Below are 101,780 nucleotides of genomic sequence, written 5' to 3' on the forward strand. Positions count from 1 at the left end.
TTTCATCACAATAAAAAAAGAGCTAACTAGCAATAAATTTCTACTAAATGGCTTCTGTTTGGAAACATTTGTTTTGTAAACCATATTAGTTTGCTTTTTAGCATGTATACAAAAATGTCTATTGATAAAACCTTGATAAGGAACGGCAGGGAGTGAGACAATAAAATTATTTTAGCATCTGTTTGACCGGTGCATATTTTTGTCACAACATCAGACCATAAAAAACTTACCTCTATTTTATTTGAACATTATTTCAGCTATTAGAAATAAGGACGCTGAGACCAAGAGAGTCTTTTGGTTTTACGAATACAAAAATCCCCCATTGTCTCCAACATAATAACTTCTAACTGTAACAAATCAAGTGGTCTACAGTTTTGTCACAGGGTGATTTACTTCATTACAACAAGCAAAGTTTTGTCAGCTGATTTTACACTTTTAATATGAATCTGACAAGTATTTTATTTTACAGGTATGCGAGTATTTTATTTGTATGATGTTATTATTTTTAATAAAATTTAACTATGGCAAAGAAAACAATTATAAATGATGGTATATTTACATCATGACCAATCCTGTTTAGAAAAAGAAAATATTATTTTGTTTTAGTTGAGAGATAAAATGGCCTCTGCACCAGATGATGAAGAAAACGAGCTTAATTTCTCTGATATAGACTCAGATGACGACAATGAAAATGAGAAGAATCGACCACTTATTGCACATAAGGATATGTCTAGTTTTGTAAATGTACCAAGTGGTGGAAAGGAAATTAATAAACATCAAGTTGACCCTGGTGAAGATTATGAACCAATCAGTCCTCCCATTCGACAAGAGAAAACAGATGCTGACCAAAAACAAGTTGCCAAAGATGGCGAGGAGCAGGACAATTTTGATCCAATTAGTCCTGTGTCTGAGCCAGGTGATCAGTTTGAAGCTATAAGTCCACCAGCTAGTCCTAAAGACAGTGATAAACTGAAATTTGAAAATATTAGTGACGATGAGGAAGGACAAAAAAAAGAAGAAACTCTTCCTGAAGGAAAGTTTAGTCCAGTGCAAGAAAGTGATAATGAATTAAACTTTGATGATGAAAATTCAAATGATAGTGGATATCAAATTGTTAAACCAGCAGACCCGAAAACAGACGGCAGTAACATTGAAGGAGACACTAATTCTGAACTTCCGAAGGAAGATGGAGATGAAGATGACATTGAAGCACCAATGCCATCACCATTCAGTGACATTGGAGATGTCGATGATATTCCCGGTACTGATGGTGCCATTATAAATGATATTTTAAAGGACTCAAATGAGCAGCAGTTTGAAGTTCCAGCAGTTGATGAAAATGAAGATAACAAGAATTCAGAGATTACAAAGGAAACTGCTGCAAGTTTGGAAAAGGTTGATGATGAACCTGATCATAGTGTAGAACATGATTCTGAAAAGATGGAAGGTTTGTTTATATGAAATTCATTTTTACATTTTATTGTCAGAGTTTTGGCAATTTTTGGCTGAAATCAGTCAACACCTAAAAGGCATGTGCAAAAAAATTAGATGTGTGATGAATCATTTGTTATAGCACATAGTAATTTAACTACACATAGCTATTGGAGCGCATGCACTGAAGTATTACAACAGGCCTATCCCATACTAAAACATCAGATTTGTAAAACTGATATAACCCACTCCCTCAAAATTGCATGAAATAAAAACTGTAAAAAAAGGGGAAAAAAGCCTAGAAAAAGTTAAAAGAAGGAAAATCAATTGTGTTTGTCTAGTCACACATCCTTTTTGAAATCTTCTTGCAATTCCTTGTAAAACTGGTTTTGAAACAATCTTCGGTAAATATTTGCAATGATGTATGAGGTCTATTTGGTTGATATATCCAGGAAGACCTTTCCACTATTCTTGTTAAAAAAAAGTTTTTAATACAATATTGAAATATATAAGAAAAACTTCTGCTATTTATGCATCAAACTCAACATAACATTTCACTTTTAGGTGACCAGTCTCAAGAACAGTCAAACATTAAACAGGATGAAACACCAGAATCAGCCCCAAAAACGGATAAACCAACTGAAGGGTTAGTAGACATTGGAAATGCAATTTACTTTAATTTGTACCCATATTTTTTTTAACTTTTAAAAAATTTTAAAGAGCACAAGTATTTTCCTTTTCCGAATCAAGTACTATTTAAACATGCAGAAACTTATCTCTGCTCAAACAAAACAAGCAATTCTAACGTGTAATCCAGAGTTGTCAGAATGTTCCAATTGAAAATATTTAAAATCTTTTATAAAACAACAATAGCATGTGTTGTTGTTGAAAAAGCAAAGGACCCCACAAACAGGGGATTTTTTTTAATAAGGCCAAACACTAACTTTATCCTTCTCGTTTAGTGGTGAAGATGATGAGGACGCAGGTGATCTTATTGCTGATATTTTTGGTGACAGTGACGAGGAAGAAGAATTTGAGGTAAGGCTATTTTTTTTTATTTGATATTAATTTTAATACTATTTTGTACTATATTATATCGACCCATATGTCAGGGCATTGACTAGTTGCATTATGTTGGTTTCCTTTGATGATCAAAATTAAACATTTAGGAAAGTTTTTTTTTTTGTACATTATGCAATATTTGGCTAGCTGTGTAGCTGGTCAAGTGGTTAGTAAATAACTGTAACTTGATTTTTGACCAACCCTGATTTTGTTTGCCAACACATCACCTAACAAAGAAATGCATACCTATATATTGTGTGTTGTTATATTTCAATGTAGGGTTTTTCTGATGAAGAAGCTGCACCAGAACAAAGCAAAGGTATAACTTGATGTATAACTTTTGCTATCACCTGATATATATTTCACTTGTTCTCATCAGTTTTCTTGCTTGTTTTTTCTTCATTCTTGTAGAATCTGAAGCTAGTGAAAAAGCAAAAGCGACCTCTAAAGAGCAAGATAGCAGTGATGATGAAGAAATACCAGTCAGAGAGTAAAATCACTTTAAGTTTGTAGCGAAGTTGAAGTTTACAGGTGCAATATATAATGTTATCAATGAAACATTTGTTTTTTAGTTTTGTGTCAGATTTTGATCTCATGCTGCAAAAGAGAAAAGAAGTAAGTCAATTTTTTGGTATGATTGTTATGTGCACTGACAAATCAATTTGAGTCAACATATTTTACATTAGGCGTTGAATTTTACGAAATAATATTAACCAATGTTTTTCATACATCCCTATCCCTAATTATGTTTTCTAATTGTATTATCTAATGCTATTCACAGTGGCCCAAATTAAGGCTTGTCCTAACAATATCTCTTTTTTTCCCCAATAAGATATTCATAAAGGATCTAAAGGTTTTAGGTGTATTTCTCATACATGTGTTTTTTTAAAAGTATTACTTTTGTGTGCAGCACAGTCAGTCCATTCTTCACTATTACCAAATAAAAAACTAAATCTTTTCGCAGCTTTTACAGGAAATATTTTAATGCTTTTTAGATGAACAGAATGAAGAGGAGAGCAAAGAAGGTATTTTTATTAGTATTATTCAAAAAGATTTTAGCACTTAAACAAACAAAACTCCATTATTTTAGCCAGCACTTTAGACAGCCTCCTTTAAAACAAAAGTAGTTACCTTTTTTGCTAATTTCAAAAATTTTTCAAGATTTTAAAATCCAGAATACTTTTTTTTCGTGTTCAAATAATTATTTGGAATATGTAGTTTTTATATATTCAGGTTTCTGAAGTCTCCTATCACATCCCTTATCAACAGAAATCCCTAAGTAGAATCTGATTGAGGATTTCTAGGTAATATGCTTGTCCTATTTTTGTTAGGATTTTGACATCATAAACGATAATGATGACATCATAGCTGCAATGATAAAACAAATGAACGAAGCTGCTCAAGTAAGTCATTTTTTAAATCCACAAAAATTCCTGGCCAAAAATGTTTTAGGCATTCCTTAAAGTTTACAAATACCATCACGTGGTCAGTACTGGTGGGTTGCAAAAAAATTGCTTTAGCTGTATATATCCTGCGTTATTAAAAAACTCACATTAGGCCCCATGTACACTTAGAAATTAAGAAAGAGGATTTGTGCTAACATTTTTTGAACTAACAAAATAATTTAAGATTCTAGGTTGTAAAACATTGTAAGTTTTAATCAGGACAATCAAGTTTTTTTTGAACATATACCTGACAGTACTTTGATGAGAAATATACTTGTATTTTTCTCCTTAAATATAATACTACCCTTTCATTCCAGATTAGTGTGCAAGTGACATTTTTTGGGGGTTCAAGATAATTCTGTTTTCTCTTCCATTATGTTATGTCTTAAGCAAGTTTAGGATTTATAGATTGATAATATATGTTGTGCAGTCTAGAACGATTATAAATTAAATTGTAACTAAGAAATCTCAGAACAGCCAGGAGGAAACTAAGATGCCACTTTTTATCTTGTCTACAATATTGGGCAAAATATTTGTGAATAGAGGGTCAAATTTGAAAATATGCAATTAAATCACTCTCGATATAACACACATGTATTTTTAACTTGTTATCTTGGTTATTTGGTTACATCCTAATTAATATTTATTCTTGCTGCTGTCATCATATTAGAATGCACAACTACTGCGTTTTTTCTTGGACTACTACTGAAGTTGCGTTATAGGGATTTAGTCATTGAATACTATATATCCAGAAGTCTAATATTTTTTAGCCCGAGATTGGTTTAAGGCCTAAGATAGGCAATTGTAATACTTTAGTGCTGCTTTCCCCCTCCAATATTCGTTTTGACCTTCCCCCTGTCGTTGTCTACATTCTCTAGTCCCTTTACCTTCTTTCTACAAGCAGACATGTATTATAGCTTATTTGCAATCCTCTTAATGACCTAAGGATTTTAAAGAGGAGTTAGTCTTTGCATCATTGGTAATATTGTGCAAAAAGTCAATTAGTGAACATTATAACCTACTTGCAAAAATTATACCCTACACTATCATACAGAATCATACTAACATCTGCAATGCAAATAACTCCCTTTCCCTATTCTCCTTCACTTGGGATTAACATACTTTCCGTATGCCTGTTTTAAAAAACATTTTTTCCCTTGACAAACCAATTATCTACAATTTAGTTGTTTGTTTTCACATAAGCTAAATTGTTTTCACAATGAGTTTAAATAAAATTTCCTTTTCTGTTTTTTTAGGAAGACAGAATTTTAAATCAAGATGGAAAGGCAGCTACAAAGAAGCTGAAAATGTTAGATAGCGTAATTAGACATCTAAGAAAGTAAGACTCACTTATTCCACTTTTTGTTTTATTTGTATGTTTAAGTCTATATTGAATTTTAAAGTATAGTTTTTTCCGAAGTCAGCATAGATGCGTGGCCTTGTTGTTATAGAGTTTGCTTCGTAATCACAAGGTCTGTAGTTCGGTAACAGCGCAGGCATGTTTAGGTTTTCAGGACAGCTATGGGTAAAGCCATGCTATGTGAGGGAAGTTGGTAGGCAATGGTGGTGTATACCTACTGTTTACGTTCAGAACACAGGACCCACATTAATAACAGTGTTTCCAACACTGAAGTGGCTATATCCTGTATAAATATTCAAATAATACTAATATAATTATTATTGTTAAATACTTTGATGCTTAACAATGTTGCATTAGTGGTAGAACCTGGTGCATACTGAGCATATAACTGTGTGTATCCTATTGCTATGATAAATGTTTAGTTAAAATGAACTTTAAAAGTAGGGATGATATCCGATGTTAGCTTCATTGAAAAAACCAACAAAAACAAAATATCAAGCATGTTTGAAATTGGCATTTAAAGTATTGAAGAGACCAACGGTAAACAAAAAGAATGTGCTGATATTTTTATTTTTGTTTATGCTGAATATTGTTTTGAGAGAGCTATATTATTATTGAAATTGCAGCAATAAAATAAATTACCATTCATTGAAAAGGAAATAAATATTAAAAAAATGGCGTGAATTTATCGCTATAAAATAAAAGTTCAAAGAGTACATGAAAACCATGTGCCATTCTTTCTCTAAAAAAATTCTTAAAAACTTAAGAAACAGAAATAAGAGTTAAAAATAAATATTTGTTTGGTCTTACAGCTTGTCATTTTCATTTACCATCTTGTGCAAAAGCATTTGACTAGCGAAAATCTCTTCACTTTGGCGCAAGTTACCATAGAAGGATAGGTAAACTTAGATACAATGCATGCTTAATAGGACATTATTACTGTAACGCCTAGTGGGGACCAAATTTAATGTATTTGATTCACTGGAACATTTATTAATATAGTGTTAAAATAGAAAAGGATTCTTGTTACTATTGCATAAAACATTTTCATTTTTTTAAAAATCTTGCGCTCATTTATCAAATCAGCAGCGCCAATATTTAGCAAGAAAGTGAGAGCTAACACATTAAGAAGTCAAAACTAAACAAAAAGCACCTAAGCAAAACTTTGCTAACATAAATATCGTGTTTTGTTAGCATTTTAGTATCGGGAAAAGGCTTACTGCTAATGAAAGTACACCACCACCCTCTTAGTAGGTTGAGGGTATAACAGTCTGCTATTCTTCACCTAGCGAAGGACTTGTCGAAACAGTACAAAAGATTGTTTGCAGTTGCCAAGAATTACAAATATAGATTTTGCATACAAAAATTCAAAAAAAGGAAAATAATCCTAATGAAAGAAAGAATACTGATAAAGCTAGCAGCTTTCAAAAAAATTAAAGTCAGCTTTGTTTATGCTAAAATTTAGCTGTGTGTGAATTCAATATGGAAGCTGCTTTAGAAGTTGTCTAATCTGTTGGAGATACTCCAAAATTATGTTTCGCTGGCATTAGAAATAAAAATAGTTAAAATTCGTGCCAGTCTATAATTTTTTGTTGAAAGTGTATTGCTCAATACTTTCTGCATCGAGCATTTAATTTTATCAATTAATAACCTTTTTAAATGTTATTCGAAAGACAATCTCTTCAGTGTGTAACTAGTAAAAAAAATTCAAATTTTCAAATATTAATTACACATATTATTGCTGTGAACTCTTAATTTACTCAATAATCTCTGACCATATTTCCATTTTTTTGTATATTATATGAAAGTCCTGCTGCAATTTAAAAACATGAGAAACCAAAAGGTCAACGAGCATCTTATTTTCCCATATCATTTAATTCTTTATTAGCCTACAATTGCTTCTCATTTCTTATAGACACAACACATTTATGTAATTTTTACTGTCTACTGCATAACCCTTTAATAAGCCAATGTCATTTATTTCCCTTCCTAACATCCTTCCCTATCATTACCAAGGCTATAGTTTTTTTGAAATGCCTAACATTGTTAACCTGCTGACTGAATTTGTAAACCATTGAGGTTGTAAAGGTTAAATAATGTCTGTAACATGGACCTACTTTTTGCACAATTTCTTATTTTTTTTCTTCTAAACTTTTTTGAAATCAGTAAATCAAGTCCCAGTGTAGCACTGCACGCCATAAGAAAGAGTATTGTTTACAAAAGAATGTAAAATAATAGTTGTAGGTTTTCTTTCACACGTGAGGGTGCAAAAATGATGGCGTTGAATTGTCTTCGTTATGTTGTAGACAAACCTTATGTGGATTACCAAAATGACAATCTGGATTACATGGGGGAATTGTATGGGTAACAGAAGGTCTTAAGAACCTGGAGAATTTTTTATCCATTAGAATTTCGAAGATAATGATATTTGAATTTGTTTCAGTTGAAAGCTTTTTATCTTAAAAGATGTTAACACAAGCTTGTGACATTTATCTTAAGATAATCTAAAAAATCCGGGAATTGTTTTCATTAATCTGAATGCAATCAAATAATTCTTTTCTTTGCATTATGTACAGATTTGCAGATTCTGTACGTTACACCATGGATGTATGGAGCTTTTATGAAGAAATGGAGTTGACAGCAATCAACTGATAAGAAAGATAAAAAGTAACTAATTAGTTGGGTTCAATTGACGTCATCAGTCATTAACCTGTCAATAATTTAATGCTAGCCAATGAATTGCTTTTTTGTGCATCTTTTATCTTATATACTTTTTACCCTTAAAATGTAAAGTTTTTGTCTAGATTTGCAATAACTTATGTAGATCTCTACAATGGTTATAATTAATTTTATTTAAATAATTTTTGGGCTTGGTTTGGCCTCAGTTTGGTCTTGGTTAGTTTTTTGTTTGGTCTCTGTTCGGTCTTGGTTGGTCTCGGTTCGGTCCTGGCTTGCTTCTTTATCCGTCTGCAAATATTTTTACAAGAAAATTCGGTTAGGAGACTTCTGAATAACTTTGGCACAGCACAAAAAAGTATATATTTCCTTTCCACAATGAGATTTCATGTTATGATTAAACAGATTTAATGGTCATTGAACAGTTCTTTAATATTCACCATTAACAAAACAATGCTCGTTAGCTGATGTAAGAGCGTAGGTGGACTAATTAACATTGTGGAGTAAAAATTAAGCCCCATTAAAGAATAATACCTCCTATTAAAGAACATTACTTTTTTTTCAAAGAGATATCAAAGTCCTTGCCAAAAATCTGATGAGAACCCCCTATTTTTCACTTTTGATTGTACTTCTTCCAAAAGCTGTGTGTAAAAATAAGGAATTTTTTAGAGGAAAATGATGTATTAGCTGTCGGATTACGAGACTCTTTATTTCTGTTAGGTGTCTAGAAATGATGAAAAATTTTTGAAAGATGCGTTAAGGTTAAAAGATCAGAAAATTCTTTAAGCTTTGAAAGTCAGCGATATTGTTTTTAAGTTTGAAAATATATAGTAGTTGGGTATTAGAGTCAGGGATATTGAAGTTAGCCTATAGCTTTTTTGTAATTATTTTTTCAACACTAATTAGTCACCTTTTTAAACTTTTTTTAAGGGTCGGGGGAAAGGTGGAATGACTTTCACAATGAGGGATATATCAGAAGGTTTCTCTGACCATTTTACTAATTTTTATTAAATTGTATTATTTTTGCAAACAATGTGTGATCCTTTAATGAAAATACTTTACTTTTAAAAAGAAATTTGTGGTTATTTTGTATTCTTTAGTTGTTAAATTTCGTTCAGTGTATTTTTGTACTTTAACACAACACACCTTGTGTCTCATTCATTCTAAACTTGGCATCAAACACCAAGATTACATGAGGAGTTTACTATCATGTGTGGTTATGAAAATATCATTGAAGACTAATAGTTTAGATGTTAAGATTCCTTATAATGATTAAGGCTTCTGTAATTATGTGTTATACAATGAGTCCTTTTCCCTAGATCTGCCACCCTCAAAAAGAATTATTTTTATTTATTTATTTATTTATTTTTTATTGTATTTGCTCGATGGGAAAATGTTTTAAGTTTATTTAAGGATAATTAACTAAATTATGGTATTAAGGCCTCTTTTTTCTTGGCACGCAAGGTTTGGTACGTGTCCGCTTCATATTTCGAGGAGTTGTTTCAAACTATGACTTATCCTCACACGATACTACTTTGATAACGCTTCCACTTCACAAATTTACAACTCTTTAGAAAAAAACAATAACAATGAGAACGAAGAAAGATAAAAAATAGAAAAAGATAATTATTTAGGAAACATATTGTCTGTTTATAATTTCCTTGATTAGCTCATGCTGTCCTGTTTTCTCTCTAAATGTTGTGCAACTAATCAGTGTTTTGCATTCTTATGTAACCAATATCACGAAATGTCAATAACAATAGTTTCTTTTTGGCATGATTTTCAAGCAGTTTTTTTATATAACTTATTGAATTTATTTTTTTTGATGTGGTAATAAATTATTTATATTAGTGGCATCGTCCTAAGTTTTGGCAATAGGAAAATATAACAATAGGATAGGAAGAACTTATCTGTTTCGTATGCGTGAGATAAAACGTTTTCTCCAGAGGAAGAAACTTGTTTATTTCGGAAGATAAAAACATGCGCCTTGCCAGCAAAAAAAATTTCGGAAAGTTAAACAAATATATTTTTCTTCCTTCCTTAAACCTTTTTAATCATGAAAAGTATGTTTTACCAAGATCTTTAAAGAGTCGTAAATACCATATTTCGAAAACTTGCTATAATTGTACTGTGGCCTAACACACTAAAATAAGTTCTACAAATTTTACTAAGTTTTATTTCAGCGAAAATTTTTTTCTTTAAGGTGCGTTTCTACTTTCATATCTGGAATGTATTTTTTTTTTCGTGCATTTCCTCATGTTACGGTCACCATGTTTTTCTTGGCTGTGGTGATCCACCCACTCGCGCAAATGAGATGATCAATCATCATGAGGACAGCATCCTACTCACTTGTTTACTTGTTTGTGGTTAATACCTCATCAGTTGAGTAAGCAACCGTCAACCCGCTTGACACCCACTTAATGTTATTACACTCAAAGAATGGGTTGTTAATGGGTTGTCATCACACACACACACAACATTCTGTGTAGGTCGTTGATTGTTTATAACGATTAATCGTGATTTGTTGTGATTCGTCAAGAATGTGACACTCTCGTTTAGACGTGACATATCGGTTTGTTTAATGACGTCACACCTATCAAGTCCACCAGGGTACAATATCAGGGGGAATGACGAAATACTAGAAATAATCGAGGAAAATTATACAATAAATATTTTTATGCCACGGTCTTCTACTTCGACTTAGGTTATGTAAAAAAATTTTTTTTTTAAATTAGCTAGATTAGGAATATATATAACTTTTACCAAGGGTTAAAAGTACGGAAATATTAACGTTATCAGAGGTTACAAATGGGAAAAAGGGGAAATTGGTTAGTAAAGTAGTATGAGAGTTTTATCAACCGCACCCCTCTTCTCTACTACTGCCCAATAAATATATACAAAGTTCCACCTCTACTTTTGAACACCAACTGTTATTATTTTTTTAGCGCAGATTAATCTCTCAAGTTTCTATTCGTTGTGTGTTTTTTTTTTGTTAGGTCTGATCTGCAACACACTTTTATTGATTGTGGAATACTACCTGCTTTGAAGGTATGATTTCATGAACGTTATTTTTTTTGTATACTATCTATATTTCCATAAAAAATTCTGTAAAATAAAACTTGACGAGAGAATATTTTGCAATATCGCACTAAGAATGTTAGTTTGGAGTAACTCGTTTGGATATTTTCATATATCGATTTGTCTTTTTTACGGGCCCCAGCCCCTTTTATTTAAAAAGGAAAACCTAACATAATTCTAAATTCCCGTATATATTGCGTCAACCGTAAAGCCTACAATTAAAGTTGCACTTGACTGCTTGCTTTTATTAAATAGTGCAGTGTTCTCAAAATACTCAAGTGACGTCATCAAGTGTGTTATTTTTTTAGGAGTGGTTGACGCCGCTACCTGATCACGCCCTGCCACACATCAACATACGAAAAACATTTTTAAAATTACTTATCGAGGTAAGACTTTTTCGTTACGCCGTGTTGATGTAATATTCGTGACTTATTTTGTTGCCGTGTGTTCCAAGTAATGTTGAAATCGTAAAAATAAGATGTTATGTTAAAAAGGACACCGTTTTTTTATATAAAAAATCTTTTATATGGATTACTTTAGGCTTAGGAACGCTAAAATCAGGAATATTTTTAAAATCACGCGATCATCTTTTTTGGTTCAGTTCAGTTTGATATTAGATCCTAAAGACCGAATGTATAATTCGTGTAATCAAGTATTTTGTAGAACAAGATTGGTTGAATTTATTTTTTTTGTCTAAATTTCAATAAAATTTAGCAGAAAGCAAGAGGATAAGTTAACATTTAAAAGGACTTGATCGATCAGAAATGAAAGAGCTTCAACTTGTTGCATTTGTTAGGTACCTAGATGCTAATTCCTCAATCACGTCTTTGTTTTGTTTGTGCAATGTTGGCGTATAATTATGTGGGTTGAGCCTATCACCTCGTCAAAGGTTGTCTGCCACTAATTAATGTTGACTGATTTGTTTGTGTGAATAGGTGATTACTCAATTTTGTGTGTGACATTTTCAACCCCCTGCGTCACTCCGCATGTTGCGTTGTGATATTTTACGTCACGCTATGTGGAGACGTGACAACGTTAGTCAACTACACGCACTCTTGTCTCAAATTATCTTTTTGATCTTATCTTTCGTATTTACTCCCGTCGTAATGGACGTTTTTGTACGCTCACCTCGATAAGCGTTGTTTTCAAGCAATCGCGATGAAACTGTTAAAACCAATACCTAATTCTGGTCACTCTTTATGCCGGACAACGCAGTGAGAAATAACGCCATTTACGAAGAGGCGTACAAAAGATTAATAAAGGGGGCCTGTACTATTGGCGCCTGTTTTTTTTAGCTTCCACCTCTCGATAAGGGTGCATTGAAAGTAAGTGGTATCGGAAGAGCCGTCATGTTGTTGTTTAAACATCCGAAAGAAACAGTGGAAAACAAAAGGTTGGCGGGAAAAATTATAAGTATGTAGCTATTTTTGTAATTCTAAGTTTGAAAAATGACATTTTCGCTCATCCAGAAAGTACAGACTTGCTCGTTGTTTGTTGCACAGAAAAGATTTGATGTGCTTTTACATCCACATGTGTAAACGAGACCGTAACTATGGCAACTTATTGTCTTTAACACCTGATATTTTTCCTATTGATAATAGGAGCACTTTCAAGCTGTTGTCTCGATAGTCTCACCATCCTATTTTTTTCTTACATATTTTTACCACATACTCTCAAGTATACACATAAGTACTTTGTTTCTCTGTTTTTTTTTAGGTAGTTGGGCCAGACCAATATTTAACGTCAGCTCAAATTTTCAAGATATGTCACGCGAAGAACGAGAACATCGAGACAAATCAAATTTACCGGAAATAAAAAGAAGGCGATTAAGGTAAAATGATTTTTTATGCTTGGTCATGGCTCAAGGAAAGCATGTTAATTTATGAATTGATTAACAATTGATCAAGTAATGGATTTTCCTATTTTCCCGTTAAAGATTGTATTTTTAGTCGAAATGCAACAGAAATTGGCGCATTTTTTAAAGCATACTATGGAAACTCTGTAGACGAACCCTTCTGTATTTTTGCAGTTTAGGTGGCGAGTGAAAACAGTTAGTCAAACTTCTTATCTTGTTTTAGTTCGGGTGCTGAATCAAATCGTCATACATTGAACGATGACAGCGATAACAAGTAAGCAAGTTTTGCGGTTATCAGTCTCGTTATATTTTTTCCTTCCTTCCGTTTTAAATGTAATTGAAAACTATTTGCAGACAATCTGTTGTCTAGATCGATACGCTATTGTCACGCTCGCACGAGTTATCATCAGTATTATTTTTACTATCTGATTCATTCACTGCAATTTTTTGTCTGTTAAAAAAATGCGCAGCATCAGTTTGTTTAGTTAAAAAGGAAGTTGGAGGTAGAAACTGGTTTTGCGTAACAATTTGGTGTACATGACAATCCGTTATGCTTCAAATTGTTAATTCCACTTCCTAAGGCAGATGTCAAGATATCCCCTGGGTTTTCGTACGGACCTTGGAAGTGTTTAAAACTTGATATCAGGGTTGGTGATCTGAAAAAAACTTCGAACACCATAAAATATAAATATTTCCAAATTATTTTTCTTGGGTTATAAAACCTTGTCTGGATATGTTATTTTTTAAATTTACCTTTTTACATCTAGGTACTTTTCTTTTCTTTTTTTTGGTGTACTTCGGATTCTGTAAAATGTCAAAAAAACATAAAAACCGTTAAAAATTGTGAAAAAAAGCCTTTGTAGATCTTGATGGTGTTAAAAGGAGCAGGAATGTGGGTTTTGATAAGGTGCACCTGAAAAGAAGAAGCGATGAAAAATTCAACGAATTAAGATTACTTCCACGTTGTTTTGTGCAGAAGTCAACTGCGCATATCGGTAAATTTCGAGGTGAAACATGCGGAAACGAGATATTTTTAGATCTGCAACTGAAAAAATACCAATTAAATTAGAGGTAGTTAATTTATAAAAACTGGAAATGAGAAAAAGTTCGGGTCAGGGAGAAGTCACGAAAGTCGGGGAAAGTTCATCAGTCTGTCTGTATCCAACGTTTTCCCAGATCTTATTCAGGAAAAGTCAAAGAGTGTCTGGGAAGTTTAGAAAAGTGGCTTTTCACCCTAAAGAAATATCCATAGAAAGTTCAATTTTAATTTGAAACATTGCCAAATTTTTTCCGGAACAACATCTCATGTAAAACTCTTATACCTGTGGTTTTGATTCTTTTTTATAGTAAAAATAAAATCGCTTTTTGATTTTTTCTTTTAGAAATCTCACTTTTGTGTATTAATTTTTCCCGTGTTGCGTATATCGAGGAGAGAAAAACAAAATTGCAGGCTGTGCTCTAGGCTATTTTTATAGATGAGTGTTTCAACAATGTTGTAGCTTCATTTTGAGTTGGTAGATAAATCGTCACGTATGCTTGATGCTTGTGGAATACACCTATGACTTTTTGATACAACAGTTGCAGCGGTAGATAGCAAGATGATCGGTTTCGGGTTTTTTCAATATCTCTCTGTTTAATTAAAGGAATTAAGGTCACAGATAACCTCTTTAAAAAAATGAACGACTTTAAAATGCGGTTTAAAAAATGCACCCTTGACGTCACAATAATTTATTAAATGCAACTCGTCGGTACTTAAGAAAGCAAAACTTTGTGTGTGTATTTTAAGGCTTGTGTACATTTCATTTACTGAAAAGAAATATATAATAGTCCACTTACTACATCTATGGAGACATCATAATGGTAGTTTTATGAAAAGAGTTTGACGTCATTTGAAGATTATATATAGTAATTAGAAGACTTTATGGGCCGATCTTAACATTATTAATCTCTCGCAAGGAGTTTTTGTCTAGGCCAATAATAAGCAACATGTCCTTAATTGTTGGTGGTGATGATTTTTGAAGTGACTGTTAAAATTACACACTATTTGTCATATTTCTTGTTCTTCCTGGGATGGACAATTTTTGTTCCTGTAGTCATTGGTTACTGTATTAATTTTTTTCCAGGGTTTTCTTATTAGGACATTCTAATATCCCTTTCTGTTCTTCCATATATTGAGGAGTTTTCATTACAGTTTAAACACGCATATTTTTTTTATTTCGTGTCAGAAGAAAACATGAAAGTCCTATCACGTGATAAACCGTGCGTATAAACAATAAAAGTCTTTTCCTCGCATGATGTTTTTTAGGAAGGAAGACTACATGAAAATGTGGTTTTAGGAGGCGATTTCAAGCTGATCGTCGTTTGAAAGAGTAAAACCTCCTTTTCGAAACAGCTTAACCTTGTGTGCCCGAAGCTCGAGATCATCCCCACTGCAGCAAAAAAAAGCTGCGTCAGCTTATTTGTGGAGGAAATGTAAATGCCCATCGAAATATTTACTCGTGATAACGAGGCGGAGATCTTGTTTCCGATCCCATCCTTCGTAACTAGCATCTATTTCACCGTTTCTAGCACATCGTATTTTCCCATGCTTGCTTATAATAGCATTGCATACGTTTTATTTAAGGCTATACGCCCAAACAGCATGCGACTATTGTTCTCTTTGTGCCCGCAATAGAATTCCATTCAAATGCACACATTCCTGTGTTTATAATACATGTTTGTCACCTCTGATTGAGCAATACATTTTTTATTTTTCGTGGTCGAAATGTCAAAATGTTCTTTGTTTTATATTTAGACCAAAGAAGCCTGGAGATAAAGGCTGGATAGGTCGAGCACGTGTGCCCATGCCGTCGCATCGAGATTATGTTAATCGCCCACGATACGAGATGCAAGAATTTGGAAGCAGGGTACGAAGCCTCCACATATTGTCAATTTTCTTTTGTGTGTCGTACGACAACAGTAGCATGTTTGCAAGTGCTCGTTCAGAAAATTCAAATCAGGTTGACTCCACCCATTTTAAGCTCCTAAATACCCTAAAACTTGCCAAAATAGTATTTCCTTCTAAAACTTTTTTTCATAGTTTTTAGTTTTTATTACCTACATGTGTAAGTTTTTACTCCTGAAGTTTGATCCTAAAATTCCCCGTACTCTTTTAAAATTGTGAATGTTTAGGGGTGTTTTGGGTTGCTTAAGATTGTTGACAAATTAACTCGCAAGTCTGATATTAAGTATTTTACTCCAACGACTTTTGTTTGTTGGTTGGGTTCATAGACAGTTATTTGGGTAGTATGAGCGTAACCAGAACTATTTTAGAGTTCACTCGAGAAAATAGGGGGTTGGAATTACAACAAAAACCCGCAACATTTTATATAATACTATGATATATTTTGGTTAAAACACGTTGACTTTTCTTGAGCTTTTTGAGGGGAGCTTTGAAATTGGTGTGGCCGAAGCCTTTCCAATAGCCGCACCCTTGTCACATCCCCTTTTGATACGTTGTTTGCATGTCTGGCTGTGTAGGAGCAATAACACAACTTATATTTGTCGCGTGATTTTTATTTTAGGAAACGAAGAAAGAATTAAACAGATACGAGAAACACATGCGAAAACTAAAAGACAAAAAAACATTTAGTGGAAGCAGAAAGGCTGTTGGCGTCAGTTTGAATGGATCGAAACTTTCGCTGTGAAAAAAATAGACGTTGATAAAGTATAAAGAATACTCAGCCTCTTTGCTTCTTAGAGTGTGAGAGAAAAAAGTAATTCTCTTTTTCATAAATCATTTGCAAGCTTGAAACATGGCGACACAAGATTTGCAAAGGAATTCCGGGGAAACATAACAAAGAGTAGTGTTAATACATTCTTCAACATGACATCGGAACATTCATCATTCATTCATGAATTCTTTAGAATTTGAACTCTCTTAGGAAAGTGTGGAAAAGAGTTTTGTATTCATAACTTGAGATTTTTGTGGAAGTATAAATTATCACGTAGAAGAAGAAGTTTTTACTTTTAAACTGTTTTTCTCCATCTTATACACTCTAAAAGGGCTAGTCAAACCAAATATCAATATGATTTTAGATCTTAGTTGCAAGTATTATCTGCGAAGGAGAGCAAGTGTATATTTAAATGATAATTTCAGGAAATCTTTTTGAAAGTGTTAATGCCTCTCCTAATTTCATCTAAGTCCGATCTCCTTCCTGTTGTTTATTAGTCTAGACATAACGGCCCCTAATCTCTTGTATTTTACCACGGGCGTGTTGACAGGGTGCAAATAAAGCAGTGAATTGTCTATCTCATGTTTCGTGCCAACATATTTGCTCTCTATTATTTTTTTCTAAAAGTATGACGTAATAGCAAAACAAATGAATCCTTAAAATATAATTTTTTTTCTTCGTTGTTTAATTTTATAATACGGTGTTATTTATTTTGCCTGTTTTTTTTTTTGAGTTGAATGATTTGTTTCTTGTGTTGATGTCAGCATGGTGTCATTTTACACAAGTACGTGCAAATTCAATGTGTGTTCCCTTCATGAATCGTTAATGTATAGACACACATGATTGTGAAAGTTTTCACAGTGATTGTTGTTATCGCGAAGTGATTACGTTACTCACAAGGGATCCCAATTCACCCCTTGAAAAATCAAATCAGATTTTTTCGTATTATCCAGTTTGAACGGAACATTAGGTTTGTTTATATATAAAACTGATAAGAAGAAGGTTAAGTTAAAAATAACACGTTGTAGAATGACTAAAAAAGCTTATTCAGAGGAGTTATCCCCCATTTTAATAATCATGTCGCGTGACCTGCAAGAAGTTAATCAAAAATTTAAAAGCTTTGAATTATGCCAGAAGAGATCTTTAATGTCTTATATGGTCGGTAAATCTTACACTGCGAAAGGACGTAAATGATTAACAATAAAAGTAGGCTATTGTTCTCATCATGGGTCAATATTACTACCTGAAATCGGTATAAGAAACAAGACCTGGGTATCTGAAGAAAGCCTAGTTTCGTTGGTCGTCTACCTGCCCACACGACAACCTTTCTCACATACGATACCCTGGCAGCCATAAAAAAAACATGGTTTTCATAAGTATAGTCTAACCGTTTTTAATTAAATTTTGGAGTTGGTTTGTAATGATTTGGCGTGAGTTTTTATATAGAAAACCAGTAACTAGGGAAAAAAGGAAAACGAAATCTATGGGTATTTCAGTTTTATAAGAACTCAAACTGGGAATGGCTTAAAAATGAGAACAGAATAAGAACGATGACAGGGCTTGAATTTTGCTGACACCTTTTCTCCCCTGAAATATGGCAACAAATGTGGTGAAATACATCTTTTAAAGCAGATATTTTCGCAAACCAATTATGGCGATTTTGCCATACTTGTAGTTAGATTTTGTATTGGAAGCAAAAATGCTCAAAATGTAGCTAAGAACAAAATAAGCACATTCCAGGGTGAACAGATGAAAATAAGAACACCACAGGCCAAATTTCTTGTTTCTTATAAAGTAAATGTTCATGCATGTTCTAGAGGTTCAACTTAACAACTACGTCACGATATCTGTATCGAAATTATAAAAGTTTCCTGCAAAATCTTTTTAAAAAAGAATTAAAAATCAAGGAAAAAAACTTGGAAAAAAAGTTGCTTAATCTGTAAAAGTCATATATAGTAAGGTTTCTGGAATTTGGACATTTTTTAATACTTTTAAAAATCTTTAAAAAGATCTTTGGGCATCACAACATAATTTTTTCTTCAATTCATTTGTATATTATAACCTTGAGCTGCGCTTCTAACAGGCTTCGTGTTGATCGAGTTAATTAGACAATCTATAAAAATGGAGTTGTCAAGACACGAGAATAAACTTTAAAAGCAAAAGAAAAAATAACGGTTTAAAGTCAAAGTAAATTGAATTAAGACCTTCAGATAAGAAAAACGTCTGGATTTTGTTTCCATGGTTTCATTGGTTTTTGATGCATTATTTTACCCCCTTAATCAGGACAAGGTTTGCGGCTGGACGAGCTGAATCGCCGTCACACTTTTTGATTGTCGTTATTGTTGACATTGCTGTCGTCGTTGTTTTTGCTGTCGGTATTGTTGCTTCTGTTTTGACGTTGTTGACGTTACCGTTATTGTTGTTGTTATTGTTGTTGTTATTGTTGTTGCGCTGAACGTAAATGAGACTTAAGAACACAAAACGTAAACAAATCAAAAATGCAAAAAAATCCAGAAATGTGTTTACGTAATAACAAGTCTCGTTTTTCTGATACATACTCAACCCATGTTTCGACTTCCAGAAGACATCATCGCCTAACTGTTGCATGACAAATGCCAATGTTACGAGGATGTTACTATATTTAGGATACGTTTTGTAAGGGGAATTGTTTCTTAGTGGTATTCATCACTCATAAAATGTTTTAACCCACTCCCCGTATCAGTTCTATTAGACAAAATCTCCACTCTTTTTTTCTTATAAAAACGTATCAAAGGGATGCCTAATATTAACTGGGAAGCGTAATTTTAGGAAATTCGTATTTTGTATGAACTGCGTTGGAAAAGTTAAAAACAAAATAAAAACAAAAGTAACCATCTCTAGTACTCGATTATATTATTCGTTTATATATTCGTATATATAATATTCGTAATACGTTGTTGCAATTTTATGCCCATGCATAGCGAAGAAAGTAAGGAACACCCTGCAATAGTGCTAAAGGACCTTTGATCAGTTCAGTAGCGTTGTCCTTCTTTTCGTACAATTTTTTGGACACACGCTCCGAAAGTAAAATTGTTACAAAAAACAAAAGATTAGTTGTTATGATAGAGGCAGATTCTAATTTTTCCGTTTGAAAATTTTACATGTCCGTTAATTATCCACGAATAAGGAAAACACTTGAATGATACTGCCAAGATATTCTGCACCTCACCCCTATTGAATCATAACATCTACGATGGAGTGTTGTTGTTGTTCATTCATTTGAGAGGAAGAAAAAAGATACTAATGAGGGACTATGCACGATTAGATTAATAAAGACTGCTGAAGGCTTTTTCGCTGTATCGTGTATATATGAATTGCAATTATGCTTGTAAATAACAATTTAAGAATTCCTTTTCTAGTTTTAATAACATTACACTAACTCGCCTAAAATTAGTGCGGCTGGTATAGCACAGAGATATGGGTTGTGGAAAATTTAAAAACGTGGCAGTAAAAATCAATGTAAAATTTTTTTTTATTTCGTCATTTCTGTGGTCTTTGTCAAATTTACAACTTTCTCTTTGTTGTGTTGTTATTGACACTGTTTTGTCATGACTGACATTAAGTTAAACCCTATAATGACTAAAGAACAGAGCCATAACAATAAACAGATCAATGGCGCTGTCAGAATCGTTTGTGAAGCGTTTGACATGATTGTCTTTTTTTGTTTTATGTAATGTTATAATAGATCTATTATTGCAATACTGTAATCTGATTGGTTTAAATTACGCCGTTTGAACTTGATTGGTCAGCAAGTCATGACTGTTTTGTATTACGCCTCTATAAATTGTTTTTAAAATAGCAATGTATTGTTTTCGTATTGAATAGGAACAGCGGAGTTGTTTGAAAAATTAATTAAATATTTTGTTCGAAGCACGAAGAAAATAGTTTACTCAATACCACTGAAGACTAAGTTACAAAAACAGAAATACAGACACGTAGCATATAAAGATTAACCTGAAAGGTATATATAAATATTTTTTATTAAGATTTCTAAAACTACTTGGAATTATGTAACATATCATATAACCGTTTCATTCATTAAAAAACAAGTGTATTGTTTTAAAAAAAAGCATTTTTAGTCCGGAAATATCTGGACACAGTGACAAATGAGTTTCCTGTTATTACGGTTAATTCTTTCCGCACATTTATAACAGATAAATACAACTTGTACATGAAGAAACGATTAGTATCACAGCAGCATTTCATGAGATCAGAGTGCTTGAACATTCTTTTAGAATACATATAAACTTCATTATAGGTGGTTCGTGATTTTAAATCAAACACAAAAGATGTTTCCTGCTTCTGACTTAAACTCTAACGTAGTTCCAGATCCGACAGCATATGCTCAGGTAAATATACAAACCTCTCTTTTGTTTAAAACAGATCAACATGCTCTGTGCTGGTGGTTTGTAGTTCTTTGCCCCATGAGTTTTTTAGGCAATAAGAAACCTGCAATGTATAATTGTAACACCGAAAAGTTCAGAAAGTTGTAGGTAGTTAACATTTGATGTATAAAGTTTCTTTCCATACAAATTTGAGCAAAGCTATGAGCGAATTCATCTTTTCATAGTTGGTTATATATAAATACATCTTATGTTTAATACCACAATAAGTAACTTCTTTTTTAAAATGTTTTTTTGCGTCAGGAGAGAAAGAGTTAAGATAAAACAGCTATCACACCTTCTTAATAGCTCAATTATTTTGCTGAATAATATTTTTGAAATTTGAATAACAACCGAAGATAGGAAAAACATTAAGTTTTAAACATAGACTGCTTTTACTAAATATTAAGCAATCCGATAAAATGTATTGAATAGAAGGGATTCACACATTTTAGTATGCATTGATCTGTGAAATAATTGCAAAGAAAACTTGGTGCCACATGATTTGTGTAGCTAATTGAAAATTCAATAATCGGGCTTAATATTTTGATCTTGTTATCTCTCATCAACAAATATGTTATTTTTCTCTCTTTTTTTTTTTTTCTATCCAAGCTATTAAATCATTAGACATCTTTAGAGTTTCAATTTCGTCTAGCCGTCTTATTTTTCTTCGTATAATTTCATTGTTTATACAAATAATTTTGTTTTTTCTTTGAAAACTTGTTGAATATAATAATTTCATTCATTGATATAAATAAACCTTATTTTTCTTTCAATTCATTTGTAAAAATATTTCTTTTTGAAGCCACTCCAGTGATTCCCCTCCCATTTCACCAAAAGTGACATTTCTTTTTGTTTTCGTTTGTTTTCATTTGATGATGGTAAAAAAATGTGACACAACTCCTCAGAAAGCACTTAATTTTTTTTTTACGCAACCAATGAATGATATACTCAGCTATTTTTACTAAATTTTGCGAAGTTTTATTTTTAAATTTTTTGCTTACTTTTCATCCAACTTTTGATGACGTCATTCTTAATTTTTTCAAAAAGGCAACGTCGAATTATAATCTAACCTCTGCGCACGCGCTTATGCTCAATGAACTCTAGCGAAATTCAATTGATCAACTTCATAGAAACTTTCAAACAGAAACTTGTCTCAAAAAGAAACTGTCTCAAATTCACTAACATATCCAGCGATGTTTTTACAAAAACCTTGTTCACACGTACATTATCAGTTTTAACTTTTAGGAAGCACTTTCTATGGGCTCTATGGATGACCAATCATTATTCGATTCATACGACAATCAAAAAGTGCCATCAGGAAAGCCAGGAAAGGTATCAGATGATCCCTGGTCGAAAAAACGTTCCATTGATTCGGATTTCGATGATTTCCATATCCCACCAAAACGACCAAATTTATTGGAGGATGTTAAACCAGAGATTCAAGAAACTGCTGACGATAAACGCGTCATTGTCCCTGCCGGTACATTTTTTTTTACTTTTATAAAAATTTTCCAGCTTTTGTAACATTATTTTGTTTATTTTTTGAATTCCCAACTTCTCTCTCCTGAGGGCGACAATTTAAATATTTTTCTACATTTTAGATCCAATGTGTTGGACAAATGAACATGTCCGACAATGGGTTCAGTGGGCTATCAAAGAATTCAGTTTGAAAGATGTCAACATTGACGCGTTTACCATGACTGGACAAGAGTTGTGTAAATTCACTCGAGAAGAATTTTTGAGACTTGCTCCAGCATATAACGGTGACATCTTGATGGCGCATCTGTGCGTGTTGAGAAAAGGTATAAACAATGTTGTTTTTACTTCCACAGCTAAAAATACCTTTGATCTATTAAAAACTACTTCGTGACTAAAAAGTTTAAAAAAAAATTGTTTTTTCTCGTGATGCATTATGGGTACTCGATCGTAATCTTTATAAAGAAAGTTCTTTTATCTTTGGTAATTGTTTGTAGAGGTGCTGACGTCAGCGGTTTCTTTTACTTAATACATTTTATTTATTTGTAGCACCTCTACCGAACTTGACTACAGAAGACATTGACAAAGCCTTAGCGCCACCGCTGAGTCATCAAACGTCAGCAAAAGTACCTGGTAAGTAGCTCCCAGTCTCTAAATAAATCTGTCAATTTGCCTTTGATTTAGTCAAACGCTACCAGGATTTGGATAAGATATATGTAAATTTCATTTTTTTGTTATCAGGATCCTCTTATCCACGAACCACAGAAGGCCGAACAACGGAGGGTGACAAGAGACCATGCTCTCCATCTGTGGGTGGTTATTCAAGAAGCGTTCCAGTGGCACGAGCTGACGGCAGTGAATACTTAGCCAGTTGCGCATTCCAAGCTTCGTCATCTACAACGTCATCATCGACGTCAAGCACATATCAATGTCGTGATTCTGTCGTACCCAGCAAACCATTCGAAAGTAGTTCCGCTGCTCACAGTGGTAAGTGCTTTGTGATGCAACTTTTTCTTACAATATCGAAATGCATTTTCATATTATGAATGTTGAATTTCGTTGAACTTTGAGGGTTTTTACTTTCCTTATAGAATACGCACCATCGTGTCCCTCACCTAAGCCAGCGAGTTTGCCGCCGACTACAACGTCACACGGTGGCAGTGGCCAAATACAATTATGGCAGTTTTTACTCGAATTACTCGCCGATCCTGCTAACGCAAGTTTTATTGCATGGGAAGGCAACAATGGAGAGTTTAAACTAACCGATCCTGATGAGGTTGCACGACGTTGGGGTGAACGTAAAAACAAACCCAACATGAATTACGACAAGTTAAGTCGTGCTCTTCGTTATTATTACGACAAAAACATCATGACGAAAATCCACGGTAAACGATACGCTTATAAATTTGATTTCCAAGGACTTGCTCAACTAAACCAACCTATTACATCTGACGCTCAATTACACGCTGCCCAGGCTGCTGCTGCTGCTTATCGAGGGGAATACCCATTCTACAGCCCGTACGGACCATCACCAGGCTCACCCTACGGCTATCCATCTTCAACCTACCCACAATGCTATTCTTCCGTTCAATCTCCAAATCAATACGGATCTTACCCAAGTTGGGGCAGACCATCGTACCCTCCAAGCATGTACCGACAGTCATCGGTACCGTATTTTTAATTTAATAAATCAATAATATAAAAAACAAAAAACGATGTTGTTGTTACAGTTTTCTTTGTTGGTTTTTTCCGACGCTATAACTTTTCTCATTTTAACTGAGGTATTTTTTTACGACACGACGCAATAGATATCGACACGATATGACGGATAAATTTTATATATATTTTGGCAATTTTTTTATTTGTATTATTTTTATAATGCATGTGTTTTTCAGAAGATATTTTATAACAGAACAGTTTAAAATACAAACAAACGTTTTTGGCCCCTTTGCATTAATGAAAATAGACATCCGTTAAAAAGGAGACTTGGTCCCTTCACAAGGGGCTTTTGGTCATTATTATAAAGAACCAGCAAAGAAATATAAAAGCTTTTGTTCGCATTTTATTTTTTAGGAGAGAAAATAATTGTAGGAAAAAAGGAGAAGTTATTGTTTTTGTTGTTTTTGTCAATTTTTCTTTGTAGGTCAAAGTTTAGCCCTGTATCAAAATAACGGTACTATTTTTAGTTTTCGGAGAAAAAACTATTTGTTAAAGCCGAAGAAAGCACGATGTTTATAATATGCACGCTTTTTCATAATAAGAACATCCTTTATAAAAATATGAGGCTAGGATTTACTCAAAAATGAAGAATATGTTAAGAATAATTCTTAGACTAATTTTCCAAAAATACTTTTATTTTGTTTTTACAACAGCGTATCTGCACAAACCACCAAAATCAAACGTGTGGTCTTCTTCAATTATTTTGTCAATGTCTGTGTCTAGATCTTCTCACAAGTTTCCAATTCATTCCAGACACAATGTATAAAAATAATGAATAATTTCAGCTTGAAAATTGATACGAAATGAAGAATATTATAGCTTTCTCTAAATTTTGATCATACTTAAAAAACAGCGTGTCATAAAAGTTCCAATATTTATTTTGTTAGAACCTTTTAATGGGATTTTGGAAGAATGTGTTGGTATTTTTTAAATCCTTTTTCGAATTTGATTTGACATGTTAACGTATTAGTTCTGTAGTCAGTGTAAAAACAATGAACTAAATTGTACAGTTTATAGTTTTCGGAATTTTGCCTTAACAATTAAAAAAGTATGGCTTACTGTGTAATATTAAAGAGTTTCACAGTTTAAAAAACCGCAAAATATTTTTTTCACGGTTGAAGAACCATGATAAAATTTAGTGTAAAATTTCCAAAACGCGTTTTCGAACTCAGATTACGATAAAATTAAAAAAGCATCACAAACATCACAAAACATCTGATAAAACAACTCAGTTTCAACCAAGTTTTCAAGCTTGCGGAAAGAATAAAGACATTTGGGGTTCTTTTTCATCTGTTCTTTGTTTTGCATGTAACAAAAATAATCGCTTTTTTCCTTCAGTTTTGCATCATAGGGGAGAGTGTGAGCTTCGAGCTCAACTCGCCTTTAAAACAACTTCTACTTCCTTTAAAAAAATGAGCATATCTCATCTAAAATATAGGCGTTTTTTATGAATAATATTTTTATGAATAGACAAAAATATCAAGATAAGAACATTGACGAAGTTATATTGTAACTTGTATTCTTTATATCCATGCCAACTTGTAAGAAAGTTGATGCTTTGAAATTATGGAAGTGCTGAGAAATTCTAAATACTTATAGACCCATCAAATTTTCTAATTAGAATATGTATTTTAAAAAAAACATTCAAGAAATGCTAGTTTTTTACTTACTTTTAGCGTTTGTTAAAATTAGCAGATAATTTTTGTGAAAATTTTAACGACACATTGTAAATCTTTGACAAGTAATAACGTGTCAGCATGATTACAGTCTCCGCCACAAAATAATTAATTTCTCGTTAGCGTAATTATTTTGTTTTGAGACAAGAAGGGACCCTTCTAATTTGCTCTAATGCATAAAGTCAAAAAGTTAAAGACGCTATTTAGTGTTAAGCTTGTACTGTAAAAAAGTTAGATCAGGGCGGGGCAATGAAATTGGTTTAGAAAGTGAGGGGCCAATATGGTGGCAGTTAAGGTTGGGGATAGTACCATGTTTGTGACGACATTAAAATTTTAAAATTTAGGGCATACGGATTGAATTAAACGCTGTTAAGCTTTTTAACTTTGCTAGGATTAAACGAGTGGTGTTTTAAACATTTAGTAATCAAGATTTAAAATAACGCTTTTAAAAATTATTTTCTTCATCGAAACATTTCCGTTAAGTAATAATCAAGCAAAAATGCGAGCTGGAACTACTACACGCAATTTTGTTGTTGTTTGGTTGCCACGATATGGAAGACCATTTAGAAACAAATGTAAGCTCAAACGGACTGGTACAAAATGGCGTAAATGCAAGAGCCTCGGAAAAAAGTGTTCGGCGTGAGTGGCCGCATTTTTTCTCGTTAAGTAGAGAAACAATCTCGCTAACTCGTCTGTGGTCACCAAGACCCCACCAGAAGTCCAGGAAACGATTTTCAGACAGCATGGTAAAAATCATTCCTTATATCAGACAATAAGTTACACGTGGCCAAAAATATCTTCCAGATAGCAAAAAAAGCCACCGTTGTTTTCAAAGAATCTCGTTTGCCCACAAAAATGTTGATATTGATTTCTTGAAGAAAAGGCAAGGCCTTCGATTCAAATGCGGCTTTTAGAACTGTCGAATATAATGCTTCGACACGCCCATATAATAAAAAGTAATAGAGGGTAGGGGGTATATTTTACATAACACAACAGGCTCCACCTGGAATATTGTGTAAAGCAATAATCAACAGCAATCAAAAAGAGGCTGAAACATTTCGTATGAAATATATATTTTATTTCGATCACGTGACACAATGTTGAGCAATGTCTAAGAAAAAATACTTTGAAGATATTACTTCAACTGTATTCACAAAACGATAATACATAAAACGTTATTGCGAAAAGAAAAAAACCAACCGCAGTTTAATGGCATGTCATTACAGAGAACAATAACTTTTTTAATTATTACATCTTCGTGACGTCATTTTCGGATCGTTAAAACAAAATTATAAATCGCTTTTGTTCTCATTAAAATGTCCTATTACCGCAATCTCTATAAAAACATAATTCAAATTAACGATCAAAAAAAGCAAAAAATTCTATAAATAGTTGAACCAATTAACCCTCCCTTCTAAAAACCTCAAGCATGCTTCACAAACAACAACAACAACAAAAACAAAAACAACAACAACAAAAACAGCAACAACAAAACAGCAGTTAAATATTCAAGTATATAATCCTTATAAACTACTTTTTCATTTTACATTCCTAACACCGTTAGGAATTTCTCTTAACGTCAATCATGTGAATTCGGTTACCAAGGAACTTTCATGCTTCTCTCACGACAATATCAGCACACATGGTGTGCATCAAGAGTCAAAACTTTATGATCAACCAACGACACGACGCGTTTCTCGCAAACACAACTTTTTTTGTCGTAACGAGTACAGTAACGAACGTTTTTTGGTGATGGTGTTACGCGAAATCATCCAAACCCATATCAGGCATGTGTGGCGGCAAGCCTCTTTCATGCCGCAACATGTTTTTCGCTTTTTCTTGCTCCTCTTTTTCAAGCATGTCTCTTCTTTGCGCTTCTAATATATCGTCGATGGAAACTTTGATTAAATTACTCGCAGCCTCTTTCTCAGAATCCTGAAGAGAACAATCCTGTCAAAATTGTTACAACAAATTACCCCGTTCTAGACGTTGTAACACATTTTAGGGTTCACTAAGAAATGAAAGTAAACCTTGTTACAAAAAAATCGCCCCGTTCTGGACGTTGTAACACATTTTAGGGTGCACTAGGGAATGAAATTAAACCTTGTTACAACAAATCATCCCGTTCTGGGCGTTGTCATAACTTAGGTCCCAACAGAAAAAGGAAATTTTGCATTTTAAACATAGCACATTTTAGACATTCGTGAAGCAACTGGCCAAAAAATTAAATTTCATCTTTCTACAAAAGTACACTGGAAATTGAGACAACTCCAAGAATTCTAAAGTAGCTAATATTAATTAAAATTCTAATCGGTTGTTAGATATGACAGGAAATATTAAAAGTCCTTAAAACTTCGTAAGTCCAAAGCCAATTTAAAACCGCTTAGTTCGCACTAAGTCTTATTTAAAAATGACTATAAATATTTCCGGTGAAATTTCCTCTGAAGAAGGTATGAAAACAAGTGACACCACTACAACACCCTAATTAACACTAATTATCCAAAAGTAGGGTGAATTCCTTATAATTATCCTGTCACCTATCATTAGAAGTAGTCACGAGATCATGATAAATTATCTTGCTATGAAATTCCAGTAGAGCACATTTTATGACTAATTTATACGAGACATAACAAATTATACTTAAAGGTGGCGATTTTTTCTGTTTTTCAGCCAAAGAGAAGTCGTAGCAGCGTTATAGAAATGTATATTGCTACATAGGGGATCAAATTGGTAGCCTTAAAATTATTTTATATCAGTGCATTTTAGCATTAAGTTATTTTACAATTACATTAGGGCATGTCGCAGAAAGAGGCGTGTTGCAGAAAGAGGCGTATTGATAGCCTAATACGTTTTCTTTTTTATACAACGATGCTGTGGTAAAAAAAAGTTGAATAATACAATATTATGACACAAGAAACATGCACACAAAAAACATGCACACAAAAAACAACCAAACATAGACAAAAAACAACAAATTTACCACTTCTCCCAAAAGGACCACATTTTCACCTCTCACAACAAACACACCACGGTGAATATCACCATATTGCTTTCCAACATGGATTCTTTCAATTGTATTTTCAAGCACAAGATTCGCTAAACAAAACAAATCCAAAAGTTTAACGTTAAAACCTTTTCTCTACATATCAGATTATCAACAGGGTGCAACAAGTTTCCCAAACTTTTCTGGTTAGTGTGAAGATTTGTCAAAATTATTTTGGCCGAATTAAATTGGACTCGAGGTATTCTAGGCATGGATTTTTGACAATTTGGTTGATTTTTCTGACTTCATAGCGAGGAAGCACCTTAATCTGGCCGTCAAAGAATGCGATAAATTTCAAAGGGTTGATGATCATGATAATTACGAATTGTCTCAGTTTTAATTACTTTATTATTGTATTCTAACTATTCTCCATTCCTAATTAAAAATTATTTTTATCCTTCACATCCTGACTCAACAAATCAATGCCATTATGAAACATGTTTTTATCGCGTCTCTCATGTAGCTATTTTAAGCTTAGCATATTTCCGGGTGGCACAAAAGCCCTCACTGTGGGCTGTTGACTGTGGATTAAAAAAAAATAATAATAAATAAATAAAAAGAAAAACATTTTTGATGAATAATTTTTTAATCCAATTTTCATTCAATTAAAAAAAAATAGATTTGACTCGTCATGTTCATCTAATAAATAAATAAGTTATTTTTGTCCTGCTTGTAATGTGTACGAGATACATTACACATGATTCATATTTGTTTTGAAAAATCTCTTTTAAATATATTTTTGTAAGTTTCGTTTGAACTACAAAACGAAACATGACCATTCGAGAATCATTTTCTAGATTTGTTGTGTACAAATTCTTGGAAACTGATTCAGTTCGATTTACATCCAACAGTTCGTATATTTAGGATCCGTAATAAAAAATGGTTCTTTTTACAACTAAAAAACTAAATTAAACGTAAAATATGAACTATATATTTGCGGTAAAAATAGCCCATAATCTGAGTAGGACATGTACCGGTAAGAACAGTAATTAATAGGGGGGCGGGAGATTGCTTCATTTCCAATTTTATATACTATATACTGTACAAAAATTATTTTTTATATAAAAATAGCGGAAAAAATGCAAAAAGGATAAGGTAAATGACGCAATAATCGCCCCTGCTGAATATCATATCGGACAAAACAAGGCCGGACAAAAGTGACTAGAATTATGTCTGACTAAAATTTTGCCTGACTAATGATTTAATTTATTTTCAAAACCGTTCTTACTATTGTTAAACAAATTTTTCGAGAAGGGTAAGTGGAGAGGTCAATATGCATTACAGTTTTCAGTCTACAATTGCCGCACGTGGTTATCACGTTTATAAAAATACGTGGGATCAGGCTAAAATTGAAGACAAAGTTCGTGTAGAGATTAAAACTGACGAAAAATCGAAGGAAATTGACCCCTGCTGTTGCGCAATTTGAACATGAATCGACCAAGAAATAAATCACGGGAAATATCTCGGCAAGTTTAGCATTATAGCAGTATTAATGGAATCGTCGAGTCAACAGAATATACACCTCCCCCTAATCCAAGCAGGAGATTAGAGATTCCGTTGACATAAAAGTTCCAGATATATCACTCATACGAAAAGTAAGGAGTTTATTCTTGAATAAAATGGAAATAAAGAAGATGAAGAAGAAATATCCTCTAATGAGGAAACCAGTTTGCTAATATGCGAATCCGAAGAGAGCCAGAGGGATAGTAAAGTCGTGAAGCCACGTAAAAAGGAAAGAAAGCACTCATTATAACGCAGTCCGATAGTGAAGTGGTACAACAACCCCGAAAAAAGAAGAAATTGGCTTTTAAAGTAAAACTCTCGACCTTCTATTTGATGAAAATTATAATATTGTGATTGAGAAATAGAAGTCTGATTAATTAAATAAGAGCCTGCGATTATCTTTCTTTGAAAATTGTTCTTTTGAACCTTATAAAAACGGATAGTAAAAAGACCTTTATATTTTTAAAATTATGTAGTTAGAAAGATTTCGAAAGAGGACAAAATTATTAGTCAGCCAAAAGTGACTAAATTTTTTGTCCAACTGATAATCTTGACTAAATTTTTGTGTGACTTTGTTTAACTGTCTTTACTGATAAACTGTCTCTGTCGATAATTCTTAAAATTTGTTGTGTCGTGGTCGGTGTTTCTTGAAAAAATTTCACGGGTTCGCCTGTTCTTTTTACACCGCATTTTGCGTGACAGGCAGTCAAGCAAGCAAGCAGGCAGGCAGACAGATACCGTTTTTTATATACAGTGGACTCTCCATAACTCGAAACCTTTTAACTCGAACCGCTCCTTAACTCGAACGATTTCGTAAGCACCGTGGAAATTTCTTAATAAACTCTCATAATCAACTCTCTGCTACTCAAACCTCCATAACTCGAAAATCTCCTCAAATCGAACAATATTTTTTCTCCCCTGAAAGCATATTAGGCTATTTTCGCTCTTTATAACTCGAACAATCTGAAAATTGAAGAATTTTTTCCGATTCGAATATTTTCTACGTGTGTTCGGCCCCTTAGATCGAACGAAGTCATAAGTGTGTGTTTACAAATATTTTTGTTTTGAAGTTCTCATTCTCATAAATAAAATGGCGTCTGTGGTAGCAGGGAAAAAACGTCCCATAGATAACAAGTCATGTAAAATAAAGTACAATGCTCTTAAAGAATTGGAAAAGGGGACTGCCCCAAAAGATGTTGCTAGCAAGTTTGCAATACCAAGGAGCACACTATCGACTTGAAAAAAGCACAAGGATAAAATATTTAAATAATTTGACGAAGGTAATCTTAGCAAAAGAGTCAAGCCAGAAAAAATATGAACAAGTAAACAAAGCTGTTCACAAATGGCTGCTCATGTTACGAAGTGAAAATATCCCAATCAGTGGACCGATGCTAAAGGAGAAAGCTGTGGAATTCGCCAAAGAATTGGGTGATAAGTCGTTTCAAGCTTCAAATGGATGGTTATAAAAGTGGAAAAGCAGGTCAGTTTTTCAAAACTTTTTTATTTCTGTTTTCATAAAAGTTTACCAAGTTTTACAAAAGTTACGGTAGCTGTTCTTCCAAACTAGCAAGAGACTTTTTACTGTCCGATGAAAGGAAAATCTTGCATGAAACCTTCAGCCCTAGACCATCACCAACATTGATTGCCTTTCCAGTAACTTTAATCATGAAAACATTGATGGGGTTATTCTTTAGAAAGTAAAATATGACTTTGGCAAAGCGTCCTGATTTTCTGAGTGGTAGATGACCAATAACTTCATCTTTCCTGACAGCCACTGCATACTTGTCCAATTTATTTGTCGGCTCCATGATACCATTTTTGCAATAGAAAGAATGTCTTCAAACTTCGCTTTGACTTCCATCCTTATCACGCTTTGTTGTTGCTCTGATATTTTGACAAGAATAGTTCATAAAGAAAATCGAATGTTTTCCATTCTTTACACTATATTTTTTCATATCTTTAGGTATGGCATATTCTTTAGAACGATCGCTGGCGAATCAAAGTCAGTCACAGAGGAGATGACGGCACCATGGACTGAAATAACATGGCCAACAATCCTTTCCCACTATCCTTTGGAAAACATATTTAACGCAGACAAGTTTGGCTTGTTTTACCAGTGTTTGCCAAACAAAACCTTACACCTAAAAGGAGAAAAGTGCTCTGGAGGTAAGCACAGCAAACTCAGACTCACTGGTTTAGCTGCTGGAAATGCTTGTGGGGAACGATTGCCAATGTTCGTCATTGGACAGTCTGTTAAGCCTCGTTGTTTTACAGGTGTTAAAACAATACCTTGTCGATATCGTGCTCAGAACAAGAGTTGAATGTCTGGAGATCTCTTCGAGGAGAAGGTGCGTAAGCTTGATCGCACATTTGCAGTGTCCAAGCGAAAAATTGATTTGATAATCGAAAATTGCCCTGCACATCCGCACATTGGTATCTGGAATGGGTGGAATTGACCTTCTTGCCTCCTAACACCACATCACACACGCAGCCAACGGATTAAGGAATAATCCGAGCCCTGAAAGCAAAGTACCGCTCATTGGCGATCCGAAAGCTCATTCAAGCTTTGGAGGAGAAAAAGCCTATTCCAAAATTCTCGATCTTTCAGCAATGTTCATGCTAAAGAAATCCTGGAATGATGCTTCGAACCAAACCTTCCCAACTGTTTTGGAAAATCTTGAATCTCGAAGAAAAATTTGGAGAAAGCGATCAATGATGAAGATGATCCTTTCGAAGAGTTAAGTGATGATGGCGTAAAAGAGGATCCTATCCCACCACTAAAGACTGACCTTCTGTACTTAAAACAAAATTTTCTTGACAACATCGACCCTGATATCTCAACTGATGATTCCATCGAAGTCAGTACTTCCCCTAGTCGACTATCAACCACTGATATCATTGCTGAAATCAAATCGGAATTCTCTGGGGCTTAAGCTGAAGACGTGTATGAAAATGACGCAGAGAACGAAGACCAAGACGAGAGCAAGATTACTTAACAAGCAACAGAAGAAGTCTTGAAAGCTGTTAGTATTCTCGAAGATTTCAGCCTTTTCTCCGAATTTGGAAAAGAACTGATGGAGTCTCTCAAGGATTTGAATGATAATATTAAACATCATATCAATTTGACCAGTAAACAAACTTTAATTCCCCGTTCCCTTTATACGATAAATGCGCAATGCATTCTGGTAGTTGCAGTCAACAGCAAATTAGCAAAAGTTTGCTCGCATAGCTTAATTCGTTTACATCTGTTAAATACGCAAACTATTATGGGGATAATATTATCTCCAACATTTAAAAATATAATTTTGCTATGAAAATAACGGAAAAAAGACGCCATTATACTGTGATTTCATTTTTGAATAAGCAGTAGCACCATGGACAAATTATTACAGCCTGAAGATACATCCTTAAATATTTTATCAACAACAACCTTGGACCCTAGTTTTTCTAAAAACTCTTGCACGGGTACAAGACCAGTATTTAGAGAGATTACTAACGAGGAATATTCCTCCTGTGATATCGAAGAAAAGTTGCAAGGAGAGATTAAAGATTGGTCACAAAGTTTGGAGCTTCTCCCACCTTTAAGTCACGAAAAAATACATAGCTATATGGTTTTAGGAGAAAGCTCTGACAATAAGGATAGAGGAGCTATAAAACATAAAATTCCTGGCTATCAACTATTTAAAGATGGTTATGTCAAGAAAGTTAGGGTAAAGCCAAACATAAAGGCTGAGAAATTATCCTTCATTATGAAAAGTTTTGTGGTTGCTTCAATGAGGAAAGATAGATACACTGTTTACGTACATTTGTGTCAAGCATCTGGAGACATTCTGTATGCCAAATGTAATTGCAAAGCTAGTGCACGCGGATGCTGCAAACATGTTGCAGCACTTCTCTACCAACTTGTGGAATTTAAACAGTTAAATTTAAATATCATTCCAGATGATAAAACTTATACTGATAAATTGCAGCAATGGCATGTTCCAGGTGAGGTCAGAAACGAGGCGAAAATATTTTCAGAACTGAAATTCGAAAAAGCTAACATAACGAAAGATCTGTTGTCGACACGAAAAAGACCTATTGTGTGTGGTAAAAGAGATTATTGTGCATCCCCAATTTTTACACACAAGCCTTCACAAGAAAAAATTAAAAAACTAAGCGATGATTTATTTGCTTTGGGTCAAGGTGTTGTTTTTGCCAATTTATTGGAAGAAATAATTATGTTCGATCTTCCTTCTATGAAACGTCAATTACGACATATGATAATTTGGAGGTAGACCAAATAGAAATTAGACAAGTTGTCAGTGGAGTGGTAGAGTCATTAAATGGTTCTTTAGAAGTTAATTTGCTTAAGTCTGATGATCAAGATTTTGTTACACGCAAACTTCACATGTCACATGCAGATGTTGCTCATTATCAGCTGACGAAAGAAAAAAAATATTAACTTCCTTAAATTTTGGTTATTTTATCAGTAGACGTAAAAACATATACCCTAAATCAATAGTACAAAAATGTTTTCCTGAAAACTTAGGTAAAATAAAGTCAACTGCTTGTGAGTGGGGCAAGAACAACGAATCCGAAGTATTGTTATTGTATGAGAAACAATTTAAAGTTCAAGTTGAAAAGTGTGGCTTTTTTGTTAATCCGAAATGGCCATGCCTGGGTGCAAGTCCTGATGGCATTTTTAAAAGTGGTGATTCAATGAAGGCGATAGAGGTTAAGTGTATTAGTGTATTCAAAAATTAACATGTCAATACTTGAAGCTTGTGGGGATAAAAAAATATTTCTCCAACTCGACAATGGACAGCCAAAGCTTAAGAAAAATCATGTACATTACTTTCAGTGTCAAGGCGTTTTAGCCATTACAGAGCTACAAGAGATTGACTTTATTGTTTATACTGTAAAAGACATGCACATTGAAAACCATATCATTTGATAAAGCCTTGTGGAAATCAAAAATGTTACCCGAGCTTACAGATTTTTACTTTAAGTTTTTGAAAGATAAAACAAACTATATAATTTTGCTAATATATAGATATTTATAAAAGTAGTGAATATATATAAGTTTTTTTACTCATCTTTGTCTGGTACTAGTTGTGGCAAAAAATAACTAGGTAACTACAAATTACCCAAATTTTGTTCAAATCAGGTGCCATTGATAATTTAAACAATGATTATAATATTTTGTAATTTTTTACCCTTTAAATTGCTCGTTCAACATGAACCCTGACAGATGCTATTCGTCGTATTTCAGTTTCCTCTTCCACACTGAGTTGTGTTTTTCCTCTCATAAATGGTGGAATATTTAGAGAAATGCCAACTGGTAAATCATCGTCTAACTCAAAGCCACGGTCAGCCATAACAGAATCTCCTAGTTCTAGCAAGCTATAAATACCACTATCAGCTGTGATTTTTCTGTCTGAAATGCGCCCAACATATAAATCTGAAACAAATGTAACAGCCCCATTTGGTGCTATTCCAATTAAACCTTTTGCTGTATTGTGGTGTTTGTAGTTTGAAAATGTAGCAGATTGGCTTCTATACGAAGTTGGCATTTCGATAAATATTTCAGTACAGTCTAAAATTATTCTAGTGCTTGGGTAGAGTTCTTTGAAACACTTCGGCATTGTTTCAACAACTTTAATTTTTGTAGCCCATATTGGCAGCATACGTAATTGTGAGTAGAGGAAGTCTATCCATGTTATTAATATACCACTGATGTGACTTGTTGATAAGTTAAATCGCACACTCATGTCTTCGATAGGAAATCCACATCGCAATCGGCATAATGCTAAAAATAATTCTTCTTCAACAGATAAAGTTTTTGGACGCTCTTTTGTTATACAATCTGGTGATAAGATTTTTTCCGTATTTGTATTTGACCCCCAATATATTAGTGAATTAGCACCAGGTTTTAAATAATCGAGTAGAACTGTGAATAACTTGATTCAAATCCAGTATGGAACCTAAGGTACATTTTATTATGTTTAAACCGGTCAATTGTAAAGTTATGACCTTGTATTTCTGATTGTAAATGTTTTGCTGTTTGTTCATATTCTTCTTCTTTTGATGACATTTGCACTTTTAAATTATCCATTTCTTTTTTTAACCTGTCTATTTCATTTTGTAACTCCTGTTCAGCATTAGGAGGGTCATTCTGTTCAAGTTTACTTTTTTTAGCTACAGGAATGTACTCTTTCTTTAGACCTTTACTATTAAGAGTTTTTCTAGGTATGGTGACAGATGGCTTGATAGTTTTTGGCACTATAGTAGGAATGTTGTTCATGTAGGTTTTTTTACCTCCCACAAAATGTGCTGCACATACTCTGTGTGCCAATGAAGGTTTAAAATCTTTCCTGTTAATCTTTCCAAGCCATATTTGGCACAGTTTCTCATCCTTTGGAATTACGTAAAATGATGATAATTCAGGGTTTCTTTTAGAGTTGTTGTAGCACAGGGGAACACAACACGTGAAGCCACCTCCTTTACTTGATTTTGGTGTTTGTAAACCATTTTTGTAAGTTGTGCACGATACATTGCATACAGGAGGCTCGACTGGTGATACAAAATTAGGAGAATAAAATGAGTTTTCAAAAAAACTGTTGTTTTCTGCCAGTGTAATAAAGTTTTTATCTGATTTTTTTGCCACTGTGAAGTCCGCATGTTCCGCCATATTGTTTATTATGTTGACTACAACTACCGGAATGGATTGCGCATTTGTCGCATAGAGGGAACAAGGAATTACGGATTTTTTTATTTTTTACAGAATAGATTTAGTCAACTAAAATAAACTGTTTGCGACTTACTTCTCACCCGTAAAGTTTCAAGGGGCTTATGTATAAAGAATAAACTTAGCAAAATTTCCAAACTCTCCTTTACTCGAACCGCTCCATACCTCGAACAATTTCTGATTCCCCGTGAGAGTTCGAGTTATGGATAGTCCACTGTATTTGTTTTTCTTGCCACCTTGATGGCCACTTAGATCTTCTTGTTCGTTAAAAATTTCAGACTAGCTCCAGTCTTTTCTTAGGGCCTGTTACGTCATATTTATGTACTGCTCTCATTTGCTATTATAATTATGACTTTAATACCTAAAAACAATTAATTTGCCTTCACAGAAAGCTAAAAAAATTCAACATAATTTCCAAATAGATCTCAGTACGAATGATTTTTTTTAAAAATAATTTAACATGATATAATATACTAGTCGTCTAAGCAATAAAACGAAATAAATAATATATTAGCAGCAGGTGTGTGCATGATTTCTTTTATTTCAAATTGAAAAGAATTTATTTCAGCAAACAGGTTGAAAAAATTACTGATCATAACCTGTGGACCTGGGCGCGGTATGATGCTCAAATGAGTATTGTAAACTTTGTTCCTAACAATCCTTGTGGACGAGGCCTAAGTTACTCAATAGATGGATATATATATATTCTAAAATATTAAAAAATCAATAGAAAAAAACACTACTTTAATTCATTCCACAATACAGGAAAAGACAGATATTGTTGTCTAATTAAGGTTTGTTTTCTTATGATATTTTTCCAATATGTAGCCATCAACGCTGCTGGTTTCGTCCTAAGAACGTTTAGATACGAAAATGTGGGGTAACCAGTTTCAAATTTAGAGTATGCTAACCTTGTTCCAAGACCTTTTGGTTCTAAACTGCTCTGCACCTCCATGATAAGAGCTTTAAAAAGCATACATCATACATTAATGTCCAACAAAACCCTCACAATTCAGCATTTTTAGCATCGACAAATAAGTGCCGTCACAATTTCCGTACTTGTGGAATACTGTGTCAGTTTCTAAATCACGTCGACAAAATTTAGCTGAGGGAGTTTTTAAACTCAACGAAACACAAAAAATGTTTTAGCTACCTCCGAAATTAGAAATATTTTTTTACACAGAAAAGTAATACGCAAAAAAAATAATGAAAAAATAAAATATAGTTAAATGCGTAAATAATAAAGTTCATGGCAGACAAAACGGCATAAATATATTTTAGCGTTTTCTGCAATGATTAAATTTATCCACAAGTGGCGACAAACTGTTTTTAATAATTAGTTGCAGCACAAATAAAATGTTAATTCATTTTTCGCTAATTTCTCATGCAAATCTTTCAGTTGAGTCCAGCTTGGTAAAGTACATCGGGATCCTTTTAAGCTGTCCACACCCTTCAAAAATATTTAATGTTGTACATAATGTGTAAAACTGCTACATTATGAAGCAGGCCTATCAATAAGGGGAGAGCAATTGCTCTTGCTCACGCAAAGGCTCGCCCAATTCTGAGAAATGAGAAACTAGCTGAGCCATGAATTGCTCCCCCAATTCCAAAAATAGTTTTTCTGGCTGAGCAATATCAATTCGTCTCACATGGAAATCAATGTTTCCTTTTCTTATTATTTACAGTAAAAAAGAACAAAAATAGATAAAATAAAATAGATAAAAAAGACTTTGTGTTTTTAAACTTATTCTATTTATTCAGATTGCTTGCCCAGTTTTAATTATTGTAACCTTGGGGGAGCGATTTATTGCTCTGGTGTTATTTTCTTATCGATAGGCCTGATGAAGAATTTAAAAAATTTGTTTACAATAAAATTCAACCAACCTTAATAAGGGGAGTAATAAAAATAACCATAATATTAAAACATATGCAAAAATAAGATTGAAAGTAACTCATAGTCATAACTGTAGGAACAGCAGAATTTGCGAGTAAGTTGTGTGCATAAAACACTCACCAAATTGGTCAACAGAACTTAATTCGCCAATGAATGTTTTTCCATCTCGAAGAACAACCAATAAACGCTCTAAATATAAAAAAGATTAACAAATATTAACAAATAACTTAAAATAAAAACATAAAACCTGTGTCAATGAATTTCAACTTCAACAAATTTTCCTAAACAGAAAATGCACAGTTTTAAATATACTGCTGGGACGTTTATTTTTTTTACAGAACAAAATTAAAAGTTAAATTGAATTTCATTTTAAGATTTTCTGCACATTAAAATGGTATAAAAACAAAAGAAAAAAGTAAATACATAATAACAAAAAATAACTAATAGAATAACCAATCTAAGAGCAAAATTTTTATTGTTTTGTTTTGTCTCGTTCTGAATTGAAAATTCATAAATCAAAATCACACTTTTTCTTAAAAAAAATTATTCTTTGAGTTACAGCGTTCCTTCTTCTAATATTGGTTATGTTTTAACAGAGACGCAAGTAACCTAGACATAAACAGAAATACCCATGAAAGTTGTGGAAATGTGTTTTTCTTAAGTGTGAATACATATTTGTCAAAACACATGTTTCCACCATTATTGTGACAATTTTTAGGGTCTTTAATTAGAAATGACTGATTTTCAAGCTTTTTGAAAACTGTTGCTGTGAATCGAGCAAAACTAATCACGTTAGCTAAGTGGCAAAATTTGTAATAAAACTAAAAGAAATTGAGGATGAAAAAAAGATTGTAGTGCAGAGAATAAAAAAAGAGCAAAGAAAAACACAAAAGTGTTTAAAGTTATATACCTGCTCTTGGATATGTTATTCAAATATTGTTCTTATTTTTTAGGGCACACACTCACATTATGATTTAATCAGGTCTTGGTCTCGTTGATGGTGATTTTTTTGACCATTGCAGACAGAAGAGCATTACAAATTTATTTAAATGATCCTCTCGAACTTGAATACAACAAAACTTACAGACACGTAATGAAAAAGACTTGGGTGGTTGAATATGTGGTGGGATATTTGTATTGTGCGTTCATACATCTGATTTACACTCCCATACTTTATTAATCCTAATTTTTTTAATAGACTTTTAAATTTAAACGTTGTCACTCTTAAGCATCTAAAAAGATAAAGGCCTAGGCACGAGGTTGAATCAGGAATTTCAAATATTGTTTTCAAAAGTATCATAACCCCTTTTAACTTGTTACAGTTATTAGCTAATATTGTTAATGTTCACAGCAGATTAAAACTTACTTCAGGAGCATACACTTTCTTTGGCAGAAGGTTTGGCGAGAAACTACAAATCCACAAAATGTAGGACATAAACGTTTGCGAGAAGCCATGTTCTTTTTTTAGTTGGAAAAACTTTTAGAAAAATGAAAGAAACTAAATATTGAATCATTTCTAAATTTTTATAAATAGATTAAAATACAACGAACAAGTCAATCGTTTTTCTGTACATCCAGAGTAGGTTTGCGTTCACCAGGACACGTGGGAAAAAAGAGGAGGCATGTATAAAATTATCTTGTTTTAGGCTACTCCAGTCAATTAGTTGCTTTCAATTAGTCGCGTCCACATTGTGTACATACAAAAATAGGAGATACGCAAAGCAACTTTTTCTTTTAACACAAAAGTGATGTAATAACTGTGGCAGTTGTCATTTCAACAACAAAGAAATTTGAAAAAACCTTTCTTTGCCGTGTTTTTTTCCTCTTTTTTATACCAGTTTTAAAAATGTTTCAAAACAACCACACCTATGTCGTTTACATTTGCTGCTTGAATATAAAGCATTCCTATTGGCTTAAAACAAGCAACTAACTGGAATTTTTTTTGGTTAAAAGCAGGTAAGAAGCAGCAGTCTTAAATGTGATACCATTTCGGTTTGTAGAAGGCAACTAATCGAAAGCAACTAATCGACTTGTGTATCAGCCTGAAAGTGCACAAGAAATTAGAGAATTATCTGAAATTTTGCGGGACAAAGCTTTAGCTATTTTTTGATTGCAGAAGAGTTGAAAATTGCTATTAGAGTAAAAAAATTGACAAATCTGGACAAAGTTTTTTAATAATAAACTAAACAGTACTTATAGAATCATAAAGATGGGACTTAATGTATTTTATTATTTCCTAAAAAAAAACTGAAAGTGTATTCTTTTAAGCTTTCATGCTTTCCAGCATTAAATTGTGCAAGTTGCCAAACATGGTTGATGTAAATGTTGGATATACATCTGAAAAAAAAACTACAAGTTGGAAAACAATAAAACTTATTTTAGACACAAGTTGCTTCTGGCAGCATCTTAGAGAATTTTTACCATAAACTCTGATAGAGAAAAAATATCAAGTTAAATTTTCAGGATTTGCTCAACTGTGGTAGTGATGAAATGGTGTAAATTTGAAAAAAAATTGTAATGACCTTCCCTGACAGTGTGGCATCAAGAAAAGTTTATTTAGTAGTTGAACATGTTATTGTCCTAAAGTACATGGTTCAAAAATCAAACACTGAAACATTATTTCCATCCACCCGTTTACAGATTGGTAAAATAACTTACTATCAAGTTCAGTCAACAAACTTGCTGTTCTTGTCTTCAAATAATGCATAAAATCCATTTGTGTTAGTTATCTAAAAATAATGCAAGTACCAATTAAGTAGCATATATCTTTAGAAGATCCTAATTAAAGTTGCATATGAGGATCTGGAAATACCATTGCACAACTAAAAAAATTATGACAGAGGAAATGGTCACTTCCCAAATTCAAAAATCGATCAATGCCATTATTTTCTCATGCTTATTAAAAGTTTCGTTTAACATCAACCTTAGAACATCCCCTAAGTTCACCATTCAGTACATTTTTGCTGTGTTTAACTTCAAGTCTGGTAGAAGAGAAGTTTATTGCAAAACTTTGTCACGCATTCATTTTTGCTGAAATGTACACACTTTTTATAAGAAATAAACTTTGTATTCTTCCTTGGTGTTTCTAATTTATTAAAGGATATTGAACCTTATTTAATTAAAAAAAGCCTTTTAAAAAAAGTCCTGTTACGAGTCATTAGCTACACCTTATTCGTATAAATAATAACGTGAAAAAAAGTAGTGACATTAGCAGTTTTGGTCTGAAGTTAAGTTCATGCCAATTAAATGTATTTGATATCACCAAATTTTTTTTATTGCCTTATGCCTAAATGAAGTATCAAAATTTTTATGAATTTTATAGTAATTTTCTTGAAAAAGATAGTAATGAAATACCTATAATCTCACCCCCATGTTTTGTGCAAAAGTTAATTAAATTCAACAAACAAGAAGTGTGGCATATTTGAGAAGTAAAGAAGAATGGGAGGAAAAGGAATGGCCCCATGCAGGCAAAAACTGCAAACCCAGAATAGGCTGCAGTGCTATGTGAGGACTTCTTACTAACTGAAAAAGCTGAAAAAGTAGAAAATTTTAAACAGATTTTAGTATTATAGCTTGTCTGCTATATATATTTTTTTGCTTTTTTCGAATTAAATAAACATAGCAAAAACTATTCATGCAAAATGGCCTTACTCAGAATTAATGCAACAATAAAACTACAATATCATTTTTTGCTGTTCTTGTGTTGTTGTAAAATTGAAAACTATAAAAAATTTCACACTTAAAAATAACAGTTATTTATGTTACAAATAACTTATTTTTTATCTTCTTTTCTTTTGAGATATATTTTTAGAAGCCCTTTTTCTCTTCCTGTTAACAGCACTCATTATATATTTTTCACGTTTTATCCTGTCTCCAAAAAAATGATTGTTCAAAAAGTCTCTGGCAGATATATCATGGCCAGTCTTTCTAACATCTATCAGGTGACAGGCTTCAAATCTGTTTGTATTCTCTTCATCAGACAAATAAGTCTCATCTTTCTCACTACACTCATCGTCAGAAAAATGTATTTTATTCTTTTGCCGTAGCTTAATGTCCTCTTCAGATTGTTTTGTTTGATTTAGTAAGTCGACTTCTTCATCTACCATTTCTAATATGGCACTGTCAAGTTTAGCAGGAACTAAAGACGGTGTTCGTATTTTCTTTGCATCTTGCTGTATCTTGTTTTTATTCTCTCTTTCTTTAGCCTTTTGCCTTTTCTCTTGCTTTATTAAATTAGATAATTGGATTTCTCTTTCATGTTTATCTTGTGCAATTTTTTTGCTGTCTTTAAGGCTTACAGCAATGGGAGTTTCATTGTCACTATCCCCCTCCTCCTCGTTATCATTATCATCATCATCACCATGTTCTTTGTCACTTTCAACAGTATCATCACTTTTATTACTGTCATCATTTACTTCATCGGAATCACTTTGAACCTCTTCATTTACTTCTGCTTCTTCCTCACAGACATCCTTTTCAATTCTACCCCGTAATTTCATGATTTGACCTACAAAGTTAATCAAAAAATCTATACACATAATATTACATAGTAATTTAACTTAGCCTTTAGTTATTTTAAACATCAATTACCAATGTGATTGCTTCACCAACAGGAAAATGTTGGACAAGTGACAGGTTTTTCAGGGGTCACAAAAAGTTTTTAATATAGAGCTGCTTTAAAGCTTGGATAGCACTTGAGGACAATACAACAAAAAATATTTGAAGAATTTACAGTTTTGTTCTTAAATGTTTGCAGAGCTATGCTCACTTGATAAATAAAAAAACATCTATAAAATATTTAATATCTAGTAATATATACAGCAATTCCATCTGTGATGCGCGATAAGTCTACTTTTTTTGAAGTCAGTAAAAAAATGCATGTCTTACATGTTAATCTACAAACTAAACATCACAATGTCAATAGCATTAATTTAACGTCAATAGCGTAATTTGAAGTGGTAAAACCAATACAATGCAATATCTTAAGGCCAAGTAACTCGGAAATATATGGAAATAATTGATGTCATCTATATATTGCATGGGTAACTAGGAACAATCTGGGACGAAATTAGGTCAATTCTCCAAAGCTAAGTCTTTTTCAAAATGTTATCAAATAATGTTTAAACATCGATATAGTAGTAACTCAATTTTATTGTCAGAAATGTAAGAGTTTGAGTACATGATGTAGTGGTATTGAAGGAAGGTTAAGATCTGAGGAAGTATGTAAGCATTGCAAAGGTGAAATTATAGGCAACACAGTATTTCTATTTTTAATAATGTACAACAGTGGCTTGTTAGAGAAGTAGGGTAATCTGTAGGTAGTGGAATTGGTGTTATTTGCACCATAGGTTCTGTTCGGAAATGTCTAAGTTACAGTACCGTCTAAATGCAACTTACACAATAATTATTGCCTCTTCAGAAATAGAGTCAGAACTTTCTTTGTCGTTAGCCTACTGTCAAATTGGCTGTTCTTGCATGTCAAAAAGGTTATGTCTCATGCACAAACTATAATTAGCATTGTTATATTTAATTATTATAGCGTCAAGGAAAAATTTCTGTTTCACACGTGAATATTTGTAATAAAAAAGGAAACACAACTTACAAAACTTTAAAATTCCCATACTTTGTTCTAAAGTGCAAGAACACGTTTGTACAATGTTTAAAAATTGATATTTTGGCATGTGAAATTCTCAGCAATTTTTCTATAAGGATGTTGCTCTACTGCAATTAAGAGAGATAGATGCATATTTTACATGGCTAGCCTAACAACTATCGAGGGATATACCACAATTGTCCTCACATGGCTTGGGTTAACCCAGGGCTGTGGTAATATTCACTTGCCCATATTGAATAGCTGCTGAGGGGATAAACATTAACAAACAAAAAACATAACAAAATTAACTGTTGAAAGATGTTGAGTGGCAAATCTTTTAATCACAGGACCTTACCCTTAGGTGCCATATAGTTTTACCGACATAAGTGGCGTTTTGGCCACTGCACCATGATTTGTAAACAACACTTAAAAGGAAAGATCTGGAAAGTTTATCCTCAAACCAAAACATGGCAGATAATCTTAAAGAAGACTTAAAAACCACCTCCCCACCCTTCTGCCCTTTCCTAAAATCCTAATCCTCCACCAACTAGACTGATAATAGATTAAATAAAAAACACTGCTAGTTATTGCAGTAAATATATTGTTAATAATATCAACAGTTCAGTGAATATGACTTGATTGATTCAATCTGTGTGAACTAGAATGTCACAACAAAGCGTGTTCGTCCGAATAAAATTCCGACGATTAAAATTTTCGGAATGTTCCCAATAATTCCATGTGATTGTTACACGAAGCCAGTAACCACAGTATAAACAAAAAATTCACGATGGCGGAAGAAGATAGGCCAACCTCAGTCCTAGATAAGATTACCCGGCTCAACCTTTTAGATATAGTTTTGGAGCGTGCTAGAAATTTCAATAAGAAGGCTCTTATTCATTGTTTAATCTACGTCGGTCGCATGAACCCACAACGCCACTCTCCTCAAGATTTAATTGAACATTACGAAAGAATGTTTAAAAATTACACTGGCCTTCTTCAGCTTGAACCAGCATCTGGATTGCTTCTTCTTTATCCAAATCACTTTGTACATGTTCTGGAGGGTCCTGAAAATGTGCTAGGCGATGTCATGGCTGATTTAAGTGAAAGCAAAGAATTAAGTTCTATCATTTCTGAAACTAAAGTACTAGTTTACATAAATGATATTCCAACACGATTGTATTCTCAGTGGTCGTCCAGGGTTTTAAATTTAGCTTCAGTGAGAATGGACGAGTCTAAAATGCAAGAGTCCATTGAAAGTATTGTTTCTGAAGCATTGACTTTAATTTTAAAACTTGGAGCTGAGCTTGGGAAGTACCAGAAAACACAACTAAAAACACACTTAGATCAGTTAACTACTAAGTTTCAAAACCTACTTTTGCCTCAAGACTTAATTGAATCCCTTTTGAAATCAAAGAAGTTGCTTTCTGTTCCAGACTTCAACAAGAAGTACTCATCACCACCTGCTATTACTTTAGAAAGTGAATTAGTTTGGCCAATGCGCAATCATTTTCCTAATTTGTAATGACTGCTTAAGAAGACATTTGTAAATAAAAAGAGATGTAAATTATATATTTTTTGATGGATGATTTTTATTTGGTAATATATGTTTCAGATGTACTAATTTTACATATACTAATAAAAAGTTAATGTATTTATGGCCTGTATGTTATGGTTTCTATCAGTTGTAATGGGTATATTATTTGCTTTGCAGGACTACTAGTTTTTGTAATGCCTTTGTGTCTTCCCTTTATTTTAAATCTATATACCTGATAAATAATTAACAGTTGCACACAGACACTATTGTAATTTTATTGAAAACTTATGTAGTACAAAAAAGTGATATAAGAGTTGTTATGCAACAAATTTTCAGAGATTAAATCTTTGCAATTATTGTGTGACAGTTACAAATATGATAAATTGACTTCATTAGAAAACAAGCCTTACTCTTGATTATTGAGAGTCATACATTCTGTGTGTAATCGCTTGTATTCAAGCATCTTAAATATAATGCCATTATCTGCAAACTCTATATACTGGTATTAATATTTTTTTAAAGTTTATTTCCATAGGCTATATTTTTTTTGATTTGGCACAATAAACATTCCCACAACTGACTAATTTTCTTATAAGCAATTATTATTATGTTTTCTTCTGTTTTAGTTAAAATATAGAGATATATAACGCAAAGACACAAAGTTAAGTTTTACAAAATAGCCTGGTAGCAAAATGGAAGGAATTATGAGTGAGTTGGCTTTTGATGAAGGTATTGCAATGCCTATTGCAAACGAAGAAAACAAAAAATTGGAAATGCAGGTTAGTGTTCTTTCTTTGCGTAATTTTTTAAAAAGCAATATCAGTGTTTACACAGTATATTCTCTGATCATATACATATTTTTCCACCAACAGTATGAAAATGAAAAGGAATATCTCTCTATGGGTTTCATACTTTATTTAATATTATCAAAAAGAAACCCTATGAAGATGACACAGTATAGTTTGCTATAAAATTATTTAAACACCATCCTATAATATTTTAAAACAGTTATATTTCCTTATTATTAGATTAAAAAATGATTTACATTATATTACCATCTTATAAGAGAAAGGGACAATTGTTATGGGAAAGTTTAAAAAATTGGATAGGATTTAGTATTACATTTTTATATATGTAGTTGAATGCGTACTATAAATGTTGAAAGCTTACTTAACGAGTAACAAAAAGAAATTTTACCAGTGAAGTTTCTATCTTTATAGGGCATGCACTATGAGATATACACACTCAAACAAGAGAAAAAATAAAAATTAACAACAACATTTTTCAAAAATGATAAAAATCTTTATATATCTTTAAAAAATCACTGTTTTGGCTTAAAACTTGGTATAGGCTAGCCTTTGTAAATACAGGGAAAATATTAGATTGCTTTTAACTAAATAAATGAAATGATAAAATCTGTAACACAAAGCAGATTAAAATGTTAGTTTTTTATGTACAAAATATAAATGTTTAGTTTTTCACCTAGCGCATAAATTATTAAAAGTTGATTATTTTAAGTCCTTAACTATGTCTTAAAATTAAAAATTTTAGATTTAAACGCAACAAAATGATAAAATTGTAACTCGACTACAAACTTATCTTTCAGACTTATAGCCAGCCTAATAATGAGCAATTATTTAATGAAGAAATGTTTGCACAAAATCGTAAAAAGAAATGATTGTGATTTTTTTAAGTTATTGGAAAAATATTAAATTTGGCATTTTTTCACATTCTTGCCTGTATTGTTTGTATAAATATAATATATTACAATGAATATGTACTTTAAAATGGCTGTCAAACAGCCAGAACGTTGTTCATAAAATACATAAAAACAAGATAAAAGAATCATGTTGCTTTTCTTTCTGATACCATTTTTAGTTTAAAATAGGAAAAAAGAAAGCAGTGTTTGGTGTGTAAAACTGCCAATTACTGTAAAAGCAAATCAATTATTATTTGAGTAACAAAGTTTCCTTTTTGTCAGATTTCCAGCAATTTCTTTTTGTTTTATGATTAGTTTTTATAAAGTTTCATGCAAATCAAGAGAAGATTTTTTTAAGTTAGAGGCATAATATTAAATTCGGTCTTACTTTGGATGTTCACATCCTTACTCATGTTTTTGAACATAGGTATGTGATTGCAAAAAAGTTTGACATGTATATAATATGATTTTGCTGTTTTCAGAAATAATCCTGCATAAACAAGTTTGGTTTAAGTCAAAATAATTTGTAAACAGATTGTGAAATATGGCCTACACTTTTACTCTTTCTTTTCTTCAGTTGGAGCAGAAACAAAGAGACATTGCTCGTATGCATGCAGAAGTAGATCAGTATGGTGATCGTATTAGAGCTATGTCTGATCATTTAAAGAATGTTCGACAGGAACGCCAACAAACTCAAGTAATAAACTTTTACATTGATTTGCATTGATTTAAAAGATATTGAAATATTGAAAACATGCACCTCTTTGTACTTTTACTTAGGAATTATGTAATGCTAGAGACAGGGAAATAGAAACAGAAGAGCATTTTAGACAGCTTGGTAAGCAAGTTTATTTAAATTTTAAAAATAGGAATCTGCAAATTTATTGCAAGTAAGTATCAAATATTGCAACAATTTGAAGGAAACAAAAAAAAGTGCAAGAATTAGTGGTATATCTATTGAGAGACACAAAATTCTTGGCTTTCATTTGGTTTAGAATATAGGTCTTTTCTTATCTGTATTTTTGAACCTCAAAAAATCACGATATTGCTTATGTTGTCCATGTTTTTTCTTCCTTATTTTTGTGGTAATTTTAATGAGAACTTGTGTTTTATTGTGTAATTTCAGTAAGATTTTTATGGAAAAATTAGATCACTTTTTTTATTTTGATATTTGGTTATAGCTGAAAGAGAAGAAGGAAGATTGACTTCAGAAATAAAAAGGCTGGAAAAAGAATTGGAAGTTTTAAATGAAAGAAAAAATATATACGAGGTATGACTTTTTTTATCTTGTATCGAAAAATAATGCTACTTGTTATGAAGTTAAAATTTTTGATTTTTAGTTTGCAGTTAGAAGTGTAATACTGAAATTCTTTTTAACATCATAGGACCAGTCTTTCTGCATTTCATTTTTACATCAAGAATAGCTAACTGGCTTTCCTAATTTCCTGGCTAATGAGATTGGCTCTCTTCTGCAGCCTAGGCAAATTTTTTTATCTGTAACATACAATATTGCCAATGTTTGTGATGCATATGTGACTGTTTTGTTGCTGTTAGAGTTATAACAAAAACTATTTTCTGTATTTTCTTAGAACAACATTTTCAAAGGCACAGAAAGGTTAGAACAAATGAAAGGTCAGATGAACTGGGACCAACAAGCTCTTGATGCATGGTTGAAAGAATCTGCAAAAAGAGACGAAGATACTTTAATTCTACAAAAGTATGCCAAAGTTGATGATGGGAAAATTAAGGTACAATAACTGTGTCACAACTTGTTAAAGTGTGACAATGCTGCAATATTATTCAGTGGAGATGTATGATTCATTTTGTTGCATAAGAATCAATGCTGCTTATAAAGGGATTTTAAAAACCATGGAGATTGATGCATTTTATTTAATAGGGAATGTGCATCACAATACCAAAAATATGAAATTAAAAGCATCAATTATATAAAGAAATGATCAAACAAAAGCCATAAATTATGGTAAAATTATGGCAAAACTGTATTTTTTGAGAATAGCAATTACAGTTTTCACCATATTTTTTCTGTCACTGAAAAGAGCTGTGCCAACAATGCAACAGTTAATTTTTATTGTTTCAATTTGCAGATAAAGGTTTTTAGTGGCACATTTATGTGTGTCCATACTCTACGTCAATTTTAAGAAGCAATTTCTTTCATTGTAGAATTTAGCTTTCCCAGCTAACCTGGTCACATTACAATGGAAACATTATCAAATGAATAAGAGTTCTTATGTCAGGTGGTTTAAAATTTGATTTTATCAGCTTTAAACTAACTTATTAAGATCTTTTTTCCAATTCCAAGTAGACGCTGATACTAAAAATACCTCCAATACGTTTGCAATAGAAGGATTTTACCGTTAACACTTCTTTTTAGTTGTTATATTGTGTAGAATGTAATGCAGAAAATGAAGAAAAATTCAAAGATGTGTTGGTTCTCTTGAGCTCAGCATAATGGCCCATTATTCACCTGAAACATTATCCAAAATTTTTGATTTCGGAATTAGCACTAATAGGTGTTTGATAAGTGATGTGTAATGAGCATTAAGCTCTTGCCAATGTTCTTATGAAACATATTTAACAAGATTAATGCAAGTTGGGTGACCAATTACCAACGGAATCGATTTGAATATAAATAAGTTTGTTGCAGTGTTTATAAAAAATCACTTGTTATTGTGGCTTTGCAGAATGGTAAAAAATTGTTGTTGTCATTTTATGTTTAAAGAAAATGATTGCAAAAAATGATTTTTTAAAATAAATGGCTTAAATTTCAAGACATCCTCTCTCTGTGTTTTTCCTTGCTGTATTCTTATTGACTGTTCACCTGTAGGAGCTATCTTTGAGACAGGAGAAAATGATCGATGAACGTGCAAAAAAGCGCAGAGCATTGGAACATGAAATCACTCAGACACTAACGTCCCAGGTATGTTTATCATATAATTTCTCTATCTATAAAACAAAAAAATCATACCAATAATTGCTTGGTCAAATTTTTTATTTAGTTAGAGCTTGATAAAGTTTCAGAAGCTTTTCGAGAAGCTCATAAAGCACGACAAGAATTATTAGAGCAGTGGGAGTCCACTATTGTACAAATGCAGAAACGAGATGCAGAAATGGACGAAGCATCATTACAACTGATGGAGTTGAGGATGGAAGCAAAAAAACGACAAGAGGGACTGAAGGAACAACAGGTGTGATTTCGCCTTGATTAATTGTTGATATTGTTGTTGTCGCTGTGCTTAGATTTTAATTTTTCAAAAGAAACTCAAATGGTAAAACAGAGTTATCTCAATGGAAAAACACTTTGGTTGTCAGATCCAATTTTGCAAAAATAGGATAAAACAAAGTTGTTTTGTTATATACAAAAACATACAAAAATGTACAATTAAAATACACGAAGCTTTTTACGGCACTTACAAAAGTTCGTGCATTTTAATTGTACATTTTTGTATTTTCTTGTATATAATAAATTTACTATGGCGAAGAAAACAATTTTAAAAGTTGTTTTGCTTGTTAGAGACAAGGATAAGGGAGTGTCTAGCTCAAACACAAAGTCTTCATGTTTGGTGGTGAAAAAATATTAATAAAAAGCACAGCGAGGAACTAAATAAAACAAAAGAAAAATTCCAAATTAGGGTCAATTATAGTTGTTCAAAAATGTTACTAAAAGATTTATATGCTTGTATTGATATACTTCTATATATATATAATATATACAACATTTTTTATTGTCAGGGTAGTGTATTTCTTGATTTTTAAGTTATACGTATATCTAAAATAGTTTTATATTTTCAGAAGATAAAATGTATGTACGTTTTTAGCAATTCCTCGACAATGAGTTGAACAATAATAATGAGAAGGAGAAGAAGATATCAGCTGCAGAGCGCATAGCCGCAAAACTACGACTGCAATACCAAAATGTGGAAAATGCCAGACTCCAATTTCAAGATGAGGTTAGAATGACATTTTAAATTGTCTGTTGTAGATTTCCATAAAATTACCAATTAACAAACACACCATGCTGATCTGTTCCTAAATATTTCAGATATATTCCTAAACTTTTATATGTGAATCTGATGGGAAGACATTAATGCAATAGGGTCCTCGGTAGAAACAAATATTTTTTGCTCAAACTTTTATATATTTTCATAGCTGGAAACTTTAAAGTATACAGTTGACAGAACAGCAAAAGATTTGGATAATTCTCGTAAGCAAGTGGCAGAATTAAAAAAGGAAGTTTCGAAAAGAGAAGAAAAGTAAGTCAACAGCTCTATCTGCTATTTTAGTTTTTTCTAAAAATGCTGTGGAATGTTTTAGAGTTTCTCGAATAATCGTAAAATTTGATTGCGATTTGTATCCTCTCAAGTAAATAGTCAACAAATAAAAAAAAAAATTGAGCTTGTAAAATACAGAAACTCAAGCAACAATGAGCCTAAATCTTAAATCAAAATTTTGTGTTGCTAATGTTTATTTGATCATAACACTTTAGATAACTGACACCAGAAAACTACAATATTACCATAGTTTAACATTGTGCAACAAAACTATTTTTACTATGCAGAGTTTATTTCTTGTTTTTATTTGGAAATATATTAGACCCATTACAGGAATATGTTAAGTGTATAAAATGCACCAAACCTTCTGATTTCATTTTTATTGTTTTTATTTATTTCTATGATGGGATTCAATGATGACACGTCCATCTTATCAATTAATTCAATAAAATGTGAAGACTGACTGGGTTAATTTTTTGTTAAGATTGATCCAAGCGAAAGAAACAAACGAGGAGTTACAGCAGCAGTACAAGTTGGCACAAAATACTAAACTGTCTTCGGAGGAGAGAGCACAGTTAATGGAAGCAGCTTTAAAGAAAGAAGATGCAAGAATACATCAAATTGAAAAAGAATTGACAAAACTCAGAGAAACACAGGTATGTGCGTGCGTTTGTGAGCATTTGACCTCGATAACCCTGTTTTCTTTTATGCCGTAAAAGTCATAAAATAAGTTTATTTTTTGATCCAGGGGAGGATAGTACCAATTGAAGTTAGCTTTCTATTTTTACAATGTGATGATACTAAAATTTGCTTAGTTATTCTGTTTTACGATTAGACCAGAAGTCAAGAAAAAAATGCTTACTTATAGCACAAGTCTAAATGACGTAATTAAATTATCTTAGCTAATTATAAACAAAGAGTTGCACAACCCTGTATTTGCATACCTGTCCATACGAAATTTGCTAAATGTAATTTGGCTTTTAGCTTTTTTGCGAACATGGACAGAAAGGTTCATAAACCAACCAAGATTTATAAACCCATTGATTTTCAGTCTGTTCTATGGAAAGTCTTTAAATCTGTATTTATAAGCATATGAATTGTTTAAGCATATAGTCTAAGCATACTGCTCAACATTGGGTAAATCCTTCTGATGTGTGTGTGTTTTTTTATGTTATGGTTATTTTTACCAAACACAGTCCTTTCATGCTTAAGTAACACCACTACACTATGTGACACCCTGTGTAAATACACCTTCAGTTTTGTTTAAAGGTAAAAACAAGACCTTTCATCTTATCAATTAAGGCAAGGCCATGGTTGTTAATTTGTTTCTCCAATAAGCATAACGTAAGCATACTCTAAGTCTGATTATGAATTAAAGAAAATCATTAAATTTACAAATAGAGAAATATTCTGTATGGTGTTTATTTTCATCTTGTTCGTCGTGTTAGAAACAAAATGGTAACACCAACGGGCGTGCAACTTTTTAACTGCAGAAAAAAAAATGCGACAGTTGATTATCCTTTCGTTTTTTACACGATAGCATGGAAATTGTTAACGTCAACATTTAGCAGAACATCTGTATTCCATTTGTGACAAATTGTGGAAGATAAACACAATTTATGTCTCTTTTAGTTCAAAAAAACTCAAGAATTGTATCAAGTTCGTCAAATGGAGTCCAGCACCACTGCAGAAATACAAGGTGGGAAAGCCTCTAGCCGAAATCTGAGCAGTAAGCTGTATAAATTAGATCAAGAATCTTTGAAACAACAAGAGATTGTGTACAACCAGGTACCGTACATTCTACCATTTTTGACAAGTTACTTCTATGTATAGACCTTCTTTCAGAATTCTCATTTTATTAAAAGAAAACAAACTTTAAAAACAGCTCCTTATTTTACAATCCAAACATCTTTGGGTTTTCAAGTCATGGTGTAGCTCACACACGAATGTTATAGCACTTGTTTGATCAAGCAATATAGTCCGACAGGAAGCATTGGGAGATAAGAAGCCGTACTAATTCCGTTATTCAATACACCTACAGGATTTTCAACTGCAACAGTTAGAAAGAAAGATGGCGCGGTTGCAAGGTGAACGAAGCAGCGAGGAGAAGAGTCATTTACAAGAAAAAATTAAGGTAGTTTATTTGTGCACCAATCGAATGTTTCTCAATAGTAATTTGAAAATATTAAGATGGTACTACCAGTACCAGACGTCTGTAAGACTTTGTCGTAACTGGAATAACTTTTGTCTTAACGCGAACTTAAATTTGAACTCGAACTTGTGTCTTCACTAGAACTTAAAACTTAAGTCTCAACTTGAACTTGTGTTTTTACTCGAACTTATTTTTTTACTCGAACTTAAGACTTAACTCGCATTTATGTCTTCACTCAAACTTAAGACTTAACTCGAACATAAGTCTTAACTCGAACTTAAATCTTAACTTGAACTTGTGTATTTACTCTAACATATGTCTTTACTCGAACTTAAGACTTAAGTCGAACTTAAGTCTTAACTCGAACTTAAATCTTAACTTGAATTTGTGTGTTTACTCTAACATATGTCTTTACTCGAACTTAAGACTTAACTCGAACTTAAGTCTTAACTCGAACTTAAATCTTAACTTGAACTTGTGTATTTACTCTAACATATGTCTTTACTCGAACTTAAGACTTAACTCGAACTTAAGTCTTAACTCGAGCTTTAGTCTTAACTATACCTGATGTCTTAACTTAATTTGAACTTATGTTTTCGTCTTTGACTCGATTATTGATTGTAAACGTATTTTAAAAAGTGTCTGCTTGTACAAAGTTGTACCCATTGTTTTTACCCAATGTTTTTGTGTTATTTAGCAATTTTCTGAAATTCTTGAAGGAAAGCAACTAAAACACAGCGCGCTTACAACACAGTTGAAGAAACTTAGTGATGATTTAAGAAGAGCTAACCGTGATTTAACAAAAGGTTCCACTGAAAAGAAAGACATAACCAGTAAAATAGGTATACTTGTTGACAGCCTTTCTACTAGAGAACATTCACTGGAAAAGTCTTTGTGCGTTTTTATTTATGACATTTCACAACAATGCAATCTTGTTATTGTTTTCTTTTTTCGAACACTTGCATTCACATTTTCAAGCAAAATTAAGCAGATTTTTATAACTTGTCATTTTTATTATTCTGAATGCTGCGTTGTCGGGTGAAAAATCCGCCTTTACATCTATTTTTCATTTAGGCGAGTTGAGTCTTCACAATGACAGTTCGGAACGAGAACTTAAAGATACCACAAGTCGAAAGCAAGATTTAATGGTGGAAGAAAATATCTTAAAGTTGGAAATCAAACGGCTCAGAGATCAGTTACATGATAGAGCTAACGACGTCTTGTCGTTGGAAGAACGCCGACTTTTGCTCGACACGGCGATGAAAGAACGTCGACAGGAAGTCAATATCCACAATGACATGCTGAAAGCCCAAGTCAAATGTTCAGAAGAAGAGAGACAAAAAATTAGGTAAGAAATCTTCTTTCGTGGTAAATGAAGACATATCGGTTGTTGTGGGTGATCTTGAGGGATGAAGTGTGATTTTAAAACATACCATTCGAATTAAGCTAATAAAACACATTAAAACAGTTAAACCACAAAAAAAAACAGAAAAAGCTTGCATTTTAATTTCATATTTTTAAATTCATTTAATTTAGTACGAAACAAGATTTTGTCTGATCTGCGGTATTTCTCTGTATATAAGTTGTTGCGGTCAAGTTCACCAAAAAAAATTTTTAAAAAACAATTCAAGTCATGGCTTATTTGTCAAAAATACTGTTTGTTATTGGGTTTTTTAATTTAGTCGTCTTTTTGAAGAAATTTATATATTTCTCTTAGCGTATGGTTGTCGTGATAAGTAGACACGCCGTCTAAAATAAAGTTGCTACTCTTAAAATCTTCCCAAAAATGTTTAAAATTTAAAAGAAAAACAAGAAGCCCTGCGGCTTTAAGATTTCCGTCATTAGCCTGAAAGATTTTAAAATTTAAAGTAGACCTTGAAAACGGAGAATTATGGGGTAAACAAATCACGAGTATCACGATTCTTAACTATTTTTGTAACTAACCTGCAATGTTAAAATACAACTCAATAAATAAAAAATAAAAATTTTACATAGCTATATGAAGTATTCTAAAATAACAGTTAAAACTATAAATGGATATTTTTAAAAGTGATCAGGAAAATTCTGGAAATTCCAGAATACAAATCTTGCTATGTAGAAACTTGACGATTCGAATATAATAACTTCTGAACGAGCTCAATTTGAATGATGAAGTAGTTCATTGTTTATTAATTCAGCAATAAATACATATTAGCATTTCAGTATTTAGGCCTTTAAAATTTACTCTCTTGTTGAAAATTTTTTGAAAATGGTAATGGTGCATGGTTTGATAACAGCTGATCTGAAAAAGAAAGTACGTTTTAAAAATAAAAAAACAAGAATACAATTTAACCATAAACTGCATTAAAACCAGGTTGTTTAAATATTGTCTCTTTTTTAATCTCTCTTTGCCTCTTTGATTTAAAAAGGGAATTTAATACAAAGATACAAATCCACGCGATGTGATGCACAGGTATATTTCGTGAGATATTTAAAAATCAAGTCATTTCTAAGAAATCTTAGAAAAATATTTTGTGATACTTTGGGTTGATCTCAAGAAAGATTTTCAAGTAAATTAAGCACAAGGAGAACTGATAATTAGCCAGTAACAGAATAGTTAGCCGTTTTCAATGGCGCCATAGCTTGGTGGTTATAACTGTGGCACTTTGTGCGGGAGAACAGGGTTCGATTCCCCGTGGCGGCAATTCAATATTATGCTACCATAGCCCCGGACTAGGACTCCCTATCTAAAATATGACCTTTCCTGGAAATAATAGACAGGATTTGTAAGGCTAGCCATATAAAATATACAGACATTCTATTTATCTATGCAGAATAATTATATATACGGTGCGTACAGTATAATTAGCCGCTTATACAGCTACTTATACGATATATATCTTTTTACTTAAATTTTCACTTTTCTTTGTTATCGATCTCCCCATAGCCATCTATATTTATATAGATCAACATAAAGTTGTGCTTCAATTAAAACCAAGAAAAAGAACGATGAACGATTTTGCAAAAAAGATATAATTTTACTGTAGCTAGCAGTACATATGTCGTCTATATTATTAAACAACAAAACTATTCTGATTTCAAGGAAAAACATGGAAAAGACGCAGTTAGCTGTAAAGAACACAAAGAAGCTTTTAACAGCTAATTATACTAGACGTAGCATTTAATTATGCTGCATCGGCTAACTATATATTGTTACAGGTTAATTATCAATTCACCGACTGCTCATTGCAAGCAACAATAAACTTTTGTCACGTTTCGACAACTTTTCTGCAAAACATATAAATAAAATCCTGTGTGAATGTATGTATCTTTTTATCTGATAGAAGTAGTCCCACAAAGTGTCATTTGGAAGTTAATTTTAGCCCCCCTTTTTCCCATAAGAACAGGAGTTGAGTGTCCAGTCATGGAAGAACTACGCAAGACAGGATAAAGGTTTTTTTTTTGCTTGCTCTTTCATATAAAAAGCACTCTAATCAAAGCACTATTTTGTGTAGCTAGCTACATAGCTAGCTAGCAAGTAAGTAATTTCATGAAAGGGTATGTCAGCACCAATCAAAAGGAGATCCAAGTAAGTACCAAAAATTGAGATAGCTAGCTAGCACACCTTTCTCACTTAGCTATATATAAAATAATTCTTACCTGATAAAATACACGAATTTAAAAAATAATGCTTAGCTCCCCATCAATGAAGCTACTACGACCAAACCAAAGAGACCAGCAAGGGGCGACCAACAAAATGTAAGCACTTTTAGTCATGGCCGCACACGGAATGTTTTGGCCACACGAAGAGTACACTCTCTGTTCAGATTGGTCATTTAATTGACATAGATTGAAATAAAGCATCTTCATTGGCTTTTGCAAAAATGGAATTTTCTGAGCGCTTAGCCTGGACAAAAACTTAACAGCGTCCGGGCTTTGTACTGTCTCTCTCTATATATCTCCCATCAGGCGATTTTAAAGATTCCGCCCAGCATAGTTGCGACGGAAATCAATGACTATTTCGTCTTTATACAGGATATAAAATTGACGTTAAGTGGAGTGCCTTAATTGTTTAATTTTTCCCATTTGATTTTTCGCCTCCTATGTGAATGAATTTACCATTCGCTTGCGCTCCGAAGCATTTAAGCGTACCCACTTAACCAAATCAATAGTTTGACCTTTAATACATACAAGTAAAAAACAGACAGTAATAACGCTTTTCTTGACATTCAGTCCATTGTTTTTTTGTGGAAATATTACTTCATGAAAACTAAAATTTTAATTAAATTTCCAGCGCTGAGTTGCATGAGCGTATCTCAAAGATTGAGAAGTTAAGGAAACGTTATGAAATACTGATGGTTTCCATGGCTCCACCGGAAGGAGAGGAGGAACACTCACAAGCGTATTACGTCATCAAAGCTGCCCAAGAGAAAGAAGAGTTGCAGAGGACTGGAGATGATTTGGATGCGAAAATAAGAAAAGCTGAAAAAGAGATTAGGTAGGAGTCGATAATTTTTTGGACTGGGAACTAAGTTTACAGGTACGGCAAATTTTTCTTTTGTCAGAACAATTCCTCGTGTAAACCCTGAGGTTAAAATAAAAAAATTCGTTTTTTGCGAATTACAAAAATAAGGACAACGCGCATTTATCCCGTTTATATTTTAACCAATAAACGGTCGAAACAAAACTTAAGAGAGAAACTTCTCTTACTCAGATAACGACTAATGAACGGTCGTAACGAAACACACCGTAAAATTATCACTTCTGTTAAATGATTGCATTTTTTTACTCACAGAGCATTAGAGAATACATTATGGCTAATGAACGTTCGTAACGAAACGCACCGTAAAAGTTTCGCATCTGTTAAATGATTGCTATTTTTTACTCACAGAGCGCTAGAGAATACATTACGACTAATGAACGGTCGTAACGAAACCTACCGTAAAAGTTTCGCATCTGTTGAAGAAACAAGCGAAGAATACGAAGAGAAATTGCAGCTGGAAGAACAGTTACGAGCTGTGATGGATAAATATAAATACAAACGAAGACAAATCAAGGAGTTACAAGAGGATCTTCAAACTATGCAAACGACATCTGAAGCATTGTCAGTTGATGAGAACGAACTGATTAACGCAATGGAAGAGAAACAAAGAACGATCGAAAGGTAGCGTTTTATCGTGCAGAAGTTTTCGCTGTGTTTTTGACTTGATGAGTTGCGTTAGGTTGCATTTGGTTCGATTACGTACTTATTAAATTCGCATTAAGAGTCATTTAATGTCTAGTAAAAAGCTCTTATCCAGGTGTAGCATACAGGATAGTACGCAGGTCAGTCGGTAGGCTGACAATAGCCTAATTTCACATAATTATTTTTACTTTTTCAGCTTACAAAAAGATTTAGACGGACAAGAGGAGAAAAAAGATCGAGCAAGTCGCACGATCAGTAAATTAACGCGCGAAATAAGAAGCGCGAACAAAACGAAATCGAAATTGCCAGATGAAGAAGATATTGAGCTTCGTGAGATGAGAGACTTTAATAAGAAAATCATCAAAGATATAAGTGCAGTCGCACACACTCATCCTGACATCCTGCCTATTGTTACCTTATATTTTAATCAAGCAGGTTTGCCCACGCCACCTTCTCCTGGCTCCGTCAGCTCCAGACCGTCGTCAGTGGGAAGTGCAAGATCCAGCTTGTTGTCGTCTAGGTAACGTCTGTCTGTCGGTAATAGTTAAAACGCCATATCTATATATTGCCATGTACTAATTACGTTAAACAATTCTAGTTTTTACGAATCCTGATAATTTTTTAAAAAGATTTGATCAGATCTTAGAAAAAGAGCTCTAAAATATAAATTGAATGGCACGAAAAACTACTATAAATTTTGATCAGTGAAACTTTTTGTTTTTAGAAATGATCGTAAAAACAGCCATTATATTTGCACTATCTTCACTTTCAAAGTTTCGCAACAAAAAAACAACAGTGCTACCACGCCCACTTCTCCTCAATTTTAAAAAGTCTCCTTAAAACTCCATAAATGCCTTGTAGAAATATATATTTAACCAATTTCTCCTTAAATCTCTTCAACTTTAGTTAAGTGGCAGCCCGTATTCTCTTTCATCGTGGAACATTTCTAAATATTTTCACCACTTTCTCATTCTTCGTTCTGTACTTTAGATCATCATCTACTGTGCGTAGCGACGCCAGCGTTAGAAGCAGTCCAAACAATAAACAAGTTATTACAGCAACTTCACTGGATTTAGGATTAGACGCATTTAGTTCCCATACTCCTACAGGTAATGTAACGTTATTCATCTTTGATTGAAATCTTTCTCTTTAGCTATACCGAAATTTGGGTTTTTACAAGTTTTAGTTTTAAACTTAATTTTTATATCTTTCAAGTGGAGTACTCACTACCTAAAACTTACTAAATTCTAAATTTAAGGATTATACAACAAACAAATTAAGATTATATATTAAGTTATATCCTGTTTTGCCTCTGTCTGTAAACAAGGCTTATTACGGCAAGTTGAAATTTAAAAGTCTGCCGGTGTCGAACTCAGCTAGATTTAGTATTTAAAGTTAACCTTTTGAACGCCAAAACTTTTACAAACATATGGCATCATATTAGGAACTCCCCTAAGATCTGCTGCAACATCCCGAGCTGGTTCCGCAGGAAAAGCGACGCCAACAAGGACATCTGCCGGAAAAACACGTAGTGCGCGAACTCCTGGAACATCTCCGACCAAACCTCCATCCGGAAGATCGTCGGCTAGTGGAAGGCGAAAATAAGTACTGGTAAAAATGCTCCTTTTCATAAATAAATTGTCGACTTCGTAATCACATTGATTTGTTACCTTCATTAGAATCGTTGTGTTTTTGAAGATATAATATTGAACACAGAATGTTAATTTGAAAATCAACTTTAAATTTCTTTATGAAAGGAAGTGTTTTTGGACCTATGTTGTTGTAATTTTATTTCCTTTAAGTTAAATATATATTTTTGTTTTCATCCCATGATTTATTGTACAATGTAGATATGAAAGCTAAGTTTATTAGGCTTAATATAATTAACTATCGCTATAATGTTAGCCGTTTTCTGTCTGTCACTTCGTGCTAAAGAACCAAATAGCGATGCAAAAGGTTTAACGTCGATCAAAAATCACTGTGAAGTATTCCAAGTTAGTAAAAATCTTCATTTGTTATTATTCATTCTCGTCCCCAAGATTTTCTAATTGGGACGATAAAAATCGAGTTTGCGTTTCGTTTGGTTAGTTTTGTAATATTTGTACAAAAATCTAACATCCAGTTTTCTCGAAGGCTGATTTGCTGTAACTAATCAGGATCTTATTTTCCTTTATATGTGGCATACCAGACCTTAGCTAGCTATCTAACTAAAGCAGGGTCCACTTTTATAATCATTAAATATAATCCTCCCTGTATTCTCATGTTTTACTTTTCTATCATCCAATTTTTTTACAAGAGTTCGTATCTTTTACATTCAATCCAAAGTGCTAGGGATACCTTCAAAATCTTATACTTCTTTCATTCAGCTGTAAGTTTATTCACAAATAATCTTAGGAAGATTTTATATCACTTAACAACGAAAATCGATTCTCTTTTTTAAAAAAATACTCCTTAATTCTTCTTTGTTTTAGGCGTAATTTTCTTGTCACAAGAAAATGTTCTGAAAAATGACAGGATTTCACAGCTACGCATTTTTGCGCATGAAAGCTTATAAAAAAAATTGTTATGTTTGTTTTTAGTCACATTTATGTTGACTACAGTTCACATGTAAGAAAATCTTTGCGTTTGAGAAAACAAATTGACGGCAACAAACAAACAAATTGATCTATAGCTCCACAAATCATTTTTTTCAGGAGAAAGAAAGGAAGAACAATTAAACATTAGATGTGGAAAGTTTTTGAAAAAAAACAACTTTACTGAGAGCAAAATTGCCATTTCTGCCACAAAAAGTACTGAATATGTAGTCTGGGTACTAAAAAATCTAGAGTTATTTGCGGGGGTGGAACGCTATAACACGGGCTTGCAAACTATTGTTTTTTCTTGTGACTATAGGTGTACAGAACAAATTTGTATTCTTTCCATAAATTTCTTACTTTTTCCGCTCTTTTTTGCTCACAAACTTTTTAAATTCACACATCCAATTTGATGTATACATCGATCATCCGTAACAATTTCCACCTCAAAATTATTTTATTTCGTACTTTGATTTCCTGTAGAATCTAAGCCTAATTTCATTTGAAAATACCTTTATTTCTGAAATCTATTAGGAAAAATACTGATTTAAAATTCGCTGCGACAAATTTCGGGAAAATTTAGTCATCAACAAAAATATATATTCCTTAAAATGAAACATTTTGAGACCGCTCATTCGCAAATAATTCGCAACTTTAATAATAAAAATAGATTTCGTCATTCAGGTACATTTTCTTCAAACATATCTGTTCCTTATATATTTTTTTTATAATGAAGACATATTCAATGTTACTGACGTAGACAATTTTGAATAGTAACTTTTTAACACAATGAAAACATGAATTGAGCCCATACATTGCTTCAAGAGAACAACTTCAGCATTCTGTCACAAGAATTACTATTACATTTTTTACAGAAAAAACAACAAAAAGAAAATATAAGAATCTGTTCACAATTGAACTAAATGATCGTACTGTACAAAAATTAGAAAGAAAAAATATGTCACGAAACAAAGATCTAACGAATTCTTCATCTTTTTAAAAAGTTAAAAGCGGCGAATCAAATCGGCATCTAACTTCACAACCATCGGCTCACAACAAAAGCAAGCAGAAAAAACGGAATTCACAAAATGTGGTTCTTATTCGAGTCTGTATGATTTTTAAATATGTTTAGAAAGAGAGTTTGACACTTTCTGGAGGTTCCGTTGTGTTATAAAAGTTTCCACTGTCTCAAGTATACATGAATTTCTAAATACACCAATTTAATTTCCAAAAAATGATCTAAAAGTTCAGGTAAAAATAATTACGGTAAATGAGGATGCAGTCTTTGCGACAGACTTGAAATAAAATTTTAAATCAAGTTTGAATCTTACTTAAGAAGGCTAATTAATGCAGAATAATTTTTGCAGGGCTTAATTTTACAGTTTAATGGCAAACTAGTTATGTTGTGCGGGATTTATATATCAAATATTTTGCGTTTGTATGTTTTTTCAAATGGGCGGCCTTCAGAAAAACTTCCACAAGGAGTACAGGCAAGAAATATTATTCTGTAGGATTTTCGAACTACAACGTAAGGTGTAATTTTTGATCAAGCATTATTTACAAGTGTTGATTCTTACATACAAAAAATGTGTGGTCAGAAAGGGGAGAAAAATTGTCGTTTGGGAGAGGGAATAAATATATACAAAGTGTTAAATATAACTAATAAATACTAATTCTAAATAATAATACTAAATAATAAAAAGCAAGAAGATTCGTGACAATAATTTCAAAATCATTTCAATATTATTAAATCAACTACATCAGTGAAACCACAGCTGGAGGAAAGCACGGCAATAGACCAATCAAAATTGTCCATTATAAACATCAGCCAATCAAAAGTAAGTTTGTGTGGTGTTAAATGGTATTTTCCGATATTACATTTATAAAAGTCGTGTAAAATTTTCCACGGGATTTTTCCTGTTTTTTAGTTTTACTGAAGGTGTATTACCATTGATGTCAACTTGATGTTTCTTCGACACGTGTTTTTTTTCGAAATAAGGAATAAAACCTTGCAGAAACTGAAATAAAGAACATCTCAAAATTTTAGTAGAAGAAAGTAGTTGAAGCATAGTGCAACTGTAATGCGGGAGAAGCGCGAACATTATTGACAACATTGCAATTTGAACAGCACAATAACAAAACAAAACATATCCAACCCTAAACATTGTTTTCAAGTAGACATTTTAGTTACATCTACTTCACGAATTGAAGAGTAACCTTAGTTAGCATTTAAAATCAAAGACAGAACAGTGGTTTTTCTAGAAAAGCAGAGCAGTATTATTGAGACGAGCCGAACAAAGAAGAAAATATGTTCACCTTTACTTGTGGTGTGAACCCCAAACATTTGATGCGGAGATTTATGCTATAAAGAAATGTGGTTACTGTATTTGTATTGTTCTCAATTTATAAGTTAGATGGATAAAAAGAGATATAAGCAAGCGAGTTGCGAAGGGTTAAGGCTAAGATTAGAATCGAAAGCTAAGTGATCGTTGAAAATTTTAAAATTTAAGTAGTTTTTGAATCTGAATAAAATCTAGAGAAGCAACAAAGTTGTTTTTAAAGCCTTATTTTCTAATAAATAAAAATAAAAATATTAAGTGTAAAAAGGAGGTGCAGAGCTCAATTTAAAATATTGTCCTTAGCAACTAGGGGTGAAATGAAAAAAAAGGTCAAATTTACCAGAATGTAATGCTTAAGAATGTACCAATACCAGCAAGGACGTGCCACCAAGCGTGAAGTTGTATCAATGGTTGAAGAAAACCTGGTAGACTGGCACGAATATCGCTACAGAAAACAACGGAATTATATTAATACGGAATCAGAAACACTTGCCCGAAGATACGTGGGCTCACTTACTTACCGTACTTGATAACAAAATTCATTATCAATATTCCACAGAATGAAACCAAGTCCATAACTAAATGATAAAATGATTGTCACTGGAGAGAAACATTAGATCGAAAAAAAATGTCACACTCCCATCACATACACAATACACCCTTACCTTAAAGTTGACCAAGCTAATAGTTTTTTTGAACCTTCATATTTTCTAAAATATTATCAAGCAGTAAGGTTAAAGGTAAGGTAAAAAAAAAAGTTGGTTTCAGTTAACACAGCTACGTCTTTTCATAAAACAACAATGTAGCTATCCCTTCTTTTTTCTGTTTTTTCCATTTATTTACTTTCTTTTATGGTTTATTTTTATGAGGCTTATTATTTCCTTAATTTGCATTTATCTGTCATTGTCCTTTTACTTTGAATGTTTATGTCAGTTATCTAAATGTCTTAGGTTTTATGCCCTTTTTTCTCATGTTCATTTTGTTTTTATTCACGATTGAATTTATATTTATATTTACGTTTGCACAGCCATTTATTATATAAGCTTTTATAATATAAGCTTCCACCGCGACACATTTAATTTTCAGTAATACGCGGAAAAAAAATAATTTCTTGCACAAAAAAATCATTTTTTTTATGTTAAATTCCAATGGCAAAAGTACGCTTCTCTCACACTTGATTATAACGGGAAATGCCTGAAATTGCTTTTCTAAATAATTCTTGTGAAAAACCCTTCTCTTCACTGTCATTAGCGCTTGATTATAATGAAAAAAATCCCTACATTACTTTTCTCGAAGTTTCATTTCTCAAAAATCGTGAAAATATATTTCATGCGAAAAAAGTAAACTGGCAAGTCGCGAAATTAAATTCCCGCGGAAATTTCTTTCCTTAACGTATAACATTAAGACGCAAACCCAAGACAAAAAGCTAAAAATATTGTCTTCAATTTCCTTATAAACACGCAGGACGATGGTGATTAACGGTATTGGTCATTCATGGTAATGCTTGGTGCCGGTCTGTAAGCCAAAAATGGTAGCTGCGAGTAACGACGGGTGAATGTATGCGGATGTTTCCAAGGGCTAACGGCGGTGAACAATTAAAGAATAAAAGAAGAGAAGACTCACATGCAGGCTCGAATATGAAGAACAAGAAGTGTCGCAGCCATCAAACCATAGCACCACTACAATGTAAACATGTGAACAATATATTTCGTTTTACTGACTGACATTTTTCTGTCAGCAAAAAAGACAGCTGATGGGTGCTCGCTGATTCGAAAACTTACAAAGAGAAGTTACATTTATATTCTTGATAAAAAAAGTTATAAATATTTAGTTAGAAACACTTACAAGAAAAACTAGAGGGTTCTTTAACCCGATGTAAATCTAAAATAGAATAAAATAGCAGAAAAAAATATATGTCGTCTTCACAGTGCAAGAAAATAATTATAACCAATCTACTATTGAAGAATACAATTATACCTTTAGGTATAATTGTGGTGCATTGAGTATCATATCAGAATATGATACTTAAATGCACAGTAATTCAAAAAGGCAATGCTTAAGAACTAACTGTATCTTACTTCGATGAAAAAGTTTTCTTTGTCAATGATAAGGTGCGATTTTAAAAACACTCACAAAAGTACCTAGTCAGTATAATTTGCGAAGAGCTGCAGACTGATTCAGTAAAGAAAAGAAGCAACTTACAATCGTCACCAGAAAAGAGAGTAACGACAACACGACCATCAAAGCTTGGTTTGTTACGTTTTCTTTCCCTTTACATTCCAATCTAAAGAAAATAAAACAGTCAATCTATATGAGACGCAAAATTTGAAGAGCTATTATTTAAGGTTAACTACTTGTCGTACGTTACAAAAACATTTTGCATTCTACTAATTTTCACGCCAAAAAAATTGAGAAAAATGATGAAAATACTACTCAGGAAACATATTCGTGAGCGGTGGAGAACAATGAAGGAGAGCTTAAATTCACTTGCAGATCATCTTGAAACAATATGTTAAAGCTCTTCTTCTCTTGATTCACTTGAAAACACAGATAAAATATTTCAAAATAAACCTACACTGTGTAGAGCATTGCACAGGTACCATATATCATTGGTAGTTCATCAAGAAGCTGAAATTGAAATATTTTGTATTAACTTTCCAGTAGCAGAAGGGAAATCAGAAGTTATATATAGTTTTCAAAAACCTAAGTACAATTTCTTCTTACTTCGTCAGACTTCTATTTACCACAAAAAAATACATTACACTAATAGTAAAATGTTTCATATTTTGACAACGATGCAGTTGAAATAATGTTCCCTGCTAGTTCCACTGTTATGACTTTTCTGTTTAAGAATCTGCAACTGAATAATTCAATTTATTTATAAAGTTAATTCCCGGTAATTCGAACACCGGATAATTCGAACTTAGATTATTTTGGACCGTTTTCTTGAAAAAAACTCCAGATAACTCGAACATTTGTTAACTCAAACTATTTTTCTCAGTGCCTTGGAAGTTCGAGTTACCGGAAGTTAACTGTAATTTGCTGTTGTGGTAGACAGCCCGCGTAATCCAGTTGGCAGAAACTCAATATTTTCTTGTATCATCTCTAACTTTAAACGCTTCACAACACACCAGCACAATTCGTTATTACAAAATAGAGTGTAAACTCATCCCTAGTTAAGATCCAATAACACAAAAAAGAATGAATTGCTTTGTATGCCAACTTATAAACAACTAAAATTACCTGTGAGTGATACAACAATGTAGAGTGAAATGCAAATGAACCAATCCCTACAGCTATAAAAAAAAATGTTTTGTTGTCAAAATGAAAAAAAAATGCTGACAATCTAATAATGACAACTTTGCTAAATAAAGTTACAAAAAAACAAAAAGAAAAATAATTCGGAAATAAGATTATTCAAATTCCGTAGAAAGAGTTATTTGCTTTTAAAAAATGTTAATTAATTCTCGTTGTTGGTTACAAAATCGAAGAAATCAAGATTTGTGCCCAAGAACTGTCGATCCAAATTCTGCGCCCCAGAAAATCGAGACGATTTGACCACTCATTATATAACCCAAGAAATTAAAACACAACTCACTTGCCAGTAAACATAACGATAAGATAAATCGGTCTTCTAATAATTTGTATTTCTTGATATGATATGCTGTAATTAACGGCGGAACAACGAAAACAACATTACTAATGGTATTCCCTACAAAAAAATGAAAATACAATGTCTGTTTGCATTACAAGTACTCACAGTATGGAGAAACATGAATGACCGTCATGAGCAAAAAACTGGTGGCCTTGTGGTAAAGTGCTAGCCTCCAGTGCGAAAGGTCTTGTGTTCAAACTTTGACACAGTCAACAGACTATAAAAGTGTAAATCGATCCTTTCTGTTTAACATTTAGCATAAAAATAGGAATGGTTGTCTAGTTGAGCGGCTGTTGTGCTTAGACGCCTTCCATAGCTCAAATGGAAGCCTTTAAATGACCCCCTTCGCAGGACTCTCATTGATAACAATTTCCGTAGAAACTGAAGAAGCTATCCTGGGTAAATAATAGTAATAATAGTACGAAACAGGAACTATGTTATTTAGTAATTCACAATGTTTGACAATTCCCTGGTACAAAACACTAAGTTAAAAGGAGTTTTTTTCACGCAATTTTACACAAAGTCAGCTATATTCGAGTTACCAATTACAATTCTACTCACAAAACTCTGCAACCAATGGTGTTGAAGCATAATTTTCTTCGCACCAATCCATTGTTGATGTTGGATAGCCCCAAAAACCACTTGTTGCATCCCGTATGAATGGAGGAGCCATAACGCATATTTTTTATAATACTGATATAAAAAAAATGTACAATTTCCACTTATATCTATTTACAGAAAATGTATTTTACAACATTTGGCGTCTTGTAAAAGAACAGTACTGAAATCTGCCTTCCTGTTTAAAACATATGTATTATCCATACATTTGTTCCACACAGGACTTAGATAAAGAGAATCAGATAAAAGTGCTTAATCTGATAAAAGAGAACATTTTAATAACTTGATGACCTTATATAAAAAATATGCTGATTTGCAATTATAAAACAAAGAAAACTACTCCTAATATGGAGTTGCACAAAAACAGGATGATATTTCATTGCTATATAATAACTTATACATAAAAATAAAACAAAAAACATTCACAATAATAAGAACCAAAGAACACAGTGGCATGGCAATTAAACATGATTAGCAGCTAAAATATAATATGAAAGACAATAGTGCTAACACAACTATTGAAATTATTTTTAAAAAGTGCTTGCACAGCACAAAAAAAATGCAAACACAATATCATCAACACCATATGAAATCGAAAATATTATTTTTGTACCGAAATTACTTGTGGTTCGCGTATGCCTTCTAGGGGCTGTTTACCATTGGTCAACGTAAGTAAGGAAAATTGGGTATGCATACCAATGTAGATCTAGGCCATACATTGACTACTTCAAACTACACAGACAGTGTTAAAATAATCCTGTACAAACATTCAGAAATAGCACTGATAACATTCCATTGCTTGTGCAACCCCTCACGACGTTTCCACTATAATATTATTTAAAGGTAACACGAAGATAAAAAATACCTTTTACTTTCATAATATGCTTAATATATCAATAACATCTCCACGACATTGTTCTTGCAACACAAAATAAATATTTTAACATTATTTAACGCCTATATACTTTATTACATAATTATTCCTAAAAGACTCATACTTTATAAAATTCTATTGGTTTCCACTCTAATGTATACATTATTTTGAATTCAAAACAATCACCACTAGAACAACATAAAAAATTGTGATACTAGACAAAAACTATTTTATGTCAAAAACAGATGCAAATTTACATAAACTTACATCAATTCTTTTTTTCCTACAAATTTTTATAAAATTAAAAACCACTCAATTTAAAATTAAATTAGCTAAGACTGTCCACTTGCGTACCTTAAAACAACAACAACAACACAGTGTGCAAAGCTGCACAGTTTTCAAATCCAAATGACTCGACAATACACAAGTAGGAAGTTAAATAGCAGAGAATACAGAACAATTATAAATATAATGTATCATTACAAGATAACATTCTTGTAATTACATCATTGTTGTAAAACATTGTAGTAAAAATACCTTTGAAACATGCAAGCTTAAAAGAAATGATATTTAAGATTCAAAATTCTATGCTATTTAGAGTAATTAAAATCTTCTATTCTAGTTATCATTATGTGTTCTATAACAAAAGCTACAGAGAAATAAAATGATGAATAAAATTTAGGTCATTTTATTAGATCAAAACTCCTACAGTATGTTCTAATTGTTGCTGACATCAGCATGGCCATTTTCACAGATTTTAGGGCTATTTTTTACAGATTTTAGGGCCTTTAAAGGCCTTAACGTGGGTTTTTCTGTAAAAATTATTCTGTAGTACAATGTAAACCCTGCTTACCCAACCATTTCATCTAAAAAAGTAGCCTTTCCCAACCCTACCGGCCATAAATTCGCAAGTTAATGCTTTTTAACAACTTGTAAAAGGGCTAAAAAAGCATCATCGTCTCAATGTTTTGGTGAGGGTTGTAGCAAAATACAGTTGCATTCTTTGTTCCATTCCAATCCAATATAACTTGGATTGCATTTTATGCTACTATGTACACACAATTAATACCTACCCAATGTTTTAAAATTAGGCTTTCCAGTATATAAGTTAAAATACTGAAGCAAATTCTGTAAGCATTTAAGCTGCATTCCTGTTAATGTTACATCAGTTTCAAATGATATTGATGTCTTGCTATGATGTACAAAAATAACTGAAGCAGTAATAAATATACTCAATGTAATATTTATAATTTATTTATTTATTTATTTATTTATAGAATGCAACAGTTAGAGTAGAAATTTTAAGATGATTCAGAGTTAATTAATTATTGAAAATGTGTTATTTTTCAATTATTGAAAAAGTGTTCAATTTTAAGTGTTCAATATTATTGAATATAAACTGAGGGAACAAGAAAATTTGAATTGAAAACTTACATTAAAAACTAATAGCCATGTGGCTAAATAAAATTCAGGGTGAAAAAAATGAAAGAATCAGGGTGGGGGAGTATCAGACAGAAAATCAAACTGCTTTTTTAAAAAATAAAAAAATAAAATATGTTCAAAACTTGAGCCTGTTGTAGTCAGAAAATTTCTCTGTGTGAAATTCAACACTTTTCAATGAAGAAATGAACAATATTGAAAAAACCCTTTACAAATTACTAAGAAATAAAAAAATCAATAATGCCAGGTGATATTTTTACAAAATGTGAATCGAAAAAAATAAACCTCAATATAGTCCCAAAAAAGGTATTTGTTAATACTACAGTACTAGAAAGGACATAATTAATGACAATAATAATGCAGGTCAACCCTAATTTGAAAAAGAAACGTGAGTCTTGCAGCAATAAAAACTAATCTTAAGGTAAAATGTTATAAGAAATGATTTTTTGTACGAAACATTATCTGGAGGTAATTTAAAAATACTATGCCAGCATCAAAATAAATGTACAGTCTTTATTAATTGTCTATGTTTTAACATAGACAATTAATAAAGACAAAAATATATTGTGGTGTTGACATTAAAATTCTCATCAAACTTTTTGAAAAAAACAGATGGTGAATTTTAAAGGTAGAGAAACTTTAGGACCAGGAATATTTTCTTAGGCTTAAATAGATTGCAACAAACAAACACTTATTTAGTACAGGCCTTTGTTATATTATCAGTCTAATCAGCTGCTGCTACTTTAAAAGGTAGGTTTTCTCCTTATCACTTCCTTTCTTAAAGTTTAAATACACCACTTTCCAATGATCATCAATGACCGTTTAAAAATGACAGTGTATATATGGAAAATATCATTTTTTTATACCGCCATTTCAAATGATCAATGAGTCATTGCTGAATATTAAGGCATGGTAATATGTAGGGCAAAATGCTATTCCTTAATTGGTGATTAAATTCTACTCTTAAAAACCAATAAGTGCTAAAAAGATGCTCAAAGTCAACTTAATTGATGGTCTCTAACATGCAAATGGATACACACATAAATGGCTATCTGCAATACTAACTATCTGAAAAGCATAAATTCATGTGGTAATGATCTTCCTACAGACCTGCATTGTTTTGATTGTAAAAGGAGACATTACTAGCACATTAAGAACATATTGTTCTGCCTCAATATAATATTCTTGGATAAAGTTGCTTTAAACAAAAGTAAAAATCCACAATGTTAGTAACCAAAAATAATTTTCCAAACTTTATTGAAAAACAATAACATGTTTGTGACTTTGTTTTCTCTCACTGGTGTTACTTGGTGAATCAATGCAGAGCATAAATCTTTCAGCCATTAATAATAAAGGTGAATAGGTTAATAATAAAGGTTAATAAATAAAGGTGAAGGAGGCAGTGGAATAAATTGAAAAGATCAACCAATCAATTAATTATTCGCTGAGTAATATACTCCCTAAAAGTCGTAAAGTACAACTACTTGATGAAACTGGTAATGTTCTCTTTTCCCTAGAGTAATCAATATGCTACTGTTGTCATTGCATGGGAAGCTTGCAATAACAATAAAGATATCAGAAATAGAGAGTTTAAATTAACTGTTATTGATATTGGCAATATTTCCTGTTTTTCAAAGATAACTGTCTGAACACAGTTGGCCAAGTACAGATCAAGGAAAGTAAGAGCTAGGTTGAAGTATTTTAGCACCCAACAACATTGGCTATGGAACAGATAGTTATCTTTGAAAAACAGGAAACATTGTCAGACATAGACTGGGATTTTGTGATCATTATCAGTTTTTTGAAACATCATTAATATCATGTGCAGTACTTTTCTCTACCACTTGATACTTGCCATTAAATATTACATTGTACAGTTTAAAAAGTCTCACAGAGGTGGGCATAATGTCATGCAATTCTTGATAAAGTTGATGCTCAAATGCTCAGTGACAACTTTTACTTCAAAGTGGCATCATATAACATGGTTTAGCAAACCCTAAAATAGATGGAAAAAGTTTAAAAAGTTTAAACTTGACACTTTTTATACAAAATATATTAACAGGAAGTTTAAAATTAGTACATTAACTACTGAATAAAACAATGAGTGTAAAATGACTAGTGTATCATGTTCATTCGCGAGACAAAATTGAGGTAATAACTCTGACAAACGGTATATAACTTGCTGAACACCATAAAAATTTTGACCCAGTCTTTTCTGCTTTTTTATGTGCTTCAAAATACTTGTAATTATACATCTTCTTCAATAAAATCAGTTAGACACAAGACAATTTTGACCTCCTTGAAATAAGTTGCTACTCCTATTGTAGAAAACAAATCTCACAAAATTGCAAAAATGTAAAATTAATGCACTTGAATTTTCCAATATTACCTTTGGTATGAAATTGGGCGCATGCTTTTTCGTACAAAATTTTAGCCATGTCCCAAAATTTATACCATTATTTCGCAGAAATGGTATGTTGACAAAGTCCCAAATGAATTACTGTTTAAGTAGTTAAATGGATTGTAATTATTGCTAAAACTAGTTTCTTTAAAAGAAATTATAAAAAACACTTACATTTCTATCTATCTATTTATCTATTAACTATCAACTTATAAAAAAATCAAAAAATTTAAAACTTGTTTGTTGACAACTGCTAACACCATCTCACTGCCTCCAATAGGCATCCTGGTTAGAAAAATATTTTATTTGCGTCTTTGGAAGAAGAAAAAGTGGTAATAATAAATATATAATAGCTATCATTCAAATTCATTTTTTTTACCAAGGTCTCCTTGTATCACTAAAAGAAAGTTTTAGGTCTAACTTGCACAGAATTTTATTTGTTACCTGTTGTATTTCAGATTGATCAGTTGAGGAAAACTGCTAACTAAGCCCATACTGCTAATAAGGTGATTCTCCAAATATATAAAGAGTACATTAAACACTAAGACAGGGCCCTTAGGCTGTTTTGGCACCATAAGTTTTTCATACAAGGTTCTCTGAACACATCTACAAACTGACTTTATAATTCTAATTTGAACCCTGTCACAGGCTTTTACAAATAGCAAAAAGAAAATAATTTTATTAAATTAGGATTATTGTGGTTTCTGGAGAATTTTTAGGGCTTTCCATTCAAATAGTTCTTCATCAATTTCTCTGTATGTATGATTGCCAAGAAGTGTGTATTGTTTTGGAGTATCTTGGCTGCTAAAAGAGGGTGTGTGTGTGTATATAATCTGCAATTGTTTTTCATGCGTTGCTAAGGTTAAAAAATGTTGCTGCCTGTTCTTGAGATTTTGTTCATCCATCTTCTTTAACTTTATGGAGCTAAATAAAAGTTATGTTATTTACAGTTTCCAAATAATGATGTTTGCTACAATTTATATGACATATATCCCAATATGGGTGCTTAAGTTAAAATAATTTGTGTCATTTTACCTAACCACTTTAACCATATTGGTCTCACTTACTAAAAGATTAATAGGCTATAGCCTTTAGGCAATAGTGCTTTGTGGAGACAGAGATCTGCAGTCTTAACTGAGATAGACAAGTATATTTGCCTACGACCTAACATGAAAAATCAACAATTTATCACTAATTGACGAGTCTGGACGTTTGCATACTTCAAGGTAAACTAACTCCAATAAAGTGAAAAAAATAAACTGCTGTAACTTTTGCTGAGGTATTGTTGTATATGGCTAGCTGAGATTAAATCGACTTATGCATTTTCAGATTGTTGCGGGTAGCAAAAACAACACTACTTGGCAACTCTTGGTGCAAGACCATATCTGCGAATTCATTTTAAAAAGCAGTCAGAGACTTTCTTGTTGAATTATTGGAGATGTTTGTGTGCAAAGTGACTAGCTAAATAATTATGACTCAGATATCAAAATATAACATTTAGCTCAGTGTAACTTTATATTATATATATTCACAGGTAGCTAGCTATAGTATAGCTAGAAGCTGTTGATTAGGCTTTTTGCTATGTTTAACTCTTAAATATATTCTGTAATGGAATTATTGCAACTTGACCTATTACGTAACTTGAAAGCGAGAATGTTTTAGCTTGGGCATCCATGATGGAAATAATTTGTTATATATTCAAGAAACGGAAAGACTATGACTATGACTTACAGAAATATTATAAGTTAATTTATAATTTATGTGTTCAGTATCACCAGTTTTGAGCAGAGTCCTTAAGCTCCCATTTGAGCTACAGAAATCTTTTTTGAAATTCTTGCCCAACTGGACAATGAAATCGTACACTCTACCGACTGCGCTACTAATATTTGTGAATTTATGTATGTGTTTGTTCAATGTTTAAGGAAACAAATTATGACATTGTATTTGCATTGCTCATTACTTTAGCTATATTTGTAATAGATTATATTTAGAGAATTCATGATTTAATTTTCTCTGTATATTTTTTGTTTTCTTTTGTCCTCTCCTATAGACACCGAATTTGTCAACAGTTGGATCAGACCTGTGTTCAATTTTTTTGAAATTTGAAACAGTGTTTTTCACATGTTACAAGGCTTAACTTTAGTCTGGGAGTCTTCAAACTGTGGCTGTTTCTAAAAAGTGTCAATAGTTGGATGTGTCCCCTTTTTACTGCAATTTTTAAAAAACACAAATATCCTTTGTCAAAAGTTGGGCCTATCCCATCATATGACACAGTCTTTTAAAAGCATGGGAATTGTTTTTCAATAGTTGGGCCTGTCCCATTTATGACACATTTTCTAAAACCTTTGTGTACAGTTAAGTTTGTGTCATCTGATGACACAACTTTTAAAAGCAAGAGATTCCTTCGTCAACAGTTGGGCCTGCACCAACTTAAGACGTATTCGCATACATTTGTCCAAAGTTGGGCCAGGCCCGTCAATAGGTGGGCCAGGCTCGTCAATAGGTGGGCCATCCCGATTGCAAATGCACCGACCCATCTTTTGATAGGCTGCCTTTCTAATGATGGGCCGGTACCGCGTTCAAAGTTGGGCCGGTGTCCGTAGTTGGGTCAGAACAGCACCTCAATGCATGCTTTGCAAAATAAAACAATAGAAACAACAATAATAATAAAACACTGTTGGTCATTAGTCAAAACTACGTAAGATAGTTAAAAAATGCATTTATGAAGTGCGGCAATGGTTTGTAAATATGGTTAGATAACTTAATGATTTTTTCCTTTGCTAAATGAAGTAATTTTCCAGGTTGTTGAGAGCTAGTGGGTCAAAGCGTCAGTGGTCTAAAGCTGCCAGAAAATATAAATGTTACTGTTCATGGCCCCTTTGTTACATGTTTATACTCTAATTAGGCTGCAATATTCAGCTTCTTAAAGCAGCATATTCAGTTAGTTAGCAGTCTTCCCAAGAACTCTGGTTTTTGAAACTTTGGGGTGCCAAGCACCTCCGTAAACAGGAACTCTCTCGAAAAAGAGTTAAATATTTAATTTTTTGCAAGTCAAGTAAGTTGGACTTAGAAAACATGTATAACACGATAAGAGGTCTGGGGGTCTAAAATTTAATATTATTGCCTAAATGTGGACAAAATTGTAGCTACTATTATAAGTGATAACTCTATCAAATAGAGCCTCTTCTTTTCACACTTTTTGTATCCTTATAACTACCTTGAATAGAGTGTCCAAAGTCCAAACGTATGAACCACTAACTCATGGCACTCTGGAGACAAAGTAACTCAATTACAACAATATTTGTGCACACATTTTTTGATCCAATTTAAAGTAGTTATATTAAACCACAACACCTAATTGAGCTACCACTTATTCTCTATAAAGGTGAGTTTCCTAGGTGTTACACTGTTTTCACACGACACACACTGGTTTATATTGGCACCCTTCTGGTTTAATTTTCTCTTAAAAATTCTGTACTGGGAATTTTACACTAATAGGAGACAATTTTATACTCTCTAAAGCTGTTATTAACGTTTTTATTATTATTAATACAAGATAAATTTCCCTCTTACACAATTCCTGGTAATTCGTGCTTAGATTGGTGGGTTTGTACATGTCTTTAAACATATTTACTAAAATATTTAAAAAAAAGAGGTGTAGCTAGCTATGCCTAGAATTGTAAATCATAATCTGGTAATCGCTGTCCAGTCAACTTGACAAAACCCACAAATACAAACAAATTGTATGCAACGGTGCTGCCATGTTTATATGGAATAACAAACAAAGAATAATTTACAGAACTGAGGAACCACGTTGTTAGTTTTCGCTCCGTTCAACCCGCGGCAACCGCCAAGCAAAATTTTGGGACAAACAAAAAAGAAACAGTTCAACGACAGCAAACGAATCAACAAAATTATAGATATTTCAACCTTTAAAAATCACACACAGTTGAATTTCTCCTAATAGATTGATGTGTATATTTTACATGAAACACCGCGAAGACAAATAGCACCCGGTCGCCCCACGGTCGTTCAAAACCACGATTTTAAGGAAATAAAGTGTGCGTTTTTTAAAAAAAGCGCCTACGGCATAAGATTATGACGTCATCGATATTGACCTCACTCTCTATTATCTTGTTTTAGTTGCCCAATAAAAGAAAATTTAACATTTTTTTCTTCTAAAACTAAAGAAGGATAACCATAGACTACTATTTCGCCTTTGGTTGCGACCCGGGGCAGCCTAAACAGACGGCAAGGTCCACAAAAGCCCGGATGGCTAGTTCACAATTTACCAGTACAGGAGCACTCTTGTACAACATTCTGACGCAAGGTTTTGCCTAAAAATTACTTTTCCTGTTTGTATGTATCCCTTATCGAGCGTTCTATCGTATTAGGTAGTAGCTGCCACTTTTTTTACTACTAAAATGTTGAGCTTTTCTACACCATACATTTCACTTTCGTTTTCACAAAAAAATGGTTGACAACTATTAGAAATGTAAATTATTATACTTCTAAAATTAAATTTTAAAAGGAAAAAAATAATTCATCTGATCTGTAACCTTAGCTAGCTCTAAGGTTGGTCTTGATTAGTTTTCTAGAAGCCTGCTAAAACTAAACGTAAATGTGAGAAAGCTAGCTTCACTCAGACTCAGTGGACCCCAATGTAAATAATCCACTAACAATAGGTTTTTGTGATTTTCTGGGCTAGAAACACTTTAAATGTTTATCATTATTGTTGTTGTTGTTAGACTAGCAACTGATTGCAAATGAAAAAAATTGTACAGTTATATATGTGTTAAACGAAAGCAGACACATTTTTAGACATTTCAGCCTAGACCATTCCTTAATCGTGAGATTTTTCACCACGAAAGTCGATCTGAATTATATAAAAATAGTTTACAAATTAGGCTATTACAAGTATTTTTTATTTCAATTCATAATCTGTATTTAACGAATATATTCTTATTTCAAACGCATCCAACAAAAAGTGGTAATCGAGCAAATCGGCAAGCTCCTCTGTTTCATCATTGTTCCATCTTTTTTTTAACCGCTTCTGTCAACAAATCTTCACATGCAAATCACGTTTGAATGACGCTTGAAATTGTGAAATGTTGGGTCAAAATTACTTCAATGAAATCGTGCCAACATGTTTTGTATCATAGAACAATTTGGGACTGGTGCTCTAAAATGTGAACAAACAGAAAGTACAATATAAGATACCAGAATCACCCAAAACCACGAAGACGCGTGCGTGTGCAATGTGTGGCAATCGTTTTCAATCTTTTATAATTCAATAATTTAACGGACCAGCCGTCAACGTTCAATGGACCCCGGGTACAAACCTCGTACAGCCCACTTCCCGAAAAACGAAAAGTTTCTTTTTCAAGTCCCCATTATAAAATGTATTTTTTTGTAAGAAAAAGTTTCATAATTCCCAACTTCTTACTAAATGTCCTCCTTTTCGATTTCTTAATGTTGGCTTGGAAGGTCTTCTACCTAACAGGAGTCTTTCTCTTTAAAGTCTATGGAATACACGTTCGATACGGAGCCAATTATTAACGCACTATTTACACCAGCGTTTTTTCCTAGTTGTTTATATTTTTTTCAAATGACTGATTGGTTCGTGTTAATTCGGTCTGTTCCTAGGTCATTCTGACGGATTCCAGCTGGTTCTGGGTGATTCTGGATAGTTCCAGTGTTTACCACAACCGCAGGCTAGGTTATTTTTGGTTTGGAAAGCAGGGCCTACAAAAAGCTCTTATCTTTTAAAAAAACCTGAGGCTCTCATAAAAAAGCATGTAAAATGATAGCAAAGTGTGCATAAAAATGTACAGACATGTGAGTTAATGTTTAACATATTCCTGTGAAATCCCTGACTTTTTTCTGATGAAACTATTTTTTTTTGGCGAGATAAACATAAATTTTTCATGATTTATCAGACGCCACAAACTCGGCATAAGCCTCAATTATATAAGTCAAAAACTTTTTCCAGGGTACGAACAGATATGCTGTCCAAATAAATGCACAGGAGCATCTGTGGTTTAGTGTTACTTGTTGTTTTGTTAATTATATACATATTATAGAAAAATATTAGCGATTTCTTTTTGTATGAGGTTTTTCATTAACAAACAAACCTTCACTGCGAAAAATTATTTTTAGCAGAACTATTAATAAACCCCTAACTAACCCCTAACCCCTTTTGGGGAACTGTGAAACAGTCAGGGTAAACACCTAATTAGACGACATGATGTAGTTTAATTACGCTACCCGTAGTCTAACTAGGCAAACGAAAATTTTCTGTTGTAGATACGTCGAAATCATTGCGCTTCGCACTACAATTTTTATGTGAATGCAGACAATTTTGACCAATTATCGTCTTATTTGCATCGCACATTGGCAACTTATGGCCCAAACCTTGTGTGGCGAGCGTTATAATCACTAAGCTAAGGCGCCACGAGCTACATGCAAAATATTTATTTTCTACTGAGAAACAAGTGCATTATTTTACTTTTTTTTATTTCTGCAGTGTGAAGAGCTTACACTTCTCTCTGATGGGTTAAAATAGCATGCAAAAACCTTAACATTTTTTTCCTGATTGGTTGAGTAAAGTTATTTAGTTATCCAGAAAAACAAGAATAGGTCGGAAAATTTATTCCAGAATTTTCTTCTCGAATAAAACATAATTTTTATCAAACGGATAAATTATTAAATTATTCTTTGTTAGCACACAGGCAAAAGTCTAAAGTTCTGGGTTTGTGCGTGAATTTCTGTTTCACCTCTCTCTAAGGCTCGTGAAATATGTGAATGAGAACATAAATAACTGAAAATATTGCCGATATTTTTTTGGCACTGTGCGAAAACTACTACTTATCATGAGTTAAATTACACAGTCACATATTTTATCATGCTGGTTGAACAAGGAACTTCATAGACCACGATTAAAAATTGAAATAGGATAGTTAGCCCTGCTGGTGTGGGTTCCGTGTATACGAGATAACCACGGGTGTTTTACAGGCCCGCCCAGCTCCGTCACAAACACTTTCAACAAAATGGTTTTGCTCAGATCTAGTAGTTAGAACACAACACTGCCTTTTAAAACGAAAACCGGAGTCTAAAAGCGCTTTTTGGTGAGGTGGGCAGCGAGTTATGGTCAATTAAAGATGGAAGAAAAGTTGTGTCAAAATTTTTACGGATGCGTTTTGTAGCGATGGTCTTGGACTAAAACTAATAACGATGTAACTGATGAGTTGCGAATGTATATAAAGTTCCGTATGTGCGCGCGCATTCTGACAGGTGACAAAAGAAGCACATAGGCGAAATTGGCTATTTACGCTAATAAATAGAGTTTTAGGAACATAGGATTACAAATGCGTTGGAATTGTTTTTTCTTATCGTCCTTGTTTAAAAGCAGACCAATTTTAGGATTAGTGTTTTTGCACTCAATATCTTCAATTGTTGCAGTCTGTTGTTTATACTTCGCCTGTCCATATGCGTGCACGTGTCCATTGTTCTCGATGCGTTTTTAACACTTTAAACACTATGAGTCGGACTCAGATTTCTAGTTTTTAATTATTCATTTAATTTGTTAATGTACCTTATGGTAACGGTTATGTAGTCATTTTTCGATTTTAATTTCATAAAAGACTATGCGGGAAATGAGTAACGCGTATAAGATTCCTCGTGGATAATCCCCACCCTTCTTTCGAGAATAAGCCCGGCAAAAATTGTTACAAAATCAGATAAAAGGACAGAAAAGTTAAAATAAGTACACACAGCAATCACTGAAGGTAGACAGGTGAAAAGGTCTAAAAATTGTGTTTATTTAGACTTGACGTTATAGTTTGTCGTCATAAATCGCGCTCGATCCAGCTTTTTTTTTTACTTTTAAAGGGGATGAGATCAAAATTTTTAAAGAGAAAGCGTGTTTTCCTGTTTCAATTATTAAAAAAAGCTAAATTTTTTGAAGTTATTGACTTTTGTTGTTTTGTTTTGTCTATGACATATCAAAAAATAATTTTTAGGTTATCTTCCTCTCAAACGCCAAAAATGTTAAAAAATGTTAAAATCCTCACATTGCACGACGTTGTCAGAAAAAATGTAATCGTATTCGCTGGAAAATGTGTAAATTGTGTTACATCTGAAAACTAAAGTTTATTACTTTCAAACTCTTAAAATGTGCTAAATCGTGCTGACGTCAGCATGGCCATTTTCCACGAATTTCGGTGCCTTCGTGGGCCCCGACATGGATTATTTCGGTGTGAGGGCGTGCTGGATAATGACACTAGCAAATTTAAAACGCTCTCTACCTGGCCCACGTGTATGCCCACGTCTTTTTGTACATATTTAGAAAATGACAATGTAACTGTGTCGTAGATGTTTTCGCCCTTGTTTCGTAAGATCGTTTTCTTTTGATTTAGTTTTCACGCTGCTTTCGTTTAATTTGACGAACCTAATGTTGGGCTCGTTTTCACATGACTGGCTTTCAAAAAAAGCAAGTCATTTGAAAAGCCACACAATAAGGTGGAGTGGTTTATATCCGGATTATATACAGTGTGTCGCAATTCCGGTGGAGCGCCTACAGCTATAAAACTGGAATAAAAACACAGGCTACAACCTGTCGTAATCTCGTTATAGGAGAAACAATTAAACTTGCAGAATAATCTCTCATCAAAGTTCAAAAACTAATCATGAGCACTAGCGGGTTAAGTTAGAAGTACGGTTAAACCATGTCACACAGTGCTCTCTATAAGTATGGTTAAGCATGTCACACAGCTCTCTTTCTATAAGTACGAGTAAGCCATGTCACACAGCGCTTTTCATAAGTATGTCACACAGCGCTCTCTATAAGTACGGTTGAACCATGTCACATAGCTCTCTCTATAAATACGATTAACCATATCACATAGCGCTTTCTATTAGACAAAAACATGTTAATACCCCATTTAGCTAAAACAGACACCCAGCAATTTTGCAGAATGAGTTTTCATTAATGTTACAAAATTTATCGTCAGTTAAAGTGAAAATACGTCCTACACCCTGTTGCTAGAAAATTGTGAGTAAAAACACCCAAACCTCAACACCACAGTCATTGCCCTAGCTACGATTGTTTCGCACTCCTTCGGCAGCATGTGGAGGGTCGCAAAAAATTGTGATTAGCTATTCATAAAAATCAGGCTTTGTGATTGGTTTGCTACGCGTTGGCGAGCACCACAAACTCGATAAAAGTATATTGCATCTTTTATTTGTACCTTCAAGATTTCAAGTGTGGTAAACGCGACCCGCTTTTGCCCGAAAGAAAGAATACAGGTAATAATAAAAGAGATTCTTGTGTATAAACTGTCACGGCGACAACAGGTAGGACATATCATATATTTTTATAGCAGAAAGGTATTTTTAATTAATATTTATTTGTTACTAAAATCATCTAAATCATAAATGCACTCTCATCAGATATTGCGTGGCAGCGAGCGGGATTCGAATGTGTAAGGAACGTACAAAGTAGATTTGCGTCGATAGGACTACACTGATTCTACTCCCCGTCATGATCGGAGGTCTAATCGGAGTGAACCATTTTAAGTAGAGAACGGACACACGGATTTACCATGGCAAATTTAGAGTAATGAAATAATGAAAACTTTTGCGACTTTTGCGATTAAATAAATGTGAAATATTTCATTAAAATATTCTGTTGTTAATAAAGCCTTTTTAGAATTTCTAAAACCACAAACGTTCTTAAAAAACTCAAAACTGCGAAACAAGCTCACGGAAGTTTCGACCTCCTGAAAATTTCCTCTGTGTGTTATGTAAATATCTTGAATAAGCAGCTGCGTTGGAGAAAATATAAATTAATAGCTCTGTGGGAGAAGGCAAAATAAACAGATGGGGGAGGAATCCAAAACAAACAGCTTTGTGGGTGGAACAATATACAATAATCTCATACTCAAAACAGTTTCGGATTATACAAATTATTTGAGGAGAAACTTTAGAACGATTAGTTGGAATTTAACTCGTGTTAAATACAGCATAATAGTCTAATTGCAGGCCTTTGTTGAACGGATGAGATGTGGTGCTAAAATTTAAAAAAAATGGACGATCAAGAAAAAAAAATACCTTCCGTACTTTGCACCAAAGAACCTAGACACGACTTCTATTACAGTGCAATCCTATTATAAATAATATGGAATAATGTCGGCGTCTCGTGAATAAATCCACGGGTTTGCTCATCTTTTATATACCACATTTCGTGTGTCTCACTACTTGCGGTATCATTTCGCGTAGAGACAGACAGAATACAGCTATTATTATAGAGGTACGGTTACTATTATAAAATATGCAAATGATTAGCCAAGAAGCACCATTTTGCCAATCTTTACTTGCAATTTTGCATCTTTGAAAAAATTTAGACGTTAAAAGTTTCGGATATTACAACCTTTAGACGGAGGGGTCCGTTTTAACACTTTCTTCTCATTGTGAGGTGAAAGTGATACCTACTTTATCTAAGTAGAAACCCACTCAACACGTATACGTCGAATATTTGCGAATCTTGTTTTAACAAAGCAACAGCGAGTGGATATGAAATATATTGTACACAGAATGCCAAGATAAACACATGGTTTGACCTACTTTAGAAATCGTTAATTTTAATGTACTTATATGACGTGCTCGTGCATCGTTAGAAAATACACAAAAACCGAATAGTTATAGAAACAATATTTTGTAATATTTTGTTATTTTGGCATATTATTGCTATTCTTTATATTTAAACCGAGCAGTTACGCAATACAGTGTTTTACATTGCATGACACGATCAGATCACACTGAGGGATTAAAAAAATATTATTTGAAAATATGGATATGTCGTAGATTTTGTCGTTCTTAACATGCCAACCTGGGCGTTGGCGAAAGCTTGCTGAAAGATATATTTGGATATGTCGTAGATTTTGTCGTTCTTAACATGCCAACCTGGGCGTTGGCTAAAGCTTGCTGAAAGATATATTTGGATATGTCGTAGATTTTGTCGTTCTTAACATGCCAACCTGGGCGTTGGCGAAAGCTTGCTGAAAGATATATTTGGATATGTCGTAGATTTTGTATTTGAAAAGGTCTATTAGAATGTCAAGAAATGTAATTTAAGGAAACTTTCTTTTTAAATTGTATTTTTGGTCTCCATTTGTCCTTTCGTGCTAGTGTCTAGTTAATACACCTTTACGATAATTCGGGAAAACTAACACTGATTACTTTTCTTGCCGCGTTTTGTTTTTAATAAAAAGTACACATAAGTTGTACCTTATTATTATTAACACATAAGTTGTACCTTTTTATTATAAAAACACGATTTTTACCTCCTTTTTTCCGATATTGTAAAACGATGGAGAGCCGTAGGAACGCAAGTACAATTGAATTATCGTTAAGGTGTATTGAGATGGTTTTTCCTTCCAAGAGATTCAAGGGGCTGGATCAGTGTTGAAATATATTGAGTGTGTGCAAACAGAATCAGTTAAAGTAAAGGTTATAATGAATTCTTATCCTTTTTATTTAACTAGCAAAAAAGGTAGACACACTTCAGAAAGCACACAGTTTTCAATTCAACAATCATTCTCAATCAGAGTTTTGCATGCTGATTTAATAATGGTAATGTTGGTCTTATTACAAATGTGCATATTTTCACTTGGTAAGATAACCTTAAATCACTATTTCTCTAGAGCCTACTTTAGTTAGCAATGTACAATAAAAACTCCACCCTTATATGTACTAACCTTCCACTATTAAAAATATAGTATAAATGCTATGAGATATATGCAAAGTCATAGGGGCTGGCTGGCTCGACAAACCGAGCTGGCTTTTAACTTGTGTTTATATGCTGTGTTTATATAAAAAAAACTACCTCGGTGTCTATTAAAAACACCATATTAATTTCTTAGGTGTTCTATCGAAACATACACCAGCTAAAAGGTAAATGTTTTCACACTATATGAGAACTAAATATACCAAATGTTGCTCACTTTTTCTAACTAAAGTTTCTATTTTCAAGTTGCGTTAATTACAAAGATCTGTTACCTAACGGCGCTTGTATCGGACACCTAAAGGACCACATGATTGATCAAACTCTCGATGAAGCAAAGTTGTCTGATAGAAGAGCACAATGGTTGTTGGTTTTACTTTATCTATTGCAGAATAACAAAAATCCACTTTACATAGTGTATGCACAAAGGGCAATAAGATTGTATTTTACCTCGGAAAGGTAATGCTATTATGTTTTTGTTTTTTTTGCAATAAGAACGTTGCTAGTAAAATGTATTCTGACACGGAACAAGACATAGAAGAAGAACATATAAATTAACTGACCTAAATTCAAAAATCATATCAGTTGAAATGCACAAAACGACAATCTATGGAAATATAAAGACGTTGATAAAACGCATTCGGACACAGAATGTATACTTGTAGACGAGGGATTTTAAAAATAAGTTTTTCCGAAATGTGCCTCCAATTGGGAAATGCAATCAGAGTCGTTTGTACATATTTCCACTATCCATTCAGTAAAGTTTCTGTGGTGGCTAGTTTATGAAAATGTATTTTTGTTCCCTTCTTAATTTGTAGTCTGGCAGGTCACAAAAAATGTACAGTCTTTTTAAGGAGAGGCGTGCAATCGCACGCGCACGCCTTGGCACACGCTAAATTGTTTCAGGCGTGTGGTTAATCGCACGCCTAAAAAATAGAGTTTTAAAATCAACCTATAAAATCCATTTATAGCGCGCGATGGTGGCTCTTGAAATAAAAATAATAACTCGTCAAGCAAAATTTCCGCCACATTTTGTAGGACAAAACGTCCGATACATTCCCGTCTTGGTCGAAAACTTTTAGTCTCAGAATTATTAAATAGTCCTGGTCCTTTTAATCCACGAGCAAGCCTGTTCATAGCCAACCTGACCATCCTAGCTCGTTCACCGACCTCTGACTTAGTTAAAAGAACTACGTAGACATAAATCTCTTTTGCCTAGCCCCTTCGTCGTTGGAATCCAGCCATGCGGTTCTTAACTAATGCAGAGGTGAACGGCGGCGGAGCACGGATAATTCAAGTCTGCAAAACTGCACTTACTTTTTATTTAAGTCATATGGATAAAGATTTTTTGTAATTCAAAAACGAAGCATATTTTTGCCTATTTGCTTGTGATGACCTGAAAAAATAAACAATTAATTTACAAAAATGACAGTATAGTCATACATACTATTTCGCACATGTAGAAAAGAAAGTTAAGATTAAGACGGTCGCTATACGTAGACGCTCGATCATCGTGTTTGGGTTTCATGATTCAAAACGTCTTCCACTTTTCTACCGCAAAATAAATGCACAACAAAGATTAGCCTTGGCAGTTTTTTGCCGTCGCGAAATGAATCCGCGTCAGCAATTTCTGTTTGCCGACGGCTAATTACTCGTCATATTTTTGTCCCTTATAGGTACTCGTCCTGCAACAAGAAAAGAAAATTCAAGAAACTTTTAAGAGATGCGGAGGATTTTGTTAAAGAATATTTATTAGAATCTTACCACTGTCTCATGGCAATTAAAAGACTGTATTGTTATGTGATACATCCAATTTGCCTGAAATCTAAAACAGATGAAACAATGATATTATCCCCGCTATGCAGAAGAATGTGCACAGAGAGCAACTGCGAAAATCGGTTACTACCAAGAATATATAAACTTGCGTTACGTTTGTATAGACTGTGTCCAGCTCCAGGCCTTGCAAGCAATCCCCCCATAAAGGACTATCAATGTGATCGATTTCCAATTGCTGAAATTAAAAATATTGAGCAGTGTCAAATCAAACGTAAGTATCAAAAGTCCCCCACGTGGCTTCTTAAGAGTAAGGCGAGTAATTTGGAATACTAAATATTGAGATTCTAGTTTCATCTTGTTAGGAAGCCTTTTCTTTCATTGTAGGGGAGAAATGAAAATTATAACATCATACGTTAGATATTGAGAAAACATTGCTGGTGTGAATGATAATCAGATATCTGAGTATTAATATTCGTATAAATTGCTTAAAATATTAAACTGTATAGCTTGGAAGTTGTAAGAGAATATTTTAACGTGTTCTATAAAACAGTCGAAAGTTACCTCATAATTGTTTGCAACAACTTCTTTAATTTTCTTGAATTACATAGATATACCATCAAATGGTATATAATTCTGAGAAAAAATGCAACTACAGTTCTTTAGAATGTCTTGTCAAAACCAACGAAAAAAGCTTGCGAAATTTACTGCTATTAGGACATTCAGGAAACGGATTTCTAATCTTTGAATGTGATAAAAAAATTTTTTGTTACGGTCGATATATTGTTTCCTACCTTAAATATTGCGCAACATGCCAACTGGGCGATAATATCGCTTTATATTCCTTAGCAATAGCTGACAAAAGAAGAAAATCCTCTCAAAAGTGCTATAATGATAATGGCACTTTTTACAACGGTACTGTTAACATTACGTCAACTGGTAAAACCTGTCTACCATGGAACATCAATCCCTTCTTATCTTCGCCAGTATACAGTAATTTAAAAAAGAATTACTGCAGAAATCCTCAAGGCTATGCAACATCACCTTGGTGTTATGTTAATGCTACCAATCGAGATTGGGAATTTTGTGATGTACCAAAGTGTAGAGAAAGAAAAGAGAATGGTAAGTAACTTGCTAAGCAATGACACAAACCTTATCATAGTCTTGTATTCACACGCTTCGCCTACTTATTTAGTCTTGGATAAAGCTGTACTTTCAATATGACACATTTACATTCTCTAAATTTATTTAGTTGACTTAAAAGATTCAAAGACAGGAATATCCCTCATGTTTCTTCTCTTGATCATTGGAAGTGTTATAATCATGGCGTTTGTTATATGTTTTCTACTGTACAAGAAAGTTCGTTGTGTGAGGAGCATGAAAAATGGTAAAGTTATTTGGTTGCAATTAGATCTTCTTAAACGATACTAGTTACTATCCTGTGGAAAAATCTAAGGAAATCTGCACAACGTCATTTGTTGCATTTACTATTTCGTGCATAAATATTTTCTTCATCTGTAGCGCAGCTTTTCTTTCGCACAAATACGCAAAGAGACTAGTCACTAATGCGTAAAAAAGTTTACGCCCGTTGTACACATTTCTTCCATCCTGGCTTCGTGTGTTCTTCCTCGCCTGTTAACATAAAGGATAGAATTTCCTCTGCAGGGTTCAAAAATAAGCTGCAACGCTGAGACACACGCCTGATATACATCAAATCTACATAACGCAGACGGCGTAAATAAAAGAAAAGGGAACGAGTTTAGGCTAAACAAAACGAAGCGAAGCTCGTTTTCATGTGACAAAAAAAGAAAGAAAAAGTTGGAATTAAAGTTCTTTTTGGATACGTAGTTAGTGTTGTTAGGTATCCATGACCTGCGGGAAAAAATGTGAGTTACTAGCTAGGTGTGTTTAGCTAGCTAGTAAACGTCTAAATTATCAAAACAACGGAGGTACATAGCTGTAATGTTACATAAAGATTACCAGGCTAGGCTTACAGCTAGTGAAACTCGCATTGTACTTCCTGACCAAAATTATCTCTCTTTTGAGTGGCTTCGCGCGAAAAAGTGTTAAGGTGAAATATCTAGAAATGTTGAAGTTATGAGTGGGGGTTGTTTTAGACAGGGTGTTTCCACTATAGGTGTTAATCCAGACGGTCATTCATTTCATGTGTGTTGGCCCAAGTCATGCTTAGAAGTAAAATGTTCATACTTCACTAATTATACTTCCTTTATGGATATGGATATAGATATGGAAGGTGGTTTTCCTTTCACAAAATGCTCAATACAATTAGTTTTATTGTCTCCTTTACATTTAACTCTCTTTTACGCAAGTAGCAATTAGTACTAGGAAAATTAGCTAAGTCCATATCTAAGACCACAAAAGCCAAATACCACAAATAACTTTTACAATTACTCACAATAATAGAAGACTTGACCGACTGACTGCCAGCTAACTAGCGTTGGAAGGAAAGGGCGATAGAGTGCATTTAATTTCAACATCTTCTACTCCTACTTTGACTATGTAATATAGTATTATTTGTATTTGTTTAGATAATGAATATATCTCTCCATACTATGCTTGTGATCTTAGCAATAAAGAGAAGATATCACAATTATTGAGATATAGAAGAAGTGAATATTAGCTAAAGAAAATCCTGCAAACCGTTACTTAATTCAGACTAAAGCATTATTGAAATGTTAATGTATTTTTTTTATGCGGATGATGATAACATTTTAGACTTGACCTTTTTACAAGAGTTATGCATATGTGGATATTTTCAGATATTCTCCAATTTACCACTATTTTCAAATTCTTACGAAGTTGTCACTCACGACAAAATATTAACATTTTTTAGTGTTAAAATTAAAAAAAAACGCTTTATTTTATCAAGGAAAAAATATAGTTTTGGAAGCCGTAGTTTGACTCAGGCGAACAGCCATTTGAGTTATGTAGTAATGAAATACATGAAATGTACAATAAAATACAAACGCCAATATTCAGTTTTATTCGATAGTTTATTTGTTAAATATATTTAGACAATATCGTTACACTATTCATATAGAAATAACAAGCACAAAAGTACAGTTTTCTTCTAAACAACTTCTCTGTAACTAATTAATCGCGAAACAGAGGGTTATCAGTGCCAGCAATATATATTTCTCCATGGCTGGGAGCATCTATGCAATTTATTTAAAAACGTGTGTTAAAAGATATATTTCAATCCATATCACACCAGATCATCATCACAGGTTGCTAAGTTTTCTTTCTTAGAATTGCTATGTCTTTTAAAAACTTTGTGGCAGAGAACAGTATGCAAGAGGTATGTGAAGTAAATTTTGGTTTTATATGTTACAACATTTCGGGTAAACTTTTTCAGGGAGAGACTTATATAGAGATAAGTCATGCAGTATAAATACCAAAGTAACTGAACTTTGCAGACCACTGAACCATTGTGTTGACATTTTTTACAAAACATATATTGAGAAGAATCTTCTTCAATATACTAAAATAATAGGGTTTTCATTCAGATCTTATCTATTGCAAACTGTTTTTAACAATATTTGTAAACTTTTGTAAAAGAGAGCTGGTCGCAATATATACGGGAAGTACACATTTTTGTTGTTTTAGACTTTTGCGTTTTGTAAACTGTAGTCTTGGTTTTGGACATCCCCCAATAAGCTTTCGTGGGAATACCACATAAAATATACATTTATCGAAAGAACTGACTAGTTAATGTAGAATTTTGTGTGCGAGCGCTCTTTTGTTATGTAACAGGGAATTCTCTCTTAGAAAAAATATCATGTAACGTAATAACGTTAAAGTTGAGTTTTTTTTTAACTATTTAAGTTCGATCTACATCTTGAATTTGTTTTTTACCTCTGGACTTACGTGTTCTACATAAATGGCCCTGTTATATAATTTTTATCATAAAGCTGGACCCTTTCATGTTGGAGGGGTGTTGAAGTCATGAAAAAGCTTTTAAGCGCCAATAACTGTTTGGCACATGGTTTATTTTTTTCAAAGGTTTTAAAAGCTCCGCACAGTAGAAAAAAGAATTTTGCCGGAATTTTTTTCATGGGACTTTTATGGTAATAGCTAACAACAGTGCTAACGCGTTATTTAATTTTTGAATTTTTTTTGTACATGGACAGGATATTAACCGGGAGTTCTGACGGCTCCAAGAAGTGATGAAAGAAACAAGGTATTGTCATGCAACTTGGCACAACTTGTTATAACAGATTTGAGGACTATTGTAAGCAAAAAAATTAGATACCGTTATGCAGTCTAAATTAACATTATTAGCTATATATTAAGTCTGAAAAGAGGCAATTCATTACATTACAATACATTTCAGAAATTGAATTTTAATGTCTTTTAGAAATTCATCCTAATAGCTGGCTCTTCCTCCCTCCCGACTGTAGCTATGTTACACTGCTAGATATGTTCTTATGTCTGATTTGCTAGCCGGAAAATTAGCTCTTTGTTGACATTAATAGATCAGGCGTCTATATATTAAATAAAATTATTGAATTTATCGCATTGAATTTTTATGACTTAGGCCAAATGACTTGTATCCAATAAGAGAAGATGTTAAAAGCTGTATTGCTAAAAGAAAAAAAGGGACTTTTTGTAATTTGTCGGAGATTGTAGGAATGTTTTAAAGATTTTTCAAAAAAAAATCTTTTTAGTTCTAAATACAGTTCTGCTGATCTTTTAAAAGCAAATACACCTTTCCCGAATTTATATTATGTGTAAAATCGCATGCGTGAACACGACGCACGTCTTGGTAAACATATTTAGGTTCATTATAAACATGTTTTAATATGTAATTTGCTAAACAATTTATTAGCAAAAACGTCGAAAAATGTCCAGATTTTAGGAAAAACTTCTCCATGATAACACCGTCCAGTTGAAGCTTTTAAAAATCAAAAGCTTGTGTACTATTGATGTAAAAAAGTTGAAGGTCAAATCGCTACGAACAGAACTCAAACAAACTGAATTTGCCTGAATAATTTTTGATTTCTAATACTATTATCATTATAGCCAGGCAAAATCCCAAACAGATGGATTATCTTTGCGTCCACCCATTGATCTTTGATGGCCGAAATAATTTTCTAATGGATCCTGACACAATTTTTCTGTTAAAACATATGGTACACCATGTGATAGAAGGTACTTTATCAATTCGACTACAGAGTTGACAGTGATCTTTATATCTTCATGGGTCTGCCAGGAGATAAACATGTTCTTTTTTGCAGTTTGTATAAAATTTCCTTCTCTATTTTCAATGCTTTGCAACCAATGTTGAAATATGGTAGAAATTCAGTAATTAGCCAAGTTAATTGATAATCATTGGCAGATGTAAACGGGACTAAAATTGGCTTTGCTTTGTGTGCTTCTTCAGTTGTGTTACGTATGTTCATGATGACAAAAAAATTATCCATCCTTGAATAAAATACATGACCAAAGTTTTGAAAAACTTTGCTAACAGTTGAACTTAAAACTTGTGCTGCAAGCTTGACATTCATAACAGAGTAAGAAGATAATATCACATGATCGTATGTTAATTTAAGAAGATGAAGAAAGGGTTGGCTGCAAGTAACTCACGTTTTCTGACTTTTTTCTGTTCAAAATGTAGCTCGCTAACATTGAGGCTCTTCTTCTCAATTTGCTGTCTCAAGGAAGTATCAATAACTCGATCTTTTGTTATAATATGTACAAGATTTGACCTCCATTGGAAATTGTAACTATCGTCACCTCGTGGAAGTCCAAATATAGCAGTGTTAGGGGTGCATCTGGATGTTGTACATCCATAAATAGATCAGTTTGATCCAGGCATCGCGACGATCCAATACAGTTCCCGCCAGCTCTACGGTTTGTTTTGCACCGAAATTACACGGGCCCTTCAAATTATCATGGAACACGACCTTCAAATCGGAACAGCGCTTGTATCCAGTCTATTCTTTTTATGGGTTAATCATGATACTAAAGTAGACATCAGAAATGCACGTGGTGTTGGCAAATAAAGTAATAGTTGTTGTGATCAGTATATAATTATGTAGTCAAGAAAACGTTTACGTCATAGATAGCTCCGTATTGATTACTTGTTGTTTTCACAAAATGTCATTTAACAAACTAGAAAACCAATTACTTCATTACTTAATAAAGCAATACTAGCAGTTACAACTGACAACACTTAGTTAATAAAATAACTGCGAGGGATGTGGCAATTAAAATGCAAATTAATTTCTAGGAATTCATTGCATTATGATGTCACACCTGACGCAGTGTCATTCACTATTGACATTAATAAATTATGCTGCGTAGTCAAAACGATTTGTTAATTTATTTAACTAAAATCGATTACTCAAGTTGGAAAAAGATATACAGATGATTCACAATCGAAACATACATTTTTGGTAAGCAGGTGTAGGGTATTCAAGAGAAATAATATTTATTATCTGCTCTGTTTAACTTTGCCCTATATGGAGTAAATTTTTGCTACGTAATCTTATAAGGACCGTCGTAAGAAGGGCCAAAAAATGTTTGTGTTGTAGCATCATCTCAGACCCCCTCCCACAGAATAATTTTATCCCTTCTTATTAACAGACGGAAAATATACGTGTCTCGAGCAAACATCTGAGGACCGACGAATACCCGTGGGTTTTTGAAACGGTTTAAAGGCTATCCTATGTTGTAATGCTTGCTGTTTGTCTTTAGGCCAAAGATGGTGGCTGTAAGTAGCGATGAAAGAACCCTCCTGTCTGGTGAATTTCCGTGGAGTTATCTTGGGCTTATGACCAGTACTAATTAAAGTGGATAAAATCTGCCTACACTAAGTTTTAAACTTGCACACCTCGATCAGATACTCATTTAAACATAGCTTTTTGTGTATTGTCTGTCTTTCTTCGATCTCGCTCCCCCCGGAAAAGCTGGTGTGGCTCTTTCACAAAGTGTTACATTCTTTGCGTGTGACAATATGTAAATCACCAGTAACATGACAATCGCGCGGAAAAAAATTAATTAACACTAGATCCTTCATAAAATGAAAGTAATCACTCAGCTGAACAACACAAAACTTTTTAATTAATTTTTAGTCATAGTTTTCAATTACCTTTAACAACTAATTAAATAAATTATGACAAGAACATAATGGGAATTTATAAAAGGCTTTTATTAGAGAGAAAACGAAAAACTAAAATTAAATGGGATTTAAAGGTTGACCAAATTTGGGAAATATGTGGTGAAGCAGTGTGGTCATGATAAGTACAAGATTTTGTATAAAAACACGTGCAAGAGACCTTTACGTTCGTTGTTCATTTGAGAAAGAAGAATTGTGAAATACTCTCTCAATGTTTATAAATTCTTAAACGTTTTTTATTATTATATTTCTGTGTTCAGGAATTTGTGTTAGAAAATTGCTGTCTTAGGCCTAAGCATCATATTTAGGCTAAAAGCCCAAAAAGGTAAGTGGACTTCCTGCGGAAACAGAAGTTTGAAAGGTAATGCGACTGTGGCTTGTAAGTTTCCAACTAATTTTCCTTTAAGGCATGCTGTTGTTAAGGTCATGGTTGATTGCTTTATGGCTTGTTTGTGATGTGGAATGTCATTAGTCCAAGTCACGCTGACGATTAGTTAAATCGAATATAACTTGAATGTTTACGTCATAGCTAATTTAGCATGACTTCGGTAGCTAACATTGGATTATGCAAAGAACAGTTGCTTGTAATTGTGCAGTGTGACTTGGGGTTTAGATCAGTTGATATATATGATAGGTTTAATAATACTATGTAACTAATGAGCAAAGTCACACTTATATTTTAGTTTAGTCAAACTTGGTGGTTACTATTCGTTCAACTAAATTAGACTAGTTGAACAAATCCGAAAGTAACGCATTGAAGTCACACAGACCAGTTTAATTTATGGCGTAGACATCTTTTTAACTTTAAGCCACAGGGACACGAGGTAATATTTTTAGGCGATAGTAAGAAATTCAATATTGTTATGATTGTCCAACAAATTTATCATCTGTGGAGAAGGTCATATTGCATCACAACAAGAAAATAGTCAGCATTAAAACTGCCTTCTGATTGACCGAGCACACAAATGTTAACTTAAAATTGTTACTGAACGTGGTGACTCAAAGAAATTGATTAAGTAAAAAGGTATTTTTGTTACTATGGTAGCATTTCTTTGTTACTGGAAACATTGATACTGGTAAATAAAAACTAATATCGCGAGCAATTAAAAGGCAAATGCCAACACAAGTTAACCTTTTCAGGCGCTAGTAATGAGGGCAAATTTTTTACTATCGCTTGAAAAAATTGTCTCGTATCCCTATGTCTGTAACTAATCGAAACTTGTCTCAGTATGATTTCAGCTAACAACTTGTTGATGTGGCTCCTGTTCATCCTTACTTAAAATAAAAAAATTCAGGCAAAAAAAAATATAAGAAAAGTTTTGCACTATACTTATACTTTAAAAAATAATAGATATTATTATTATTAAAACTAAATTTTTAACTAAGTAAACTGCGAATTTGCTATGTCAAGACTTAAATGTCAATATTTTTTCACCGTTCATTGAAAAGTTTTGTGTCATTAAGATAAATTCTATATTTCCAGTTAATAAAAAAGAAAATCCCCGAAAATGGCTGCGAAGAAGATGATGATGGGTTTAGTTTTGTTTCAAATAGAAAGACATATTTTTGGTAAGTCACCAACGTATATCAGATTATCCGTTTTTTGTGTTAACAAAAAATATGTGGTTAAAACACTATATGGAAATGATATTAATAGTTGCTAAACTTCTATTTCGTTAGTAGCTAAACTTCTATTTCGTTATAGAGGCTATCGCGACCAATCCACATGCAGATTCGAAAACAAGGTAGCTAATTTTTTCATTTGCGCTTCATGTGAGAAATACATTTTTCTACAATCACCAGTTGATTTCTAATTTTGCATTTAATATTTAGATGCATCAGTTACAAAGAAGTCTTGCCAAATGGAGTATGCATAAATGAGCTTAAGAATTATAAAATTTTTCAATCACCTCTTCAAGCAAAAAGAAGCAATCGAAATGCACAGTGGGTCAAGGTTTTCCTGTTATTAATGGAAAATAAAACACGTGAACAAGTTTTACTTTATGGGACACGTATACTTCATGAATTTTTTTCTAGAACACGGTATATTGTGTTTCGTTTACTTTCATATTCTTTCTTTTTCTCTTATGTGCAACTGGTTCGGATTGATCAAGCACCTTTCCATGCTTTTGTTTGCTACTGTAATAAAATTATGGTCAATTTATTTACGATACCGTGATGTCTGTGATACAGGTGCAATCCAAAATATAGACGAAAAATTCAGTCAACCCTCTTTTTCCCAAGAGGTAATGTATTGTCATTTTATATTAGGTTCTTCAATTGCAGAAAGAATAGAAAATTTAAGAAAATTTTGGAAAGTTTTAAAATAAACATGAAAACGATTTCACTTCGTTGTATTGATACTGTTAGACGATCAATTTGTCATATCATGCACCCTGTATGCTTTAAATCAGAAGAAAATGGTAGAATTATATCATCGCCGCCTTGCAGAAGATTGTGTACAGAAAGTGACTGCGAGAACATTATTAAAACATGGATTTACAACATCACATTACAAATGCACAAACGTTGTCCAAATCGCATAAGAGACCCTAGAAAGCACAGAGATCGCTACACTTGTGCTCAATTTCCAGTGGCTGACATGAAACACGTTGAGAGATGTCAAAGTATTAGTAAGTATAATGGAACTTTATTTGGTTATCTTATCCAACTAATTATTTCTCGTTTCAACACCTCAAACATATTGAATAGACGAACCTCTTTTATAGTGGTAAAGATGAAGAAATTAGGGAGTTTTATTTGTTTTTGTTTTTTTCTTCCTCAGAAATAATTAAAACTTCTGTAATAAATTGTTGTGATGTGATGAACTAATATTTCGACAACATTTACTATTATCTTTTTAGTTAAGAGAAAAGAAAAACATTCAGAAATTTGTTACAATGGCGATGGCACTTCTTACAACGGCACTGTCAACATTACGTCAACTGGAAAAGCCTGTCTACCATGGAACATCAATCCATTTTTATCTTCGCCAGTATACAGTAATTTAAAAAATAATTACTGTAGAAATCCGCAAGGCTATGCAACAGCTCCTTGGTGTTATGTTAATGCTACCAATCGAGATTGGGAATTTTGTGATGTACCAAAATGCGAAGGAAGTAAAGGTATAGAAAAAGAAGAAATTGTGTTCTTCATGTTGGTAGATTTTATAATACTTTACAAATAATTACACATGCTTCTATTTAGTAAAGATCAAAAACATCAACTCAATATCGATTGCAATTAAAGTTCTTATCGTTGTTTCTGCTTTGGTGTTTACTTTTGTTTTGATATTTTCCAGTTGGAAAATATATCGCGTCTGGAGAAAGAAAAAGGATGGTAGGTATAAACAAGAAAAATAAATAAATAAAGGTCTATGTGCCCTATGCTTGAGGGCAATTTTTTCAGTACCGCACTGGATAATCGGTTATTATTGTATTTATTAAATTTCGGTTTAGTGTTCGTATAATAACATAATTAACTACTTTCGTTAACTCTTAGGGTGAAAGTTCAGTATGTCTAAAAAACCGAAATATTTTATACACAAGTTCTTAGAGTATATCATTGTAAACAAAACAAAAACAATGTTCAAAAATTACAGAAAAATATGTACAGTTGAATGTGCAATTAAAGTTTAGTTACAGCAAATATCGACGTATTTTTTTTCAATAAAAGTAGCTAAGAATGGCATTGGTTTTGACCTTTTTCTATGTTGACTGAGTAATCAATAATCTGAAGTCTGAAAGATTTCTATAGATTTTATAATACTTTACAAATAATTACACATGCTTCTATTTAGTAAAGATCAAAAACATCAACTCAATATCGATTGCAATTAAAGTTCTTATCGTTGTTTCTGCTTTGGTGTTTACTTTTGTTTTGATATTTTCCAGTTGGAAAATATATCGCGTCTGGAGAAAGAAAAAGGATGGTAGGTATAAACAAGAAAAATAAATAAATAAAGGTCTATGTGCCCTATGCTTGAGGGCAATTTTTTCAGTACCGCACTGGATAATCGGTTATTATTGTATTTATTAAATTTCGGTTTAGTGTTCGTATAATAACATAATTAACTACTTTCGTTAACTCTTAGGGTGAAAGTTCAGTATGTCTAAAAAACCGAAATATTTTATACACAAGTTCTTAGAGTATATCATTGTAAACAAAACAAAAACAATGTTCAAAAATTACAGAAAAATATGTACAGTTGAATGTGCAATTAAAGTTTAGTTACAGCAAATATCGACGTATTTTTTTTCAATAAAAGTAGCTAAGAATGGCATTGGTTTTGACCTTTTTCTATGTTGACTGAGTAATCAATAATCTGAAGTCTGAAAGTGAGGAAGGACTTCTTTATTACTTTTTTGTGTTATAAATTTGTCGGCCGGACTTTAGTACTCTTGATAAAGCGATATCCCATCATCGTTTTTTGTAGACAATAGAGCTAGCTAGATAGTTAACTAGCTGGTTTTTTGCCGCTTTATATTGGCATTTTGTCAAGAGAAAATAAGAATGTTTAAAAACCCGTATTGCTCGCTTGAAAAATCCGGATGGTAAACAATTAATCTTGATTGAATGTATTTTGTACTAGATACTGAATATATTGAGCCATACAATGTTTGTGATGTATCTGACAAAGAAAAGATGTCAAAATTATTGAGGTTGCAGACAAGAAGTGGAAGTTGAAACAAAAGAGTGGTTCATAGAATGAAAAAAAATATTTTTACTACCCTCGACCGTGGAACAGGAAAAAGGAGCTTGTATGTCTACCTGTGTATTCCCAAATCGAAAGTGGTGGTTAGGCGAAACGAGTTGTAAAAAAGTAAAAATTATCCCTTGTTTTCAACGAAAGCTTTTGTATGACAAGGAAAGAGAATACTTTAGTTTTTAAGAAAGTGTAAAATATATCGTCATAAGGAAGATCCTGGTAACAGCTTCTTTCTCGTCCATTTTATCCAATATTTTTCATATATTATCTTTTAACCCTATTCGGTCGGGGGGGGGGGGGGGGGGGCGGATTCCGCTCCCCCTGACGGTTTTTTTTTAATAACTCCTGATTCCTTTCTTATATGGCTATGATACTTACTGAGTTTCAACATTTATCTATTAGACACCTGCATGCTAAATTTTTAGGTCCCATACCTTTCAGAGGCTTTGATATTGGCCATTACTCTAAACTACCCCTAAAATCTCTATGAAATCCTTATAATGGGGAAAATATAATAACTCCTGTTAGGATTATCCTTAGAACTTGAAACTTGCAACACAACTTTGTTTCATCAAGAAGAATCATTTTGAATAACTTTGACACGTGACTATTCCGATTTCCCGATTTTGTCGGATTCTACCTGAAAATCGGAAAAAAACGGATTTTCGGGCAATTTTTGGCATTTTTTTATCCGATCCATGTAAAAACCGGAAGATATGTTAAAAAAGAATTTTATTTAGCTTTCAGAAACTTCAAACAGAATGTAAAAATTCGCTCTAGAACAAAAGTAATTATTTTTTAAGCAGATAGTGGCATTTTCAACAATTTTCAAGCTTTTGATGAAATTTATTGCCGCCATTTTGTTCCTTTTATGACGTACTATAAGTGTGCCAAGCTTGATTCAATTTGAACAATCCTATGAAAAATTATTGAGGGGGGGGGGGCGGAATCCGCCCTCCCCCGGTCATAGTATGTTCGAAAAACCCCGGACCGAATAGGGTTAACAACCTTAATCTTATGTTAAATCAGAAATTGAAAAGTTTGTTTACCCGTTTGCATTTTGGCACATGTTTTGAAACTTGATCAGCAAGTGAGTCTCTGAGCAAGTGATTCCGCCACTGATTATAAAAACTTCACAGTTTTCAACTTTATCTACATAATTAAAGCCTTTTTTCATTTCCCCCCTTACTTCTTAAGAATTGTTCATTACTTTTTCTTACTCTCGAAGAGACTAAGGGCAAGGATTTTAATATTGTTTTCTAAAAATGTTAAACCACCCTTTCTTAAAGTTCGACTAGGGTGAGCGTTAAAATAGCAACGGTTTTCTTTTTGTACTTTGAGAATGAGATTACTGTTGATTGCAATATTTTTGTACCAAACAAACATGTATATATATAAATATAAATTATTTGTTTTTTCAATAGAAATATTTTTCTTGGTCATCTTAGTTTATTAAAAGATATAAAGGAAATCTTCAGTCAAAGTACAATATTCTAGACTCATGTGAGATATGTAAGATGGCTAACTGGAAACTATTTCGAAATCTCTTGCTGCTACTTTAACCAAGTTTTCCTATTATTTGATAGCTTTGTGCATTATCTAAACAATCTTTTTACTTTACCTAGTTTGGTATAGCAGTTGTCAACTCCCTATATTAACGTTAATATAGACCGAGGTATATTCATATTATTTAGAGGGACGATAAGAGGTTACTTTAGGTAGAATGCAATAATTTCCCTATCGTGGATGATTAAAATTGAATGCTAAAAAGAAAATCCGACATTTCAGATGTAATAAAAAAAAGTAATAAAAATTTTAGCAGAAGAGGAGAAGTATAGAAAAGTATAGATAAAAAAACAAACAAAAAAACAACAACAATAAGAAAAAAGAGCGCAAAAAAGGCAAAAGGGAGTTAGTTGCTGTATAAACCCACGTACAGCCTTACCAAAATATACCGATGTCACAGTCGAGGGAAGGTACCAATTTTTTTTGTTTTCCCTACTACATATACCTTTCTACTTTTGTTTCCTTATTTATTTGGCTTGATTAGGTATATGTTTTTATAAATAATGCATTTTCAGCAGAAATAATTGCGATTAATAATCTTATTTTAATATTTACATAAGAATTGGAAATACTTTTGTTTTCATTGGATAATGAATATATCAAGCCATACTATGTTTCTGATGTGTCTGATAAAGAAAAGATATCAAAATTATTGAGGTTGCAGACAAGAATTGAATACTATTCTAAATAAATAGTAGTGACAGTACCAAGAAAAATTTGGGAATTATTTTTTTATTTTCTTAAGTTCTTGTTTACATGTTCCACGAGCCTTTGACTGAGTGAAATATGGGAGTATTAAACAAGAAAAAAATATGGCGATATTTCTAGAGAAAAAGTGCGATATTTAGTTTACCATATAAATCAAGCATAAACTATCGTATTCGGTACAATCATTAGATTTTTGTTTATAAAATATGCGAGCGTGTAATGTAATTCCTGATAAATTTGTTATTGTGAAAAATCGAATTGAACGCATGTCTCCTTTAATATGTTAAAAATCTCTCTCCGAAGTGACAGGTAAACTTAACAATATCGGCGTTGAAGAATTCCCTCATAACAATTTCTACGCAGCATTGTAAGGGACGATCTGGTTGAATGTTAAATTAAGTAATTTAAATTAAATTTAGCTTATAAGTAACAATATTTCAACAAGGAGTAATTAAACAGTGCAGCACAAAACACGTCTGAAGTTACCATTTGGCCGCTTCAATAGGGTGGAAAAGACGAATTGCAGTATTGCAACCTATTCGCTAAATCACTATTTCGATTACTAATCAAATAGATCTTTAATGCTGTTTCAGTTTGTAAAGCAAAACATGTCGCAAAATACATAGTACATATAGAGGTGTTAAACAGAAGAACCACTGTAAAAAGTCTCCAACTTTTGTTCCAAA

General features: G+C 32.8%; 8 protein-coding genes across 9 annotated transcripts; 5 read left to right on the forward strand and 3 right to left on the reverse strand.

Annotated features, from left to right (window-relative positions):
* The first annotated feature begins 569 nt into the window (after positions 1–569).
* On the forward strand, positions 570–16,920 carry LOC130636617 (protein IWS1 homolog). Its single transcript, XM_057446400.1, has 16 exons — positions 570–1,447; positions 1,996–2,077; positions 2,394–2,469; positions 2,773–2,812; positions 2,905–2,983; positions 3,066–3,108; positions 3,489–3,518; positions 3,825–3,896; positions 5,195–5,277; positions 10,971–11,022; positions 11,361–11,438; positions 12,348–12,465; positions 12,769–12,883; positions 13,131–13,181; positions 15,702–15,813; positions 16,471–16,920. The coding sequence occupies exons 1-16, from the start codon at positions 619–621 to the stop codon at positions 16,591–16,593; spliced, it is 1,983 nt and encodes a 660-aa protein (XP_057302383.1). The 5' UTR covers positions 570–618; the 3' UTR covers positions 16,594–16,920.
* A 3,543-nt stretch (positions 16,921–20,463) lies between these two features.
* On the forward strand, positions 20,464–24,454 carry LOC130636621 (transcriptional regulator ERG-like). Its single transcript, XM_057446403.1, has 7 exons — positions 20,464–20,620; positions 20,918–21,008; positions 22,290–22,524; positions 22,646–22,846; positions 23,070–23,153; positions 23,262–23,507; positions 23,612–24,454. The coding sequence occupies exons 2-7, from the start codon at positions 20,949–20,951 to the stop codon at positions 24,199–24,201; spliced, it is 1,416 nt and encodes a 471-aa protein (XP_057302386.1). The 5' UTR covers positions 20,464–20,620; positions 20,918–20,948; the 3' UTR covers positions 24,202–24,454.
* A 2,686-nt stretch (positions 24,455–27,140) lies between these two features.
* LOC130636627 (U6 snRNA-associated Sm-like protein LSm1) lies at positions 27,141–41,843 on the reverse strand. Its single transcript, XM_057446410.1, has 4 exons — positions 41,744–41,843; positions 39,206–39,274; positions 28,896–29,011; positions 27,141–27,850 (listed from the first exon to the last, which is right to left on the reverse strand). Exons 1-4 carry the CDS (start codon positions 41,799–41,801, stop codon positions 27,674–27,676), a joined length of 420 nt encoding a protein of 139 aa, XP_057302393.1. The 5' UTR covers positions 41,802–41,843; the 3' UTR covers positions 27,141–27,673.
* Positions 41,844–42,767: 924 nt separating this feature from the next.
* On the reverse strand, positions 42,768–43,592 carry LOC130636624 (myb-like protein V). The gene has a single exon (XM_057446407.1). The coding sequence runs from the start codon at positions 43,582–43,584 to the stop codon at positions 42,865–42,867; it is 720 nt and encodes a 239-aa protein (XP_057302390.1). The 5' UTR covers positions 43,585–43,592; the 3' UTR covers positions 42,768–42,864.
* Positions 43,593–45,420: 1,828 nt separating this feature from the next.
* On the forward strand, positions 45,421–46,388 carry LOC130636623 (testis-expressed protein 47-like). Its single transcript, XM_057446406.1, has one exon. The coding sequence runs from the start codon at positions 45,466–45,468 to the stop codon at positions 46,198–46,200; it is 735 nt and encodes a 244-aa protein (XP_057302389.1). The 5' UTR covers positions 45,421–45,465; the 3' UTR covers positions 46,201–46,388.
* Positions 46,389–46,816: 428 nt separating this feature from the next.
* LOC130636616 (coiled-coil domain-containing protein 39-like) lies at positions 46,817–61,341 on the forward strand. The gene is made up of 19 exons (XM_057446399.1): positions 46,817–46,991; positions 48,489–48,608; positions 48,692–48,749; positions 49,093–49,181; positions 49,501–49,659; positions 50,757–50,849; positions 50,929–51,117; positions 51,748–51,879; positions 52,079–52,182; positions 52,685–52,856; positions 53,833–53,988; positions 54,242–54,334; positions 55,050–55,194; positions 55,427–55,700; positions 58,626–58,829; positions 59,223–59,495; positions 59,713–60,036; positions 60,507–60,625; positions 60,961–61,341. Exons 1-19 carry the CDS (start codon positions 46,905–46,907, stop codon positions 61,119–61,121), a joined length of 2,952 nt encoding a protein of 983 aa, XP_057302382.1. The 5' UTR covers positions 46,817–46,904; the 3' UTR covers positions 61,122–61,341.
* Positions 61,342–62,887: 1,546 nt separating this feature from the next.
* Positions 62,888–68,859, reverse strand: LOC130636622 (alkaline ceramidase 3-like). Its single transcript, XM_057446404.1, has 12 exons — positions 68,645–68,859; positions 68,027–68,140; positions 67,672–67,724; positions 67,004–67,056; positions 66,631–66,712; positions 66,274–66,309; positions 66,052–66,107; positions 65,094–65,138; positions 64,950–65,006; positions 64,769–64,873; positions 64,406–64,451; positions 62,888–64,107 (listed from the first exon to the last, which is right to left on the reverse strand). The coding sequence occupies exons 1-12, from the start codon at positions 68,754–68,756 to the stop codon at positions 63,970–63,972; spliced, it is 897 nt and encodes a 298-aa protein (XP_057302387.1). The 5' UTR covers positions 68,757–68,859; the 3' UTR covers positions 62,888–63,969.
* Positions 68,860–94,916: 26,057 nt separating this feature from the next.
* Positions 94,917–99,049, forward strand: LOC130636628 (uncharacterized). Of its 2 annotated transcripts, none has more exons than XM_057446412.1 (9): positions 94,917–95,136; positions 95,596–95,681; positions 95,818–95,857; positions 95,946–96,155; positions 96,483–96,745; positions 96,977–97,237; positions 97,320–97,451; positions 97,912–98,043; positions 98,704–99,049. In XM_057446412.1, exons 2-9 carry the CDS (start codon positions 95,621–95,623, stop codon positions 98,796–98,798), a joined length of 1,194 nt encoding a protein of 397 aa, XP_057302395.1. In that variant the 5' UTR covers positions 94,917–95,136; positions 95,596–95,620; the 3' UTR covers positions 98,799–99,049. The 2 variants fall into 2 exon arrangements, with proteins under 2 accessions (XP_057302395.1, XP_057302394.1); XM_057446411.1 differs by having other exon boundaries at positions 94,947–95,136; positions 96,384–96,745.
* The last annotated feature ends 2,731 nt before the right edge of the window (positions 99,050–101,780 follow it).

This window comes from Hydractinia symbiolongicarpus, chromosome 3 (genome assembly GCF_029227915.1).
Source record: "Hydractinia symbiolongicarpus strain clone_291-10 chromosome 3, HSymV2.1, whole genome shotgun sequence".
Lineage (NCBI taxonomy): Eukaryota > Metazoa > Cnidaria > Hydrozoa > Anthoathecata > Hydractiniidae > Hydractinia > Hydractinia symbiolongicarpus.

What these genes read in the sequence shown, in the direction of transcription:
- LOC130636616 (XM_057446399.1), top strand. Translation starts at nt 46,905, where the DNA reads ATGGAAGGAATTATGAGTGAGTTGGCTTTTGATGAAGGTATTGCAATG. An exon ending in AGGAACGCCAACAAACTCAA is followed by an intron (nt 48,609 to 48,691) that starts GTAATAAACTTT and finishes ACTTTTACTTAG; the next exon opens with GAATTATGTAATGCTAGAGA. An exon ending in AGAGCATTTTAGACAGCTTG is followed by an intron (nt 48,750 to 49,092) that starts GTAAGCAAGTTT and finishes ATTTGGTTATAG; the next exon opens with CTGAAAGAGAAGAAGGAAGA.
- LOC130636624 (XM_057446407.1), bottom strand. Translation starts at nt 43,584, where the DNA reads ATGAAATTACGGGGTAGAATTGAAAAGGATGTCTGTGAGGAAGAAGCA.
- LOC130636622 (XM_057446404.1), bottom strand. Translation starts at nt 68,756, where the DNA reads ATGGCTCCTCCATTCATACGGGATGCAACAAGTGGTTTTTGGGGCTAT. An exon ending in CTTCATATTCGAGCCTGCAT is followed by an intron (nt 65,139 to 66,051) that starts GTGAGTCTTCTC and finishes ATAATATTTTAG; the next exon opens with AAAATATGAAGGTTCAAAAA. An exon ending in GAATTTTGTTATCAAGTACG is followed by an intron (nt 64,874 to 64,949) that starts GTAAGTAAGTGA and finishes TGTTTTCTGTAG; the next exon opens with CGATATTCGTGCCAGTCTAC.
- LOC130636623 (XM_057446406.1), top strand. Translation starts at nt 45,466, where the DNA reads ATGGCGGAAGAAGATAGGCCAACCTCAGTCCTAGATAAGATTACCCGG.
- LOC130636628 (XM_057446411.1), top strand. Translation starts at nt 95,621, where the DNA reads ATGGCTGCGAAGAAGATGATGATGGGTTTAGTTTTGTTTCAAATAGAA. An exon ending in AAAATGCGAAGGAAGTAAAG is followed by an intron (nt 97,238 to 97,319) that starts GTATAGAAAAAG and finishes GCTTCTATTTAG; the next exon opens with TAAAGATCAAAAACATCAAC. An exon ending in CTGGAGAAAGAAAAAGGATG is followed by an intron (nt 97,452 to 97,911) that starts GTAGGTATAAAC and finishes GCTTCTATTTAG; the next exon opens with TAAAGATCAAAAACATCAAC.
- LOC130636627 (XM_057446410.1), bottom strand. Translation starts at nt 41,801, where the DNA reads ATGGATTTTATGCATTATTTGAAGACAAGAACAGCAAGTTTGTTGACT. An exon ending in TTTGTTGACTGAACTTGATA is followed by an intron (nt 39,275 to 41,743) that starts GTAAGTTATTTT and finishes TTTTATATTTAG; the next exon opens with AGCGTTTATTGGTTGTTCTT. An exon ending in AAGTTCTGTTGACCAATTTG is followed by an intron (nt 29,012 to 39,205) that starts GTGAGTGTTTTA and finishes TGTTTTGTTTAG; the next exon opens with CGAATCTTGTGCTTGAAAAT.
- LOC130636621 (XM_057446403.1), top strand. Translation starts at nt 20,949, where the DNA reads ATGTTTCCTGCTTCTGACTTAAACTCTAACGTAGTTCCAGATCCGACA. An exon ending in AACGTCAGCAAAAGTACCTG is followed by an intron (nt 23,154 to 23,261) that starts GTAAGTAGCTCC and finishes TTTTGTTATCAG; the next exon opens with GATCCTCTTATCCACGAACC. An exon ending in TAGTTCCGCTGCTCACAGTG is followed by an intron (nt 23,508 to 23,611) that starts GTAAGTGCTTTG and finishes CTTTCCTTATAG; the next exon opens with AATACGCACCATCGTGTCCC.
- LOC130636617 (XM_057446400.1), top strand. Translation starts at nt 619, where the DNA reads ATGGCCTCTGCACCAGATGATGAAGAAAACGAGCTTAATTTCTCTGAT. An exon ending in TGATTCTGAAAAGATGGAAG is followed by an intron (nt 1,448 to 1,995) that starts GTTTGTTTATAT and finishes TTTCACTTTTAG; the next exon opens with GTGACCAGTCTCAAGAACAG. An exon ending in GAAGAAATACCAGTCAGAGA is followed by an intron (nt 2,984 to 3,065) that starts GTAAAATCACTT and finishes TTTGTTTTTTAG; the next exon opens with TTTTGTGTCAGATTTTGATC.